General features: G+C 36.7%; 8 protein-coding genes across 9 annotated transcripts; 4 read left to right on the top strand and 4 right to left on the bottom strand.

Moving 5' to 3' along the window:
• Window positions 1-7,412: 7,412 nt before the first annotated feature.
• On the bottom strand, window positions 7,413-15,990 carry LOC146131997 (uncharacterized). Of its 2 annotated transcripts, XM_083396662.1 has the most exons (5): window positions 15,749-15,990; window positions 15,227-15,368; window positions 14,584-14,670; window positions 14,154-14,301; window positions 7,413-9,844 (listed from the first exon to the last, which is right to left on the bottom strand). In XM_083396662.1, the coding sequence occupies exons 2-5, from the start codon at window positions 15,366-15,368 to the stop codon at window positions 9,661-9,663; spliced, it is 561 nt and encodes a 186-aa protein (XP_083252788.1). In that variant the 5' UTR covers window positions 15,749-15,990; the 3' UTR covers window positions 7,413-9,660. The 2 variants fall into 2 exon arrangements, with proteins under 2 accessions (XP_083252788.1, XP_083252789.1); XM_083396663.1 differs by lacking the exon at window positions 14,584-14,670 and having other exon boundaries at window positions 15,749-15,986.
• An 8,248-nt stretch (window positions 15,991-24,238) lies between these two features.
• LOC146131996 (low-density lipoprotein receptor class A domain-containing protein 2-like) lies at window positions 24,239-34,349 on the bottom strand. The gene is made up of 9 exons (XM_083397175.1): window positions 34,277-34,349; window positions 33,626-33,802; window positions 31,862-32,089; window positions 31,177-31,311; window positions 29,929-30,136; window positions 28,871-28,959; window positions 26,081-26,212; window positions 25,027-25,194; window positions 24,239-24,279 (listed from the first exon to the last, which is right to left on the bottom strand). The coding sequence occupies exons 1-9, from the start codon at window positions 34,347-34,349 to the stop codon at window positions 24,239-24,241; spliced, it is 1,251 nt and encodes a 416-aa protein (XP_083253301.1).
• Window positions 34,350-43,068: 8,719 nt separating this feature from the next.
• LOC146131995 (uncharacterized) lies at window positions 43,069-49,758 on the top strand. The gene is made up of 7 exons (XM_083397173.1): window positions 43,069-43,129; window positions 44,354-44,519; window positions 45,602-45,699; window positions 46,334-46,462; window positions 47,214-47,388; window positions 48,605-48,914; window positions 49,549-49,758. Exons 1-7 carry the CDS (start codon window positions 43,069-43,071, stop codon window positions 49,756-49,758), a joined length of 1,149 nt encoding a protein of 382 aa, XP_083253299.1.
• Window positions 49,759-50,160: 402 nt separating this feature from the next.
• On the bottom strand, window positions 50,161-65,989 carry LOC146131994 (uncharacterized). Its single transcript, XM_083397172.1, has 16 exons — window positions 65,660-65,989; window positions 63,114-63,309; window positions 62,675-62,776; window positions 61,813-62,009; window positions 61,376-61,425; window positions 60,617-60,763; window positions 59,960-60,036; window positions 59,416-59,475; window positions 58,905-59,030; window positions 57,942-58,004; window positions 57,386-57,448; window positions 56,206-56,370; window positions 55,022-55,184; window positions 54,113-54,205; window positions 53,110-53,261; window positions 50,161-52,495 (listed from the first exon to the last, which is right to left on the bottom strand). The coding sequence occupies exons 1-16, from the start codon at window positions 65,833-65,835 to the stop codon at window positions 52,376-52,378; spliced, it is 1,950 nt and encodes a 649-aa protein (XP_083253298.1). The 5' UTR covers window positions 65,836-65,989; the 3' UTR covers window positions 50,161-52,375.
• A 2,863-nt stretch (window positions 65,990-68,852) lies between these two features.
• On the top strand, window positions 68,853-94,570 carry LOC146131993 (cyclin-dependent kinase 5 homolog). Its single transcript, XM_083396657.1, has 12 exons — window positions 68,853-68,894; window positions 69,087-69,115; window positions 69,273-69,372; window positions 70,681-70,847; window positions 72,281-72,378; window positions 76,441-76,615; window positions 83,243-83,432; window positions 85,604-85,724; window positions 88,764-88,857; window positions 89,466-89,636; window positions 90,331-90,421; window positions 93,851-94,570. Exons 3-12 carry the CDS (start codon window positions 69,303-69,305, stop codon window positions 93,937-93,939), a joined length of 1,266 nt encoding a protein of 421 aa, XP_083252783.1. The 5' UTR covers window positions 68,853-68,894; window positions 69,087-69,115; window positions 69,273-69,302; the 3' UTR covers window positions 93,940-94,570.
• A 5,348-nt stretch (window positions 94,571-99,918) lies between these two features.
• LOC146131992 (testis-expressed protein 9-like) lies at window positions 99,919-102,087 on the top strand. Its single transcript, XM_083396883.1, has one exon. It carries the CDS (start codon window positions 100,729-100,731, stop codon window positions 101,956-101,958), a length of 1,230 nt encoding a protein of 409 aa, XP_083253009.1. The 5' UTR covers window positions 99,919-100,728; the 3' UTR covers window positions 101,959-102,087.
• A 54-nt stretch (window positions 102,088-102,141) lies between these two features.
• LOC146131991 (NEDD8-conjugating enzyme UBE2F-like) lies at window positions 102,142-108,160 on the top strand. The gene is made up of 6 exons (XM_083397314.1): window positions 102,142-102,725; window positions 104,117-104,196; window positions 104,744-104,827; window positions 105,338-105,466; window positions 105,875-105,907; window positions 107,890-108,160. The coding sequence occupies exons 1-6, from the start codon at window positions 102,605-102,607 to the stop codon at window positions 108,001-108,003; spliced, it is 561 nt and encodes a 186-aa protein (XP_083253440.1). The 5' UTR covers window positions 102,142-102,604; the 3' UTR covers window positions 108,004-108,160.
• Window positions 108,161-113,638: 5,478 nt separating this feature from the next.
• Window positions 113,639-125,251, bottom strand: LOC146131990 (uncharacterized). The gene is made up of 9 exons (XM_083397171.1): window positions 125,186-125,251; window positions 124,213-124,325; window positions 121,841-121,952; window positions 118,766-118,906; window positions 116,856-116,950; window positions 116,116-116,220; window positions 115,331-115,481; window positions 114,518-114,639; window positions 113,639-113,735 (listed from the first exon to the last, which is right to left on the bottom strand). The coding sequence occupies exons 1-9, from the start codon at window positions 125,249-125,251 to the stop codon at window positions 113,639-113,641; spliced, it is 1,002 nt and encodes a 333-aa protein (XP_083253297.1).
• Window positions 125,252-134,589: the final 9,338 nt, after the last annotated feature.

The raw sequence follows: 134,589 nt of genomic DNA, 5'->3' as shown, positions 1-134,589 counted from the left end.
ATTTAAATCAAGCAAAGACTATCAAGGGTTTGTTATGTAACAAAAATATCAAGAAAACAAATGTTGTTATAAAGAAAACTATGGTAAATAAAGTCAGAAGTTTATACAAAATGTCACCTTATAAACCTTACAAAATAAATTAAGTAAAGTGAAGTAGAAGTGTGCCAGTGTGCATTGAATATTATGTGTTTTCATTGGGTATTTCACTTTTAATAATTTTGGAAGTGGATTATCATTCGAAAACAAATTGATGGCAAAGTGCTTCTAGTAGTTTCATGATCATGGACAGACAGTTTTCATGATCAACAACACACTCTTAAAAGAGACAAGATTAATGAGCATTACAGAAAGACAATTAAACACAATCTTAAAACTAAAGAGAATCAATAGATTTGAACACTGGCTTTAAGAAATACCAATAAAAAGGTATTTTTGTGATTTTAGTAATACATTTCAGCTGATTAACAAATTGCAATATGTTGTAGCTTGTAGGGATACCAAATTTTGTGCCTAAAAATGCTTAACATCAATGAAACCAATGCACAACTTAATAAACTACTAATTGGTAAGCTGCCAACTAAAGTAACATTGATCTTCAGTGACATCACATACAACATACACTTAATCTATGCTTTGACCTCAAGTAAAAACTAGTTTAACACTCATTTCAAGCAATAATGTTTTTTCCATGATTTACAGTTTCAATTTTATTTATACAGCATTTTGCTACAACCTTATACTAATTATACAGAAACAAATATAGAATGGTAGAGTGCAATATTAAAAAAACTTTCAAAAATGGGACAGATGAGCTGAAACACTTTTAGAAAGTAATGGTACAGATGTGCTGATCTTTGATTTGGGCAGGGGTCTAATATGGTTGATTGGGTATTCTATTTTACTTTTTCTACACTACTTTTTTGTGCAATAAACAAATTTAGTAATCCATGTGAGAACAGAAGATAGCCTAGAACACCACATCACCAAAATCAGCTAAGCCGCCATGACTTAAAAAGTATTTTTCCTTGTTTCAGCAGTAAGTATTGAATGTTCATTAAAGTAGTGCCATTAAACAGCATAAACATTGTGATTATATTCAATACATTATATACTAGCTTAAGAAGCGCAAAACAGTCAGCAAGGTCCAAAACTTTTAATATAAATAAATATGCATTTCGCCAAATATAAATGAATGGTCACCATCAGTTTATCTGTACAAATAAATATTAAAAAAGATTCTGTTGTGGAAACACACACTAAGCATGCATTATAAACATTTCATTTTCTTGTTGTTTTTCAGTTGGTTTAACGTCTTGTCATATATCCTTTAAATGGCTTTATAAAGGAACTTTCCGACAGTTCTTAATTGCTGACAGTGACCGCCAGTTATTCGTTGAGTAACAGTTTTAAAAATGCTTGCCAATTGTTACAGAACATTGAAACATTAGCGGTATAACAACTTTGAAGGGATTTGATTTATTACCAAATTCAAAGAATTGCCCAATGTGATTTGCATACAAACTGTTTGCTTAAACTTGAAGACATCTTCCAATGTTCAACATATGTTTCGATTTGTACAAATAAAAGAAAACTTTTCGTCAAGAAACAAAGGGATGCTAAATCAACCAGATGTCGGTGTATGTAAATGCTTTTATCAAGATAACTGGCCAACTAAACACAAACACTGCTATTACTACAGCATCTTATACCAGCTTGGGAATTCAGTGATTACAAAAGCCGCCTTATAGACTGTTCTCTACCCTAGTGATTCCAGTCAATAAGTTTGGTGACACTTGGTTTCCTTGTTTTTTCTAAAAATACAATTCAAGAAATATAAAGCGATTTTAAAAAGAAATTGTCCCTCTGATTATTTTAAACCTGCTTCATGCTGATAAAATTGTTTTTCTCTCGATGACAGCACAGCACCTTTGTTTGGCTTTTGGTAAATTGATCCAATATTATTGGCTACATATGAACTTTTTGTTTTGGGGACTTCAGTTTATACTGCTATGTCCAATCAACAGCCTGCCTTTCTTAAAAAGTAGAAATAGCAAATGCTTTGCCAGTGTATTAACATATATGATTTTATTTACCCAAGTTCAAACAGCGGTTACACTTCTACGAGCATCCTTAATTTCTGGTTGTGCGTTGATGTAATTTAATTTGTGACAAATTCCAGTCATTGCTTTAAGCACTGTTCTTATGACTTAAATAGATAGATATATGAATGAATCATTGGCAATTGTGTGTATTTTAACCTGGGTGTAATGTATGTCTTGTTTGAGTAGTAGCTCCAATATATATCACTAGTGCCTGATATATTAACAGGTTTAAGAACAAGTGGGCATTGACATCTAATAAACCACCAATCTTTAGGCAGTTTTTATCTTTTGAATTTGGCCAAGACTTTGAAAGTTTGTTGTATCTTAGTTAAGGAATAATATCTTTCAGCACAGACTAATATGTTTTCCAGTCCTAAAAAAGCACTGCATTGCATCACTTACCATGATGCTACTGCAATTAGGCATCCAATTACTAGTTTTTGTAAAGGAATATCCTGACTCCTGAGCAAAGTCCTGTTCAGAAAATTACAATTCTATTTACAATGTTTTAGCTGGAACTACATCCATCTACAGGTAAGTTAGTTATAAAACAAATTTCCTACATTTTAGTGAATTTCCCTGGAGAATGCAGGTAACCTTAACTGCACAAAACTGCCTGGCAATATTAGACTAAAATTACACTTTGTAAGGCTATGTTTGCAAATTCTAACGTTTTGGCGTCTTACAAAGGTATCGAAGTCAACATAACCACCAGACAGTACAGATCAGTCTTATACTTTTACATAAACTAATGATCACCATTAATCTAAAGTCAAAATAAAATAGCATGCAACTTAACACCCTGGTGTTCTACTTAAGATGTCTTTGTTTGTTAGTGGTAAAGCACAACTTTAACATTTCACACCCAGCGTGTCATTGTATATCACATTAAGGAAGGCAAAGAGATACCATGAGCTTATACAAACAATCAAATTAATCATTTAAGTCAAAGTCACAAACCAGTTAATAAAACAGATCTACAAGCAGATTAAGCAAGACTTGAAGATGATTTCAAACCAAAACTATTGTTATAGAGGTAATTGTATTTGTTATAGAAATTTTTCAACTCTTACACAAATCCTTTTTTGCAACAAATCATTGTGACCTGGCAATTAATAAAATCATCACACAGGATAGAATCTGTGGTTGAGTATTCGCCAACTTATAAGCTAAACATAACTCAATCATTATCTTTTAAAGTTTGAAACTATCACATTTTTATTTTTGTTCCATTGGTATCTACGGTTTTACAAATGAGAGTAACATCACTTGTTTATGCAGAATTTTTTTAACTTTTATTTATATTTTAACTACTTCTGTTTCTTAATATGACTTTTTAAAACAACATAAATTTAAAAAATATTCTTGACAATACAGGTCGTTATATTACGGATTTACGGTCTACCTAAATCATTTAACATAAAGCGTTGGAAATATACTTTGTTGTTTTTAGTTTTAAATATGAATTGCTCTTTTTAGTTGCTGACATTTTTATTTTAATTTATACAAAAAAAAAATTTTAGGGGGGGGGGCATTGTTGATCATTTAATATTAATCTTATAAAAACGAGACATAAATATATGGTGTTTTGAGCATGGTGTACAACTGCTTTCAGCTTATGCATGACATCGTTAATTTGTTCAGCGTTCGCACACTGGGGAAGTCATATGACATTTTCAAATGATAAAGTGTGCCGCAAACCGCTCTTTTATGACACAAAAATTAATATTGCCCCAGCGATGTTTAGGAAATTGGAATTAGAGAGGATGTACCACTAATTGTAAAACATTATTTGCAATTTATAATTTCCAAAGTGAGTGTTTCAAAATGCGAGCTTAGTTTGCCATATTTTGGATAACTAACTTTACTACAAGTGATATTCCAAGCACCAGATCAATTCCATAAAAACAAATACCATACAAACACAGCCATTTAAAGAAACATTCAGGAACATTTGTTTGTTTACCTAAGTGGCACAAACTGAATATGTTTTTTACGAAACCTACAAAGACTAAAAGAAGCTAAACAAGCTGTTCAGGTAATACATTATGTGAAACTAAGTAATTATCCCTCAAAAAAGTAATCAATTAGGAAACTATGAAACAAGTTATATAACTAAAACTAATCATCCTTTTTGGAATGCGTTGTTGTTTGTAAAATTTAAATATATTGATCTATATTATGTAAGTTGTGTTGTGCCCAGTAATCATAATCTCAACGCAACAGTTAAATCTTTAAAATATAAATATAATACTCACATATTAAGATATCTAGGACAAAATGTCTAATTACCTTTCTCGAAAGCAATTAATTCAAAAATAAAACAAAATAAAAGCAATGAATAATTAAATAAAATGCACAATATATAAACAACAATATAAATCATCAAAACACTGGAAACAGATCAAAATGCATGTTAAAAACAAATCGCTGTAGTTTCAATTGCAACAAAACACCATTGATGATAATTAAACCTCTTTTTTAACGTCTGCACTAGTTTTGCAAGATTCTAGGACAGCAACAGACTAACACTGTATAGCTTACGCCTTATATATTTAAGACTAACTAACTGAAACAATTTCAGAAGCGAAATAACCTGTGAAATGCTGTTCTGCACTTTCTTGTTATTCTTCTGTGTTTACAAGATTGGCGGACGAAAACTGGAATTATGAGCAACACCTGAACCGCTTTCCGCAAATCTCGGCTTTTAGCGTGACAAATCGGCAGGAAAAAGGGCAAAAAACACATTGAAAAGGTAAAACAACATCTTCACCTCCAGTCGCCATTCTGCCATTTCTGCGCCGGGAGGGGCGCGGTAGATCATAAACCTGGGCTAAGTAAGTGAGGGCTCGCTTCCCATTGGCCGAATTCCTGTGACGTTCGAATTAAGGATTTTATTATTCCCATCGGGGAGTTCACGAAACGACGATTCCGAAATCGTTTGACGGTGGTTTCGCATCGTTGTGCGTGAATTTCGGATAAAACATAATAAAATAACATACAATACGCAAAGCAATGTTTTCACGCTGTAATAAGGCCAGTCTTGTTGATCGATAAAATAATTTTCTAGAAATGCAAACGTTAGCGTATGATGTCACAACTTCATATATGATTCGAGTTTATGAAAATATATATATTTTATTAATTTGGTTAAATTTATTCAAACCTATTTTTACAATATTCATGATAGTATTTTTTTCTTAATGCATATTAGGGTTAACTTGTGATATGTTCCAACTAGCATGGACCAGTTAGGCCATAAAAATGTACAAAAAATTTTAACTACCGATTTTAAGAAGTTCATGCTAAATTTGTTTTGTAAAAAAATATATAGTTTTTTATAAATTTGTATTTGTATTTAGGAGGCATAAATTTACTGATGGTAGCATATGTGTGATTGAACAAACCCTCCATTGATCTTTTATCAGCTCAGTCAGTGGCCTGTTGCTATCAGCTACGTTGCGCGATAGCGGTGCTGTAAACAAGTATTTTTCAAATCTCTCAAGTAAGAGTCAATCGACTCGCAAAATACCTTACGTTCAAGTCTTTTTATAGAAAAACACCAAGATTTAAATATTTTCTAAGCAAACAGCAACACAACAACATATAGCACTTTTTACACATACAAATTCCCAGTAAATGAAACACCTTAAAAAAGTTCAAACTTTAACCAAGTCTTTATGTTACCTACGAAGGCTACAACATGCTGACAAGGAAACATATAAAAATAAATAGTTTTAAAGCTGTAATTACTTTGATCTATATAGACTAGCCTACATGGTAAAACTGGATATGCCTACTGATTTATAAAATAAACTCAACTCAGACGATATAGACTGTTTAGTGAAAACAGGTGCGATGCATAAAATAATTTCCCCAAATTAACAGAAAATTATATTTCGCCGCGTAGAACAGACATAATCAATTTCTGAAAAAACATTTAGGTCCCTTAGGCTAAATTTTTGTTTGTTTTTTTGTACAAAAACTGGGGATGTCTATTTTTTAGGGCACAATATATATATTTTAGGCTAATATATATATATTTTTGGCAAAGATATACTTATAAAAAAATGCTTGTCGTTGACAACATTTTTGCAAGAATGTATAATTTTCTTGACCCGGTTAAAATAAGTGTCGCACAATAACTTGTTAAATAGAGCTTTTGATGATATATAACATAAAACGATGTCATGCACAATCTTGATTGTCACTTGAGAAAGAAACTGTTTCTGTTCGCAAAAAGCAAGGTTTTAATTAGAAGGAAATATATTCAGAAATTGTTATCGCCTTGGTTGCACATCAAAATAAGTTTAATAACTAACGAATAATGTCCGCTAAGTGGCGGTACAGATCCTGTATGAGACATCCCATAACCCTTTTCGCCAATGGCTGACTTCAGTGCTCTTCAAGTCCTTGCTTTTTTATTGACTTGACTTAAGTCATTTGGATAATTTTATTAAACAAAATCGTAAAAAAATAGGTTATTAACTTCAACTTTTAGACGTGAAAATATGCTTATTGCTTTACTCCGCCATTTGTTTCGTTATAGTATTTACTATGCAAATATTGCTTAAAATAGAATGAATTATTTTTTTTTAATAGTAATTTTAATAATTTTACTTTTTTTTGATAAGGGGTACTTGGTATTTATTGAAAATAACTTGACTTGTGCATAGGTAATGTTGCAAGTTACTTGGCTGAACTTATGTAGAACACTGGGCATCGATGTCGATCTGATATTTAAATGTTCATTTAGGACAATTAGATCATGGTTTGCGATAGGTATAACTTGATTACCGGAACGCTGAAAAATTATTCTAAACGAAACGCACGGAAATTATCAGAGATTACGTCACAGACTTACGTCATAATTCGGACACTTGAAACAAGAAACCTTAGGAAACTTACGGTGATCGTTCAAGCCCCCCCAAAATACAGCCAATTGTCAAAAAAGCTAAATTTGTTATACAGCCAATTGTCATTGTTTATTCACAATACAAAACAATCCCAGCAAACATGACAACAAACCATTACTTCTTATATTATAACACTATACTGTTTTTATTTTTTGTATAAAAGCGCTTTTAATATTAGAGAAAAGAATTGTTGAACCTTGGCACGGGAAGAAGTTATAAGATAAAAATTGGCTCCTCGGCATGTTTGAGTTGGACACCGCTGGTTTAAGGTTCAACTCAACATTTTTCACCTGACCTTTCATTTAGGAAATAAGCGTATATTGATACCATTTACTACCAAGTTCTAACTGAATTGACATCTGACACTCAATGTTGTGAAAACAAACAGTCAGCGTGGAATTTGAAGTTAGTTTATTGAATTTGAAACGCGTCAAAAGACGACAGGGTGGTCGCCTTTGATATTGACGGGCAAGTTGCTTTCGGCTAAGAATGGAATATATAACACGGTAGAGGTTAGTTGTTTGGGTAGTGAACAACACAGCGACAAACGGACGTACAAGTCTGCCTAAACATATAGTACACTGACAAAGAAGAGTGGGTTACAAACGACGATTTTTTTTAATGCTGTGTTTGAATTCCGAGCTCGTTTCTGCACAACAATATTGCCGCTGTGATCGCTCACGACAAACAACAGGTAATATGTGACAGAGTTATTTTTGTATGGCCTAAGCTGTGTTGTAGAAGTTACAGGGTTATTGCCGCAATACGGATGAAGTGTTTAGAAAGCTGGCACTAGGTACACTTATGATGTATTGCCAATTCTGCTAGCCATAACGAATAACCAATAGCGCCCAGTATTGGTGTACGCGTCAGCATAGGTTCCGGATTGCAGCAAAATAAACGGGCGCGCTCGTTTCAAAGCGTGGAAAACTACCCAAAAAGCAAACCGCCGCGAAAACTGTGCGGAAGGCAGGTGATCGCAAAAATGTCAACACCAGGCAAGTTTGGATGAATAAGTGAACAAAGGCGAAAAAAAGTAGCAAAACACAGGTTGAATTAAAAAGAAAATCACAAAGCAAAGGTACCCGAGTATAGTTTGGATTTTTTGTGGTTTTTATTCTACTCGATTGCGCAGGAACTTACTATAACCAGCGGTACCAGGGATATAACTGCAGCGGAACAACAGACTGCACACCGGGGTGCTATTTTTAAGCTCATTTCGGCGCTGTATTGCTTCAAAGAGGGGTTATTGGTTTTACATCACAGTAAGGCGTCCGTTCATGCCAGTTGGAGGTAGGTAGGTGACTACGACCGGCGGCTGGCCATTTTTCGTTATTGAAAACTTTTGTTTTTACTTGCAAAATTTTGTTTTAAAAACGAAAAAAATATTTTTCGTTTTAAATTAAAAAAAATCGTTATTGGATCCAAGTTGGGCAATAAATGGGTAACTGATTGCGTTCACAGAAAGAAACGACAACTCCAGCACAGCTTTTACGTACAAACAAACAAATAATCGAAAGTATAGCGGTATTGTTGTTTTTTTTCAAGGAAAAGCACGCAATAAAACAGAACGAAATGCAGTGGCAATGACACGTCCTACATTTGTGGACAAACACGCACACACGAAAAAATATGTATATATGTATATATTAATAATATTAATAGCAATAAATGCGTATGCGATCTTTAGAAGGGTTATTAAAAAATAAAATTTTTTTGTTTGTAAAAGTGAAAAAAGGGTGAAAATTTACAGGCGACGAGAAGAAAAAATCAAAAAGGGGCAAGCGTATTTTCGAGCGTTGCAAGCAAATTTTGTACACTACTTTTTGAAAGCTTTGAAAAGTCGACCGGCGCCGCTACGAAGCGAAAAAGCAAAAAAAAACGCGCCCGAAATAAGAAAGCACAAAAACATCCCTGTACACATTACCGCACGTGATTTAATGAGGTGCGCGCCGCTGGAAAAGCGAGCTGTTTTCAGGCAAACGTTAAGTTACAGGCATGCGAACACAGACATACTAAAAAAAGAACACAAAAAACGCGCAAATCAATTTTCCTAGAGAGATTCGAGTGAAGATTATGTTAGTAATACCTTTTGTCTTGGTTTATTATTGTTTATTTATTTTTTTTTGTACAATATAGACAACGGGCCACTCTCGCGCGCAAACCGGGACTGCGCAATGCCGAACAGCGCATCGAAAGTTTTTTGGCGAAATTTAAAGTAAAAACAGCTTTTGAAACACAGGCCAAGCGCCGGAACCAAAATATTGCTATTAAAAGTGAAAAAAATCGTTCTAAAGCAAAATACTTTAGTAGGGAGAAAAAGCAAAATTGATCACTGCTTTCATCCAAACGAAACGCTTTAAAAACTCAAGCGTGCGCTTTTTCGGAACTAAAAGTCAGGAATAAAATCGGGTAAAATGCTTTTCTACCAGCAATTCGAATCGCAAGGTTAAAATCCTTCTCAAAGCAACGCGCAAATTTCGCCAAAAATTCCTCGGTCCCGCGAAAGGGGCGCGAGAGTAGCCGAAATAAAAACTATATATATTCAATAAAAAACTATGTATATGCACAGGACAAAAAAGTAGGGGGTTATTTAACACGAGAACACACAGAAACACACAGGAAAACCGCCAGCAAACTGCTCAGCAGCGCTTGCGTGGCTGATGGACGATCTGTCGCATTTTCTGGAAAGCCTTGTTGTTTCGCTTAGCCACCTCTTGCTTGCTGCTGTGCTTGAACTGTTGCTTGGTGCGCTGTTGGACGGCCAAAGCCGCCACCGCGTTCCTTGCCGCCTTGCGCTGTGATCGCCGCAGGGAGGTGGGGGCGCTGCGGAGCAATTCAGAGTCGATTTGAAAGGTTGAACGTTTTGAATTATTATAATAAAAAGTCAAATCGCTAACATATTTAAGTTGGGTAAAGACTAGGGCCATAGGCTATATGTATGTACGGTAATATCGGATTTGAGATTTAGGTTGAATGTTTGAATTAGTGTAAAGGGCGAAAAAAGCATATTAATTGAAATCGATAAAATGTTTAAGGTGAGTATTGGCTAAGCTAGGGATATGCGGTTATATCGGAGCGGAAATTTAGGTTGGCTGTAGGTTTGAATCAAAATTTGGACGAATGATTTTATCTATTTTACTGAACTGAGCGTAGAAATGACGTCACTTGGAGTCGGATCAGAACGCGATACTTTGTATCCAAAATATAGGGCATTATGACGATCGGTGAAGAAATGAGTTTTGGATGTATAGCAATTGAGTTGTGGTTTGACAAAAAAATTAGGAAGCGTTAAGTGATTTCGCACCTTTCAGTATTTAGATTCGCTAAAGGTAAAATTTAATAAGAGGGGAACCGCTTTAAAGACATAAAAACTTAACCAATAGAAAAAAACTCACGTTAAAACCGTTATACCGTCATCGGTCTTTTACACATTTTTTTAAAGTAAAAAAAATGATGGTGCAAAGTCGACTAGTCACTAGTGAACTGGCACGGGGCCAAGTTGCGTCCAGTGCTTGTCCGCACAAACACAAACCGCCAATGGTAAATATGCTTATCGGGTGTAAACAACTAGCCGGGTTTGAAGTGGCCGTGTCAACTAGCTTACTGTGAACTCTGCGCGCAGAGTCACACACACGCAAAGGCTGCGACACTCGACTGACAACAACGCTGTATTGATGCGCGACAGGCGAGCTAGTCAACACGAAGCCATTGCAAAACAACAAGCCAATCCAATCGGCGGTTTAAAGGCCCCTGAGTGGGCCTGAAGGGTTGTGCGATAGCAGGACACTGGAAATTGCCATTGTTTATGGGGGACCGGAAAGCATATCAAGCTCGTTAAAGCTTTCAGTTATGACTGCCATTGTAACCCGTTGCAGCAGCAGCCTTTGACGACCAACGCAGCTGTTTTTAGTATTTTTTTATGTGTTTAAAGAAACAAATGCGCCATCCTTGAATACTTTATTCGATTTTTTGTGGAAGCTTTAGGGTCGTTATTGTCAAAATATCCAATGGATTTCAAATACCTCTTTTCTAAAAACTATTAGTTAGGATTTGCAACATTCTAAAAGAAACACTAGAAAAGGTATTCTTTTGACATTTAACAATAAAAAAACACTAAAATGCCGTATAAAGTAGTGGCAAATTGATCATATCTTTATCAAAATTCCCCATAAAAAACGTCAAACCTCCATTCGGCTTTAATAGCCAGCAGCTAAACAATGCTTTATAGTCCCGATTCACATGACACGCAATGGTGTGTTACCCGCCCAGTCATGATACGGGTTGCATTGGCTCACATCACGCATAAAGGGCATTTCCGGTCAGAACTGCGTCGAACTGACAAACGGAAAGCGCGCAACGCCGCGTCATCACCCACAACAACGCGCAATGGTGACGTCACAGTTGTTATGTTGCGCGGTTTGAAATCGATTTCCGTACCAGTCAGTTCTCAATCCGGGAGGCGGCTCCCTGTATTTTTACTGTTAAATAATATGACGAAATGCCGTTGCGCGTTGCTTTGGCTTGGCTACAATGCGCTGTGACAAAAGGCAGTGTGTGTATTGGGTTTTGTATTACCTATTGTTGGGCGCCGCACCTGTACAAATGACCGCCCACTTTTTAATTCGACAACGAGTTACAACGCTATTTTCAGAACCAGTTGGTCACGTATCTACCATAAGAAGGGAATGTTAACATTGGAATAAAATGCGACTGAAAACCTCAGTTTTAAAACAACGGAAACTAAACTGGCAAAATTGCACGAATGATATTGGCCAAGGGTCACAATTGTGTTTGGCAACCTAAAACCCTTTCATAGAACCCATATGTGACCTACCCCTTGTTAGCAGAAGCTGTCAGCGATTGTATAAAACAACCTGAAAATGGTCTTTTCCTGTTTTTAATCAATCCTTCATAAATTTATCGTCAATCAAAACTACATTTCCGTTCATAAATATTTAAATGCATTAATTAAGTCGAAATAGTTCAACAGCTTTAGCATGATATTTAAAGTAACTATATTTATTCCCCCCTACAACGTTTTTACAGGGCCCTTTGGGGTCTGTGGCCCCTGTTTAGGAACTGTTGTGTGCCAAAGCTTTAGCTTTTTACCAGCGCTTTGTTACAATTCCCGAGTCGGGCTTTATAACCAAGCGTTAGGGCTACAAAGCAACAACAAACAAGTCGTATCCAGCGCACATAGGTGGCTGCCTGGCGCAAGGGCAACCAAGTCACCGTCGTAGAGAACAGTCATATCGGGCCGCAGCATAGTTGTTTCAGGGCTATTTAAATCCAGGACAACACGGGCAAACGCGCAGAAGGCGTTCCGAAAAATACGTGGAAAAAGAGCGACGGGAGCGTTGCCCGGGCGAACCGAGATCATTTCTTGTTTCTTTTTTACTCACGCCTTTTTTCGCCGCTCAGATTGCGTCGCTTCGTTTCTGAGGGGTGGGGCGCACAAAGGAATCAATTTGGCGGAATGGAAAAGCCAGCGCCTTTTCCCCTTTTTTTGCCTTTTTCAGGTCGGGCGAACTAGGGTCGTGACGTAATCGAGGAATCGATTGTGACGACACCCTTGTTTCGATTCAATTCGCCGTGACGATTAAAATTACGTAGAAACTGATTTCTTTATAGCATCGCCTGCCAGATGCGAAGGCCGCTGTTAGTTTGCCTGATGCAAATGGTTTGTGCTAGTTAAGCAAACGACAGCATAAGCGCCAAAACTGTTTGTTGACTTTGTGAACCCCTTTAAATCCCTTGAACCAATTAGGGGCCTCATGCGTTTTGATAACAAGAAAAAAATAAAGCTTCGAATCAATGTAAAGGATGTGCCCACTTTAACAAAATTCACCAGGAAATACGGACACCTTAAAACTTGCTGACCGACCCAGTTTGAAAACAACATGGCATAATTGTTGTCGAAATGTTACGACTTATCTAAGGAAAAAACTTTTATATCGAAAAACGCTTTTGTTGAGAGGTATAAGGCCTAGTTTGGATGGCCGCGTATATAGGACGTTGTTTGTTTCCCGTACCGCTAATCGTAAATCTGCAGTCAATATCGATTTGCCATGTGGTCGTTGTTTATTCGACCAAAAGCGAGATCGGCCAATTGGCTTAGGCGCCAAAGCTGTTGCTTTTTGAAGCGCTTTCCTTTTTCTCGAAGGCTTTAACAATTTTCAGCACCGGCAACAAACCAACTCTAAATCAATATATTTTTGAAATAAAAACGGAATAACGAGATTTGTTCGTCGCTCTTTGAAGTTATGCATATTATACGACTACACAGGTGCTTGCAACGGTGCAGTTTGGCTTGAAGGCTTTTAAAGCATAGCAAAGTTCGAACAGGGACGTCCGCACCGGTGTTGGCACTCTATCTTACCGCAAGCGGTCGCTTTTTGTGTTTATTTCCCAGCCCGAAACGCCGCCTGTTCCTGCGCATTTCGCCATTTCAAACGCAACAGATATTGGTCGTCCCATACTGTACATACAGCTGTAACTATATACAGGCAGCGATGCCACAGTCGCCTGCTGTCGTGCGGCATTTAAATTGCGCTTTGCAGAGCAAGAGTGAAACCGTCAATTATCCCCCAATCCTCCCACACAAATCGCCTGGCGGTTTATTTGCTTAAGGATCCCCTTGCAGTATTAACTTCGTGTGCCGGTTTGCGAAATTGGTAAGATTTTTTAAGGGTTTTTGATGTAGTTTGCATAGTGGTTAACAACCTTTCAGGCCTACGGCACCCGAAAAAAACAAACAGATTGCGGCACCCTTGGCTAGCGTGTCTGATAAGTGGTTTTATGAACGAAATTTAAACAACGCACATCATCTTTGCAATTGCAAATGGTAGAAAAAACTTAATGATTTGCTGCAACAAATAAAGTATCAAGAAGCTTACCAAGAGAGCAAAAATTGTTAGATTTTTTCTGACTTTACAAATGGCGCACAGGGCACCCCGGTTAAAAACCACTGCTTTGGCACCTGTAGTTTTCTAAAACGGCAGTATATAAACCAGGGCTGCGAAATTTCGCTAATAAACCATCGCCAAGGTCTTGTCAAAAAAGGCGAAACCACTCGAGGCGCGATTTTACTTTTGCAAGGCATCGGCAGTTTTTTGAACAAGTGGCTACTTACGCCTTGTGTCGGTGTTCGGCGGGGGCCTTGACTTCGTTCGAGGACACTTCACTGTTCCTCTGCTCGGGAGACTTGACGAACATGCTCGGGTGCTCAATTAGCAGGTTTTCCCTTGGGCTTTCGGGCGCCACAAACAGTCCGGCATCGTCTGCAAAAAACAAGGCACAGAGGTTTGGTTAAAAGGTTTGAAACCCGCGCAAAAAAAACTTTCAAAATGCACGCCGGTGTAAATCAAAGAGGCAGCATGCACATTTTCTTTTGCAAAAAATGGTTCAACTTTAAGTTTTTCTTCGCAAGGCCATTTTCTTGCAAACTTCGGCAACGTTTTGTTAGTTGTGCGTTTAGCTTATTGTTAAGATTTGGGCGTTTTGGGTTTTTGTCTATTTTTTTAATTTTATTTTCTGCTGAAAGGTAAGAAAGTTTTGCGCACCTGCGTTAAAGCAAGGTGGAGGGGTGATAAGCCAACTGTGTTCCATCTTGGGGGATGGGGGAGGTGTTGGATAGTCAAAGACGTCATCTGAAACAGATTTCTCAGCTATTGATTCAGTTTCGACCATTTTACATTGCTTTCAGGTACAAGATTTTTTTTCTCATTTAAATTTGTCAAAGAAGGGCAAGGAAAAGCGAAATAAAAAAGGCAACCAGGAAAGAAAATGAAAATAAACACAGGAAAAATAACCATTTTGTACACCACTCATTGCTGTAATACCTGCGTGGGCCAGTCATTACTCGAATTTTCTCACAGTCGAGTGGGTAAACTGACAATCGCTCTTACAGGAAATAACTCAACAGGCATGCCACCAAACCCGTGCACACACACACAAACACGCACACACACGCGTAAAAACGTAAACAAAGACTGTTTGGGCACAAAGAAAATGACAAAACCGTCGCTGTTTAAAATCGTGACTTAGAAAAACAAAAAAGAAACGCTAATCGTTCTACCCGTTTCATTAAAATTATTATCCACCAACGCTAACCAACTTAAAATGAAAAGGTTTTATTCTGATTGAAAATTGTCTAGCAGAAATTAGGTTACAGAGAAACAAAGAAACCTGGCCCGGATATTTTACCTTTTTCCTTTTTTCCATCGAGGTCCACTATTGTCCACTGGTCTTCGGTTTCCTTTGTGACAAAAGAAAGGTCATTGCTCTCCTTGATGGGCGTCAGTCCATTGCTTGAAAAGCCGAGGCAATACGCAATCGTGTTAAACATCTGAAACACAACGGAACAATTAAAACAAAACGTTTGCGCTTGCGTTTTATCCCCAAGAGCGACTCAAACTGAAATTAGAACTTCTAAAACTGAAAGGGCAGATCCGTGCATGAATAATTCAATGCAAAGCTCTCCTTAAACTACCCTAAACAACGCTGTACAGTTCGCGAAAGACTACAGCTTGATCGCCTAACGCTATATTGTTTACAAAACGCACTGATCAACTGTCTTCCTGAATTAAATTCATTGGAGTCCATTCGTTAGCCCTTCGCCCGACAGCTTAGCGCGATGTGATTGATAGCCAGGCTGTTTTAAAAAGTGTCAGTAACTGGTTCACTGCACAAAGCAGCGGATGCCGGTTAAAGAAACGCAGCAAATACCTTTCCAGTACAATCGGTGATATCCTTCGCGGCTGTAATCCCGACCGTCGCTTGCACAACTTGTATACTTGCAGTCAACAGGGGACATTCGCACTTTGGTAAACAGAAGAAAGAAAAACAAGACAAAAACAATCAGCAAATCGTTCGACAGGTTCAGAACATCGCCTTTTCTCGGTTTCAATACGTCGTTACGTTCTATTGCGAAGCGACTGTATGCTTGCTGGCTGCACCCTGTCGCACTTTATTATAACCGAGCGTCAGGGCCTTTCTTTGTCGCTCGTGTTATTATCGATCAGCTGGGCGGCTGACGTCACCGAGCGCTGGGCCAATCACGGCGCGCGGCCGAGCGTCTTTCACGCATGAAGGACGCGTGATCACAACAAAGGACGCGGCGCGTGTGTGCGGCACGCGCGCTTGAAAGCTGGACTTTAGCAAAGGTGCGCTGGAGAATGAATGGGCAAGGTTAAAGGCTCGGTGTCGAAAACCTTAAGAGCGACAACAGCGCCTAGAAGTTGGTTGGACTTGGAACCCTTTTAGTTGATAAAAAACTGTTGATCAGCACGGCACACATTTCTCTCGGCACAACAAGGCTAATGAAATATGCAAGAAGCCAAACACCTGGCCAGTTTTACCGACTCCCAATGTAATTCTCCAGTCGTTTGTGTGTAAGAGCTCTTGACAAAGCGCTTTTGCAATGAATCTCTCTCTCAGGCCTCTCTAGGCGTCGCCCATTCAAAGCGCTGAGACAACGGGATGTGACGTTTGGTAGTGGAAAATTTTGGACGCTGGGCGTAAGAAGAAGGCTCAATGTTGACCGTAAATTCGCTCTAATTGCTAGGCACTGACCCTACACACTACTTCGTGATGCTCTGATGACTGCCGCGTAATTACAACTTTGTAAACAGCTGGCCGTAATTGACTGCTAGCCAAAAGCTATTAGCGGCATCCAAAAAATGTCCCACACATATTGAATCAAGCGTCGTTAAAAAATTCCAATTTACCTGGCACTAGAAAAAAAATTAAAAGATTTAAAAACAGGGTAATGTCAGATCTTGTGAACTTACAATCAAAACTTACACGTTTTCATCAAGCCTGAGCGTATCTTATCGTAGGGCTAGATCACAAAGCTAGTGATTTGAGACTGTAAATAAACAAATCATCCTTTTTGAATACTCAATAACTGTCAGATCTAGTAGGTCAAATTTGAATAACGTCCTCTTAGAAATATTCACACCTGTTTCTTTTTTAGTACTTGAATTATAGTTATATCAAGTTAACAACTTCAAAGTATTTTGGAGCATGATGGTTGGAGGTTTTAGTTAGACCAAATAGGAACCCCACCGCCCATTATAAAAGTAGGTAACATTTTGAGCGTTTCGAATATATCGTTATTCTTTTTTAACATAAAAAACGACGTTGAAAATGAATAAAGAAATATTCGAAACGTTCAAAATGCTAGCTACTTCTTGATGGGCTTTGCTATTCTTACTACGTCTTAAAAAATCTGTTTTGCGTGCTTTTTTGATTCAATATACAACTGCTATAGTTTCTTGCTCATTACTCGGACAGCTACAGACTCGTCATTCCGTGCTTATTCACTGTCATGTAGTGTACATTGACAAACGCTAAAAAAACGCAGCACTGCTAGTGACGTAGCATATTCGAAACGGGCGTCAGCGTTTCCGATTTTATTTTCATCATCGACCTGTCGTTAATCAAAAAAAGAGGCCAAGCTCTTTTAGGCATGGATATACACCTGGTCGTTTAACTCTGACAGGAACTGCTACTGTGGTTCGTGCGTGATTCAACCCTAAACTAACTTTAGTGTTCAACGTAGCAGGCATAACCACCCACAAAACGTTTTACTTCAATAGATAGAAATTGCCCTTCTGGTGTAAACGAAGTCATAACTGACGTTTCGGCAGCGGATATCAGCCGACCTCATCAGAGTTAATAATAAAAACCAGAATACGTTAGCCAACTTATATATTAAAAAAAGGATAAAATACCAAAAATACTAGATAAATAAATCTAGACGTCGCTGAAGTATACTATCAGCTGTGACAAGACAAGGTCACCCGTCGAACAACGCGGCGTTATCAGCCATGGTGAAACCTTTATAACTTCGTTTTCACCAGAAAAGTGATTTCTATCTATTGACACGTTGCCTGGTGGAGAAAATCCTAGTTTTCTACAATGTAAATTTTTATCGAATTTCGTCCGATGCTCTACTAAATTACCTTTAATGAAAAAATCAAACTTGATAGCTTGTCTTAATTCAAACTAAATTCTTCGTAGTCTTTGTCCGTGGGGCGCCTCACTGATTGACGACACGAAATCAATCAAAGGTAAAAGTTTGTTCCAACAGATTTTTCTTATATAACAGCGCTAAAGAACAAGCAGCGACGTAAAACTATTTTTGCTTTTCTTTTAAGCCGAGGGGCAAACCGCTAGGCTCGAACAAAAAAACGAGCAAAAAAAGTCGTTCCTTTTTTCTCTCGAAAAAACTTCGGGAAAGCAGCGACGCGTGGTGCAATTGTGGCGCAACAATTGGACGCATACGTCATGCGTCGAGCGTCGCTCCGCTGAACTCGGCGTTACGCAAACGGACAAATAAACGACAATGAAAGGCGCCAAGGGCAAATAGGCGCCTTCAGGACTCACTGTGACGTAATAATCGACCCCGCCCGAGGTTTCGCAGTCTGGCGAAAGTTTCGAATGTTGGTGTTTGGCAAACAACGGCAAAAAAGAGCAAGGACTTCCGAAATCTGTGGTTTAGCAAATAACTCGCTGTTGAAATAAGGCCATTTGCCTTCAAAACAACAAACAACACATTGCAGCCCGATGGTACATGTTTGTAGTAGTGAGTAGAAGTCTTAATTATTTACTCCTGCGGCCAAATTTTAAGGCTGGATTGGTGTTACATTTTTCTGTTGTAATTTTGCTAAAGGTTAATTACGTGAAAAACGGCAAACAGCAAATAGTCAAACTTTGAACTTAAGGTCATTTCGCTGTCTATGGGATATTTTGGTGATCATTGTTTTTAGTGTGGTCAAGTTGTCTAAAAAATAAAATGAACTGAATTTTGACACCTTGTGTGCACAACTGCACATCAATGTATCACAATTTTCTTAGTAAGCGAATTTTTGACAGATACTCTTCGTGCAAAGTCAGGACATTTCCTTAACTGGACAATGCCCAAACGAAACATTATTAGCTCAATAAACCTTTTAATTTTCGGAGACCGAGTTTAACAAAGTGTGCAGTAAAAGCGTCATAGGTTCGAGGAACGATTCTGAGCTGACCCGACATATTAACTGGAAAGCCAGCTCCGTATAGCTGGATCAGCTAGTTGAACCTGTTGACTTTACATAAACAAATGCGAGTGCGCGATAGCGGTAAATGTTGACCTTTGAACCCGAGCTAACACGCCTGGTTAAATCCGCCAGAAGCGCGGAATCTCGCAAAGCTTGTTTTATATTAATAGATCAAACACTTGTGGCCAATTTATCAGCCCGACAATGGATAAGCACTCGTGTCGTTCCTCGTCAATTTGTCCAACTTTTCGGTGTGTTTTTGGCGAGCAGCGGTTTCTTACACGCCCGAGTTTAAGCTTCGCTTAACTCATGGATCCTAAACCTGGGTGCCATTTCTAATGCCCAAAGGGTGCCGAAAGATATTTGAGAATCTTTAAGAATATGATTTTTGCCATATCTTACAACATTTTGTGTAAGATTAAAGTTGTGTATGTTTAATGTACAGAGTTAATATGTGTTGTTCCAGTTCCGTTTATTGTGTTGTGACATTCTAGTGATTTACCTACGAAAAAAAACTTGTAGGGGTGCCGCAATTTATTTATTATTTTCAAGGGGTGCCGCAATCCATAAAAGGTTGAGAACCACTGGCTTAACACAACACTTGTACAGCAATACTCGTCTTGAAAACAGGCCTCAAAACAGGTCTACCATTGGTGTAACGGCCCAGTAAGTTTGTCGAGTGTGTCAGCACCTTGGCCACGCGCCCAGCACGAGCCTTGCACGTCAGGCCCTGTATTGCCGCAAAGGTAAAATCGTGACCCAGTTTTGGTGACCCGACTGCGGCTAAAACAACCTTTGCTTCGGCGATGCGCGATGGTTAAGTGATCTTAGCTTGGGTAAGCGGTGCGAAACCAGTCTGCAGATTTCGCGGGAGAACTTCTCCCCCATAAGAAGTCTAGCCTGATGAATTTTTATCTCCAAATGAGCTTTTAAGCGAGCGATTAACTGAACTAAGTTACTATCCATGCGTTAATACACATACCTTACAATGGCCAACCTAAATTAACCCGTCTCCAATAAAGCGTCTGATTTTTGTAGGGCATCAAAGTATGATAATCCAATACAGATGAAATTTATATCTGCATGATAATGCGGATTTGACCCCAATCTCAAATTCTTTAAACTTACGCCAGCAAAGCACATATTTTAATCGGTAAAAATATGGCCAGGTTACACTACTTTTGTGGTTTGTGGTAGGCGATGCAGTCAAACGTGAAAATAGTCTGCATTTGACAAGGATCCGGTAAGATAAACGTTAAGTCATTCAACGCAAATTGAATTCCTAAAAAAATGTTTTTGCTGATGTTTGCAACTGTCGTAATTCGCACCAGCCAATATATCACTGTTCGCAACCCATGGGTTGCGAACCAAAATTGGGAGGCCATTTAATTTGTTTGGGTTTGCAAGTAGTTTTATATGGCTAGATTTATTAAGTTTGTTTCTGAGAAAAATTTATCCTTAACTTGTGAGAAACTTGCGGATCCAATACAAAGACGTGGCTTTTATTAACTAAATTCGAACTTATAAATGCCAATGCCTTATGTTTTTCTTCGCCTACATAAAGTTCAGTGAAGAGAATTGTGTCGCCAAAGTTTCGCTGTTACACTTAACGCTTGGTATTTGCATCTCCGCGAAAAAACGTTTAGAAACACTGCAATATATGGTTTCTCACTTAGGATGCGTGCTCTGATAAATCGTTTTTAGCCCTTGATGTCCCTTTGTGCGCTACAGGTCCGGTGGACTTTGGCAAACAGGTGTTCGACGAGCCGACTACGTTGTTGTTCGATAGATCGCTCGACGTCAGCAGAGTTATGATGCAACGTTAACACACACAGTAACAACACAGCAGGAGTCTGTTGCTGTCGCGACTACTCCTGTTTGTTGAGAAGCGCACACTGCTGGTCTGGCTATTTTTACAAACTGGCGACAACCACACGCCTGAAGAGTTGTTTTAATTTAAAGCTTTTGTCGAGCGTCTTGTTATGACAAAACTAGAAACAACTGTATGCTCATACGGCTATTTTGGTATTTAACAGTGCTGGCTGATTCGGTGTAATACTGTGCTGCGATACTTGGTATTATAATAAGTATCAGCCAAAATGCCGCAATACGTGGTAACAGATTTAATAACAAATGCCTAATAACAAGACACCATAAGTGAAATATTTTACATTTCTAGTATGAAACCTTACTTTTTTAATTTGAATACCTACGATTGATTGCTTGCTGTCATATGCCCGACGTAATTCTGACAATGGACGAGTATATAAAATGGCCTTTATCTCAAAATGTGTGCCGCGAAACACTAGTGTGCCTCGAGAGATTTTCAGATGTGTCGCTACCTTTTTGGTATCTTCAACAACAACCTATTTGTATAACAAACACGCATACAAGAAAGCATACGGACTAAGTACACCCTTTCATTATAAACTTAAATAAGTAAGACATCTAACTGTTACATTGTTTGCCTAGTAGCTCTAACTAAGCCCTCTATAGTTAGTTTTTTTGCACTTTGACTAATTGCTGAACGAACGCGTATTGTAGTGCCATCACTTATAAATAGCGTAGGCCTACTTATTATAGCAAATGACAATGGGGCAAGCCTGGGCTATTGTCGCTTTAACGTCTTGAACTAATTGTCCATTAAAGGTAAGGCACTTTGCTATTGCTGCAATTTAAAAGCTTGCTGCAATATAACAAAGGCGGCAAAAAATATGTTTTAAGAAGGGGATGTAAGTAGCAACAATGGGGTATGCAAAACATTGATAAACCAGGTAAATCATTTGTTAGGTGGGGCCCAAAATCTATTTATTTCTAATAAAATCTTATCAGTGTAATACAATAGAGGCGGAGTTGTGAAAATCCTTATATTGAAAACCCCGTTTCAATCCGCCCAATGGGATTTATTTCTTAATGAAATGGCAATTGATTTTCTTAGATAATATTGAAATTAAGCGTTAAGCTCATAGAATCATTATAACATACTAAAATAGATTGGTTTTGCGTAAAGGTAATCATAAATACATTTACACGAAGTGAAGAGAGGTAGACTATAACCGGAGCTATAGCATTGCTTCGTACCACCTATAAAAGGACGTGTGGAACAACTGTGTTTTTTTAATTTTAGAAATAAGGACGTTTGCTCGTTTAGGCAGCCATCGGTACAACTCTGTTGCACTCTGTGTAACAAAACCCATTATTTCTTGCAGCAATTGTACCAGTGATTTCCGCCTTAACACACGAAACCATCAGTAGTGGCGGCAGCAACAGCAAAAGCAGCTGTTTGTCAACAGGGTTTCATAACCGTTTTACTGATATGGAGTCACGAGCTGTTGTTTTGATAACACGGTGACTAAAAACACGACGTTACTTAATGGATGGCTGCTTTCGACGTTCGCGTCATGCAATGCAATGCAAATAAACACTAATGTAGAATTGTTGAATGTTTATTTTATTTAGTTGTGAGGATGTCCAACACATCTTACTGTGTTGGCCTAACGTTATTTCATAATTTAAGTACGTCCAGCCTACCCGACACCAATTATTTCATTATACAACAGTAAAAAATAGGTAAAACTATAATGTAAAGGCGTCCTGTCATTATAACATAAAGTGTTTTTGCTTTAAAATCCAAGTCTTAAACTGCATACATATTATTTTAAGGTCGAAACAAAGTTGATTACAATACCGCCAATGGTCTAAAGTTAATTTGTTATAGTTTTTATACTATACGACCTGTTATAGGTTATCAGCTCAATTTACCGGGACAAACCTTCTACAAATGCTACTTCGTGTTATGGTATTTCTGTATGTGTGTTTGTTGCAATCATATATTCCAACAAACTTCGGGTTTCAATAGTTTCAAAAAATTGCTATTTTTGTTGGCTAATTTCAACAATGTAGATAGGCCTACTGGTCCTATATGTACTAACCAGCTTTACAAAATAATTTATTTATAAAAAGGAAAAAAACAAACAGAACAGTCTAACGCAGGGGTTCCCAACCGGGGTACTTGTACCCCTTGGGGGTACGAGATTAAACATCAAGGGGTACGAACTTCCTTGGGCCACTGAGCAGTTTTAGAAACAGATTTCACTGTACAGTTTTATTTTACAATTGTAAATGATATTATGGTATTACAGTCTTTAAATAGCTTAGTGTTATAATGTAATTGTGGGCCGCGTGATAGTCGTACATTTATTACACTTTATTTTAAAAGTTGGTGTGGCATAGAATTATTAAATTGGTTCATCTTGGAAAGGCCGACGTGCCTAATGTGGTCCCGGGAGCTTGTCGAACTATAATTAATTTTTTCCAACTTAAACTGTATGTAATTCAAAATTTGTTCGCGTTTCACGCGTATATTTTTGTATGTCTTACATTATGATATGTTTTGGGCACCAAGGCGCTGTGTCATATTTCACCTTAAAATAAAATATCCGCAATACGCCACTTTTTAATAGTGGTTTTACTTAGTGGGCCTTCAATAGCTCTGAAAAGAGTACTTGGGGCTGCGGCAAAAAAGTTTGCCGACCACTGGTTTAACGTTTAAATGAGCTAAAAAAGCATTATATATCTGAAAATTTCCATCAGAATTTTTTTGGGGGTACGAAGAACGCTCTGACCTGACAAAGGGGTACGAGCAGCACAAAAGGTTGGGAACCCCTGGTCTAACGTAATTTAAATTTCTATAGATGCAATTCGCCGTTTGCGAACTTTGTTTGGGGTCTAACAGTGATGTACAGTTTAACAAAATAACAATAAAAAAATATATGAAAAAGTAAATATTTACAACGATTTGAACAAAATACGATAGCAACGTTTATACGTTCAAGGGTAAAGTTATCAAACTAGTTTTCGTACAACAATTTAGGGCCAATTATTTTACAGGTATTATTACAGAGTTACAAAACTATGCCATTAAATCTTTGAGGTTAAAAGCTACAAGCACTGGAGTTTAGTATACCTTCAATCAACTCAGTAAGGTAAACGACGTGAAATAAATATAAAATACCTCAACATTTAAATAAAAGCTCAGCTAGTGTAAATGCTGATCTTTATCCTACTGAGTGTAAAGCACAATCAAACACAGTTACGGTGACTAAGGAGTAGAGTGTAGGACGGACTCGTGGATAATTTTGAGGAAAAGCTGTATAATATAGGCTTTGGAATTTTAATAGAAGTCTTCGTTTATTCCGCTGAAGGGTTCTTGGGCTGGAACAACAAAAGTGAAATTGACTTTAATTACATAGAAATGCTGATACAAAAACTTGGGGGCCCAGATAACGCACTAAGATTCGAAAAACTGAAAGTAAAATATTTCTTGTTGAGTCGTGTATTTTATTACTTTGTTAACAACTATGGTTTGCTGTTCCGCAAAATTAATTTTGTTTTTAAAGTAAATAAAAAAATAGTTTTATGCCTCAAAAAAGAGTAAAAAGCATTGCAATGCAGGAGTGATTTTCACGCAGTATGTGTACATAGCCCAATGTTTTGTTCAACTATCCAGGACTAAAGACAGTCAGGTTTGGAAAGGCTGATAGAACCATTTAAAATTACAACGAAACTTTCGAACCCCCTTTATGTCGCTGACCTTCCGTTTTACGCCCTAATTATTTCGTAGGCCTATATGTATGCGGACTGTATATGTAATACAGTTATAAGACGCCCCGTGTAGCGTTCAGGAATCCGACAGCCCGTTAAGTAGAGATGTCCAGCATTTTAGGCTCTTTCAAAGCTCCGAGCAGTTTTTTTTACTTGTACCATTGAAGTAAAATGGAAAAAAATGGATCTAATACGGTAATAGCTTTAAAATACCATAGTGATAGTAAATCAGTTGTGCCTTGAAAAACATTTGTTAAGTTGTCTTTGGCAGTCTTTGAAGATTCGAATTAAAAAAAATTACCGGAAATTTTACTCAGAAATGCATTTGCCAAGCTAAAAAACGGAACACCAACTCACTGGATTTGCGGGAGAAGATATGCGGCTCTCCCCTGGAGATGCGACTGAGACGCTGAGGAGGCTGGGATGAAGCGGCTGATCCCATTGTTCCTCCAGCTGCTCCCATTGTTGTTCCAAATGCCCCTCCTGCGATGCCGGCTCCCAGCCCTGCTCCATTAAGTCCTCCACCTAAAAAAGGCCCTAGCTAGAAGTGAAAGGGTATCTTAAATATCTTGTCTACAGGGCAACAGAATTGGTAAGGTTGCTACTAAAAGATGTGCGTGCTTTTTGGATAACTCAGGGCGGGTTGCAAACTTTTGACGAAGGCTGCGGAGTCGGAATCGACCGAGTCGCTTTGTTTCGCTGGAGTCCGACTCGAGAAAAACTACCTCCCAAAGTCCGACGTGCGCTTGCCCAGTACCAAGTTTCGAAACTGATAAATATGGTGGAATATTTATTTTAGTTACGTAAACAGGTGAAGTACAAACTGTAGAGTCGAAGCTAGACTCCGGACTCAACAAAGTCGCAGATTTGACCGGAGTCGGCGTTATATTTAAACGATTTCACAGCCCTGCTTTTGACTGGTTTATATTAGTTTTGGTGGAGAACTAACAGGCTAGAACATGTGTATTTTATTCGTTTTACGTGATAAAGTCTTTTTTCACAAATTTTTGAATACCAGAATCACTGCTAGTATGCGAAATGAACCTGTTTCGGGATAGTATTGAATTGTATTTGTTTTTATATTAATTGTTTGTATCATTTCTAGTGAAAGTGTGCTGCTAGGCAAAAAATAGTAAAAAGTATCCCGGACCTTTAAAATTGTTGCACCGTGTTATAAAACTTTCGGACAACTAATAAACAAATACACATCTGAAAATATTGTTGAAGAAAATTGCATACGTATGATTTAGGGTTTAGGCTGATATGACGAGGGTGTACAGTACATGTTTTAAACCAAATTTGTTTTTTACCTCCACACAACAATGTTAAAGCGCCAGCACACACATAGAAATACATCTAAACAGAAGAATGGTATCGCTCGTAAAAGAAACCAGGGGATTAGTTTCTGTACCTGGAACACTTTCAGGAATAGGCGCCAGTCCACCGATGGTCGTTCCTCCTTGCGTTCCCCCTTCCCCTCCAGAGAATGACGTCATGTCGGTCGGTGGTGACGTCACGCTTCCTGGTCCTGTCGCTGGTTTAACTGTGAGACAAAACGACGCCATGCTTGTTGTTTTTTAATACCTGATATGGCTATGTAAAGCAATCAAATCAGATTAAACCAGGGCCGTGTCAATTGTGAATCTCTTTCGTTACGACAAACATTGGGTGATGAAGATTGTTGGAGCAAGATTCAAATACAAGCAATATAAGCTGACCGTTATAGCAATTATTGCGGTTCATTTGTAATGAAAGGTATTACCACCAGCGATAAACTAAGAAATATTTGTTGATACTGTTACTGATGTTATATGTTTGAAAAACAACGAATACTCTTAACCGGTGAGATGGGCAGTCAATGCGGAGAGTGGAGGTTGGAATATTTTACTTTTTTATAAGGATTTCCTTTTTTATAAGGAGATATGTTTTAGATTTTCTTTAGATATGTTTTATGTTTAGTCAGAACAATATGGAATAGTAGATGGAGATTTAAGTTGCGCATAGGGGTTGGCCATTATGGCAAACATATAATTAAACAGGAAAGGATATAATTCAGGTACCGTATGCTTCTTGTTGGGATTCGCGATTCAACAATACTGAAGTGACCAGACAATGTTTACGACACAGTTCGCACCTATTTAAGGGGACAAGTCAACTGGTCTAATGTACCTCTCACAAAGCGTAATTTAAAAAGCACTAGAAGGTGTCCATCAAATCTAATATACCATGTTGGAAGTCACATCGCAGCTTTATTACTTTGTAGGCGTTAAAACTAAGTACGATTGCAGTGCATTTTAACGGCCAGGCAGATAGATGTCCCACGAGACTGCGTTGATCTTTTTAAAATTTCATTAAAATTTCACTTCGCTGAGTGCACTGCGTGCCTTAGAGAAGGCTAACGGAAATTATTTATAAATTAAAGAATAAGGCAATAGGTCATCAATAAGCTATAATGTCGATAATACGTTCAGTCAATCAAAGCTCAAACGGGGCTGTTGTACGGTATATTATATTAAAATGTTAAGCATAATTATGCGGGAACGCTGCAGTGTATTATACTGGAGTCAAAAGCAAACCACGTTGAAAGTTCTGTACGCGAAAATCCTTTACCACTGCCATCAACTGTACACAGTAAATGGCTACTGAAGATAAGTCAAGGCCGGGTTGTCAAGAATAACCAGGTGTTGAAGGCCTCCATGAATGTCAAAGAGGTTCTTGTTAACACCATTAATCAAGAGAGGTGATAAGTTGGATTATTTCTTTGTCAATGAACTGTCGTTCAAACGAACACCTAGCCTAATATTTATTTTCTAGGTTTTGGTGTCACCGAGATAAAACAAGCGTCGGCTACAAACTTTTAAATTCAAACGTGGTTTAGTCAGAAATATTGTATTGCTGATTTACAACTTTTTTAATAAGGACACCTAAATGTCACCTCGTCCGTTTAAAAATTGGTGTTACTCTAAAAATTAAGCATAGCACCACTTTTTTTTTTTTTTGAAAATTTTACCCTGTATAGTGGATTCAGATTTGTTGTACTACTGCTGGTTTAAACATTGTAAGCAAAGTAGTAATATTGCTTAAGCTATAGTTTAAAAAAGGCGTCAGCTAGTTTTACCCACTACAGAATTAGATATGTTAGATACTAAAATTTGCATATGACAACAAACTTTTTTCAGAGTTCCTATAAAATTCAACAGGTCGAAACCGTTCATAGTTCACTGGGGGCGTTTTACGCCAAACTCCATTCACAGTGCGCTATAATGACTTATTATGACAGATTGGACCAGTGATACAGGTGAGAGTAGACTTTCCATTGTTTAACGAACCGATGACGACGGTGTGGGTCGAGAGTATGACGTCATATCCGCTGCATGTCGCCTATTTTTAGGCTCGACGTCAGTTTGCGCTATGGTCACCTAAGCTGCCAGGTCGAAGTTTGTCACAGTCTCGAGTGACGTTGAAAAAGTGATGCGGCAAAAGACTGGTTGCTGGGTGAGGGTGAACGTTGAGTTCGCCTTTTATAGACGTGATATACTGCATTGTGTCTGGCGTTGTGCACAAGTACTTGTTACGCGGATAAAACTTACGCAGCGACATTTTAAAACGACCGCATATATATATAAAGTTATACTCAATGTTAGGGAAGTCTGAAATATAGAATCCGAGCAGATACCCGGCAAGTGGAAATATCGGTACTCCTCCGATACTTGGGTGATATCGGTTTCTGTCCAATACCAAATGTCTATGCGAATTTCAGCCACGACTTACCATTTAGACGCTGTCTATTACTTAAAAAAAAGTGAAAAAAAGGATAACAATTTCGTTAGCTAAACTTTCTAAAGCTAAGGCATGTCTTAGCCTAATATACTACAAAAATACCTTGAACCTTTCAATTTCGTCGGTTTTTCTTGTTTAAGTATAGGAATGACGTCTTTGTATACTCTTTGGTAAAAATGTCAGTATCGGACTAAATGTCAAGTATATGGACCTACCTACTCGATACAATTGTAAACTTGCAAGGCAATGTTAAAGCAATTGCGGCTGATTTTAGAACTCGCGCGAACCTACAAAGTTATTTTCCCTGAAGTAATATTTGTTGAAGCTTTTAAATTGTAAAAATAAGTATATATTCTTATTTACAAAAAGCGCATATATAACTAGCATTCTTTGAAGAATGTGATACATTTGTTTTTCTCACCTGAAGAGGCTACTTTTGACTGACCACAGCAACTGCACCACCTAGCGGATGAATTTCCTGGAGCCGTTTTTTGGCAAAAGCCGTGCTGCCTAAAACAAATATAAACGTTTAATGGGTTAAAATGAAGCCTTTATTCAACATTATTACTCTGTATTGCTTAATGGCGTAAATATGCACGTGACCGATATCTACTAACGCGTGACCAATAGCCAAACCGTGCATTATTATCGGCGTTTCTCGATTGATTCTACGATATATGTCATATAGACTAGCGGCTTAAATCACCGTGCTATTTTATTGTGTGTTCTGAGATTCGTGAATATGTACTCAACGAGTAATTTCAACCGAGTAAAGTGACTCTGTTCCAGAGTTTCGAGAAACATTGTGTTTGAAATGAAGCAAGAAATCATTTTGGGGCTTTAGGCTCATTTATAGCGGTTTCAAGAGTCCTAAAAATACACGGTGAAATATGTATCTGAAGCGTTTTTGAGTTGTGTGACACCCCTCGAAGTGGATTAACGTGTATCCACCCTATCTTTGTTAAATGGATGGATGAAATACAAAATACAACTTGTCCTGTAAGACTTCAAATTGACGTTTCAAAAAAAAAAAAAAACTTTTTTGGAAAACCAAACAGAAATCAATTTACCTGCAACAGAGTAGATTGCATAACTGAGCAAAACTAAGTATGTGATATAAGAGAGTTTCTGGCTCTACTTTGTGCTAACAAGTGGCACATGCAATAATTTTGATCAGTAAATTAACAAAACGTCGTTCCTGATTAAGCTGTCTCCGAAAAATAGCTTTTCCATTTCTACAAACTTGTCTTGTTTGAATGTTTCGCACAAAACGTACGTTAAAAAGGAATAAAGAGATATTGGAAACGTTCAAAATGACACCTACATCTGTACGGGCTAGTTTGACTTAGTCATACTACCACCTCCAACCATTATGATCCAAAGTACGTCATTTGTTTAAAATATCTTAAAAATTTTTATTCACGTCTGACAATTAGTATTTGTTTCAAAAACCAAATCATGCACTTCCCAGTACTTCACCTGCAACAGGGTAAGTGGCGCCACCCAGCGCATCGCCATATTAGGTAGCCGGGTCGCCATAGCAACCAATAGAGCAGGAACACTCCGGCCAGTCCACCTGCGATGTACGCAATCCACGTCAGGTCGGGTGAGCTGGCAGGTGACGCCACTGCTGACGTGGTCGATTGCGTCATCGTCACGGTCGAGGTGGTAGTGGTTGGTGGTTCGACTGGGAATGGATGGCTTATTATTGTTAATACTCGAGTCGTTAATATATTTTTTTATTTTTTGGGAGTGTTTCATTGATTTGTTTCAATTTTTTTTTTTTTTGATTTATTTAATTTATTTTAGTTTTTTTACAGCATTATTTCATTTTTAGTTTTACATCGTTTAATTAGACATTTTTAGTATTATTTTTATAGGAGACAAGATATGTCTTGAAGTGTAATTTGTCGCATATCGCTAATATATATCTTTGGAAAGAAAGCTATAGAGAAATAAACGCTAGCATTTTATTTAGCAAACCGCTAACATGTTTTCCGGAATGAACTGGATGACATTTTATTTTCTTAAGGCATAGGGAAAATAATGTTGCATAGACGCTAATATTCTGTTTTAAAAAGTGTTGCAAACGAGTCATTTTGAAATGAATCGAGTTCGAGCCGCGCTATTTGTAAATAACGTCCAACTTAAACGACTTAGACCGAGTCTAAAAACGACTTAGACGTAGTCATTTTAGAACAGTGACTTTAGTGAACTTAATACAGGGGTTCTTAAACTTTTTTTACCGCGGACCCCTAAAATTTTCTTTCATCTCGCGTGGACCACTGTAGGAAAAAAAATTAAAAAAATGACGTCACAGTACAAATAGACTTCAAAAATTTGCTGATTTTGGTCCAAAATTGTGAAAGTGAAATGGAATCTAAATACATTTAGTGGAAAACCGTTTTATTTTTAAATAAATTGATTTCTTTAATAAATTGGTAACTTCTTAAATAAACACTAATATTTCAATTAGACCTTCATGGACCCCCTAAAACTAGTTCACGGACCCCCAAGGGGTCCATGGACCCCAGTTTAAGAACCCCTGACTAAATACAAGTCATTGACTTCGTTTATCACAACACTAATTTTTTATCATTTTTTTATTGTTGTGCATTCGAATAGACCGAAAATAGCCTGAACCAAACATATTCCAAGGACTGCAAATGAAAATACGACTTGTTTCTATTGCTGTAATTCTTTTCTCCTCCAAGTTTAGAGGCTCACCTGAGCAGTTGCCCGGCGGCCCAGGACTGTTGTCAGAAAAATCGCCGCAGTCGTTGATAAGAGTGACGTCACAGCGTCCCTGGCCGTCCACGCATCTCCCGTTTGTGCAGGGGAAGAGACCGGAGGTGCAGTTGGCTGGAAAATAGCAAAAAAACTCAACTCCAGCGGGGCCTTGAAATCTTTAATTTCACTATTCTGCAGTTCATTTTACTGCAGTTCCTAAAAGGTTCTGAATGCTATAGTGAACAATGTTAGTTGATTATAGTAAGGCTGCGGAGTCAGACTAGTGGCTATCGGGACTCTAGTAACACTACCCGAGTACCGAGTTCGACGTGCGCAAGCGCATTACCAAATTTCAAAACTGAAGGCCGCAAACTGCGAATTTGTAAAGGTGTAATTGCATCTACTAGAAATTTTCCCAACTATGTATTGTGGGTGGATAAGTTTTATGACAGCCCTATATTTGGATTGCTGAAATTCCTTCGTATTTTTATACATATGGTTGGAACACAGCCTGTAGTAGAGTAAGAGCCAGACTCGGGACGAAATCTCACATTTGGCCGAAGTCCGACTCAGGACTCGGGGGGAATATTCCGGTCATTTTTTGCCGGAGTCGGGCTCGGTTTATTCTTAACCTACTTCGACGCCCTGAATAGTGCCTTTTAAAATACTCAAATGCAGCAACCTCCAGTCGCAAATGACGTGTAGTGTGCCGTGAAGTTCAGCACGGTTCCGTTGCCCCCGGTCGAGTCCAGGGAGATGGTCAGGCTGTCCCCCGACGAAACGTAGTCGGTCCTGGCCAGGACGCCGCAGAGTGGACCGGCCAAAATCGAGGTCCCGTCGCTGTCTAGGATAGTGACATGGTTCATGAGGCAGAAGGGATTTTCCCTGATGAAGTTTACCTCTCCCCTGCCTGTGACAAAAAATGGCGGGATTGCGATTTGAGAATTTAATACGTGGAAGTTTTGTTATGATGGAGAACAATTTGTTATCAGGACTATGGCGTCGGAGTCTAACTCGGGACTCGGGACTAGACGGACCCGGTATATTTTATTTGAACTCGGGTTGTTTTTAACCGACTCCATACAGCCATGCTTACAATTATTCGATCTGTGTATTTCGTTTACCAACGTTTGGCAAAAAATAAAATGCTCATGCTGTTTATCTGAAGCAGTTTACGGAATCGTTTCGTTTAATTTTCTAAGCATTTAACCGATAGACTGAGTGAAAAACCTGACGATTTTGTTCTTACGATATTGTACGAGAAACCAATTGTGTAAAATAATAAAAGCTTTATTACAGCTTTAAAATGATTAATTAATTTAATTATTGCAAATATTGCATCTCCCCTTACCTTTGATAAAAGAAATACTAGTGTTACGTCTGACTATTAGATTATGAAAACACTAGTCCTGCATGCAGTAGCATACTCTGATGAAGTACTCCCTACGTTAACCACAGATACTCGAATAAAGTATGAGAAGACGATTAACCCTGCCGAGGGTTTAGTTTAGCTAGGATTGTACAACAAGTTAGTTTGCAGACAAGCAAGTTTGCAAAAGCATCGAATACATTACTCATGTCAATTAGGTTTATACTCATTTACGCCGTTGTCATGTTGCTTGAGTTCGCTTTAAAAAATATCTATGAAGAGAATTGGGTCGCCAAAGATTCTCTGTTATACTTATAAAATGAGTATTTTCTTCGCTGCAATTAAAAGGCTTAGAAACACGACCGTATAACTGATAACAATATTAAGGTGTGCCTTGACATACTTCCATTTTCTTAGCGTGTCGTTTAACTTACTCAATATGCTGTTGCATTTTTCTTTGTGTTCGCTTACAAAATGCTGAGTAAAAAGAATTCGGTCGCCAAACCTTCACTGTTATGTTTATATACAATGAGTATATTTACACAATGAAAGGCTGAGAAACACTACTGCAACTGAAAATATTAGGCAATGTATCGATAAAGGTGTGCCACCATCAGGGCTGCGGAGTCGGAGTCGGACTCGGGACTCGAGTAAGACCACGTAAAACCACCCGAGTCCCGAGTTCGGCATTCGCACGCGTAGTATTAAATTTAAAAACTGTTATGACCGCCAAATGGAAATTGTAAATTCGGAATAGCATATGGTGGAGTATTTTCCAACCAAGTATTGTGAGTGAATAAATTACACGACACCCCTATAAGTGTATGGCTGAATATCACTGTTATTTTAGTTAGTAAATTGACAGAATACAGGCTGTAGAGTCAGAGCCGGACTCAGAACTCGACAAAATAGGACATTTGACCGGGACTCGAGAGTCGGACTCGGATTTATTTTTTTGGCCGGAGTATTTTTACCCGACTCCGCAGTCCTAGCCACCATATATATTTCTGTTTTTTTAGCGTGCCGTAAGCAGTAAAGTTATCCTGCATCTGAAAAACACCACGAAACCGCACTGACCTGTACCGAAGCCGAAACGTAGCCTCTGCGATGGCGTGGCCGCTAGAATCCTGTAGCTGCAAGCGAAGGTGGGGGTGCTGTACTCGGACACCCCCGTCTCAACCCCTGCGTGGGCCTGGATGATGGCCCCCGGGCCCCTGGCCGCCGTTGTCCCGCAGAGGTCGGGAAGCAGCGCCACTGCGGGGTCAAGGTCAAACGTTAAAGGTTGAGGATTAAGTTTATTTTTTTTAATTGTTGTGACTCTAAGATGATTTTTTTGACTTAAAAAAATTCAAAATTAATTTTTTTTAAAAGTTTTGTCCGCATTTACACGTTAGGTTATAAATCGAAGTTGATAATTAAGGGTAGGGAAGAATTGAATTGTTATGAGTCTAAGGGGACTACTTTTTGACCAAAAAAATTAAAAAATTAAAAAAAAATCTATTTGTATTAAAATTTACACGCTAGGTCATACATTGAAAGTTAATAATAATGAGGAGGGCAAAAATTGCTTTTTTATGACGCGCTGAATCAACGATTTTAAGTTTTACACTTTTTAATTTTTTGGCTGTGCCTGTGTCTCACCAGTTTAAAACCACTTCAACTAAAAACCTTTTTGTCTTAAAGGTGTTTCAGCATTAAAAATCCACATTTTTAGATTACTACGCATACCTTTCGGAATGCAACGAACGACAGAGAACAGGCAGAAATACAAGATCACGAAAGCTGGAGTCCCCGAAGACATCTTTATAGTCCTTCAGATTATCGCTGCTCGCAAATCAGGGGAAACATCGTCAAAGAATTCTAAATCCCAAAGTCCTGCGCTGTAAATTTACGAAGTAAAACGAATTAGTTAGACTTGTAATGGTCCGTTTGAGATTTTAAGGCGTAAACCAAATAGCAGAAGATTAGATGAACGCAATTATTTTGAATGCTGCCCTTCAGTCGTTTTACAACCTAATTTTGAATCAAGAAGGAGACGGCATAACTTCTACTATATGTAGACAGACTAAACAAAATTCAAAGTGTCCGTTTCGTTTCTAATCTGCTTAGACGCGAAACCAGATGTAATCTTGACGCATTCGCTGACTTATCTCACCACTGAAAAACCCATCACCAACCAAATACGCAAAGCCACAACCACACACTACCTTAACAAGCGCAATGAGTTGAACTCTTCCCAACCGAACGCCTCAGGCTGCCAAAGTTCTCCAACTAAAAAAAACGACATCTCCTGACCTCTGCGAAACACTTAAAGAAAAAAAAGAAGAAGACTCAAAACTCTCCCGTCAAACTTCAAGGGACTCGCACGAGACAGCGCGTCCGTCCTTTCGCCTTACGCTTCAAGGACGTTTGCTCGTATAGGAAGCAAGAACAATCCCCGGCGCGTTGCTTGTGCAGTTGGATCTCCACTCAGCGCTAATCCACGAATATAAGGGCCCAAGTGCCGCCAGCCAGGCTCGCGCCGCGTTAAAACTCGTCCTTCCACGTCGCGATTCGAGTCGGCTACACAATCGAACTCTTGGCAGCCAGTGTACATAAGCGCGCGCCCGACAGCTCGGCTTTTTCAAGAAAAAAGTGCTACAAATCGCGCCGGCCGCCCTCGTATTTTGAAGGCTGTTGTCTTGTTACTATAACGCCCGTTGAAACGTGTCGCGAAGCCGCTTTTTCTATAGGCTCCTTAAAAAATGTTGCGATTGCGGCATGTCGTGGAAAATCCACGAGGGGGGGGGGGTTTTGGCAAATTCCCTCTGGGGTAATTATTTATAACTTGGGTCGAAACAGAGGCATTTAAACGCTTTCGCCTCCAAGCGGGTCAATTAAACACAAACAGATGAAATTAAAGGTAAAGATAAACAGAAGATAGAAACGCAAAAAAAAGATATATTTGAGCAGTACATATTCATAACAATTAAAAAATAGAAAAATATGATCCAAAATATGTTTTTAAAACGTTTATATTTAAAAGAGCAACATTAGGTCTCGTTTGCTTAGAGTTAATCTCTTCTGAATCAAAACAGCGAAGTGACTATATTTAAAACAAAATCCGCACCATCGATATTAAACTTAATCTAAACGAGTGCTTTACAGTAACGCGTTGTAACTTTGCTCTCACAATTCGGACCCCAATTTGAGATTCAAGATTTAATTTATTTTTTGTGCATCTTTGCAAACATTAAAAAAATAGCATAAAGATTAACACAAGGACAGCGAAATGACCTTACACTCATATAGTCGATCTGCCCATAAAAAGTAAATAAATATAGTGGAAAGTTAAAAGTAGCAATAATTGGAAATAAAAAGTAACTTACCCCCCCACCCCCTGTGTCCCATTTTTTAAATAACGATCCCTAGCTGTGTAGCTCGCTAATCTCGGCCAATCATTTCGCGGCTTTTTCGCTTCATTGTGTCAATTTGACGGATCGGCCCTTGTGGGTTGATTGTGTGGTCGTAAAGTCGGCTACTCTTAGCGAGTAGAAAAAGATAGAAACTTGTCCCGCCCACATGTCCGCAAACTTGTAAAGGCAACTCGCAATGCGATTAAAATAGCGTGTTGTAATGACTTAAGTCGTTTGGGTGAAATAACTTGACTTGGCCATTCTTAAAGATTCACAAATATTGCTTGCTACCCTTTACTAGGAAATATATGAAATATATAACACGGGTAAAAACAGTTCAGTCAATGTGTTGTCTAACATTGTGTTGTCTAACATTTTAATTTGTGTTTTTAACATTTTTGCGTGAAATCATATTTTGCGTAATATAGATTATAGATGAGTGGTTCTCCAACAGTGGTTCTCAAACTTTTATGTCTTGCGGCACCCTTAATAAAAAAATACAGATTGCGGCACCCCTAATGGAATTTTCGTTTAGTAATGCACCATAATGGCACAATAAACTTAACTGAAACAATATTATACGCAATATGGGAAAATAAAATTTGATTTTTTGTACTCTAATCGTACAAATAGATGTGTAAGACGCTTACCAATTGGAGAAAAATTAGATTCTTAAAGATCCTTAAATATTGCTCGGCACTCTTAGCTTTAAAAATGGCACCTCGGTTGGGAATCACTGATCTACATAGCGAGAAATCGAAGTACGTACAAGTCCACAATGAAAAGACACAACTTAATGTGTTTTATTATTTTGACATTGCTGTTTTGTTCCCATGTTAAAAATTTGCTAGATATATCTTAGTCGAAAGCAGCATTATCCCTCGTCAATTCAAATTACACTTTTAAAATTAGCAGGCTAAGTTATATCAGATTTTTTACCAAAACATATAAAGAAATAAAAATGAAAAATTAACAACAAACGACTGTTATGTCTTTTGCGTTTTTGTTTTTTTTACCTATAATTTTCCAATCCGTCATGTCGCTATAATTGCTAAACAAATAGCATAAACTACTATAAAGTGGGATAAATTTATCACTCTGCAGAAACCACGATTGACGTCAACGGTTCTCGTACAAGACTCGGCGAAAATAATCGCTAAAAGCCGTAATTTATTTTCAGTAGCGGCTCTTAGGCAAGGGCAAGGGCAAAGCGTCGAAGCTTGAAATAAAATCGCAAAAATAAATACAATAAATTTCGCGCGGCTTTCGCGAATGTGTATCAAGTGAGTAGAGCGGCCGTCGTGACTCAGCTCCGTCAACTCCTGACCTGACACCCGAGAATTTCTAATCGGGATTCAAGATCCTCTACAAAGCGGCTAAAACATCCAGCGACCGTTGCCGGGGCAACGGACACGTCAGCGCCCGACTCGGCCATTGTTGCGTCATCTCGCCGTCGATTGTGACGAAAGTCGGCCGGGTTATGGAGGGAGCGTGATTGTGTATCTTAGATGACACTTCGCATACTTTCGTGCAAAGCCAAGTTCGATTTCAGCCAGGTTCCGTGGCCGCTTTTACAACGGCCGGAACTCTTTCTAAGCGCGTTTTTTACGATTTTTCATAACATTTTCATACAATTTAAAATATTTAATCCTATTTTTTTGTCTATATTCTGGTAGGATCGATTGATCAGTTTAAATAACCATCTGCAACAATGATAAATCGGTTATTGTCGGAACTAAAAATAGGCCGGCCCCATTTGGAGTGGCCATGTGAACGCACCATCAAGTTTATTGTCGTCTCTGCAAATCTGCAACTGAAGAGATTGGGTTTGCGGCAAGCAGAATCGGGGTTGTTTATTCGCTTCTTTCCCGCCGCGGATTAAGAAAAGAACCGGTTTATGGTTTGGCGACGGGATTAAGAAGACAGGAAATTTAGGGTTCGTTTTGCTTGTTCGATGAACGTGAGAAAATGATCGGGGAGAGTATTTGGCTCACACGTGATGTCTCAGTTTGGCAAGCTGTCTTAATCAGTTAACTCGTTGTGTTACATCTACGCACATGTCATTAAATAAGAACAAGTGCATTTTGGCAGCCCGCTTCATAATTACCGATTGATTTATTTGTTCCTTAATAGTAAGTAGAAGACGTTTTTTTTTAGTAAGAAAACTTGTTATTACCTTGAAAATATTCTAGTTTCGACCTAGTAATAAAAAACAAACAAAGTGTTTTTTAAGGGTAGTTTTCATAACTCTATCGAAAAAACAAATACAAGTCGTAACATTACACATAACAAACCTAAGTAGAAAAATTACAAACACAGCACTTAAAGGCGGACGTGTATACTGGGTCTGGGCCAAAAAGAATGGGGATCCTTGAACTAAGAGTCGGCGCCCGGGCGTCTATTCGAGTAGAGAAGTCTCTTTAATCTTACAAAGAGCCCTAAACCGAAACTATCCGTTTCTGTGGCGCTGTTTTGATACGGATAAGATTTACGAGAAGGGGTCTTCTTCACTTTGAGTTTATTATTATCTCTGCCCTTGCCGCAAAGCTCTTTGAATTTTTGCAATAAAAGGATTTCTTTCGTGGTCTAAGTATGACATTTATGTAACTACACAAAGTGTAACTTAGCGTAACCAAAATTAAAAAACTACCATGAATCTAGACATGATGCTTCCGGAAAGGCTTATTGAAAATAGCCTAAAATAATCTTTTATAAAAGCTTATATTTCGCTTGTTTAAGGCTATATTTTTAGGTTGTTTAAACCAACAAGTTTCTGGAGTTTTGACTCTCCAAATTTAGCATTACCAGATATTTTCACTTGAAGGTCATTATGAGTGTGAGTGTTTTTTTAAGAAACTAATTTTTTGTAAACCTTGATTTGAATTTAAATGTTTGTCCCATTTTTGTAAGAATACATCGCAACTATATAGTGATTATTAAAACGCATTTAAAAGAGCAGGTTTACGCAACAGTAATTTGTACATTTACACACATTTAGGAATATAATTAAAACAAACTATTTGAAATGCCAGGACTAACGCGAAAAACAACAGGAGATTTTAACGACAGTAGGCTTGTTATACTTGGCCATCTTGAAAGTTCGATCGTCTTAGTCAGTGTTATATAGTTGTTATTTGCATGGTCAAACACTAGCGAAAAGGCGTTTTTTCGAATTTGGGCAGTTATAAATTTTCAAAGAAACAGTAAACACCCAGTCCGAATGAATTTAAACATGATTTATGTCTCATTTTGAAGGTGGTGCCTCCTAGTTTATATCGTTAAAATTTGAACTTGTTGGCTCAACAGTCAAGGGTTAATATCGCTGAATATTAATATTCATATTTTTGAATATTAATTTTTTTCAATATTTTTTGCTAAAAATGTAATTGCTGGAAAGATGTAACCAATACAAGGACTGTGTAAAAATTTCAACTCTGTATCGTCACAACTTTCGGAGATATTGCTCAAAACCTATTCCAGCGCGCCAAGTTCGCGCAGGTAAACACTAGGAAGGACCAATGCGGGCTATTTATTCTGATAACGATACCCGATAATTTGGACAAAAAGTATCGCAATTCGATCTGATACCAAGTGACGTCTAAGTCTACTAAGTTTAATCAAGAAAAATAGATAATATCGAAAGGTTCAAAAGTAATTTCTTTTGTGGTAATTCGACCAAAAATTTGTTTTAGCGTAAGGAAGCTTAGTTACTTCCGGCTATCAACTTGCTGTGTATTATCCCTACTAAACACAGTTGAAAAAGCAACAACAAAACAGGACCAAATATATATAGATATTTAATAAATTGAAATCACAGGGAATCTTAAAACGACTGAGACTTATATGAATCAAATGGCATAGGTTCGATTTTAGTAGCCTAAAAACGTGTAGTAAATAGATATTAGAACGATAATATCCAAGCATTGCTTATACCCTACATGTTTAAATTGATTGTCTGTTTACGATTTACTAACATTTAAAAAAAATAAAAATGTTAAGGTTGGAAGCAGCGTCTAAGTAAACTTTTAACCAGCGCCTTAAAGTGACCAATACCTCAGGTTTTACTTTAGGGCATTTTCAAACATAGTCACAGCTGTGTTTGTCCAAAAGATGATGGCGGACTGGAACATTACTTTCAACATAAAGCTCTAATAAAAAGACGCAATACGATGGTATTAGATATTTGCCGTTAGCCCAAACTGTACGAAAAAACTAAGCAGAGCTTGTTAAAATGCGTGTTATCTGGCGATATTGACGTGCTGCTAAATTTATTAGCTAAAGAAAAAAAAAACGTGATTCGCATCAAAGCATAATTGGGTTTAACATATATGTCGCATTACTTTTTCTGTTTTCATATTATCCAGTGGACGGCAGTAGAGATTTGGATTTTGCTGTACAGCGAAATTTTTAAATACGTTCAATCGACAAATAAAATTACCCATATTTTCAAAAATTTTAAAACAAAAAAAATAGTAGATATCTATTTAGATAAAGTGGGCATAAAAATTAGCTTATATAAGATGAGGGTTAGTTGTGGCCAGGGATATTCAGCTGTGGATGTAACATTGCAGTTTAATTCTTCGAAATCAATTAAAAAAGAACAATGTGTAGTTGTTACAAAGGTTTTAAAGAGCACCGTTTTATGAATCATTATAAAACCCATATTTTTTGACCAAGTTTAACTCTCGTGCAGTGACCCTGCAACAGAATACTCCGGTGTACTTTGGCGTGGTTTCACAAACTTAGCCACACGGTAATCCAAAATGCGGCATCAAGTAAACTATAGTAAATTTGTAAAGCGTATCGCGAGCAAAATTTGCCCAACAATATTAATTATATTTGCGATTTAAACATAAACTTTAAAACTCTGTTGGTTAAGAAAACCATAAAATACGCACTATTTTTCGCCCACATGAAGGATGACACTTTAAATAAGTCGAACTTGGTATTTTGTTTGAATGAAGCTCAATAAAAATCTCGTACTGTAGAAACAAGCAAATTATGTCAGACAATTAGAGGTTTAACCGTGTATTCGAAGCTTTCGGATTAAAGCGTGGGCGTAAATCGGATGTAAATTCGATGGTAAACCAGCTGTTTTAATTTTCATACTCTATAGCTCCCGAATCGCAGTTTGTCCACTATTAATATGTAAAACGGATAATTTTAAGAATATTATTTACTTCTCGAAATGAAACATTGTTTTTATTTACGTACAAATCAACTTTCAAGATTTTACTTGTAATGAGTCAAAATTGGTATTTTTCCTGAAATAAAACTCAATAAAAATCTCTTACTTTGGAACAAGCAGATCATGCAAGCAATTACAAGATTTAACTTTAAAACTTTAAAGTATTCGAAGCTTTCGGATTAAAGCTCTGGCGTAAATGTGATGTAAACCTGATGGCCTAATGTACAAAAATACGCAGCACGAATAGTTATGTGGGCGCACGCCAAAGAGACGGATTAGAAAACGATCACTTTCCATTCCCCACACCCCTCCCCTTTAATTCGAAGAAAATCGTGATGCGGTAAGCTACTCGTGGAATCGTTTGTATAACTGACAAATGTGATATTGTGGTATGCGGATCTAAAATTTCTAATAAGATAAAACGCATTTTTGCCAATGGTTGTCAAATCTCAAAGATACTTTACCGAAACGAGTTGTTTTGTATTTTTTATACTTTATAGCCCCCGAGTCGCAGTTTGCCCACTATTGATTTGTAAAACGGTTAATTCTAAGAATATTATTTACTTCTCGAAATGAAACATTGTTTTCATTTACGTACAAACCAATTTTTCAAGATTTTACTTGTAATAAGTTAAAATTGCCATTTTCCTAAAATCAAGCTAAAAAAATCTCGTACTTTAAAAACAAGCACAGTCAAACAATTACAAGTAAAACTCTAAAGTATTTAAAGCTTTCGGATTAAAGCGTGGGCGGAAATGGATGTAAATTCGATGGCGTAATGTACAAAAATACGCAGCACGAATAGTAATGTGGGCGCACGCCAAAGAGAGGGATTAGAAAACGATTACTTTCCATTCCCCACATCCCTCCCCTTTAATTCGAATAAAATCATGATGCGGTGGCCGTCGGGCGCATTGGGACTTTCGATTTGGCCGATAGCGGTGCGCCGAGCAAACACCTGGATTTCCTGGCAAACATTAAAAAACGTCCAGAGCGCAAAATTGAATCCCAAAGCTTCTCCATCTTTCTCGCGCGTAAAACAACATTTCCGAGCTCGATACTTGGAGCCTTAAACTAGAGCCCAAACGCAACAAACTTTCGGGAGGGTGCTGGGCCCTGATTTCCTGGCAACCGACGTCACCGCGACCATTGTGACGCGACAAGGGCGCCGCGAGATTGTGATTTTTGCCGCCCGACGCGATTCGACTTTTGAATGGCGAAAGAAGTCGCAACACGTTTTGTGTCCGAGCGGAAAAATCACACGTTTGAGTTGTCTGTCGAAGAAATTTGCCAGCGCCTTTATGCTGCATATTTGATAGAGCGGCCCGTGTGTTGAGTTTTATGTAAAGCCGTTTACTATAGCAGAGAATTATTGGGAAGGATTTTTCAGTGTCGGTATTTACCTTAGATAACTTTTTTTGTCGAACACAGAAAAAACTAATAGTATAGACTTCAAAACGGAGAACGATTTTTATTATGTTAAAAAGGAAGACTGTTGTTTTGCCAACGGTAGCTGTAAGAGAGTTTCACAAAATTTGTCGCAATATTTGGAAAACTGTAAATTACGCAACAATGTTGAAAGTAAAAAATGTACGACTAAAATTACCTTTCGCATAGCAATGCGCAAACAGGACAAAATTTAACTATACTTTGTTAAAATGTTGAGTTAGAACTTTACAGCCGTATAAAACATATACTTGTAAGGCTTTGAATGAGGTTCTAAGTTGTCTTGTTTTTTTCATTTTGCTTACCAATATTCATACCTATATAAAAAGCTACTGTTACAAGTATAGCAGTTATTTTAAGAACAAAAATACGATTGCTGTAAATCGGTATTAAGTTGTACTGAAACAACATTAGCAAAAAGAACATTCGTTTTTTGACCAAATTTACCGAACACCATATTTGAAGCGAGCCTCCTTTCGCCTACCACCGGTATGAAGAACATTCTGCTTGTTGTTATGCTGTGTTTGGGAGGAGGATTTTGCATTCAGATAGGTAAGTTATTGAGCATAAACGCTTGGGGTGATAAAATAGGATGTGTTAAAAATAGAACTCTGTACTAAAAACAAAAATATATCGCCATTTTCAATACCATAATTTACAGCATGGTAATGTATGTATCAGTATACGCTACTTAATGCAACAGAAATGACATTATTTTTTATAATGTTTTTCTTTTAATCGTTCGCGAATACCAATGCAAGTCGGCTGGATCGTAACCTTCCTGTCTTTATTTGATATTCTGAATCCCGTTTTGGGTTGTTAGGGAATGAGCATAAACTAACTTCCAAGTAATTTGTTTATTTCAGGCCTATACACGCTAATTCGGAATTAAAGTACTGTATGTTGCTTCAAGTCAGGTTAGCGTAAAACCTCGTAGGAACGGGGTTCTAGCTCTAATACGCTAAAGCTTGACATTCTAAGCGTTTCCATGTAAAGCTTGATGAGACGCAACCACTTAACTAAACCAACTGACTTATCTAACAAATGGGCTGAATTAATCAACGAACAAAAGGTATATTAAGCATCTACAGTGTTTTAGTGACTTAACTTAAGTGCACGTCACTGTTTTCAAATGACTTGGCCCGACTTAAGTCTTTTGACAAAATTGTCAAATAACTTGGGTTTAAATTAAGTGTTTTCATTAAAACAATTTCAATAAAATTGGGTTATTTATCCCAATTTTGCACGTAAAGCAATTTGCTAGCTGTATATTGCGTTTTTGTTATTTTTAGTTGAGGTATTGCTCATAATCGAACGAGTTTGCCAAATTTAAAAGATGAACGTTCAATTCTTTTTGGCTGTGACATAACTTGAAGTTGACTGACTCTCAAAATGACTTGACTTGGGCATCTGATGCATTGGACTGGGACTTGCTTGGACTTGAGTGATTTTACAAATGACTTGAGTCAATTTAAATTGACTTTATACAACACTGGGAATCTACAAATTTCAGACCCGTGGGATCCCCCAAAGAAAAGTGTTGTTTTGCTGTTATGTAATGAACAAAGATAAGATGCTTAACTATTTGCTGTGGCCTATCAAACAACCCCGGGCCACTTTACCACTGCTTTAAATGGTTTTGTACGAAAATGCAAAGGACGTAAAATAGTTCGGATAAAAGCAAAAAATACATTTCCCTATTTTAGTCACAAAATATTTGTTTCGACTGTAGTATTTATCTTGTTTAAACTCTATTTTTTGTTTTACTTCGCTTAGACGACCTGATAACCGGAGGGAAATGCGGAGTGTCTACCAAAATCTCCGGGGGTGTTGTAGTCTCGCACCAGCCGATCGAAACTCTACCCCCCATCTCGAACAACATCACGTGCTTCTATACGATGCAGGCGCTCAAGTTTCGTCAGAAGATCAGATTTGTCCTGCTGTGCGTATATACCCTGGCCTAGTGGTCTCCAACCTTTTTATTACCTGAACACAATTTAATTGAACTAAAATCAGCGTTTACATGCGACCCCAGTTTGTTTTTAGATAAGTGTATAATGCTTGAACTAAATAACACAAGCCATTGATTTTGCTTAAAATAATTATACACAAGTCAACATTCTGTTTTATTAGTTTTAACATTTTTGTCGCACATATTGCGCTTGTCTATACCGCTAGCGCAATGGAATGACTAAAACTTCTATTGGTGAGTGATGGCGACCCAATAAAAGGTTTAGGCGACCCCACATGTGGTCGAGACCACTGCCATAACCTACCACTCGGTGATAAAACACTTTAGCGATAGCCGATAGACTATAGTACGTTACGTTCGGCATGCGGAGTCGGACTCGTGACACGATGGAGTCTGTTTTTCCTTTACAAAACACGTACAAGATGAGTATCGGAACTCCAGTAAGACTACTCGAATCCGCAGGTACATGCACAGTAGCAATTTCGAAATCGATATGGTCGCCAACTGTAAATTGTGAAGGTGTTATAGCATATGGAGGAATATTTTCCAACCACGTAATATGGGTCGATGAGTTATATGACACCTCTATGAGTGGATTTCTGTATATCTACCTTATTTAAGTTGCGTAAACACAGGTGAAATAAAGGCTGTAGAGTTGGAAACGGACTAAAGACTAGACGGCATATGTAAATTACTTCAAGGTCTAAGCCAGGAGTCAGATTCGTGTTGTTTCAACTTACTCCACAGCCTTGCTTACGTTGGTGTTTATAAAACAAGCAGCATGGCATGACTTGACTTAAACAACTTGGAAACATGATTCCTTAGACTCAATTCTTGAAGGTGTGAATCATTTTACTTTAATTCAAACATTTAAAAATTGTTACCCATGTAAGTGGCCGATAAGATTTTTAGCGAAACAAAGGGAAATATTTGAACATTGTATAGAATGCGACACGGTTTCATCACTCATTTAAGAACTACAAAACAGTAGCAAAAGGCTTGGCCCCGTCCAGCGCTCAAAAATCAATGTTTTTTTACGAATGATTTTCCAGGTTCTTCGCTCTTACTCCGGCAGATTGTTCGTTGTCCTACCTTAAGATCTACGACGGAAAAAATGACGCGTCGCCACTCATTGCTACAGTTTGTCCAGGTATAGGAAACATTGGTGTGACCAAAAGTAACCGTCAAACGACTTTGCAATCATTTCTTATTGTGCAAGCTTGTGTGAACGACAGTGTTGTAAATGACTTGACTTAAGTGCATTTTAGTCACTCTTTTTTGTATGAATTGACTTGACTTAAATCTTTTGAACGGACTCGGACAGTCATTTTGTCAATTAACTTGTGTTATATCAATTTTTAAAATTAAATTAGGACATTTTATTTCTGCACGTAATACAATATGCATGCTGTATATTCCGTTTTTGTTTATTTTTAGTTGATGTTAAAAGTTTAACGTTTTAATTTTATGTCAATAACTTGAATTGAAGTTGACTTGCTCTAAAATAACTTGACTTGGACAACTGGTGACTTGGACTGGGACTTGGATTGTTATTTTTTGCAAATGACTTGATTGGGACTTACACGTTTACAACATTGGCAAACAAAATGCACACAACGCTCGTTCGTCCCAAATGATTTTAAACTATAATTTCAGCTGTACGACTTGTTGTTTTTCATTTGTTTACACATGTACGTATATGAAGCTAAATCTTTCGATAAAGTCGGATAGGGATTTTTTTTGACAAAATGAGTTACATGATACATTTTTTGATCTTTTACCAGGTGATCCCCCTGGAGTGGAGTACAGCAGCACCAGTTTTTGGATGACACTCAAGTTGCAAGTCACTCGCTTGACTGATCCTCCGACCGCCAATTTCACCGGGTATTATGTCAGCTACACCAACGATCGAGGTTGGATTTTAAGCAAAAAAATATTTTTATTTTGAGTCCAAACTTTTATCTTGATTTTGACTTATTACGCTAAAAAAGTCTTAGTCGATTAAGTTGTCAGGTGCTGAAGGCGTGTCACATTTTAAGGTCATTTGTCCGTAGTTAAAACATTGTACATAAATAATTGTAAAACTAGTGAATTTGGTGAACTGGTTTGATTCTCAGCAATTTTTGACTTTTTTACTTGTACAAAACATATCGATTTTACCACAACGTTACGCAAAACATGTATCAAGTCGAATCATTTGTCCAATTAACTTGGATCTGTTTATAAATTCTTTATACAATCCCAGTAAAATAGTGAGGTCACTTTTTGGTAAAATAATTTTTTTATCCGCGTAAAAGTAGATTCACCAAAATCCTTGTAATTTCACATAACCTGTAAAGAATATTTTTTCGCTTTGAAAACAACCTGATCTTCATGTTTTTCGATGACTTGATTTAAATTTGACTGTCATGACCTTGGACTTCGGGTCGACCTGACTTATTGGCTTTGTGTATTTTGCCACGGTCCTTGTTTTGGAATTGACTTGTCATGGTAATGGCTTGTCCTTGGGTGGCAAATGACTTTGACCGATTAAAATGTGTCCTCGAATTGACTCGCTAACAACACTGCTTAACCTTGACCCGCTGTTTATTTAACAACGGCCTGACTACAATAGACGCCTGGACAAAACAAGTTTGTAACTTTTCAGCACTCTCTTGTTTACAGACCCGTGCGTGGAGCCGGCTAATGAGCTGATGTGTGGCAACGGTCGGTGCATCTACAAGGAGCTGCAGTGCGACGGCTACGACTCTTGTGGAGACGGGACGGATGAGGACACTGGATCACCGACCTTTTGCAACGTGACTACGACCACAAGCGGACCGACAACTACCACTAGTTAGTTTTGACTGTTTGTTTGCTAGATTTGATATGGGTAGGGATATTTTTTATTTAATTTTTAAGCAAATACCGGCGGTTGTGGGTTAATAATACCACGACAGGTTTATGTTTTGCAACCTATGACGATAAGATCAAATACCTTATACTAAGCGTAACTTAAAGTTTTTTATTGCGAAATCTTTAACTTTACTTAGTTAATACTTGGCAAGATATTTCGCAAATCTTTTCATTTCTACGTACTTTTAAAGTTCAGTTTTAAATATTGATGTACTACGTGTAGTATCCAGGCAATTCACAGCTGAATTTCCTCATTTTTGTTAAAGCGCAAAAATCCGCACTTTGCACACTAACATGCTTGGAGGTTGACAGGGAAAATGTTTTCTGGGAAATATATAGATAAAGGGATTAAAAAAATTCTTAAACATTTCACTGACTATAGAAATAGTTGCAGCACTTCAAATATAAATGAAGCCAATGCAGAATGAGTAACTAAAAACATAATCGCGGAATAATTGATTTCCAAAAGTCAAATTACGTAAAAATAATGCAGAAGTAAAATTTTTGTTCCAAATAGTTTTGTGAATTTTTTCTATTTATTATATTAATTATATTAATTGGTATTTTGAATACTATTCGCATTTGATGAATACTTTTTTGAAGCTATAACGCGATAGTACTCTTCCGACGTTTGCTTTGCAGCAAAGGTTTGCAATCAAACGAAAGTTTTCTAAACTTTGAAAATTGAAACTTTCCCGAATTTATTTTCTTCATTTTATGTAGTTTTGGCAATATTTTACATAATAAAAACGATATTTGGTAACGGATCGGACGGTTGTACTATTCGCCCAATGTATCGTTTATCGGTATCGTAATAAAAGCGGAATTATCGGATATCCCAAGCTAAAAGTCATATTAAGATCAAGAGAATAGTTAAGTTCAAAATTTATAGTTTTTAATGTTTTACTTTAATGGGAAGCTTCACAAGGCCGTTTATTCCGACCTGGCAAAACATAGGTTTCGCACTTTTTCAAATTCCTTTCACGGCGCTTACGCTGTGGAATATAAAACGCAGAGCAGCCGGCGCAGGGAGCAGCTCCCACTCTTTCTCCCACTCCTCCTCCAAGTTCTCCCGCTCCTCCGGGCGACTTTGAAGAAGGCGAGCGACCTAACTTTCCCGCTCTTTTACCTCCCGAACCACCAGATACAGCAAGCAGCAGCAGCAGCACGACTACACCGCCAGTCGCAACCATGACCACACCAACCACCGTGACCACTACACCAACCAGCACCAGCAGTAGTAGTAGTAGTACGACTGGCAGCAGCGTGGCAACAGTGGTCAACGGAGTCCTGCTCGATTTAACGCCGCTCTACATCGTACTAACTCTAACCTTCGCCATCTTTAGCGCTTACCTAGTGTACAGCCTGCTGGCGGTGCAGTGCTTTAAGACTTGCATGACCTCGTGCCTGCACCGCTGCTGTCTGATGGCGATTCGCCGCAGACGAATGTGGAAAGAAGGCAACCAAGAGGTGGGTTTTCAGTTCGAGAACGGGTGTGAATAAAACATAATAATTTAGTTTCAATTTGCTGATGATACCTAGGGAGGACTATCACGACCACTATGGTTTTTCAGTTAGGTGAGCGCACCTGGTCTGAATAAACGTACAGTCGTACACCTTTGAAAGGTTTGCTGATGGTGAGCCTACTTATAGGGAAGGCTGTCATCAGGGCCAATTTCTTGTTTTAGTGCTAAAACTAACGGTTGCCCACAGTTTTGTAAAAATCATTTAGGTATACGATTTTCTATTTTAGTTAGAAAACAAATGTGTTGACATTCGAAAAACAATATTTTAGACAATTTTTTAAATACATTGCCTTATATGTCGTATTTTGGTAATTTACTAACAATAAAGGAGTGCTGGTCAACAGAGCGTTATATATATTATCTTTGTCTTTCTTTTTATTAAGATATTTCGACTGAAATTTTTTGACCGACCTTTAAACGCAAAAATGTAATATTTTGTTAGAACAGACCTATTTATTAAAAGTATTTATAAGCAAATAATAAAAGTTGTTAAATGTGAAATTCCGAAAAAAGACTAGCACACTTTAAAACTTTAAAGATATGAAATATTAAAAAACAAATTTTGTTTTCCAAATCAGCCCGGCGGTCGCCTGCGCCGCAAAATAACCCCAGAAAATCGCAAAACCAGTATGATCATTGAAAACTTGAGCACTTGCGACCTCCAGCGGAACGGTAAGCTGTCTATGGACGGCAAGGAGTCGGTCTACGCTTCGTCGGTGGATGTCGCTGTCGACAATGGCGGTTTAAACAATAACAACAAAATTAACGACGCTCTGATCGGAAACTGACCGAGTGTTACTTAACGTAAAATTTCTCTTCGTTTGCTACGTTCACAAACTATAGTTGTACATTTTGCACATATGTTGTATTGTTGTCCAGGATATTAGACACGGTTGCCACACTTTTTTAAAGTTATGCAGAACTTTTTAGACAAATTGATGGGTTTTCAAAGATCTAAACTTGCATCACCTGACATGTTTTGAATATAACATACCAGTATGAATTCCATGGTTAGCACATCAAGAAATAGTTGTTCAATTCGTTTTATACCACATTTTCAAAACATATAACTAAAGCTGCAAATAAAACGACATTTAAAGTCATTTTGAAATACAAGGTTTTGTGGCTTTTTAATATGCAAGTCAATTCACAAACATTTAGATATTCCAAGTGGCATTCCCCTGTCAAATATATTACATTAAAAGTATTCTTTGTTTGAGTTGTAAAAACCATGTTGTGAAGAAAGTAAATGAAGTTGTACCAGTTTGCCGAAATAGACTTTTCGAGTCTCCTAATAATTATGAATCAGTATTTCAAGCATTGCAACGTACATATTATATTGTAATATTCAATATCTGCAATGTTGATATTACTTTTTGTCAGTTATGTCACATTCAAATGTAAAACTATTTCCTATTTTTGTTTCAAAGAAATGTTTGTTTTGTTACTTTTCACAGGAATTTAGAAACTTCTTTGCTAAGCACAAAAAAGCGAGTTTCGCAAATTTATGTTTTACAAATATGTAAAATGATTCAACAACTCTTTTCACATAAAAATGAACAATTATTATAGCAACTAAAACAAAACAAAAGTTGGTTTTTGATTACAAAATCACGCAGAACGACAAGCCAATTGCTGAGACCGGCAAATAGGCTTTATACGACTATTATTGCGATAAAGAACGAAACAATTCGCACGACTGGCGAATGTACAGTTGCCTATTAAAAAGTATTCTTTCTTATGAAATGGTTTAAAGGTGGTTTATCAACGGGACAACGCAAGAATAAAAATATCCTTTCAAAAGCCGATGTATAATTATGGCTGGTCAATGACTTACAGTAGGTGGCTAAACAGAAGAAAAAACGTTTATAATTAAGCGAACAATGTTCATACAAGTCAATATAAAATATGAAAGAGCGGATGGAACTGTGTTTTCTTACGTTCATGCTACACACATTGGGTATTTACAGGGGGGGAAGCACACTAAAAATGATAAATTACAGGATAGACAAACTGGCGACCTCAAAGGTTAAACCTCGAGTTGCTAAGCGCATTTAGCGAGTTATACGATTCTGTTTTAAGCCGAACGGAAAAAGACTTATTCAAAGTGAAGAAAGTAAACACGTATAGGAGGGGTGCAGAGTCGGACTCGAAATAAGACTACGTAAAACTACACAAGTCCGACGTGCGCAAGCGTATTACCAAATTCGAAGCTGGGATGTAAACTGTAAATTGCCAAAGTGTTAGCAAACGGTGGATTATTTTTTAACCATTTATGATGAATGGATGAATTGCATGACACCCTTACGAGTAGATTGCTGCATATCAACCTTATTTTAGTTATGTAAATGGCGAAATGCTGGCTATGGAGTCGGAGCGGACTCGGGATTGGACGAAATCGCATATCTAGCCGGATTCCGACTCATTTTTTGGCTGGAATCGTACTCGGGTTAATTTTAACCGATTCCGTAGCCCTGCTGTACTTACCAAAGGGTAAATTAGCGGCAAAAAATAATACAATGAATCTTATTACAACCCGGAACAAAGTATAGAAACCCTTTCAAACATACAGTAAAGATTATTTTTGTAACAGCGGGTGGAAAACAAACAGGCTACAGCTGATATAGGATCAATGGCAAACTCTTGGCGATACTGGTATTAGTCCGTCATAGTGGTTTGTATCGATGTTGATTTTAAACCCAGCTGAGTGATTATTTTAGCCGTGATGGGCGAATTAAGGTATGATTTGTATCGTGATGGATTGCGGTAAGATAGATAGTTAGCTTACATTAAACATTTTGTTGGGAATAAATATATAATAGGGTAGAACTTTAAATAGTTTAAAGTTGCGGGTAGTTTTCCAGTATCGTGATCACTTGTGACTTTGCTTGTGCTAAGGTTTTTTGTTAAATTGTTTCTTTTGAACTTTGGGTATTTGTAAATGATTTGACTGGGAATCAACAGTCGTTTAGAACACTTTCATTTAAAAGCGAAACCTGTATGTTAAATACCATTTCAGGTTAAGCTTAGCATATCTGCTCTTGGTGGATGGCTAAAAATTCAAACCGTTGCGTCTGAATTTTTAAGTGGTGACTTGTTCGCGTTTGTGATTGGGAGTCGACGGCCAACCGGGTTGACTCATTACGAAAAAATTCTCAGTAAAAATATTACTTGAAGGAACTAAAAACAAGCAAACAAAAACAACATAAACCACCACACGCCGTAACACGGCAACACGCATGAAACAATCTAAAAAAGGGAACAAATACCCGAAACAGGCTACTTGTAAGAACTTCTGTCGGTGTCAAGAAAATTGATTCCTCTTTAGAAAGCACGGAAACCGAAAACTGAATGATCGACAGCTTATATAAATGCACGCGGGGCGTTATAATATACAGCTTATTATTAGGGGCTTATCTGTACCGCGATACGGTGCTCGCGTATTTGTACGAGAATGTCGACTAATTCGCCGATGGCCACCTGACTTCCATGACGCTTTTCCCACCACTTCACTGCCTGGTAGGCCTGGAAAAATGAGGAAAGTTTGTTTAAGGTTTTAAAACTTGGTAAATACCCCGAGTCCCCCTTGGTGATTTGGGTTGCTGGTCATGTGACACCCCCCTTTTAAAACGGCCACGCTACGCGCATGGATACATCCCTAATATATTAAAGTATAGCAATGTAATCAAGTAGTAGTTTTCTAATCGAAGGTTGAATAATTTAGCCATACAGACATCAGCAGATTTTTTCGACTCAAAAAGAAATATGCATATAGGTGTATATGTTTTGTAAATGAATCCAACTGATGCAAGATCGTATCGAAACGTCTTTATCAAGATGATGTCGATTAACTCGGCATTTTTGGCTTTGACTTTTCTAAACCCCAATTTTTTTTCGTGAGCTGCATATCCAACCTTACTTTACCTGATGTAAACTTGCTTTCTGGGCACATTTTCCCTTAACTTTAAAACGTCCACCTTATCCCCAGAATATTAGGGTTGTATCCATCAGTATTGACACTAACACTTGCCATTGGTTCCGATTCGATATTATCCGACATACCTATTTCAGAATCGCAAACCCCAGTTTAGAAAGCTCTCGTTAAAAGAATATTGAACGAGGCTGTTTCGAAGCGTTACCTTTTCGTACAATCCCTCTCGATCGTAATCGTGATTGATGGCATCGATCTCTCCGTCTGATAATCCCATGAAACGGGCCATTACTCTCCACTGCGCCCCTATGTTTCGTGCCACCACGTCCACATCGTTGAGGACCATAGCCCTAGTTGAACCTGATAGAAAGGTGGTAATGTTACGTTTGAATAACATATACGGGAATGTTCTCCGGTCATGGAAAGCCAACTTTTGGCGAAACACAGAATACTGATACGTTGTCTAAAACGTATGCGCCCCAAATTAGGTTTTGAGAGTGTGTTTTGAAAACATTGCCCGCCTACATCGACCTTTCGGTTGCACAAAACAGAAAACATAAAATACTAGGACTGAAACATTTTTTCTCGACCGTAAGAATTTAGTATGCCCCTTTCTAAACAGCCCAAAAATCGGCACGGTGCATACCCTAAACTAGGGGTCGCGAAAGTACGGCACGCGGTCCAGATCCGGTCAGCAGGTTTGGTTTTGCAAATGATCATAAAAAAACGGTTTGTAATACCATATTAGGCAAATTATTTTGCTAGATGCGAAACCAACTTATGGGATTTGGTTGGTAAACATTTGTATCTTTTCTTAGTGAAATAATGGCCCGCGATATCCAATTTATACAGTTATCCACCCGCGATCGTCAGGTTTTAAGGTAATCCGGCCCGTGATGAATGAAAAAAATTGGTACAAACTGCCCTAAATAACTGCCGGGCATTTCATCCCCAACATTACTAAAATAGCTGGTCCCTCGGCTAATAAAAGCATACATATTCCCGCACCATATATAGAACAGCTAAAATTACACCCAAAACATAACATAAGACGTTCTACTGTCCGTTACTGGACTAATGTCTGATATGCTGTCCATTTGACTACAGAAGAAAAATCAACATTACATCGGTCCGCCCTCTGTTTGGAACCAAAAAAGTATTAAACACGTGTTAAATTGTCCAATGTTACAAGCGGGATAAGTAATACGTACGATAACCAGGTATTTGCTCCGGGCTTCTTGGGCTTCCTAGCTGCTCAAACGTTCCACCGCTACGATCGAAACCCACGTTCACGTTGACATTAACTAAAAAGAAAGTCAAAATTACCACAAAACGCAGTCAATAAACGCTTTTTGTGCGGTTTAAATATAGTAATAAAACGTGTTCGTAAAATTGCAATTTACCGTTAAAATTTAAATGTTTAACCAGTATAAGCGAAACAGCAGTTTGTTCTGAAGTGCGTTGTGGGGTTATTTTTCGGAAAAAATGTGACATAATGTTTAAAATGAATGAAGGGATATTCGAAACGTTCAAAATGCTACCTACTCCTGTATGGGCTTTGATATTCTTACAATGAGATATGAGTTTTAAAGAAGAGACGAATGTTTACTATGCGAATAAATCAAGTTATACATTCGTAATTGTAACAGCCTTTTTATCATAACACGAGACAAAAATTGAATTCCGCTATTTTTTTGAGGGGGGATCTTATCCTAATCTTACGCCGTTTAACATCCTATATATACGAGTGTTGTAAACAAGTCATTTTTAAATAACATAAGTCAAAGTCAAGTCTTTTTGAACAAACAAAAAGTCAAGTTCCAGTCTGGTCATAATTAAAATAACTTTAGGTTACGTCTTTGTCTAAAAAATAAAACGCTAAACTTAAAATTTTTGATAAACTCAGTTTTACACACAAAACAAAAAACCTATTTAAAACTTTTCATTTCAACCCAAGCCAATTGTCCATTAGACTTAAGTCAAGTCATTTTGCCGAAATGACTTAAGTCAAGTCAAGTCATTTTGCCGAAATGAGTCAAGTTAAGTAAAGTAATTGACTTAAGTCATTACAACACTGATATAAACTTTATAAACAAGTGTGATCAATTTTAATGACCAACCATTTGCGTGCGGCGGTGGCGATCTACTAGTGCTTCCTCCGTCGCTTATGAAACGTCTAACAGGTGCTGTGCTGTTATCTAAGAACGGATCAGCGCAGTCGGTGCGCTCATCGGACGCAGGCCCGCCTATTTCCATCGAGCTTTCGCTTGTGATGGCTGGTGTCTTGAAAATATATTAAATAAGTAATAAAATACGTAGAAAAATAAGGTAATAAAATATGTAGATCGCCGTCAAAAATGTACTATGTTGCACTGAAAATGTGATATTGGAAATCACCTTAACCCTCGCAAGATAATTGTCGACTTCAATTTCTGACCAATAACAGCGGAATACTCTAGCAAAGCTAGCAATACAGGTCAGACTCTATGAAAATATATTTAAAGATATGTTTATCTATTTCGCCAGCGAATTAATCGTCAGTATATCTTAATTCGAATGAATTCATACACAAAATATACCGTATGAGTTTGGTCAATCGCTTAAATAGGGTTTTAGTGTCTGTATTTTCTAAGAACCTGTTTTGGAATTTAGGAATTTTGACAAACAACTTGACTTAAGAGATATTTACACTAAGTATACTTAGCGGACTTACAATGTATTTGCCAATAACATACTTTACTTATTATTTCTTATTAAGGTTGGTTTTCTTAATTAGGGTAACTTATTAATTGGGATTGGAACTAATTCCGTTTTAAAAGAATTAGTTTATAATGCTAGTGCAAATAATGCAAAAATACTTCTCACAAGACGTGTTTTGCATAATAATAAAAATAAAATACTATTGAGTATGTACACCATGGTCAACATAATAACAAACAGTTTAAAAAATGTTTAATCGCCACACTTCCTAAACTACAAACTAAGGCTGCACACAAAAAAAAATTCAGAGATTACAAATCTTAAAAAAACATTTGGATTTTTTGTTTTTAAAGATTTTCAGCACGAAAATCATTTAAAGACACTTAAAGATCTAAAGACTTTGTGGCAAATCTGTCTTCGTTTCGCCAAGTTTTTTGTGGTATTTCGCGTACACATTTTCTTTATTATTTTGCTTTCACGTACGTATAAGTCACCGTTGTTCGCAAAAAATTCGCAGAGTTTCGCACGTACTCGCGTTCTTTCGCAAACTTTCGGAAATACGACAGACTCTTTTAGCCTTGAAAGCACAAGCGAGCTAACGAACCTGTTCAACCGTATCCATCGGTTCCTGAGGGGGCGCGCTGGGTTCTGGGTGACTTTCCACTGGGGCTTCGTGGACCTCTTGGCAGCTTGGGGCCGCCTGGGGTTCGTAGAAGGTTTTGGGGCCCATGCTGTCGCTGCTACTTTCTCCATCGTCGCCGGGAGCCATCTAAACAACAGGAGAAATGGCGTTCAGTTTTTCGATAAAAAATCATAAAAGAGCTAAGAATTTTACAATTTTTTCATAAAATAAAATCCGAAACTGCGACTCACCGTTACGTTTCTTGCATATTTTCTTGCTAAAAGTATTTTCAAAGTTGATCTAACACCCCCTTTTAAACACTGTTAAACTTTAGGACCCCCTTTTGGAGACATTTCATATCCAGTGGTTGCCAACCTTTTCGGGTTACGACACCCTACATAAATTATAAAAAGTTTACGGCACCCTTACTGTCATTTTCGCAGTGATTTACTGTAATGTATCAATAAACTAACTTAAAATAGAACATTTCAACTGTGCACTATTTTGGAAAATATCCGAGATTTGTTGCACTCCAATGGTACACAAAACACATGGCATGGTCAATAAGCAAAGGAATTTAAAAAATGTCGTGGCACTGTTGGAAACGGCAAACCTGGGTGCCCCGGAAACGACTCCCTAAGTAATAACTTCGCTAAACTAAGCTCACAGTTGTAAACGCTAGCGAAAAGCATGGTTGCAAACGAATTAAACGAAAACCAATTAAACATGAAAAAACACATTTGCAATGCGCTTGCGGACCCCCTGCAACCTTTTTTACGAATCTCTTTAAAGTACGTGGGCCTTTTGATGGTATGCTTGGTTTTTTAGGACGGAACATTAGGTTGGTATGCTTCAATTTTTTACGACGGAACATTAATATTCCTAAATGTGAATATTAAAATTTTATTACTATTTTAAGATGAAAAAAGTTTGATCACTGGCTAAAGCTAGGTTGCTTTAAGTGTGGTGTAAACATTTCTAAACGATATTGTTTTACTTCCGTAGATTTTACACGGTGAACTTTCGAGCTACATGCTTCTATTTGGTTTTGGCACCCACTATCTTAAATTCCTGTGCGCAAGTTTGACTCTCGGCAGGTCCTTGTGTGACCGGTTGCTCAAAATCTAGCACTCCTCTTGCTCAGCATATTTTGGTCACTTACCGACTGGGGATGGACTAGAACGGTCGGAGTCGGTTGTGCGATGACGTCTCCCCTGCCTGACACCTGCAACGTTGTTGGTAATTATGATAGAATAACACCAAATGTTAACAATTTGCAAAATAATCCACACGCATATAACAACACATATGCACGGGTACACATGAGCTAATTAGTAAGCGGTTTCAGCGAAGCCGTCAAAGATAACGGCTCTGCATTTATTGAACTAGGGATTTCCGTTATTTTATTCCGATAACCGATACTTTGGAAAAACATACCGCCGTCTGATCTGATATCAAATAACCTTACTATCGTTATATAAGCGGATGTAAAGACATTTGCTGTTCCAAAGGAGTTAGATTACACTTTAAAAGGTTTTTTTTTAGGTAATCAAAGAAAAATAACGGTATAGGTGGCCAAATTATAAAAAAATGCCATAAGAATGGAACATTTTTGTGACTCTCAAATAAGCTTGACCGGAAGTTTGATTGACAAAGGGTTACCGTTATTCGGTTGTTCTTTTTTGCAACGTAGAAATTCAAAAATTACGAAGACTTACGGGTTCTGGGTTTACGAGAATGGTTGGAGTTGGTTGAGCACGCGGCTGCTGTGTGGCAGGCATCTTTAAATGATAAAAAATACATTTTAGTTCTCAGGGAGCTGGGTATTTAATGATCCCCGGGTAAGGCAAGGCTCAAAATCTAAATCTTCAATGTGTCCTTAAAACATTCTGTTTTTAGTAATTTAACTAAGGTGGTTGTTGTAAAAAATTCTCTGTTTGCGGCCGACAATAAAATAAAAAAAGTTGTCGTTACACTTCCAAAAAGCTGTACTTTTAATAATTTTTTTTTTATGCTTCCTAAACTCCGAGATAATGGGTTAACACCGCGGTAAATTATCAGTTACTTCAAACAATAGTGAGCAATAAAGTTCCACAATCCGCATGCTTTCCTGCACGTAGGCATTTCCAATACTTGACTTTTTATTCGGATACCGATACTCGACATTTTTGACTAAAATATCACGATGCGGTCCTATACAAAATTACGCTATGACTACGCACAACAAGCAAAAAATGTAAAAGTTGAAAGTTTCAAAGGCCTTTTTTTAGGTTATTAGGACAAAATTTGCCTTAGCTTTAAGAAATTTGGTTATCTCCAGTTGTTGACCTACGATTTTCTGTAGCACCGAATATGTAATAGTGGAAATCATTGACCCTTACAAATACGATTTTCTACTATTATTTTTGAAGTAGAAATCGATATATCCGATTGCAAATCACGGTTGAAATTCCTGTATTAATTTGGTATTGGATTGGCACCGATACCACCCTAGTATCGGACAAGTACCGACAATACCACTATGCATTAGATATCGGTTACGATCCGATATTATCGGACATACCTACCCACATACCTATTTGTAAATAGAATGTGCAAACTATTTCGCATAACACAGTTTGAAAATCACTGAACTAAGGTAAATATAAAAAAACCTTTTAGTAGTTCCGTTTTTGACTTACCGGATCCGGATTGACCAGGACGGTGGGGGTCCTTGATGCGATCTGCGGTCGCCTGGGGCCGATGGGGATTCCATGGGGATTTGGGGCAATGTAGGGGGCAGGGGTTGGTTCGGCTTGTACCGGTACCTGGGGTAAAAACGAAATGTTACTTTATGATAAACTGAAGTAAGTATATTCATGAGTGCTTATCAGAGAAAGTTAAATAATAATCTATATTTTCGAAAAATAATGCTAAACAAGGTTTGACGTTTAAACAAAGATTGCATTTTAAATATACTTAATATCGTACTGGGTTTCCGTTGCTTTGGAGAAAAGTGATTTTTCTAACATTTTGATGATGTTTTCTGATAAAAAAAGATCTACTGGACAAAAATAACTTCTCGTGACAGTTTTTTTCGTATGGTTTTGTTGCCTTTTTTCGCATCCTGCACAAAACCACAGTTTGCAGTTACAAGACGCTTCGCTATCAGCCTCGCTTGATCAAAACGGTTAACGTGTGTATTAAACTTACCACGCCGCCGAACGTCCTTGTAGCTTCTCTTTCGGCTCGCTTGCGTCGAAAATATTCATCCTAGAAAAACTCAAAATGCTCATCATGCTTTATAACCATCAGTTAAAAAATTCTAGCTTTTAAAATGTCTGCCTTGTCTTGGTTTGTTTTATACAGGCAACGTCAGATGACAAAACAAACAAAAAAGGGCCACGTTGACTCAATCCAATAGGTTTGATACCTCAAAATATTGTTTTTTGATAACTCGAAATCTTTTTTTTTTCATACCTCAAACATTTTTTGTCATAGGTGCTAAACATTGTTGAATAATTTCTTTTTTTAGGTATATACTTAAAAGAAACGGACTTTAGGTAATTAAAAAAACAAATTATATGTACCACGAAATCAATTGTATTGAATATTACGAGCATTTGTTTTGTTACAATTGCTTGAAAAAAAAAACATAGTTTGTTATGCTTAAATCCCATTTAATATCGACATATAATAAATCTACACATGCACTATATAAACCTTTAAAGTAAGAAGTAAGGTTTATTAAACGTACATAGTTATGTCTGCACAATGGTTCTGCTTCGACGGCTGCTGCTTCATTCACATGTGGTGCAATTTGACTTCGAATTACTATCAAAAAATTTTCAAAATTTAATAGCCTACATTAAGAAATGATTAACAACCAGTAAAGTACAGTTTTATTAGGTTTTATGTCAGTATAGGTGCAGTGTAAGGCTTAGACAAGTTAACTTTATTTGACCTGGCTTACGTTTAAGTGTGACTTAACCATATTCACATCGCGGCTAACATTGTCAATTATTTTTACATCGGGCCAACTTTCAATACCAATTTCTACCTTGAAATCCTGAAAGTTAAAAATTAATAAATTTATTTTAGGGCCAAGGTTTGTGTCAAAATAATTAACAAAAAGAACAAACCAAACACAACGCTATTCCATAATATTCCATCATTCTAGCTGAATTGCCTCAAAATAATAATACTTAATTACATAAAACATAATCAATTGTCTAAAAGGATGCAGCTAGTATATTTTCAAAGGGTCATTTAAATGTCAGTCAAACAGCCTGTCCATCTGAAAGAGCTCTGCAGCTCACAATTGCCTTATGCATATTGACATAAGTAAATAGCAAACCTATAATGGTTTTTTAACAAGCACTAAACATATTTACTTAACTGAAAGTTTGCCTACCTTGAAAGGTCTGCCTATCTTCTGGTTCCAGGGTAAAAGTGTGCAACATGATGTCGCAGAGAAATCTCGGGCTGTTTGGTTTAAGACCGTCTTCGCTCAAGAGTACGCCGTCGCTCAGATACTGGAACACCACGTCTGTTTTCAACGCTGTATGGAGAGAGGACAATTGATCAGCGACAAAATTTAGTTGAAAAAAGAAATGATAAAGAAATATTTACAGTAAAGTAATTTTTTGCTTTTTGGTAATTTTTTATGGGGGGTAATTTTTAATTGTTTTCAGACCTCATATTAGGAAAATGAGAGAGTGTTTTGCATATTTAACAAGGTAATAATAGCATACCAAAAAGGTTGTGTGTCAAATGTTTGGTTTTAGTTTCGTAGAGGAAATAACAAAGTGGCCAACGAATACTGACAAGGGGACAGGTGTCTGGCGAGGCATAGACAGTTTACAGCAGTGGTTGTAAACCTCTTGATTAGCGGCCAAATTCCATGGGCCCTCAAATAATGGTGCCCTACACCCCAGGTTCATTTTTAGAAAAAATAACAATTAAAAAAAAGAAAAAATGTAACACGGGATTCCGACAGGTCTTTGAAGACATATTAAAACCACAAAAATAGAGTTGAAATCTTTATTATTTAAAAAAAATTATGTTAGTAGGATTCAAAAAACTGCTTCATGTTTCCCACCCTAAGGGGTATGGCCCCAGGTTACAGTTTATTGGGGTAATTATAATCTCATTGACAATAATTAATACTCACTCCCATAGGGATGTTTGTCTGCCATCATTTCCCACAGCAACACTCCATACCTGAAAAAAACAAAAATAAATGAATTGACAGTTTATTACCTACTTTTATGCAAGTTTTTCGATAAGTGTTCTATGCATAGTTTTACACCTATGTATTTAATTGTTGATGACTGTTTGGTCAGTATAAATGGCATTTAAATTTTGAAAAAGTTGTGAACATGGTAGGAATTGTAATTTGACATCTATATGAGCCTGCACTTTGTAAGTGAATTCAAAAGATGCCTTTATTTTATTTGGTCATATATTGTTTGGATTACAAAATTCTAGTTTTAAGTGCTGATTAAGGTTATCATCCTAAAAAAACATAAAAAATATTTTTTTACATATTTAAGTAAAACATTAAAATATTATTGCATACATAAAAAAATTATAACTATAGTAACATACGAGAAAACATCAAATGGCGGCATCGGCTTGCGATTGATGTTCCTTATGTTTTCGGGTGGAATATGTGCGATCATCCAACCAGGCTGATTAAACATCGACATGTCTCCGGTAGCCTGCTTCCTGCGATCTGTGATGTCTTTCTGGTGGGAGGCCTGTCTCGTCCATAGCTCTTCGTCGGGCATTACAAGGTCAGACAGCTGGGAAGAAGAAACTTGTTAAACCACTAAATATTAGGATGTCAGAAAATTTGCTTTTAAAATCATATAGGAACAAGTGTGCCGATAGGTCATTGAAACATAGGGAGTAGATTGTTTTTTCTGCATGAAAACATAATATGCTCAAACCTGATAGAATTGTATGAATAGGTCATTAAACATAGGGAGTATATTGATTTTTGTATGAAAAGCAAATATGTCTAAAATTGTTATAAACAAGTGTATGAATAGGCCATTGAAACACAGGGAGAAATATTTTTTGCATAAGAAGCATATATGCCTAAATCTGAAAGAAACAAGTGTATCATTTTTTATTTGATATTATGCCTGGGAGTAACAGTTATAAACAAGTGTATATTTGCAACCATGGCTCAAAAGTCACAGAGCCTAAGATAACGGGTGAAACACCCAACAGAAACTGAAACCAATTATGGAAATATATATATTTTGTGTTTTTCAAATAGCTACTCTGCACAAGTCAAATTTGTTTGTTTGTAAGGAGCGAAAACATAGTTTCTTGTTAACTATTTTATTGTATATCTGGCATCTGTACTATAGTTATCTATGGTTATTTTGATCAAGCCAATTAACATGAAGACGACATCAAGCAAATGTCCAGCAAAAAGCAGTATAATGGCACAAATTACCTTGACATGGAAGTTCTCATCCAGAAGAATGTTGCTAGTTTTCAGTTTTCTGTGAACAATCGGTGGATTTTGGGAATGCAAAAAAGACATCACTTCTGTTATCTGTAAATAAACAATCTTTAGATAAAACTCCTTTTAAAATCAAATTACATATTTTTAGAAAACTTCACTCAAATTATATAAACCAAATAAAATACAATTTCTCCGCAGGTAAAGCAATCTAATAAACTAACACCTTAGATATTTAAAAATTAATTTTATAACATTATATTTTAGTGTTATAAAGTATACATCAAACGAAAAATTGGGAGCCAGGCAAGATGGTTATCTTAACCTTGCAAAAGCAAATGCGGAGGCTAACCATACTCTTTGTAGTGATTTAAGTAATCATTAAAAAAAGTAAAAAGAGGAATTAAAAAATAAACAAACAATCAATTACCTCATAAGCAATCCGTATCTTTAATGGCGTTGGAATAGTAATCCTGCGCAGGGCATCAGCTAGTGCCCCGTAGTGGACGAACTCCAAGACTTGGCACAAATGTTGACTTTCCATAACAAATGCATGAATCTTTACCAGTTTGGGATGCTCGAATCGCGCCAAATTATTTACTTCCGTTTCCAGCTTTGGCTTTATTCTTAAAACAATAAAATGCATTGCAAAAATGTAATGGTTGTTCACAGTGTTTAACGACCATGTGATGATCGTGATGATAATGGCCTTATAGACAGGGCAGTATAGTATGTATTTTTTTACATTTGATTACAACAGTGTTTTTCAACATTTTTTGAGCCACAGAATGCATTGAAATACTTTAAGAAACACCAAATAAAATGTATAACCATGCAATAAAATAAATAAAACAAAATCAATTTATTTACATTCAGTTTTTCTTATTGCTATATCTGAGCCTGTCATGGTGGGCACAAAATTGATATTCAGGCGGTATTTTTTCTTTGCATTAACAGACCAACACTATTGCAGTCTTATTATTAAACTTATTGAGTCTTTTATTACACAACATTAAAAAAGCAAATCATTGTTGAACATGTAGCAACACTTCGAAATATTGTTGTTTACCACAGAGAATTTTTGTATAATCGCCTTTCAATGTTTCGTCATGGAAAATTACTTTTAGAAAACAATGGTATGATCGCCTTTCAATGTTTGTATTATCATTGCAGCAAATCTGCAGCTAAACCATTTTGACACAAGTTTTATGCGTCAGAGCAGTTTCTGATCTACGTATATATCCGTTTTATAAAAATAGCATATATTTTCAAAACGCCGTCCCGCGCCGCGGTGTAAACAGAGATTAGTCTTCCCCGGTTGTGTGATATATATTGTTGTCATTTGACTGAAGTCAGAATCCGTTTCGTGTTTTGACATAAAAATTGAATGTTTCTCGTAAGAAATAAGTGTGAAGAAGGTTCGACCCTTTTGGCACATGATATTTTGTTAAGTATTGTAAGAATTAATGACGTAAATCCTTTTTGTTCATAGAAATTTCCTAACTGATTCCTAACTGATTTTCGTCTATAAATAGTGTACTGAATCAATACAGAATGCCCAATACTCAGACAACAAATTCAAGTGTTTTTTTGACTGCAGATAGGGGTTATTCGCCCCAGCCGCAGCAAGCGGATAGAATAGGCTTTTCACGCCGACTACCAGAGTTCTCGCCAATCAGTTCTGCAAGCTCTGATTCAAGCAGAGATTCTCCAGTCAAGAAGATACGTAAACCTTTCGTAGATCTTGATAGGGATCAACCATCTACTTCAGCAGTTCCTAAATATACAGTGAAAAGACAATTGAGAAAGCAATCTCGAGGGCCAAGAACGCCACCGTTAATCAGACGAATTTCCAGATCCACATCACCACCAAGAAGAGGATATTCATCAGAAAGAAGAGGCACTTACGGAAGGAACAGCTGCGAACGTTCTCCGGAGTCCGAAGATTCTTACGAACTGTATTGTCCACCAGCTCCAAGGCCTTCTTGGAGGATTCCTGTTCCATTCAGCGCAGGAACATCAAGAGAGCAAGTTGCTTACGATCGTCTAACTGAAAACAGGGAATTGTGTCCTTTAATCGATTCCTACATCAAGGCTCGTGCTATAACTACTCAACAGATTAGACTACGAAACGGCTTGTTCGAGACCATTGTGAAGAGGACGGCATTCAACCATTTTGCTACCCCTCCCTTGAGTGAATTTCGACACATCAACGAAATAGACAATCTTGGAATAACGGCTGTGCATACTCTGCAAGTCAACAATAAACCTGGAGATGTATTAGTGTGGCAATCAAGTCCTACTCCGACATCTATTGAAGGCAAGGTCTTGGTCGAGGTATTTTTGGCACTAAGAATTTACATTAGTGCTCTGTTGAGACTTATAAGAAAGCTTGTTACTTCAAACATACAGGTAATGGCTTTTGTAGTACAAAAGTGATTTTTGACTAGTATTATTTATGGAACATTAGTCAAAATAATATCAGTAGCATGTAACAATCTCTTATGGAAAACTAGTGTTCCACGGAAGACCAGTTAAAAATCACTGGATTACAAGTAGGCCTACTGTAAAATGATTAGCAAAAATGTTCATTATTCAATTAGATCTTTGGGCGCTGGTCTAGAATCCTACCACAACGTTGAAATGATTATTAAGCAATGCATAATATGTGGGTTAGGGTGTCGGTTAGTGTTTGGGTGTGGGTAGGTCAAGTAATATTGTTTAACACTATTACTGGACTCACCCAAACCCAAACGCTAACCGGCACCCTAACCAAAATAATGTTCGTTGTGGTAGGATTCTAGACGAGCGCCGATCTTTGGAGCAACTATTCTGCTATATCCACAAACTTACTTTAATTATAAATATAACAAGTATATAATTTAAATTAACAAATACATTATTTTTGCATTAAAACAGCACAAATTCCCTAAGAAAACCATTGCAAATGCTGCAAAAAAGGCCTTCAGTCAGTACCTGTCTCTTGCTATGAAGACCTTCGAAAAAACGCGAAGACAGCATCTTCCGAAACTGGGATGTTTTGCAGAATAAACGTCGCAATGTGAACCATTAGCCAACACTCGTTTTTCTGTGAATTCGCCGTACACAATCCTGCTTAAGAAGTTTTCTTCGTCAGATGAAGGGGCGGCCATTTTAAATGAACTTACTCGTCGTTTCTGTTAGAGAATCGTCATATAGTATTACGAATTAGAAATAAGACACTTCGTTAAGTTGTTTCCGAACAATATGATTTACAATTTCATTACAACATCCCTAATTCCCACACTTGCAAAATACCCTTTGGGTGGATTCGATGCCTTATTTCTTGCAAGTTCCCCTTTCGGTATATTTCGGGTAATCCCCTATTATCATAGAATGGTTACGACTAGGCTTTAAGTAGGGGATTTTTTAATGACGTATTTACTATTTACTTACCACCAGACATTTACAACTAAATTGTTCCAGGTGTCTAATTCAAAGGATTAGAGCAAAATTCGGCGAAGGTAATTCTAATATAATTTTAATATTTGCCTATGATTATCTTACGATATACCTAAAAATATATTTTACTAGAACGCTGTTCCGACAGCAATTATTTTACTACAACGCCTTTCCGGACCGTTCCGGCTAACTTTACCCACTGATTTTATGTATCCGTTGCCTCACGTAGGTCTATGCCTTCAATTGAATTTATGCCTATTAAACTTAGGCCTATAAAGGTTTTTCTACGCTTCGCACGTTTAGATTGACTTTCAGCTTCATATTTCCGCACGAGCTTGCTCGAAAACTACAGATGATCATGGCTATAATGAAAATGGTACATAATACAATACAATTATAAAAGCTGAGATAGTAGGCGTTTTTTTCAAAATTGCTTCTTTTAAAACGATAGGTTTGATATAGAGCAGGGTCGGGAACCCTTTTAGCTAAGGGAGCCATAAAACTCAAATATTCTTGGTTGTATTTCCACGAGAGCCGTATAACACTTTTTAACTTCTAGTTGTAGTAAATTGAGCAGGGTCGTTTATTTTGTTCTCATTTAAAGGACAGAACATAATATGCACCAAAAATGAATTAGCTAAGTTTGCACAACTTTGATTACAGATTTCGTGGAAAGAATAAAGTCTTTTGAATATAAAGAGATTCGCGCGAAGCGCCAAAAATTTGTTATGTGTAATAAAAAAGGAAATATAAAGTTAGGAAAGCGGTCGTGGCCGCTTGCAGTTTTATTCAGATCATGCTAAGAAATGATAGCTTAGATTTATCTGCAAGCAAGATTCTTTTATCAAAAGAGCCATATGGCGTCACCAAAGAGCCATAAGTTCCCGACCCCTGATATAGAGATATACAGAAAAGCAATTGCGTAATATTCCTGGTAATTTCCTATAAAAAGGCGAATAGAGATTCAACGTACCAACCTAGGTAACCTGTGCGACTTCTTTTCAAATCGCAAGGTAGCAGTAAAGAGCAACTTATTTTTGTCTACAAAAAAGGCAAAGTTTGAAATCTCCTGCTTGGGCGATGCGCCTTCGTTCTAAATGCAAATCAGGCCGGAATTCTCTACGGTTAGGAATAGTTTATTACGTGCTCGTAATATAACTTTAAAGAGTTAACTACTTGTACCTAGGCCACCAAGCTTGCGAATTTGGCATATGCTTGGCGTTAGTGTTACGAGCATTGCGCCAACTCGATTTGTAAAATTATAGTTAATCAAACGTTGTAAAAACGTCACTTGTAGTCTTGTACCGCTCTACGTTTTTGACTGTGAGACTTCCTACTGCTATGGTGCTACAGCCTGTACATATCAGTGTTTCCTAAGGCATTCGGTGCCTACAGGTGTTCGTGTGTTTTATGAAAGGTTTCACCTGGTTTAGTATAGTATATATACCCGTCACTTACATTGCGCAAGTTTATGTTTGATTCAGGTGATATAGAAGGACGTGGTCTATTCTAAAACCAAATTTAAGCAACTGAACTTTGGCTTTAAGCAACTGAACTTTAAAAGTTATAAATACTGACAAAAAGGTGTACAAAACAACATTGTTTTTTAAGTTCAATGGATGCAGACAGCCAACCTATGCAGTTGAATTTTTGACGGTGCTTAAATATTTGGTCTGCGATTGTTTTTTCATAGATTACTGCACTCAAAAAGAATTGTTTTTAAGTTGTTACGAAAACTATTAAAAAATTATTTGCCGTAATTTAGACGATTCTAATTGTTTGTTGACTGACCCTAATTCATGTTACATAGGATTTCTTTAGGTGTTAGTTTTTTGTCAAATTGTTTAATCTAATACTGCAGTAATAAATAAAAAACATTTGTTATATAATTTTAATAAAATAATGTTTTTGACATAACTGGAGTTTTTTATTGGCATCCTTCTTCAGTTTTATTGGCATCCTTTTATTTACCTTAAAAAATATATGCACTCTTTGAGTTGTGAATAAGATTCCTAAATATAATATAATATCTTCATTTTTTTAGGGTAAAAAACAAAACGATTTGTTTTAAGTAGCTGCAACCATTCGATTTTCGTTTTTGTTGATATCCAATTTGCTTTGAAAATATTTGTGCTTATTAAGTTTGAAGTCACTATGTTATATTGCGTAATAAGCTTACTGTCCAATTATTCAACTGACAATTAACCACATTGAAATCTATATAGGAATTTAGTGACCTGTAATTCCTAAAATATAATATCAAAATTTTATTATGTTTAAAGCATTTTGAATCTTACAATCAAAACTTTATACAGTTGTTTATTTATTTAGGATAGATCAATGGATTTTTGTTTAGGCAACTTATCTTATACTGATTACAGTTTGTAATTATGGCTCATATTCATTAAAACACCCTTTTACGGAGTCAAGGGATATCGATTAATATCAAAATATTGATTTAAAGTTTGCGCAGGAGTCATTTATCACAACTGACTGGGTAAACATATATTCCCTGAAGAGAAAGATAAAAGAAAGAAAAACTCGCCGTATAGCTCCCACTCTTTGCCATAATGCCATAACACTCTGTGCAATTTGCCATTTAGAGTTAGAGCTTTTGCATAATGTTGTTTGCCAGCTGCTGACACTAACAGATAAAAGGTGGATTATTGCTGCTCCATAAAGTCCCCCCCCCCCCTGCGGTATGCCTGCTGTTAACTTGTAACAACTATGAAGAAACTGAAGAGGCGCTTCTCCGAGAAGCTGCGCTTGTGTAAGTCATTTTGTAATGTTTTCCCGGTTGTTTTTGTACAACAAGTTTTGTTTTCCGCTGTTTTACTCAGTGTATTGGTTATTTCAAGCTTAGTATGTAATATAATCTACATTCTTTTAAAGGGCTATTACTATATACACTGTATGATACTGTCTACACCTTGTTATGAAACAAATGTTTATCTTTTTACAGCTTCAAATGGCGACTCCGGAATTGCTGAGGTGAGATTATCCTATTTAAAGATTTTTAAGCTACGCTGTATGTTTTGACACAAAAAATAATGTATGTATTTTTGCAAAGCTGTATATCAATAAGTTGTAATGTTTTTTATATATTATATTTTAAAATCTTCCAAATTGTTAAATTTTTGTATTTTAGGTAGAAAGTCCAAGTGAAAGTGATGGTTCGATGAAGTTTTACTCTTCAGATCACAATAGAAATTCAGATTCCTGCTTGCCAGAAAGTAGTCAAAAGAGAGGTAAAAGTCACTTCCAATTCCAGTTGACTTTTATGTTAATCAATCTTAGCCATATGTTTTTCTAGCAGTCATCATAAGCATCTTATCTGTACTATGATAACAACCAGTGGACGCTTATGACCTGCTGGTTGATTATGTCATTTCACGCTAATCCCTAACGTTGGGATTGAGTCATAACAGTTCAATGTTGTCATTATCTGCCATTGGCCTGTTAGGAAGGAAATAGGGTGATTTACTGTGTTCAGTCAGGTTTGTTTTGGTTGATAAGCAACAGTGGATTTTGCTCCTAATATTGTATTGTAAATGAATCCAGAAGTTAGTGTTATGATGATTGCGACATTGACTATCTTATTGTCATCCTGAATTTGTGTAATTAGTATTGTTGATTTTAACAGGAAGCTTGCTATCAAAACCACACTGATTGTTTTATGTAATTTCGAAGAATTCCTTTATTAACTTTATATAGGCATATGCCTTGAGAAAAAAACTTGCCAACAACATTTAAACTTTCAAAAAAAGAATTCACAAAATTGCTTTTTGTTTGCCCAAATATTTGACTTTTTTGCATTCTTACACAAACAATCCCCCTCCTTGCTAAACTATGGCAAGCCGCTGAATAAAATATATACTCGATATGTTTATGGTTACCTGGTAATGACCCATAACATAAACAACTTTCTAGAAGTCCCGACTTTAATGAGTTGTACAGGTTGTTTAAGATTCAGTTAAGTCTACTTTGATACAATTGTAATTTCCTGTCGTTGAAATGGCTTATTTTTTTCATTTCTGAGGCATTGTTAATTTTAACTAATATTACAGAAACAAAACCTCAACTTTAATACTTTAGGGAAGTTTGTAAATAAGCAGTCATTATTTTTTTAAAAATGTTTTTTTCTTCAAATTTTTTAAAAACTCAAGAATTACATTTATGCTGGCAGTAGTGTAGTTAGGGTCATCTGTGTTTTATCAAAAACTATTGAAATCCGGTGTAATTATTTTGCTACCCATGTTATTTGCTTGACCATTGTGAGCAGATTCTGCATCATGTTTAAAGAAAAACAAAAAAATTAGAATTGCAAATTAGTTGGCAATACATAATCTTTGTACCAGAGTTATATTTATTATATTTTATTGAATCCATACAATACAACTTGACCAAATCCGATGAGTGTTGCCTCATCATTTTTTCAAAAACGTACAAAAACTGTTAACCCACTCAGCCGCATGACTGAGAATCAGTGTGTCCTCGTAAGCAATGCAGCAGCGTGCAATTACATGCTTCCTTCCTGTTGTTTTTACAACCGTTAGCAGCAGCCGAAGCGAACGACAGCAAGTTAGCTGCCGTGATCGAGGGTGACATCGATGACGCTATTCTGAGAAAGCGCATCCTCTCCGACACCACATCACAGCCGTGGCCGACTACGAAGCTTGTCCATCACGAAAAGCTTTCAAGACGACACTCCAGTCCGGTCTGGGTGAGTAAGAAACTAAAACTTTAATAAAAAAATTTTTTGGTGAAGAATTTTGAATATACATATCTGAGATTCGAGTCTTTTTTTAATTTAAAGTAATAGCCAAAAATGGATGATTAATTAGAATAAGACTTATAAAATAATAGCCCAAAATAGATGATTGGTTGGAATAAGACTGTTGGAAATGTACATGCTCTGTGCATTAAAATTAGCCTGTGCAGTAAAGGTGAAGTCTTATTCCCCCTATATTGTTACACTTGCTAATTTGATTCATGTAAAAACTAGGACTTTTTATCATTTGTTTTTGCCTCTTTAAGATATACTTCTTTTAACACCAGTTATAATTGTTCTTTGAACATAACTCGTTGTTATTAAACCTTTAAATATATTTAATAATTTCCTCACATTGTTGTATGTTACACCTAAAGGGTTAAAGTATTTCTTCCCTGCAGAAATATTGCTCCAGAAATTATAACAACTCACACAGTAAATGAATTAAAATAAACTTACATTTTAAAACCAATTTCAAACCGATTAACAAACATGGCAGTTAATAACTAAATTCCAGTCACAGAGAAACTTGTTTTATGTTTATATAACGTTTGTTGCCATCGGTTCCTATTAAAGTTGCCCGTTGAATAAATACATTTGGTGATATGTAGTGGTGAGTGATGACTGTTGTTAACAAAACACCAGAATAAAGATATTTTTATGTATTTAACCTACCATCTACCATGCCTTTGTTTTCTGCAGCAATATAACTTTTTCTGTAGAATATTAAATCATTTCAATTTCAAGTTCCCTGCATGGCAGCGTATGGATGAGGGATATCCGATTATAAATAACACATACCGTGTCATTTTGCATGGAAATCAGTTGACATGCTAATATGCTTTGACATCGCCTAATGGCCTTGTTACTCTGTTGCACTGTGGTCTGTGAAGTTCAGTTTTTTGCTCAAAATGTTTTACAATGTTACTTATCTGTTTGACAAAGCTAACCTAGTTATCGTTTGTATCTAAATTTATATAATTAGCACTACAGCTGAGTGTTTTTTTTTGTGCAGCATATTTATAGTTAAGTTCAGTTTTTTTGCTCTAAGTGTTTCATAATTTTACTTATTTGTTAGACAAAGCTAACCTAGTTATTTTTCGTATCAATATTTATACACACATATATATATGTAATTTAGCACTTCAGTTGAATGTTGTTTTTGTGCAGCATGTTTATTTTGTTGGTAATGGGTATCAATTTTACAGCAGTTAAGCAAACATCCTAGTGACGTGAATTCATTACATGTCACACAGTTGTTGAACATGGAAATTGCCAAATTGATTTGTAATTTTTACAGCTCAACGTCATCATATTAAATGTGCAGCTGTCCATTCAACCCATTCAGTCTGTAAAATCACTACAAAATATTTTTGGCAATGCAGGGAAATGGACTCTCTCCGTACGGCAAGATGGAAACTTACACAAAGCTTGAGCTTCTGGGTGAAGGCTCCTATGCAATGGTCTATAAAGGCAGAAGCAAGTAAGTTGTTGAATGTTGGCCGATACTTTAGTACGATTATTATGATATAATCTTTCCTATTGTAAAAAATCAGGTATCGGTATCACTCCGAAATAGTGATATTGGTCGATCTCGGGTTATTTGCTGATGCTTTTTGTCAGGTGTTTTCTTTAGTAGTGGCTAGCACTACAGGCATTAAATGGTTTAAAATAAGTGACAGGAAACATAAAGGTTTGGTTTACTTTGAATCGTGAATATTACAAACCTGTGGTCCATCAGGGTTTAACTGAAATATTTGGGAAGTAACATCCCTATATACGAACTTTGATGGTAGTTTAAAAATATTAGCAGTTAAGAATTTTTATTTTTAAAATTATTTTTATTTAAATTGAGATATATTCTATGAAAAGGTATTTTCATTGCCACTGTTGAAATAGTTTTTTTATGCTCGTTTGACGAGTTTTCTGTGATATTTAACAAAAATAAATTAAATTTACGGTGTTAAGATGAAAACTTAAACAGGCATGTCATTGCAAAAAAGGTAAACAAAAATTGATATAAAGTGTAAGCAACAAACACAGTTGACTAATCCTTGCTGTTCATTTATAACTTTAAAATTCGACCAATATAACTTCAGTTTCTAATTGCCCATTAAAGCAGGGTGACACATTATGCTGTTAGTGTACCTCATTATCGTTAACAAACCTTGATAACAACCATTTGATTTTTATACCAAGTTTTGTAATATTATATTTTATAATGTAAAAATTGTTCTGTAAAATTCAAGTTCATTGTAGTACTGGCATACCTTAACCTTAACATGTAATGTGATAACATGGAATCACCTAAAATACATGTAATTTGGGAGGGAGCCTTCAATACTACACAATTTGCTACACAAAGTACTATTTTCATATGAAAATGGTACTTGTGTGTTGTGCGTATAGCAATTGATTGTTTGAAGAGTATTAGCAGTGGATAAACAATTTTTATGTTAGTTTATATTGGTATCAAAACTGGATTACAGATGTTAAGATGTAGAAAAAGTTTTATAATTTGCCATTATTCTGTATGTTCAGGCTAGATTTTAAACTTCTGTTGAATTTTGAAACTAACAACTTCTGGATCCTATAAAAAAAGTCTTTTGGTGCTGATGAAATGAAAATTTTGAAACTAGCAAAAATATTTTATGTAGTAATTAGCTTAACTGCATCATTAAAAATGTAACAAAAAAAATACTAATAAATCCACACTATTTTCTATAATTAAAATGCCAAAAACGGTCTGCAAATAAAATTAAAATATGTTGTTGCAATCTTCATCGCATAATATTTTAAGATGCCATTAAGCCATTTAGTGGCAATTAGATCAACCTAAATTACTGGCGATGTCGATTTAAAATTACAAATAAATAATTAAAAACGTGGTTCAAGTGCTACCATATGATAATTATTTTTTTTCATTTTTTTATCGCAACACTGTGGTTTGAACAAGAAACAAAATGTGGAAAGTTTTACGTTATTTAACAAAACGAAATTTCAAGAACGGTTTTATAACGTTGCTCTGAATGCCGCACTTGGGCCGCATTAATTATTCATTTCCTGATTGCATCTTCTAAAGTTTGCCTTGGTATTTCGCATGTGGTCACCTCTCGGTTTTTTCAAACTGTACCAGTAAGCCAATCTATCAAAGAAGAAACTTTAAACAATTTCATTTTGGGTGGTTTGTAGAAAGTGCGCGCTCAAAATACACTTTTTTAATGTTTAGATGTAAACGTTTGTAGTCGCATTTGAATTACCTCAAGTTTGCGAAAATGCTACTTTTAATAAATATGCTGATGCAACTCACATAGTACATTAAAAACAAGCCCTTCTGGTGCTTAGTTATTTTATCCTACGATTAGGCTACCTTTACAGGATGCCTTTATCGGGGAATGCAACAACAGCTCAACACCACGCAAAGTAAAATAACACAATAATTTCCTATCTGTGTTTTGTTTTACTTTGCGTGGTGTTGTTACATTTCCTGATGAAGGCATTCTGTATAGCTAGCCGAAACGTCGCATAAAATACCGAAAGACCTGTTTATTGTGCTGCTTTTAGTATTGAAAATGAATTAAGGGTTACTTTCGTGTTTACCATTGCAAATAAAAAAACCGTCAACCACGGTTACAGTTACGTACAGCGGCGTCAGTTAAAGTTCAAAAATCGTCGACAGCGTGAAACACCAGTCGGGTTGATGCAGCAAATTCAAACGCGGTCGTTCGGCTGTTTGTTTATCAAATCAACGTCACTCGTATGTAATTGCTAAATTTGCCCAACATTGTTCCAACTAATGTTTAACACGTCCGCTATTGAAACCTAACATGTGAAAATGTTATCCACATTGGCCCGGTGGCTTCAACCACTGACGGAAGTTTTGTTATCTGGCATAAACTACCAAGGCGCACAACAACTTAAAAAGGGCATTTGGAACATTCATAATAACGAAACGAATTACAACATGTCGTACGAAGTCCTCCATTATATTAACATAAAAGCGAACCAATTAAATGGTTGACTGATCCTATGAACGCCGAGTTTGGGGTGTATAGGGGGCTCCGGGCACCTCTAGAAGAAACTTGAGGTGTTCACCCCCCTAAATAATGGAATAATGATAAATCATCCTGAAAAATCGTTTAATTTTGTTTGATGCTTGTGATTTGGGACAGTGTCTTTGCTTATGGCCAAAATTTATCCTACAATCGCTTTTATTAAAACCTTTTTAAAGTAAGACCATGCCTTTATTTATCGTTACGAATGGTTCCCTTTAAATACCATTATAATGATTTTGATTTAATTGCTGCTTTGAGCCTTTGTATTTTAATGTTTATATATGTGCTATAGTTACGCTATGCTGACTACAAAAAAGTGACAGTTAGTCAAACGAATATTTAGCTTTATTTCCTATAACACAATCTCGTTATTACAATTTCGCTCGTTGTATTCTTTGATGAACCGTGACCGTGTTGGCATTTTCTACTGCGTCGGGGTTTGCGAATGTTGCATTGCGCACTTTGTTTTATTAACAGCTGTCATTGACTTCTAGTAGGTTTAATCTTAAATGCGAATTAAGAACCGTTTAGGATTTATCTGTCAATATGCTGTTTTCAGCCTGAACGGGCAAAGTATCTAATTTTCCTTTTATACTATACTCTAGATAAATGTTATTTAATAAGAATATTAAGTAGCTTACTGAAGAACTAACTACAATTCCCAGCCAATATGCTCCACAAAGTTGACTTGTTGTTTAATTTAAAGTCGGATAAAAATGTTTAGTTTGCGTACGTTTTCCGGCAAACACGTTAAATCATCATTACCTGTAGTTTAGATTATTTCAAGAAAATGTGTCGGTAGGATTAATCCTTATGTTGCCTCTATAGTCTATACCACCAGGGTTTCTTAATTTGGGGTCCATGGACCCCTTGGTGATATGTGTATTAGTTTTAGGGCTCCATGAAGGCCTTATTAAAATCTCGGTGTATAACTTGAAAATTAAATACATTTTTAAAAAAAGAACAGTTTAATCGAAAAATATGTTTTGGCGCCTTCTTTTCTAAGTATTTAGACTACATGTCAGTTTAACAGTTGTTGGACTGAAAACAGCAGATTTCTAAACTAAAGTCTGCGAACGACTGAAATAAATTTTAGAGGTTCTTGATCGACAAATTTGGAAAAGAGTCGCAAGAACACGTATTAAACAACTTGAGCGTTAATTGCACTCCAAGCCAGCGATGGAGGTTAAGTTGTTACCTCATACAACGCTTTATTAGGGTTGTCCAGGCAACAATTGGTCACATTAATAGTCCGCTTGTGTGCGATAGCTACTGTAATGACGTAACACATATTCGACGCAATCGGCCAGGTGAAATGTGGCGATCGACGTGTTGGCCACCCCTGCTCTGACTACAACAACCGCGAAATAACAGAATAGGATATATGATTTATTTTGAACATCACAAAACGAAAAATTGAGAGTCGACGAAATCAAAAAAAATTTTTTGACATTCCTAGGAAAGCTTTAATCCTTTTCGTTTTTTCTCAGACACACGGGCCAGTTGGTTGCCCTCAAGGAGATTTCACTGAACAGCGATGAAGGGACTCCGTTCACCGCCATTCGCGAGGCTTCGCTGCTCAAGGCTCTCAAGCACGCTAACGTTGTTACTCTGCACGACATCATTCACACCAGCTCCGTGTTGACCTTCGTATTCGAGTATATGGTGAGCAAATATAGCATTTAATTTTTTTGCCTCTTTTTGACGCAAGGTCCTCGTTGACACTTTTTTGTTCTGGCATATGCTGAGAAAATAGCACTTTTGACGTAAGGTCCTTGTTGACTCTTTTATTCGACTATATGGTGAGTATGTGGTTGGCAAATAACGTTTTTTTTACCTTTACAGCCCCTTGTTTAACGTTGTCTCAAGTGTATGGAAGCGCTAAATGCAACAATATCAGATTTTTGTAACGATTTTTTACGCAAGCTCCTCTGTGTTGACCTGAATATTGAAACGCAGGTTTTGTTAATGCTAGTTGCTTTCCCTTAACTGTGTTTGCGAGATTTTGGCCCGCGCGCAAATTTATTAACTACTTTTTTGCAAGCGGATTTTCTATGCCTTAAAATAAGGGTTTACTTGCCAAGTTTTGGCGACACACATATGAGTTGTAGATTTTTACGAAGGTACAAAAAGTTGCATATCCCTCTTTTAAATTTCACATTAAATTTTAGGTTTTTAAACACATTTGGAATTAGAGACAAATATAAGGCAGCATGCATTACTAGTAAAAATAGTCTTTTGGTATAACTTTTGCGGTCCGTTAATTTTAAATAACCACATTTAATAGGCAAACGACCAAAGACCAAGACTTGTATTTTCCCACGCGCTTCTCCATGGACTATTAGCTCTATTATCGCGTACCCTCAAAAACGTTTGCCTTTGTGTGCAAATTGCGACCTCTCAGCCTGCATTGTTGGTTTAGCATTTTATTATTGATTATTGGCCACAAAAAATGACAGTAGATTTTTGCTGAGGCACAAAAAGTTGAATATCCCTTTTTACAATTTAATTTGAACCACATTTGAATTTCGGACATTACTTGCGATAAAAATGTTTTTGATGTAGTTTTTTGGTGCAGTAATTTTAAATAACCAAATTTTTATACGTTGTTATTTTTCTCCACGAGCTCCCCCCTCAAACTATTTGCGCCATTATCGCGTACCCTCAAAAAAAAAAAACAACGCAAAACCGCAAAAGCAAGTCGCGTGTGTTTGTTCAAATTTAACAAGATTGTCTTAACCCGGATCCAAGTTTGACGCTTGTGTGCAAATTGCGACCTCTCAGTCAACAGCTCTGTTGGTTTAGCTTTTTGACGGCTTCGCGCGAAGCTAAAGGGAGATTTCGTGAGATGACTGGTCGCCGCTGGTTTTGTTGTGTTAGTGACGCCGCCCACTACTTATGTAGTAATGTCGTTACTCGCGTGAGCTTTATCTTTGGTATTTTTAGATTGCTTGTGTCTATAGGGATGTCCGATAGTATCGGTTCGCAGTCGATACCGGACGCTGATTGGTTGTATCGGTACTTTATTTATTTGATAGAAAGCTGACGTCACAGGTTTTTCAGCAAATCTTTGTGATTCAACGCTGCGACTATCTTGATCAATGAATTCGGTAGTAATTGCATAACTTAAGAGAAAAAGGGATAAAAAATTAGTCAAACGTTTAAAACTACATGCTAGCTACTTCTGAGATGGCTTTGTTCTTCATTCTGCGCCTTACTACAAACTATGTACAATTGTACATTGTACATCAACCATTGTGTCCAAAAAAACTGCAGTTTATTTTGCAACGTAAATATTAGCCTAATAACCTACAAACATAGGGTCCTTGAACGTTATAAATTTATCAATTATGCCTATTTGACCATGGTAATTAAATTAAAAAATTATTTGCCATCGGACCAGATGGGCGTACTTTTTGTCAAAAATATCAGGAATGACTATCGGAACAAAATAGAACATTTTAACGCATTCATTCCAATTTGTGACAGCTGCGCTTGGCGCAAATTTCATTTTAAGCGCTTGAGCTTTCATTTTGGCGTCGTCCTACAGAACAAATAAATACGAACGGCTGACCGAGCAGCACAAGGGACAGTATGGTGCACCGCAGAACGACGTACGTCACACTGCCTTTGGGCATTCTAGACGCGCCAATTAACCAGTCGTAATATCGGCCAGGCTCTTCAAATCGGGAAGTTTCACGTGCAATTAGACGAGGTATTTCACTTAAGAACGCACTGGCTGTTAAATCGTGAAATAAAACCACTCTGAGCTACCGAAAGCAGGCAGACGCCCTGCGATCTTGGTGTATGTCTGATTTAAATCTATTTATGAAGTTCTTAAATATCTGCGTAGGGTGTAACGGTTTAAATTGAGTCCAATGGTAAACCACAACGATTCGTAATTGGTTTAGTTGGGAGTATGGTCTCTAAGTACTTGAGAAATACGTATACTTATACATTAAAGCGACAAAGTTACTTCAAATACTTTACAGACCTTATTGTATTTCATAAACGCACTGCCGCCGGTTTAAATTCGAAATAAAACTGTGAGCTATCGAAAGCAGACGCCCCATGGTCCTGTAGTGTATATCTGATTTCAATATATGTGTGAAGTTCCTTAAAAATTAAAAGTCCAATAGTAAATCACAACTATGCGTTGAATTTTTTTGGCTGAAAGTATTCTCGCTGAGCACTGGAAAAATGTTTACGCTTACACTTATATATTAAAGCGAAAAATTACCTGAATACCTTTACAGATCTCAATATATTTCATAAGCACACAGTGCGGTTTTAATTGAGTCCAATGGCGAAGTACAACAATACGTAATTGGTTTAGTTGGGAGTATGCTCCCTAAGCACTTGAGAACTGTTTACGCTTATATTTTAAACCGTAAAATTACTTTAAATGCTTTACAGATCTTAATGTATTTCATGAACGCACTGTCGCCGGTTTGAACTTGAAATAAAACCACCTTGAGCTCTCAAAAGCAGGTAGACGCCCTTATATCCTGGAGTATATCTGGTTTAATATATTTATTTGGGGAATTTTTAAAGCGTAGGGTGTAGCGCTTTTAATTGAATCCATGAGTAAAGCACAATTCTGCGCTGAATTGCTAAGCTTGGGAGATTTTTTGTTAAGAACTGGAGAAATGCTTACACTTATACAATAAAGCGATAAATTACTGTAAATACTTCTCAATGTTTTTCATAAAAATCGTCTTGGAAATTTTCAAAAAGACTTGAAATTTTATTTTTTTATTTAGATATGTTTTTCTACAACTGCAACAAAAATAAAAAAAAACTTATGTTTTGTTATGCAGCGAAACGAAAAAAATGCCATTTTAAAACTCGCAGCACTCTTAAATACTGCGACTTAGCTTTTAAACAACATGTTAGCTTATAACATGCATTAAAATAAATAAAAAGAACCAAATATTATCTGCGCGCCCATGACTTGACAATAATATGGATATTGTCACAAATTCGTGAAAAAACTTGACAACAACCTTACTGAGCTACCTTAAGCAGGTAGAAAAAGCCTAACAATTTCATCACTTACCCTGCGCAATTGTGCATGCTCAAAGAGGATTAAGTTGACTAAAATATATTAAAACCTTATCGTTCGACGTAAGCGGAAGCCGACGTAGGATAAACTTTGCTAATTAAAACTAAATACGTCAATGGATTTCAAATTTGATTAAAACTCAGTTTACCATCTTATAACAGTAACTCGGATATTAAACTGAAGGTTATTAATTACTCCCACTTTGCAACTAATAACATGCAGCTTTTGCTAATTATCTTACGGCAACAATTACGCAAATTTCCCCTACAATCAGCAATGTCTTTATTAAACTTCCCCAGTAGTATATTCATTAGGGCCAATGATACATAGGTATTATACCGCGTATGTTTCCAAGGACTTGAAATTGAATTAGAAATTCCAGAATCCTATATGATTAGTTTGTTTACGAGCTAATTTTCCTAATAGGACTGAATTATGCCGACGAAACAAAAAAAATTGCAACACCTTTGAGCCAAAACACTGTTTTTAAGCCTTTATTTGTTTTGCAGCAATTATACGCATGAAAAAAAGCACCAACCAAATGTTAAACCTACCCAGAAAAATGCTAACTGCGCACCTACTTAAAATAAATTAATCTTGTTAAATAACTGTAAAAGTTAGTAGCCCGCACCGAACTATGGATAGTTGGGTGAAGCCTAAAAGTCTTGATGTATTATTCCGCGCTTAACGAAACGTAAAATTAGCCCAATACCGGTACAGGCTAATTTGGCTAATGAAGACGAATTTCTTTTGATTAAAACAGTAAATTATTTTACGATTTTTGTTTTCGCAACCCATTTTACGTTGTGTTGGATTCACAGCGCTGACACCAAGCACCAAACTTTTTGTTTTCAAATGTATATTAAACTTCTCAGGCAACTTGCACTATGCGAATGACTTAAAGGCGCAAAAGGTTACTGGCAATAACCTAATACATAATTCGGGGGCGTATAATCGGCTTAAACATTTTTAATCACATTGTGCAAACGAACGGGATAGCATTTTAAGCTGATTTTATGTAACGAATGAAAACTAATTTTCACTGACGAAATATTGAAGGTTGTTGTTATTTATATCGTCATCTTAATGGATTAACCCAGTGGTTCTTAACCTTTGGTAACCAGTCGAACCCCTGTGTAATTCTGCAAGCGTTTGTCGAACCCCAAATTTTCGCTCAGTATTCGTTTCTTCCACCTAGCAGCAGAAACTGGGCGTATTTAAATTATAAACTTGCATTTATATACTTTACATTGGCCAAACTTTCAAATAACGTTACATGACACCTTGGCGCATGAAAGAGATTCGAATTTAGCTTGAAATAACAGCATTTATAATTCAGAGAACGTTCTCGCCGAACCCTTGAAACAGCTGCGTCGACCCCAAGTGTTCGATCGAACCCTGGTTAAGAACTACTAGATTAAACATACAACTTTGTTTCAGTTCAAAATGCCATTGTAAAAAATGCAAAAAATTGTCTTGTTAACTGGACACTTTACAAAAAAGCATTACAGGTAAAATGTCAAAACACTAATTTTGCAGCAATATCGCAGGTTAAATTGTCACAAAAAGTTTGTTTAACTATAGGTAATGTCAGCAAAGCTATCCACACAAAAATAAATACGTCCTTAAGTAATAAAACTAACCGTCAGAATAAACCTCACCTAATATCCGTAAACCGGGCAAAACGCCCATGATCAATAAATTGCCGTGATAATACAAATCGACTTCAGAAATCTGCTGATTTCGGTCTAAAAAATGTGAAAGTGTAATGAAGTCTATAGATTCAGTGCCAAACAGTTTTATTTTTTTCAAAAAAATTGATTACTTTTTAAATATACTTTAATATTTCCATTAAGCCCTTAAGGACCCCACAAAACTAGTTCACGAACCTCCGAGGGGTCCATGGACCCCAGTTCAAGAACCCCTGCCTTAAACGGTTAAGTAACGACCACCCGATCATCTAACAGGCTCAAAGGGCCGCAACCGTCGCATGTGCTGCATTCACGCCCTTCTGGATAAATTCGCTCAAACTGCCGCTGCACATGACACTCGCCTATTGATTCGGATAAAAGCCCTAGTCGCCGCAAAAAGTTTTTTTTCCGCTCGCTTTTGCATTGATTGGGCGGCTTGCGGACAGCTAATGGGCTCAAGGTCTAATGTCACTTGAATATTTTATTTGCCCCCACCCCCTTTCCTGCCCTTTAATTTTATATCGAGCGCGTCAAATGTTCAAAAACTATCGACCTTGGAAAAAAAATAGCGAAAAAATATGAGGGCGAAAATGTTTGATTGCACTTTGAAAGTGGGTCAATCGCTCCGTTGTTGTTGAATGATTTAATTATAGCCGTGGCGTCATTATAATTTAAATTAGCCTCTAAAGAGGTTTAGAATACCAAGAACTTTGGATCGCACTACACACACAACGCTGCACAAAGTCGGCTTTGATTATTGTTGTTATAGGCTTGATAATTGTCCTTTGATGTTTTAAATTGCGTTGTTAGTATTATTTCACATAATATTTGTTTTTGTTGAAATGTTGTTTTACGCAATATTTGTTTTTGGCGAAACTTTGGTGTTATTGTTTTACATAACATTTATTCATTGGCTGTTATTCTAATTATTATTATCAATTACTCAACATGCCTCTTAAGGGTAACAACACTCTTACCTGGCTAACTGTTTATTGACAGGATTATAGCTTGTTATATTCTTTTAACAGTTTTAAACCTAATTTTGGGTTTGGTAAAACAATGTTCTCTTTTGTGGATAGTTTTTTTTTTTTTTGGGGGGGGGGAGGGTAATGGTAGAAATTATTTCGTCAAGTTGTCAACTGAAAACTAAGCAAGCAGATTTTGCATTGATTTAGTTTATTAAAATGACTGTTCGCTCTTTCTAATTGCAGATAAGGAATTGGTTAAACTTTGAACTGCAAACTCTGATTTTTTTAATTCAAAAGTCGATTTGATATCGGTAAAATTACAACTTTAATTTCTCCTTTTGGTTTTATGTTTTTTGCGGGTTGAAGAAGCGGATTCTGTAACTATCAGTCCAAATTTTGACGCACTACTTTGATAGTCATTTTCAGTCCATGCACGTATAGGCGCCGAGGGCGTTATTTTCTAACCAGCGCAAAAATGCCTGTTAATAACATAACAAAATGTGAGCCCTTAGTTAACTTCATTTGCACTGTTTGTCCCTATCTGAAGCTCACCTTAAACCTTAAACAGGTGACGGATCTGAGCGCGTACATGGAGTACTACGGTTCATGCGGCATCCACCCGCGCAACTCTGTGCTCTTCACCTTCCAGCTGCTGCGAGGACTCGCCTACTGCCACAAGCGACGCATTCTACACCGCGACATCAAGCCACAGAACTTACTGCTCAGCGACATTGGCGAACTCAAGCTCGCAGATTTTGGTAAGCATTGCTGAAATTTTCGAAAGTTGAAGTGGAAGGAAAATCTGCCCGAGCCAGTTATACTTATTGCTCGTGAAAATTGGATAAAATTGAATTAAATTGGTAGATACCGAATTTTGAAGTCTACAACAGGAGATGAAAGTTAAATAAAGTTGGTAAATATCGAATTAGAAACTATAGCAAAAGATGAAAGGTAAATAAAAATGGATGAAGTTAAATTAAAATCTTGCATTAAGTAGTTGGCCAAACATGAATAAAAATTGTTAATGTTTGATGGTTTTAATAAAATTACTTGGTAATGTTGTATAAGAATCAGTAAATTTCAAATTTTAAATTGTAAATAAAAATTGGCGAAAGGTAATTGAAAATCAGTGAAATGATTTAAATCTGGGATGTTTAAATTGGTGAAAGAAAAAAACATCGGAAAATAATTAATTAGTTAGTAAATATAGGATAGCAACTTGCAAAAGTATATTAAAAATAACGGCAAAGCAAGATATGTCCCGAAAATAAATTTTTGGCCCATATCATTTGATTTCAGACAATCTAAGCACATTGTTTATCTAAAGACATCCCGTTTACGTTATTTCAATAGGGCACCTCTCATTTCGTGCGTGATGCGGTAAACTGCTGTCATTACACAGCTCCCGATAAAGACACCTGTTTATTTATTTGGCAAAATAAAACAGCAATTTAGCCAGGTGTGGTGTTTTATTAAGGACCATTTTAAGGTTGCTGTTGAGCTTTTGTTTAAACAAGACTTTCAAAGTGGCAGTTAATTCGATTTTTGATATCTCTTTCTTGGGTCATTACATCGTGTTATTGCAAGTCACTGGGATTACCACACATTTAAACGTCAAATATTGAAAAAGAAATAAGAGTTTTCCAATGGTTGAATAAAATATTCCTTAACCCAGTGCTTGTCAATTTTTTTTATACGTGGCGGATCCTTCAGATTTTTTTCATATAATGGCGTGCCCTGTGAATTTTTAAACGAGCAAAATTACAAAAAAAAAACGTTACATAAATTACTCTATAGCATTTAAATCAGTTACAAACTACGAACTGAATACCTTGTGTCAGAAATTGCCAATCTCGTGTGATTTTGAACATAATTGCTAATCTAATGCGATGTTCATTTGTGAACCTTTTCCCGAAACTCACTATATACGTCTTTGTAACTAATCCTGATAAACGTTAAACGTACTGCGTAAGTAAACATGCCTTTGCAAGGGAATCTAACGACCAAAGTACAATGGAGAATCACACGTTGGTTTAAGTTAAAAGGATTGAAACTTCGCCCTGATAATCCGGATCAAAATCATCGTCTTAAACTGTGTTTGACAGTGTTTCTCAACCTTTTTCCGCGGCGCCCCGAATATTAAGCATCAGTATGACAGCAAAGCTTTGGCGACCCGAATCACTTTGCTGAACATTTTGGGACATTGTAATAAATAATTTCGAGTTATAATAATTAATAGAAGACTTTCTTCATATTGCTTCCTTGATTTTCTAAAATTTTGGAGAAATCTTGCTGAGAACCAATCTCCATGTATATAACCAAACGAACAACTACTATCAGCGACCCAGCCAAATCAAACGCTCACCAAATGTTTGGTCGCGACCCATCGATTGAGAAACACTATAGTCTATGAGAAAAGTGTGTTTTTTTGTAAAATTATTGTAAAAAAAAACAATTCGTTGAACAAATAAACAAAGACGGTCAAACACCGAAGTAAAACGCAGAACAAACGATAGTTGAACGGAATCCATATTTCGCCCAAGGTCACCACCAGTCACTAACTGTTAACAAACAAAAAAACTTCTTAGGATAAGCTAAAATGACGAAACCCCCCTTTACTGTGATCTCCTTAACCTTGCTTGCCTGTGTTGTCGAATACACATCTGTTTTTTGTCCAGTTTTGGCTCGGGCCAAATCCAATTATTATAAAGCCCAAATTATTGTAAAATTATTAAAGAAACAGATTAACTAGTAAACAAAAAAAAAAAGTAAAACGCGAAATAAATGATAGTTGAAGGGAATTCATTTTTTCGCCTAGCCCAGGCCCAGTCACTAACAAAAAAAAAAAAACTTGGGACAAGCTCAAAAAAAACTCACTATTAAATTTGACTTAGTTGTCTAACATACTTTATATGTTTTTGTTCTCCAGGTTTGGCTCGGGCCAAGTCCATCCCGACCAACACTTACTCTCATGAAGTTGTCACCCTGTGGTATCGTCCCCCCGATGTACTACTCGGCTCTCGCAACTACAACACATCGCTCGACATTTGGTAAGGCTTATATCACTTTTTTTCTTATTTTTTTATGTCAAATACAAAAAAAAAATTTCTTTAATTTTTTTATGTCCACCGTGATCAAGTTTTCGTTTTCAAACCTGTTCGGATTTTTTTGCGCCTAATTTTATTGAGCAACACTTTTTTTGCTTCGCCCGAATGATGTACTCCCTAAACCTTCACTTTTTAATTTAAATTAGTGTTTCTCAGAAATCTCAAGTCAGTGAGATAGTTTTGGGCTTGGAAAAAATGTTTTCTTTTCCAATGCTAAATATACTAACTGTTTAAAGCGAAAAAAATATAATCATCTTATTAATGTTTGTAAAATGCCTTTTTTTATTTAATATGGACTTTCGATTTTTGTACAAATTTGAGAACCACTGGTCGATATTGTATTGTATAAAAAAAATCATAATAACAGGTCTTTGCCGTTTGCTCTTCTGTTATGTATAACATTTTATTTCCCAGTACTAACTTAATAGCGGCTAATTGCCATAATTCGGAATATTATTTTGGCCATTTGTTAATATTTACAAAATAGCCTAGTCTTAACAGCAATGCTTTAAAAGTGCATAACGTAATTTCAGGGCATACTCGACACTCGTGCAGCCATTATTGGTTGCCCATGCCTTTGGCAGCCAAAAATTCAAAGACACTGTGATACAAAAAGGTTTTTTTTTCGTAAATCCAGTTTAAAACCGTGGAACATCCACAGCTTTACAAAACAAAACACCAGTCCTTCTAAAGTCGGCAATAGTCCTTTAACAAAATGCATTCGGAGGCCACCCGTGTATTCGAAGCAAAATATTGGCCTTGGTTACTGACCGTAAACGAAAATAATAGTTCTCATTTGTTTATGTAGCCGCAAAAAATTACGGTGATCAATACAGCGTTAACGTAACTTGCGAAGAAACAGGGTCAGTTTGTACAGATCCTGTACAACCTCGTTGGCCCTAAGTTTGTGATTTTACAGATCTAATAACATTTTGCTTTTACACCACCGATTTATAATCCATCTGGAACGGGCTTTAAAGTGATTTGCATTTGTGTCAATTGTTTCGCTGATTCGCTGACCGACCGTATTAATTGTCTGAAAAAATATCGATTTTTACAATAATACAAGCGCCATTGGCTCCATGAACAAACGCGATAAGAATATATATATGACGTGTCGTGTCAATAATGCGTGTTATATATCACCTTATTTGCTTTCGGGCCTTGTGTTGTAAATGCAAATAATTAACACGAGACTTCTGTTTGAACAAACCAAATTGAAGCTTCGAATCGGTTGAAAAGCACTGCCTTGGCCCTTGATAGTTAAAAACTACGCGAAAAAAAAATAGCTAAACGTGCCTTTTTTATGGCCGTTTACTTTCGCCGCCGGGACCTTTTCCAACCCAGTTTAAGTTATTTTTTTAAACCTGGTCGGCTTTTCCGCGCTAAATTTTTTTTTATCAAAAAATTTTTTCACCCCTGTGTGAAAAGTGGGAGTTGGTTTATTGGTAAATAAGCCTTAAACTAGCCATAGCCTTAAAAACTGCAGCGATAATCTGTTTGGTTTGCCAAAAAGTTATTTGAAAAAAAATATGAAAAAAATAGTCTAACAGCCTTGAAAAATGGTCAATTCAAACAGTACGGACATATTTTTACCAGGGTACAGCGTAAACTTGGCTTTTTCGAAATTCGTTAACGAATCGTTCTTTATTTCTGTTGTTAATTCGTTAAATTCGTCCACGTGGTCGACAACGGTGGCCGGTCAACTTTGAAATCGGCTTAAAACCGGACAAGTTTTCAAAGAATCGGCGGCAGATAGCAAAAAATACGCCAGAAGTTGTCAAAAACTAGTTACGCGCGAAAGTCGTCCGGCCTATTTCGAAATGCCGGTCAAAAATCGGGCAAATATGCATTCCGACATGACACACATCACTTGTGTGGGCTGGAAATGTTTAGTCTGCGCACTTCGACAGCCGTCAACGCCGCAGCAAATGTACCTGTCGGAATATAATGAAAAAAACAGGAGTGCGATTGAATGGCTGAGCTCTTCAAACGAGCAAAGCAATTTATCTTGCGTCAGCCGACACGCTTATGCCCACGTTTATTCCTTCCCTGAATTTTTGACGTCCGTTCCGGTATACGCACCAACTCCCGTCAAATCGATATTTTTTTTCGGCGGTGCGCAACTGTACCCATTTTATCCTTGTGTAAATACTACAAGTTTGTATGCTGTTGCTGCCTGGTATAGCATACTAAAAAGAAGCTTTTCCGGTATTTATGTTTTGTTTTTTGCTAATGTAAGTGTTTTCTACTTTTTCGGCTTGCTACACTTTGAGAAAATTAAAAAGCATTCGCGGCACACTTCCTGCATTACCCTAATATAATAGCTTGACAATAGCCCCTAATACATGTCAAGTCAATGGGTTCAATACCACAGTGTCAGTAGTTTTATAAGGTATGGCGTATATACATTCTCGTTTGCTTGTCTGTTTGTATGCCTATTTGTAAAACAAAAAAATATTTTTTAAAATACAAAACGTTTTTCGACACACTCTTGAAGAGGCACGCTGTTGTGCTGCGGCACACAGCATGACATCATCACTGCTTTAAATATAGTAGCTTGTACGTAAGTATTGTTTGCTTTTTGGAGACAGTTTATCTTCAGTCACGTAATGGTATAGTATTGATTTCGGTTAGGCATTGAGGCTGATGTTTGTTTTCCACATGGGTGCTCAAAAATTTCCGCTAAATATGACGTCACAAAATGCCTGCTGAAAAGACGAGTTTATATGTGGAGTAAGATATCTACTTTTATTCCTTGATAAATATGAAGGAAAATTGCCACTCACATTTGAGGGAATGCTCCTTAATGGTATTAACGAAAACGGTCTTCATGATATAACTATAAACGTTTGTAATATTAACCCAAACTACTTTTAAATTATTATTTTTTATTTGCACATAATCTTTATAAAACTGTCACCCATCTATTTTTGAAATAGCGGCAGAATTTTTACGGTTTTTTTTTGTCTGTGTGTTCAGGGGTGTCGGCTGCATTTTCCTGGAGATGTTGTGCGGATCGCCCATCTTTCCCGGCCTCTCTGACGCCACCGACCAACTGCTCAGGATTTTTCAGGTGACGTCACTATAACACGCAACCGCTCAGGATATTTTGGATCAGCGGTTCTCGAACATTTCACCGGTTTTCATCAAAATAAAAAAAAATATTTAAAAATCTACAAAATGAGCTTTATGCTGATAAAGTATTAATGACCGTATTTTGGTAACAATAAAAAAATATCTGCTGCGGGACGGATGGATTAACCTGGCCGGCCGGATTTGGCTCGCGTGCCGTAATTTTGTGGGTAAATGTTTTATATGACACCCCTATGATTGGATTTTTAAATAACCACCTTATTTTAGTTATATAAATGGTTGCAATACATGCTGTCGAGGCGAATGGGATTCAAAACCTGACAAAATCGCACATTTGGCCGGAATGGAACTCGGGAGTCATAATCGGGATCGTTTTTTTGCCAAAATCAACACTCTGGTTATTTTATCCTGACTCCCCAGCCCTGGTTCTTCCCAGAAAATTGTATATTCTAAAATGGCGTATTTTGGAATATTTTTCAATTACTTTTTGTTGATGGGTGGTTTGACTCGGGTAATTTTTACCCGACTACGCAGCCCTGCCTGAAAGTCTAATTTCCAGGCCCTTAAACTAGCATCTTAACTTTCCAGGTGATGGGAACACCCACCGAGATTTCGTGGCCCAAGCTTGTTTCCCTTCCCTGCTACGAAACCCTCGCCAGCTGCTTCGTGAAACATCACCCTAAGAAGAAGGTTCGAGAAATCTGTCCGCGAGTCGAACTCGTCGAGTTTGGTGTCGAGTTCGCACTCGATTTGTTGAAGGTGAGTTCTTTGGCGACTGCTGGTGTTTTCATTGACGTTTTTAACGTCGTTTAGGTTTTTCTGACATATATCGAGGTTATGCTGTTACTGTGTTTGTTAGTTGCGACTTGTTTCTGAAGATTCAACTATCGTAAGCTTAAAATCATTTTAGGCTTTATAACAGATACAAAACCAAGCTTTCGCACAACCGTGGTTAACTTGGACCTGATAAGGCAATGTTGCGCGAAAGCTGTCGAGAATTTAATACAATTTGACGCTAAAGAGTGCCACCTGATTTTCTTAATTTAAAATTAGACATATACGACTATCAACAAAGGTTAAAACAAAAATGTGTATTTGTTTCGCAAAATTGCATATTGCTTTCAAATATCTACTTTTATGCTTACAAACAAATATTTTTATGAGAAAAAGCGTATTTACGCATAAATTTCCAACTTAACAAATTCTATGCGACATTTTTTTTCAAATTTGTCAGTCTCGACTCTAAAAGTATTGGCAAAAAACAAAAATAACAAGCATATTGACGCATAAATTGCCCTCCACACTTTTTTGTGCATTTTCATTTAATTTTGCTCGTCCCAACTGCGTACTTTCGGTAACAAAAAATGTACAGCAGTTTATTATTAAACTCGCCAAACTGTTAACCAAACTACTCACAAGTATGTCGGCCCGACTAACAACCTCCCCCTCTCAGTACGAACCTGACGAGCGATTGAGCGCCGACACAGCGATGTTACATCCAATCTTCCAGTGCCTTCCTAAGGAAGCGTTCAACCTCGCTGATCGTAAGTTCAACTTTGTTGTCTGATTGTTCACGAAACTAATGATCTTCGACCTTGTAAAAAAAAATTAAAAACTATATAATTTGTAGCATAATAAGCTGAAACACTTTAGAAAAGTAAGGATCTCTCGCGGACAGTAAAATGTAAAAGAAAGATTGTTGTCTTCGTATCCAAAGATCTTAAGACTGTTTATTTATTAAAACAGATGAAACATAAAATCATTTCTTAAAAATATTTTAAGAAAATGATTTTATGTTGTATCTGTTTTAATAAATAAACAGTCTTAAGATCTTTGTAGCACAATGGTCAGAAGTTCTCGAAAAAACAAAGCCCATAAGAAGTAGGTAGCATATTTTAAACGTTTCGAATAATTCTTTTTTCATTTTCAACATTATAAATATAGTTATAGATTCGAAAATTAATATGAATATGAATCGTCAATAGCAACTTTGCCGGCCTTAAGTTCACATCTACTGTCTTTATTCCAAATAAAATCGTAAATATTCAACTTTTCGGGTCATATGTTAAAAATGAATAAAGTACACACAAAAATTAGAAAAGTGTGTTAAATAAAAAAAGAAAGAAAACGATTCTTGTATTTTCAAAAATAATGGCTTGACTTGTAAATACTGTAATACAACCTCTGAATATTCAACTTTCCGCCCAAAATCTAAATACATTCTCTTTTTGTTACAAAAACACTTTTTTTTTTTTTAATATGATATTAGAGAACATAAAAAACGTATAAATCTGTTGTCTGTTAGTCAGTAATTTTTTTTTTTTTACAAAATGAACAATGCTTATAAATTACACTTCGAGTTTGGGCAAAAATGCATTTCGTTAATTTCACATTTATCGACTTCAGTTTGAATCTGTAAGTTTCGTGAAGAAATTGACTCATAAATATTCATCAAAAAATTTGAAAAACAAAATTAAAAAAACTCAGCTTGACGTCCTAATTAAACATCGTAATATGACCGTAGTAATACCCCGCTTTTTCTTAGTTGTCGTTATTATTTTGTCGCCATTTAGTGTCACGATTTTAGAATTATTATTGTTAAATTGTAGTACTACGATTTAAAAAAAATTAGATTTGCCCCATCGCAAAATAAACTTTTTGACCACTGTTTTAGGACAATCCGCTTAAATGTTTAACATAAAATGAATGCCGCCATAACAGATAACCTAATGTTTTGCTGCTGCTTATGGGGTTTAATTACACTGGCCAACGGCAAATTTTAAACCGAGATAAGATAGATTGGTTCCTAAAGTGTTTCCGGCTATGATTCTGACGTTTTTAGGGCCGTGTATCAGAGGTCAGAGCTGTGCATTTGTTTTCATGCGTTTTTTTTTAAATGTGATGTGCTAGAGCAGTGCTTTTCAACCTTTAAAAGAACCGTTCGCACTTTTTTATTTCGGAAAATTTTCATCCGCACGAAGCGCAGTAAGTTTGCAACCATTTGTGAAATAGCAATGAAAGTGTTTGTGTATTAAAGCCGTGAGCCTTAACCGATATTAAGCTGCAATGAACCACTGAGAGACTATAATATTAATGTACCTTTAACGCATGATTGGGCACGCCAGCTTATTTGATTACTGCATGACACATTAGGGTTAGGGTTTAGGGAAAAATAATAATGTATTATTTTCATCCGCGCTACAATTTTTTTCATCCGCACAAGTGCGTACCATTCCACGGGCTGAAAAGCACTGTGCTAGAGAAAAAGTAAAGGTTTGGAAACAGCGCGAAAACTACATCTAAAATAAAATACTCACCCTCTCGTTTTATAAAAAGGGAAATTAAGTTGACCAGTGTTATTTTAACACAGCGACAGCTGCTTGAGCCCCGTAAACTGCGAATATTGTTCGCCAAATTTTCGCCCTTCGTTTCCCAGAAATACTCGGGCGCATCCAAGAATAGTCAAACGACCGTTAAATCGAGATCTGGCCTTCTTCTCTGCGTTGTATGTGCTGCGTACGGCACCTTACAAGCCGCCAGAATGCGTATTACGAGCTGTTGTGCTGTAAAACTTAACGGCGCGCACGGCGAAGTGTTTGATCCGCCTCTGCAGTCACTGTCAGTCAAGGAGCAATCATAACACTCAAAACACGCTCGCAGACCGCTTCAAAAGGCTAGAAAGCCGACTTGTGAAGCATATATGGAGGCGGTTTTAAGCGCCTCGATTTTCAAGAGTGTAAAGTAATTTTACTGCCCTTTGTTTTTCGCCGAATTTACACTTTCCTGAACAACACAGTTTTAGATTTACCTTAGACCAGGGGTTTTTAAACTTTTTTTTTATTGCGGACCCCCAAAATTTCTTGGGCTTCGCGACCACGGTAGAAATTTTCCAAAATACGTCATAAATTGACGTTACAATACAACCTCGGTATAAAAAATGTTTAAGTGTAATGGAGTCCACATTCAGTGCAAAACGTATTTTTTTAATTTAATTTTTTTATTAATTTTTTTTTGTAATTTTTTTTTTGTTAATTTAAAAAAAAAATGGTTTACTTCTTAAATATACACTACCATTTCGATTAGGCCTTTATGTACTCCCTAAAACTAGTTCACGGTACCTCAGGGGTCATGGACCCCAGTTTAAGAACCCATACCTTGAACTATTCAGCTTTTATCTTATATTTAAGTCCCAACTTGGCTGTTCATTGGGAAATACAGGCGATGTGGTTTCATGCCTACATTTTTGAGCTATCTTCAAACTTAAACAGCTGTTTTCAGGCAATGAGTAAGTTTCTTAGCTTGGGTAAAGAACGGCAAGGAGGTGTTTTGTATTAAATTAGGATTTGCTTATCGGGAATTAAAAATACTGTTTATCTCGTAAATACTCTTTTTGTTACACTCCTTCCTATTGGCACCTTAAAACTTGGTATGTGCTCACCCCATTTGTGAAGGTTTGCAATAAAAGCTATACAATTTATAGTTTTGAACCGTACAAGTTTTCTAATAAAAGATGCTCTCCCAATATGGCAAAATTTGTTCGAGGAACTGAACACCAAATGTAATTGTTTGCTTCTTTGCGATCCAATGTACTTATGACCTATCATATACTTCAGGTCTACTGAACTATGTTTAGCAAAGCTCCGGTTACAAAAGTTTAAAATTTGCTTGGGTCCGTTATAACTCTCATGAAATAATAATTTACAGTCAGACAAAATGCAATACGGTATAATATACATATGACCTTCGCTTTAACTGAGAACTCTGTAATGTCCGTTACCAGAAAGGGGTTTTCAACGAAATCAGCTTTTGTTTACTAAGAAAAAACTCATCAAATCACATTGCTAAGTAAATACTGGGACAGATAAGGTCCGAATTCAATACTGAAAAGGTCCGCATTCGGGCCGCGGTCCGCCAGTTGAGTAGCTCTGTCCTAGCATATCGAGTTAATACATTGTTTATTTTTGTCGCTTTAGGCTTAGCAGTTGTGCGGGTTCCAGGCGTTCACCTTGCCAAAGAGGACGACAGCCCAGCCTCAAGCTGCGTAAGCTTCGACATCGGATAGCACCACCCCTCCATGTCCCCGCACACCCCCGTACACACAGACAGACCGACAAACGTTTTCTTGAGCCGGCCCCCCCCGAAGAAAACTTGGCGTACCTGGAGAAATGCGGGTTGCCAAACTCGCAAAAGTTTGAATTCGTTTTTTCATCTCAATTAACCCTTTTTTTGTTTCGGGCAGCTATCAATGGAACAACATAAAAAATGGCAGTACTTTAGTAGAACTGTTTTTGTGTTAAATTTTCCGCCCTGTTTAGTTTAAGCGTAAGTTTTCAGATAAAAAAACTTTTTTTTTTTCGGGACCAGATCCTAAGGCAGATTGGTGTTTTTATTAAACTCGGAATGAATCAAGTTTGAAAAATAACCTTTCAGCACCAAGAAAGGTCAGCTTTTTCAGGCTGGTTAAAGTATTGCTATCTAAATAATTACTCTTAAACTAAACAAAGGAGGATTTTTTTCCGCCAAGTGTTGGTATTGATTTGTAATCCTGTGGTCACTTTTCACTCACAAAGCAATTGCTCAAATTCACGAAGCCATAAATTCCCGCAGTGTAAAGTCGATTACCGCTTTTTCTTAGTTTTTTTGTTTAGTCCGCAAAATTGCTCATCTCATGCATAGAACAGCGAATGACAAAGTCCTGATAACGTTAGAAATAATATATAGGGATTTCGGATAATGCAATACTAAGGTTCCTCACTGCTGATATTAAGGTTCCTCACTGCTCTTTCACAAAAAACAAATTTAAGTTTTACGTTTAAGCAATGGTTTTAATTCTAACGCGCTATTTTTAATTTGAAAAAAAAAGAATGAAGTTAACTAAGCTTCTTAACACAAGAAACCTCGGCCAATACCCGGGAAAATATTTGCGTTTCACATATATTGGTATTGCCTTATTGCGCATACCGGTGACGTCATTTGGTTTTGAAAAACAACGTCTTGCTTTTTACCCGAAAAATATCTGGTATCGGTTATCGAAAGAAAATACGAAATATCGAACATCCCTTGCTTTGTATAAATATTTGAAATAAATGAAACAAGTTTAACGGGCGATCTGGAAATTTTACCTTTTTTTGTATGGACGCTTACCACAACCTCCAATCATTATCCTGCACAGATTTTCCTGAACTTTTACCACGCGAAAAATGCGCAAGATTACCTTTTTAAGTGTCGAACCGGTAGCTGCAATGTTTGTTTCTACACATGAACTGCTCTGTACCGACGTGAACTCTTTATTTATCGAAGTTTCTGTACATTTCTACTCGCAAAGCGACGTTTTGAACTCTCTGTATTAAAGCGCGTAAAAATTTTTCTGTCTGTAAAGCGTTCTATACTCTCCTATACATATTTGCAATTCTATAATGCTACCGTTTGCTCGCAAAGAATGTGTCGAACTTTTGTGTTCCTTTATTTGAATAGCTTACTTTTCTGTGCGTTTTTATTTCACTTTTGTACGTCGACCCCGCAGTAGGTGTTAAGGTAAATAGCGAGAATTGTTTTCATTTTGTTTTTTTAATGCCGTTATTTTTTGAACAACGGTATAATTTAACACTCGTTACCACACATACACAAAGCACAGCCTATTTAAACGATTTTGAAATTAAAAATCATGCCAATTTTTAAGTAGAATAATCGTTGACATTTCGACACAACATGGAAAACTTTTAAATTGAATTTATTTTAAAGCGTAATTGCAATAGGCTAATTCCGTAAAAAAATATACGTTAGTAGTTTAATGTCAAGTTTAGAAATTACCATTTACCTTTCTAAAGTTATAATTTTAACATTTACTTTTTTGTCCCCGCCCTTTCGTTTCTCTTTATTGTCAGTTAGCTTTAAATGCGCCAGTATTAAACATTTCTTAACCTAACTTGTTCTCTTTACGACTGTAAAACGTCTCTTTAGGGAACCGCGGTCCCTTTATGCGGCAACAATACGACGTCCTAATTGCCGTGCCATTCATAAATAATGAACTGCAGTAGCCACGCCCCCCGAAATCGTCCAATCAGCGCGCTCCCCAAATGAGAGCGTTTTCTTTAGTTTCAAACCTAATTTTCCCCGAGCAGTTCGCAACACTTAAAAGTGCCTTTTTTCTTTTTTTTTCTCCAATCCGCGTACAATATACACAATCGAAAATAGCTCAGATTTTCAACTGTAAAATGTCACCAATCTTTTTTTTGTATGTCACACGGCAATTGGTAGTAATTAATTTGTCGGAAAAAAATAGTTTATAAGGAGAATTTTTCATGCTCTTAACTTTTTTATTTTTTCTCTCTTAGCTTTTCATTTTCCCCAATTGCGTTTTTCATTGGCATGTGGTCTCATTTAATGAGGAAAGCTTGCAAAAAAACTGTTATATATCGGTTATTTTAAATGCGTTTAAAAGCATGTGTTTCCATATGAGACACGACGGTTATTTCTGCCATGAAATATTTTTCGCACGCATTTTTCTGATTATCGTTTGTCCAAAATTTACAAAAAAATTAAGATGAGACTGATAAATAAGACTAAAAAAATCGATTTAAAAAACGGATACGGCACCCAGGCAAAAAAACTGTCTGAAAAATCTGTGCCATATCTTTTATTTGTCGATTGTCATCCTAAAACCTCCTACGCCAGTGGTTCCCAAACTGTAAAAATGAGCCAGAATTGAAAATATTATTGGGGTATTGTTAGGATCAATGTATTTTTCGGGAAATTGTCCGACTACGTAGGCGTAAATTGGGATTACAAAAAGGTAACGGCACATGGTGGGCCACAAACTGTTTTATGAAAAAAAAATATAGGTCACGCAATAAAAAAGTTTGGGAACCACTTTCCTACACTATATTGATTGTCCCTACAACTTTTCTTTACCACCGTGGGTAAACCCCCGATCATGCAACTGCACGTAAGCTATGATAATAAAACGCCGCGAAATTTAAAACTTTCCTGTGACGTTTTCAGTTTTTCCTCTACCTTTGACCTTTACTCTTTTTCTTTTTTCTTTACATTCGCTTCTTGTAGTCGACACTCGTTAAGTTGCTGTTATGAAAAAAAGAACGTCCTCCGTTTTTTGCCGTTGATTCATTAATTATGATTACCTGGCTGTGCAATATCGTTTTGCGGGCGCGTTTCTGGCACTAACCCCCGAATTTAACGAATTAAGCAATTGTACCCCGACCTTCGCTCGCTGTTTAGATGTTTAAACGACTAATTATTGCGCGCTCGATATTTTTTTTTACTTCTTCCGCCGGGGCGAAAGTTTTGCACTTTGCTTTATAAAATGAGTCTTAGTAGGAATATTAAAGCCCATATAGAAGCAGGTAACATTTTTAACGCTTCCAATAGGCCTTGATTCATTTTCGACAAAGATATTAGAAACGTTCAAAATGCAACCTACTTCTATATGGAGTTTATGTTCCTCGTATACTTCTAATTAAAACCATCATTATGCTCCCACAGAGTATTGTTTCTTTGAGTTTTTATCCATCCTTACCCTCGAATCTCGAAATCAAGTGTTTGAAAATTGCGATTCACTTAGTCCTACATTTTCATTTTTCAAAGCGATGTGCAAGCCTAAAGGCTGCTCTTCGATTTTTGTGTTGACTTAACTAGCCCTAATTCCGAATCCATGCTGGTCTGTGGTCTGTGGGCTTGCAAACCATCAGAAAAATCGTTTAAATCCACCGCCGCAGTTTTATCACAAGCAAACACCAGTCACACTTATGATAGACACATTTCAATCGTTATGTTGTGATCAACGTTATTTGCTTTTGAGGTATTGCGCAAAATACAATTATTCTTTTTGATTTCATAGCTGAAATTTAAAACTTGTTTAAGCGTATAGTAATTTTAACCTTTTACAAGCATATTCGTCTTTAAATTAAATAATAGTATTATTTTTATTTTATCGACCAACGTGATTAACTTTTGAGTTTGTCATTACTTTTTAAGGATAGGAAACGTTTGTCATCAATTGCAGAACTATGACGCCATAATAGCTTGCATTTGTCGATTTCAGCGCTATTCATATTCCCGCTTTACGTTTTTCTTCGATGTTGCTTATTTCCTAATTGTTTTGTTTCATTGCGCGATTTCGCCCTTTGCAGTAAGTCGATATTGGGCGTCGTTTTTTGTTTCGTTCCGCAACGAATAAAGCGTTAAAAAGATTTCTTTCTTGGTTGTTTACTGCAATTTGTCTGCTAGGTATATTTTGTACTTATTACCAGGTGAAACAATTGTGATACATATGTATAATATACATTTAATAATAGTTGTTGGCTGTGCCAAATAATTATTGGAAGCAAATCAGCTTTCAAAGTTGGCCGTTTTACTTTTGAACTTGGCAAAGAGATTTAATGCAGACTTTCAGTAATTACTTTATTATCGTTAAGCTTGAAACGACAAGTATATTCTTAAAAACAATATCCTTCACAGCCGAAAAAAAAATTAGCAGGCAAAAAAACGTTGAAACAGAATCAGGTCATCTGCAAAAGTCTTAGTCAAGTTGTTTTCTATAAACAGCAAGCCCAATCTTCTTTATTTTTTTATTACCATGCAGTAGGTATAATATCAGTTCGGTCGTATGCCAGCTGCTGATTGCTGAGTAATAGTATCGGTCTTTCTCCGATTAGGGTGGTATCGGCAGGGCTGCGGAGTCCGTTAAAAACAACCCGAGTTTGACTTTCACTCAACAGCCTTCATTCCACCCATAGGCTATATATAAACAATATATACAGCAATTAACTCAAAGAGGGGGTCACGTAACTCATTCATTCACATTACGTAGTTGAAAAATCTATATGCTATTCAGCCTTTATAATTCAGGATTTAGGCCTTGTAAGTTTCGATTTAAGTGCTGCGAATGCGCACATCGAACTCTGGTGGTCAGACCCGATTTAGACTTGCTTGTTTTGTAATGTACCGTAGAGTATTTTACTTCAAAAGGTTAACTTCTGGAAAATATTACTTTAAAAATAAACCGATTTTTTTCCTCAAATCATTACCATTTAACTAGAATATTTTTTGACCAACATTATCATTCAATTTGGTTAATTTTTCTTAATTGACTTTTAAAATAAAATACCAAGTTTTGGATAGCCCTAATTGCAAGTCAAGTCACTAGGCAATTTAAAGTTTATAGTAAAACAAATGTTTTTGCAAACCAAGCAGAGAACAATACACGCAGACAAGGAAAACTTATAGGCCTACGTTGAAAAGATGAGGTATTAGGTGGGTCTGCCCATCTTTTCTTGAATAGTTTAAATAAGATACACTTGCTTTCTTTCGAACTTAAAACCAATTTGTCTGCCGATGTGTATTTTAGTAAGCGTAATGTTTGAATAATTATTGCACTGATTTAAGATCATTTACATTTCCCTAAAGAGGGTCCCTAACTACAACACTCGAAGCAACCACTGTTCGATACCATATTTAGTCATTTCATAGATATCATAATCCCCAACGATCATCCAGGCATCACGAGTTTAAGCACTCATGTGTGACGGTATTTGTTGGTTTTTGTTTTTCAGTTTCTAGTGAAATTTTTGTAAAGTTTGAAATATTTTGGGTAATGACAACCTCTTCAATAGACTCCTTTTCGAAACCAGGCAATAAATTAAACGTAGAACTTGGCGTTTTTAGAACAACGACGAGGTCTACTTCTATGCGTTATTCAGGGTAAGGTAATAAATCAAAACATTTTATTTAAGTACAAAACATAACGGCGCTCTATAACTAGGTTAGGGTTAGCGTTTGGGTGAGGGTGGGGTGGGTCAAGTAATATTATGTTTATTAATAATAATAACTTGACCCACCCTCAACCAAACGCTAACCCTAACCTAGTTATAGAGCGCCGTTATGTTTTGTACTTAAATAAAATGTTTTGATTTCAAAAATTGTTATTATTATCATCAAGCAGCTTTTTAATAATTCTTACTTCAAATGCTTATTACTAGGGCGATTATTTTTATTTTTTTTTTTTACCTAAAAAATAAGAAATTTTGACCTGAAAAATTAAAATTTTGACAAATTTTGACTTAAAAATAATTTATTTTGATAAAATTTTGACCCGGTTAGAAATACATTGATTTAAATAGCTTATTATTGTTTGAAGTACTGCATTAGTGTCTTGATGTCTTTGCCCACATTATTTCAAACACAAATCAGTTATCACAAGCGATCGCGTATACCGTGTACAAGATATAATACAGTTTAAATATCGTTGAATATAAATAAAAACTATTTTTTTTGTTCATAAAATTGAACAATAATTTATAACAAAAAAACTGAACGACAATCTTAAAACGCTAACTCTAGTCTTTTTTTTAATTTTGTAAGTGATTTATGTGCATTTTTGTGTAAATTTTTACAAAATTTTGACTTTTTTTGACAAGTCAAAAAATAATCGCCCTACTTATTACAAAAAAAAAAAAAAAAAAAAAAAAACTCATATTGCGGCAGAATAAATCAGAAAATAAATCTTGTTGAATGTATGAAAGGTAAAGAAACTAAAAAGTTTTAGAGAAGTGGGTTAGTCAAATAATGTCGGAAACGACTATTTAGCCAAACTAAAACTGACAAGCGAGTGTATGTAGAACCAAGGTTAAAAAGTTTATGCAGCTGCGCTCTCAGCCACGGCGTTAGCTGTGCATTTCATGGCAAATGGCAGTAAGATGTGTTCAGTCGCCAAAAGTCCATCAAACATGCCAAAATATAATTTATGATAACACTGCAATTTAATTTTAAAACATTCGGTGCTTTTAATATATTGTATACATATTAAAATAAGATATATTCAGCTGATTGTAAAAAAATGTCTGGTCATGACTCGAGATCTACCTCTGCCGGTTTGTCAAAAACGCTCCAAGAAAAAGAAGAAGAATACCAGAGGATGAACGCCAAACTAGCCGCTCAAACTGCGAAGCTGGTAGAGGAAGCGGACATGGTCATGCGGCAACAGGACAACTTTCTGAATCACGTTTCTCCTCCGCGATCCTCCCATTCCAGATCACCGGTTTCTCCACCTCTTGTGAGCAACCACAACGATGACCAGGTGAACGTTTCCAGTCGCGACACTGGTTTGCTGTCGATTGCAGCTGGAGCTTTCGAAGATCAGTCTTCCGAGGATGAAGAGTACTTGCGACAGTCGGTCAGGCCCAGCTCTCACCTATCTTCAGGCCAAAATAGAAATCTAACACAGGCAAGCGTGAAGAAACAGGTTCCGGACTCTAAAGTAAAGAAAGTAGCCGCCAAACGTAGACCAAAGAGTGGCGCGAAGCCTCCAAAATCGGCAGCTGATGACGTCGCAATTGTGGACGACTTTTCCTTTGCAAAATCTGTGAGCAACATTGAAAGGAAAGTGAACGAACGGGAGAGCACATCGTCCGCTATGCTAAAAGACGACGTTATGCCTGAGGCCGCTGCGGAAATGGGAACCGAGGCTCAAATTCGTTACCTCAAGGCAAAGCTGCGAGTTCTGCAAGAAGATTTTGACACCTCTTCACAGGAATGCCAGAAAGTCATCGACGAGAAATCTAAAGTCGATTCTCAGCTGAAGGAAGCCAAAGAAGAGTGCGAGCGTCTTAAGAAAAATCAAAACCTTCAGCAGAGCGCAATGCAGAAACTGAAATCAGCTTTTGAGGAGGAAAAGAAAAATTCAGAGGCTAAGTTTCTTCAATTTCAGGCAGCCAATAAAGAAGTTAACTCCTTAAAAAGGGAACAAAAACAGTCAACGACGGCACAATCTGCAGTCGAGGTTCGACTCAATCGAGCCCTAGAAGAAATCGACAAACTAAAGTCTCAGCTTCAGAAGCAAAAATTCAGCGGAAAAGAAGCTTCGGATCGTGACACGCGAGAAATCGAACACCTCCGAAACGAGAACAAGCGCCATGAGAGGATGCGCAACGACACGATGGCCATAATCAAAAAGCAGCAGAAGTTGATTGGAATTCTTAAACGACAAGTGCTGCACATTGAAGCGGCTAAACTTCTTTCCTTTACCGAGGAAGAGTTTGTAAAAGCACTGGACTGGAATGACAAATAAATATTTCCAACTTTAGCTGTCATAGCTCGAAGTCGCTAAAATTCTTTCCTTTCACAGGCATAATGTGAAGTTTAAATAAGATTTATCTTGTACCTTTAACGAATATTGTCATTCCCTTTGTTTGTTTCTTGTATGACTTTTATTGCCTTTCTACATATAAAAAAAAGGTTTTGAAAGCTACAAAATTTAGTTTGTAACCATTTTTTTGTGTTTTAAAATTTCACTGTTTTTGTAAATTTTGTACTGTGAGATATTCATTCAAAACTCATATATTTTTGTACTCTTTTTTTTCTACCTAATTTTGTACATATCTTTTCACTCGGTTAAAAAATGGTGCTGTCGAAATATAAATTTTGTTTGAAATTTACTTATTAATGTTACAACCTTATGAAATGACACAAAATAGTAACAGATTACAAGTGAACTGTGTTTTGCAAGTAAAATGTTTTCTTGTATCATAAGTTGAGGTGGATTGCTTTATTTTCCAATATTTTCTGCATTTGCTTTTCTAGGCTTAATATTTTCTCATATTATTGCGACCAAGCTTTCAGTATGGAATAGATTTGGAGCTCGTTTAACGTTTTGCTTGTTTAGGTAACATCGACAGGAAATAAGTGTTATCACTGGCAATAGGCTTCGAGTTTAAATGATAACGCTTTCCAAGAAGTTGAAAGAAGCCCGAGCAAATAAAGACAATGGAGTTGTGACCAGCTCTTCCCAGAAGGTTTCAACGCATGCGACAATCAGAGATCAGCTCCTTACAAAGGGTATGTGTTTAACAGTCTTGTAATGACTTAACTTAAGTGCATTTAAGTCACTGTTTTCAAATGACTTTACTTGACTAAGGGGCAAAATGACTTGACTTGACTTAAGTACTTCGGTCACTGTTTTCAAGTGCTTTGACTTGACCTCAGTATTTTGTACAAATTTTGAACAAAAGCATTTGGTTTTATAATGGGTCACTTACCTCAATTTTTGCACATAAAACAATTTGAGTTGTTATGCAGATAAAACAATTTGAGTTGCATTTTTGTTGTTTTTTAGTTGAGTTATAGCTTATATGATTTTAATAGTTTGACATTTAATTTTTATGGCAAGTACATGACTTGAAATTGACTTGGTCTAATAATGACTTTGGACTTAAGTAATTTTACGAATGACCTGACTGGGATATAAGTAATTTTCAAACAAACAACTTGTTTATACCTTTTGTTATTTTTGTAATATGGCTTATGTAGTATATATACTGAAAGCCATTGCAGACTCACCGAATGTGTACATGTTTCATGGCTTATGTAGGTTAAGATTTAAGCATTTAGGTGTGGTTTACAGACCTTTACATGTATAGATTTTTGAAAAATATAAGCCAATTTTATACCACTCTGGTTACTTATTTGACAGATATCCTAGTTTTATTGAAAATTATTAATCCAACCCAACTTTTCAATTTTTTTTATATGACTAACATTTTAGGTTGTCAGAACATAACTAGTTAAGTGTTTTATTTGAATAATTGTAATATTCAAAATATCTGTTTCACCAAGCTAGACCACGGGTTCTTAAACCTTTTGTGCTGCTGCCCCTTAAAGACAATTTATTAGAAAACTCCTGCCCTTTCTGCTCTCTATGAATAATATGTTTGGTAACTACAAATCAATACGCATTTACTGATGCTTTTGCACGAAGAATAATCTATCTGCATTTTAATATACAGGTTTTGTTTATAGATAAATATGAATAAATTAAGTAATTGGAATACAACAATGTATGTCAGTGACAGCAAAAAGTAGTTAAAAAGAGATATTTGTGTTTCAAAAAATTAAAATAAACCAATGAAAACACAAAGTTTTTTTTCAGTAAGTCCATAGCGCCCCCTAGCTAACCCTTTATGCCCCCCTCCATTTAAGAACCCCTGCTAAAGTATGTATATATTACAACAATAATGTAAAAAAGGCATACTTTAACCACCCTTGCGATATCTGCAATCTGGTAATGTATATCTGGTAATGTATCACCAATTACCATTATTATGTTCCCTTTATGTTGCAGCCCATCCCTTTAAATTATAGTATTGGCTGAGGACTGTATGGCTTTGCAACAATTTTTTAAACCCCTACTAAGCAGTACTTCCTGTATTTATTTCAGTCGTTTTTTTCAGAGCTTGCTGATCTCAAGCAGGATGCATCAGCCAATTGGCAACTGACCTTCCCTGACCCAGACGTACTACATCAATTTTTGGTGAGTTTTTGTTGCTCTGCCAATCTATATTTCTATTGTTTGCATAGTAGGTTAAATCTGATATGGCATCTAATTAAAAATTTTATTAAATAAAATGTTAAGTTGCTTTGTGTATTGAACTATACTTTTATAATCGTTTGTTTAGAGTTGGTTAAATATTGCAATCTTATTGTCCAATCTGGTCATGTTTTTTGTTTATATTTAAACAACTTTTTAATAGACTTATAAATTGGCAAACAATTTAATCCAACCCTAGAAAAGTTTTTTTTAACTATTAACAGTCTATGTTATACAAAAAAAGACAAGCATATAATGTTTTATTATATATTTGAAGCCATCTTTAAAAATGTTTGATCAGGCAATTGATATACAAAAGGGCTGGAGTTTTTTTGGGAAACTGATTAGAAACCTATTGGATTTTATATGTTTTAATTGTTAAGTAAGCCAAGTTATGATAAATGAAGCCAAAGTATTATAACTAAAACACAGATTCGACGTTGATTTCAAACTACCCAAAGTACTTACAAATCAAAAAAATATTTTTCAGGTTGTTATTATACCGGACGAAGGAATGTGGAAAGGCGGTAAATACAGATTCACCATCAAAGTTCCGACAGATTACAACATCAAGGTAAAATTTTCACTGTAATACAGCATTTAAAAAATAAATCATTAGGCAAGTTTAAAATTGAGTATTTTAAGCCTCAAATGGCCCTATTCTTACTTTGATCTCTATGAATTAACCACTGTGACCAAATAATACATTTTTCCAGTTTCTCACTGCATAGTGTTAAAAATCAAAGTGTCGGACAAGTTTAAAATTGAGTAATGGCCTAATTCATTCTGACTTTGGTCTCTATGATTTGACCACTTTGCGCAAAAAAAATAGTTTTTTCAGTTTCTTTGAAATACTGCATAATTTTTCAAAATAAAAAATTTAGACAAGTTTAAAATTGGGTATTTTTATCCTCAAAATGGCCTGATTCGGACCGAAAAACACATTTTTTCAGTTTCTCTAAAATTATCGTACATAGTTTTTTAAATTTAAAATGTAAGTCAACTTTAAAATTGAGTATTTTCACTTTCAGCATTGCAGGGCCACTTTGACCAAAAAAACACAATGTTTTCTATTTAATCTTAGCCACCCCAGGTACGCTGCCTCACCAAGTTATGGCACCCCAACATTAACATGGAAGGAGCAGTTTGCCTCAGCATATTAAGGGATCACTCATTGGATGGAACCGGTTGGAATCCAACACGCTCAATAAAGGTCAATAGTTTCCTTTTTAATTTACAAGTGGTTTACAGGGTAAGAGCACTTTTGTCTGTGTTAAGTTGCTTTATTTAAATACAATTTAAATACAAGTGGGCATCTAAAACTAGTTAGCAGGCTTTGAAAGCCTTTCTGTGTACTTATTAAACAGTTTCATTGCTACTTGCATATTTTATATGAAATAACATTAAATTAAAAATAGATTTTATTAAATGTTCTTATGCATATTCCATTTCTGTTGGAAACCTAATTGTCTTAAGTTTTAAAGCACACTCTTCCCCCAAAATAGAAATAATTTAGGTTGGGTGTGCATTCATTTTTAATGTGTACACACTTTTTTTAATTTGTTTTAACTTATCTCCAGACGTGTCTGTATAAAGCCTAAAACTTTTTTTCTATTTGCAGGAGATAATCTGGGGTTTGTGCTCCTTGTTCACTGTAAGTATACCTGGTTTGCTTATTATTACTAAAGTACTGGCAAAAAAAGTTAACAACAAGAAATAAGAAGTTGCCATGGCTGATTGTTTAATACTTACCTGATGGGGGTCTTTTACCGGATCCCTGTAGGGTGGTGGGCTGCCATTTTTCCCCAGTAACACCGTTTTTTGGGGGCAATAAAATATTAAAATTATTACTATTCTAATACTTACACTTATTAATATTGACACTTACACCTATTAATATTGACACTTACACTTACACTTACACTTACCTACACTAAAACCAAAAATGCAAAAATGTCGACCTTCTACCTATGCGCAGTTTTACTCTGGCCCTACCTCCAAGTGGCGGCACCGTCTCCTTATACGAGAATGGTTGTCCTGAGGACTGGGTCTGATCATTACTGACATCAGGCATTCCCGGCCTACTTTTGGGCCAATGGGAAGAATGAGCCACTACACATTCACCACTTATTTTACACTTACTTTCTTTACTTTTTTTTATATAGAAAATAAAATGAATGTAAAAAAATGGTTGGTTGTTTAATGTAACCGCCGGTTGTTTAACCACTGATACTTTTTTTTGGCAAAATTTTCAAATAGTTTAGTTACAGGGTTACAGCAATTGCCAACTTTTATTTAGCAAATTAGAAACTCGGTATGCAGAAAGGTCAAGGTTCGCCTGGCTTATTGTATGTCAGCATAGCGTTTTTTTCATTTTTGTTTTTAGAATTAACAAACTTTTTTATAGTCTTCTAAAGGTTGATAGACAACATGACGTAATAGGACGGGAAATGACAATATACCCGACTTCTTATGTTGCAGGAAATACGCCATAAACTAAACTTCGTTTAGTACGGAAATTGGCACTGTATACATTCGGGCGGGTTAAAAGGTGGTTTTTCACCAGTTTCAAGTCACGTCCAAACGTTAAGCCATTGGAATTGTTAAACTCCTATAAATATGAGAAATAACTGAACTGAAAAATAAAAAAATAAACGCAACATATAGCAGGCAAACCGTTTTATTTGCACAAAATAGGACGAATAGGTAAAATTTATAAAACTAATGCTTGAGGAAAACACTTCATTTAAACCCAAGTAATTTGTCCAAAAGACTTGAGTCAAGTCAAGTCATTTAAAAACAGTGACTTTAGTGCACTTAAGAATGCCTAATTCTTACAACTTTTTTTGTAAAGATTAGAGTGGAATAAATCCAATTATACTTTCTACGTTGTGCAGAGTTGCTGTGTGTTGTTGCAGTTCCGTTCATTGTGAAATGCTTGTGAATTACCTACGGAAAAATCTTGTAGGGGTGCCGCAATCTATTTGTTATTTCTGAGGGGTGCCGCAAGTCATAAAAGGTTGAGAAGCATTGAACTATAAGATCGATTCAAGATCACCGCATACCGCAAAATAAATCCTCAAACCCAATAGGGTTAACATGCTCTTCATTCATTATTTCCACTTAGGTGAAATAATTTTACCCTTCAGTATACACCAGGGGTTCTTAAACTGGGGTCCATAGACCCATTGGGGGTCCGTGAACTAGTTTTAGGGGGTCCATGAAGGCCTACTTGAAATGTTAGTCTATATTCAAACACCGAAATCATCAGATTTATGAAGTCTATTTGTATTGTGACGTCAAGTTATGACGTTTTTGCCTACCGTTGTCCAGGCGAAGCAAAAAAAAAATTAGGGGTCCGCGGTAACCCCCCCCCCCCCCCTGGTATAAGAACCCCTGGTATACACATTACACATTGTATTTAAAAACGATAATTTGAGCACTACCGAGAATGATTAGCAGATACTACCTATCTAGTATCGCTATCAAATGTCAAGTGTTGAAACACACTTAGCTCTGATGTCGTCTATTAGAAAAACGAGGAACTAAGAACTACTCACGTCATACCGTTTTACGTGTTTTAAAAAACTTTTAAACCGTCGCCTTTTGGACGTTTGCCCGTCTATTTGTGCCCAGGACCTGGTGGACTTTGACGACCCCCTTAACACGGAGGCTGCCGACGAATTTCGGCGCGATCGGAAAAAGTTCCAGCGTTCGGTCGAGTTCTACCTATACAGACACGCCACCTGACGTCTGAGCCGCGCTTCTTGTTGTTGATGACACTCTTGCTGCTTTTCAGACCTTCTTCTTATTCTGCTCTATGCGTTTTACGGCTCCAAACTTCGTTTTTTGTCCCGTCCCCCTTCATTTCCCGCGTACAACCGTTGGTTTGAATACATTGCGAACGACCATACACTTTGCGCGTTTTTTTTTACTTATTTAAAAATTTGCCCGTTGGACCCTTTGCAATATTTTTTTATTCTGTTTTTTTTTTTTTTTTTTTTTAAAAGCCCTATGAAAACGGCTTATGAAAATTTAAATGTCAGTTGTTGACCCGTGTTTCTTTACACCAGACACTTTTTCCCGCGGCGTTGTTAGGTTAGCTTCGATTTTGATTATTTTTTGTTGCAGGGCCGCGGAGTCTTTCAAAAAATAACTTGATTCGTACTTCGTCAAAAAAATTGATCCCGAGTCCTACTCCGGCGAAATGTGCGATTTCGTCAAGTCCTTAGCAGGGCTGCGGATTCGGACTCGAGTAAGACTACCCGAGTCCGACGTGCGCATGCGCAGTACGAAACTTCGACTGATCAATCTGTAAATTCTGTAAATTGCAAAGGCGGAATAGAATATATGGTTGAATATTTTTCAAACATTTTATTGTTGATAAATTATACAGGCTGTAGAGTCGGACTCGACAAAATCGCACATTTGGCCGGAGTCCGACTCGTGACTCTGGTTTATTTTTTTGGCCGGAGTCGGACTTTGGTTATTTTTAGCCGACTCCGCAGCCTTCGGCTCCAACTCAACGGCTTGTAATTCACCCATTTGCGTAACCTAAAAGGGTGGATATTCAGCTGGCCACTCGCAGGGGTGGCATATAATTCATTGACCCACAAAACATGGTTGAAAAATCTTCCACCATCTGCTATTCCACCTTTACGATTTACAGTTTGCAGCGTTGTCTGTTTAGAAATTTAGTATTGGGCATATCGGACTCGGGAATCTTGTAGTCCTAAGCGAGTCCCGAGTCTGACTCCCCAGCGCTGCTTTGTTGGCATGCGACTAAAGCCAGCATCATAAAGGAACGTTATCCAGCCACGACCACCGATTAAAATTCAAAGATATCTTCGAAGTTTCTAACATTGAAAATAATTTTTGAAATGCCAAGTTATGGGTACTGACCGTAATATGTTCTCTTAATTCAGTAACTCTAAAACTGTTGACTGAGATTATTAGATGATCGTATTTTTTCTAAATTTAAAGCCTGGTTTCCTCGTTTTAGTGCTGGGGCTAATTTTCTGTAACAAACCAGGCATTTTTAAATGACTTTAGTTGGTATCAGTCAAGGCATTTGCCAAATAACTTTCCGAGTCCAGTCATTTTTAACAAATAGCCAGTCTAGTCCCACTCCAAGCCATTAGTTACGCAATTCAATTTCAAGTCTTAGCATTGACATCAAAAACTAATATTTAACTTCTAAAAATGAAAAACACGCTCCATTCTGAGTGACCAACATTTGGCAAAATAAATAATAAGTTTAACATTTATTACATTTTATAATCGACTTAAATAAGCCATTTTGCTAAAAAGCATTCAATTAAAGCACTTTAACATACTTTAAGTCATGGCATGTGATAACAGTGACTTAAGTCATTACCACACTGATGTACACTATCCATAACTAATAATACTACTATATTTACCTCATACCTTGTGGTAAAAGTATATTGTTTAGTAACAATTTATCCGCGAATTTGTTTTTGCCAAACAAAAACCATAAGTAGGCTACAAGTCTGGTACCGATAATTTAAGAAAAAAAGTTTCTATGTTCGGACCTAAAAGTGTTGCAAAGTTTCCGCAAAAAACATCTGCTTCGTCTGGTGGCGCTACTGAGCTCCTACCAGTTTGGACCGAAAAAAATACTCCACCAATTAAGAGCAGCAGAGTAAAGTGGCGTAACTTGTGTAACTATGTGGGCTACGTGGTATTTTGTTCATTTACCCCAGGGGTCGGCAACCTTTTTCCAGTCGCGGGCCAAAATCAAACTTAAAAAGGTCTCTGCGGGCCGCACAAAATGATAACTAAGAATTGTGTTATGAAAATGTTAGCACAACTGTGAATCAGGCGGGCCTGGGATATTTTTTGCACTTAAAAATGTGTTTAATTACATTTACAGAGGCAGTAAAGTATTGACGCAAATCGAATGAAAAGTGTTATAAAATTGCTTTGAGGGAACGCAAAAACATTTAAACTTAATCTAGCTCAGTGTTTGTTAACTGTTACAAGTCAAGACGCACCTGGCGAGCGAAGCGATTTTTTTTTTGGTATACCAGTATTTCTTCTAAATTTAAGTTTTTATTACATTGCCGAAAGTAAAAAATAAAAAATGTTTAAAAATATATCCAATATTTTTCAATACTTTTTTCCCATTTTTTGCTACGCACTTGGCAGCCTTCCACGGCGCAACGGTAAAGAATCGCTGATCTAGTTGAGAAGGCTGCATCAAAACGTAAACAAACCGGACGTATAATGAACATTTGCGCCAAACGCGAAAAATTTTCGCAGTTACGCAGTTAAAATAGTCAAAAAGTATGTGAAATAGACCCTTTGTCTAATTTGTCAAATAGGCGGCGGGCCGGATGAATTACATCGGCGAGCTGGATCCGGCCCGCGGGCCGTAGGTTGGCGACCCCTGATTTACCCGATATTTTGGACGTATATCGTTGCCATACCGAATAACGTCATTGTAATGGTCTAGTATGCAAAACTGAAACATGTAAAGGTAATGATATCCAAGTTGTACCAAAAATTATCGTTAGAAAGCCTGTTTTATATTTGATTTTTAAAGTAATGCTGCTTGAAAAACAAATTGCCTTTCGAAGTAGAAAACTTTACTTTACACAGCAAAATAAGACTTTAATGCACAAAAAATCAGATGGAATACCACCTTAGTATCGGGCGAGTAGCGATACTATCACATGATGACAGGTATAGGTTCCGATCTGATATTGTCGAACATGTTCATAATTTAAAATATTTTATGATCGTTTTACATTCAGCTTTTCAATACCTAATCTCATGAGTTTTAACAAAACAGCTATTAGTAACTCCGTGGCCCACCGCTTGAATTGTATTATATTTTTCAAAATTTACATATATGTGTTTCAAAAAACAAATTTACATATATGTTGATCAAGGGTTTTTGAACTGGGGCCCATGGAATTTTTTTAAGGGGGGAGGCCTAACTTAAATGCTAGTGTAATTTAAGAAGTAATCAACTTTTCAAAGAAAACAGTTTAATTAAAATCAAACGGTTTTGCACTGAATGTAATTAGACTTTGTTTCACTTTCACATTTTTTGACCGAAATCAGTGGATTTCTCAATTTGTATTGTGATTTTAAATTTATAAAGTTTCTTGCCTACCGTGGACCACGCGAAGTAAAAAAAAAGTTTAAGAAACTTCAAGAACTCCTGATGTAGACTAACGTCCGATAGCTAAACGTTGCGGTAACTGCACAACATTTCGCCTTTTGATTGCATTAGCTTAGCAGTGATGTAGAAATCCGCATGGGAGGGAAATATAATTCTCCTGAATGCTTCTACATTACTAAAAGATTTAGATGACCAAACGGATCTACCTTAAAAAGCGACAAAAGTGCGTTTTATGCTTTGAAACGCGACGACATTTTTTTTTTCGGTTGTAAAGTACGCGAAACAAAGACAAAAGATAATTTCCTTTGGTTTTGAATTTATCATTTGGATTAAGTTTGGTAGTGTGTACCTGTTTTGAATTGTAACACAACATAAATCCAATGAACTTTGTTCGCTTTTTACTTCAGATTGCTGAACGACTTGTAGGATACCTACAAGTTAATTTACGACATACAACGCAGTGTTTAAATGAAGATTAGCATAAATACGCAAGTCAGTTTTTAAAAATAACTGGGCATTAATTAAGGTGGCTATCTATCGGTTTAAAATTTAACCAGTTAAGTGTTCAGAATATTTACAAGAATGGGCAAATTTCCATCTATACATCTTTTTAAATTTTCACAAAAACCTCTTAAATTTTCACAAAAACATCTTTTAAATTTTCACAAAAACAGAACTTATTTGTTAACGGCATAGATGGAAGATGATATGCTGTACGTAAGAACCTAAAAAGAAACATTTCTAGGTCCTATTTGAAAAGTATGCGCGAATGGAAGAAATACACAATGGTAAACGCTAATAAAAACTTTTTGGCGTTCAAATTGCACTGAACAATGTGGCAAGGTTAGCTATAACGGCTTTTTTATGTTTCTTAGCATACCAAGGAAAACTATAAGCGTTGTTTTTTTATATCAGTGTAGTTACACTTGAAGAACATTTGCTACGTTCTTACCAGACAAGCGGTTAAAATAAAAAAAAATAAATAGAAACTTAAAGTTGACATTTAGTGCCAATAAAATATTTTACGAAATAAAGGTTAAAGAACCAAATAAATGGCTTAGAGCGTTGGAATTGCAAGTTGAGCTTTGCAAGCGGCAGAAAAAGCGAAGAGGAAAAAATGTGCAAACACGCGAAACATTGACGCTACGAATAAATGAGAATTTTTTTTATTCAATTCTAAGAAAAAATAAAGGCCTGTCCAAAAATGCACTAACGGAACAGATTTTAACTCGGAGACTTTAACTGTCCGAAACATGACAGTTAAATTTCAGTCTATAAAATACGAGGACTGAAACTCTAATGCATCGCCAATACTGGAAATTCAACATCGAAAAAATATATCGGACATCAGAGTGAAATCTCAAGCACCTGACGTCCCTGATTCCAAACACAGCGGCGAAATCGGTCGACAAGCTATTGCAAATCTCGGGGAACTACATCGAAACAGCTTCGCGCGATGCTTAAGCACCTGTGTCACTACTTGGACAACTAGATTTATTTTAGCTTTTTAAAATCAGATTAGAATTAGATTATTTTTATTTTCTCAAATTAGAATTAGAATTAGAATTCCGAATTCCTCAAAACCAAAACGTAAACTAGAATCACATTGAATTATTTAAAATCAATTTAATCGCAATTTATTCTTAAAATGTAAAGTAGAGATTTTTTGTGTGGTAATTTATATATTTTTTGCATGGCCTATGCTTTTAAGATTCACGTCGTTCCGACGAAAAGGTATTAATTTAAATTCTTTGTTTCGACTGAGAAACTAAAAATGCCGTTGGTCAAGGTACAATTTTTGGTAAAACCCGAATAAAATTAGAACAAGAATTAGAACACCCAGTTAATTTAAAAATTTGATTGGAATTAGAATTAGACGCATTTTGCTCTAACCTAGGGGTTCTTAAACTGGGGTTCATGGACCCCTTAAGGTTTAATTAAAAATAAAACGTTTTAGCACTGAATGTATTTAGACTCCATTTTACGTAAAAAATTAGCATATTTCTGAAGTCTATTTGATTGTGACGTCAATGTATGACGTCATATCATTTTTCAAAATTTCTCGCCTATCGTGATCCAAGCAAAGCAAAACAAAAACAGTAGGGGCCTCGGTAAAATTTTTTTCAAGAACCCCTGCTCTAATTCAATGATTAGAAAACTAGAATTATCTAGTTGTCCAAGTCTGCTTGTGTCCTCTGCAGCAGTTCAACGGACCGCGGCCCATTTCGGTCTTCAGCAGGTCATTTTCTCGTTTTCAAACTCGGACTGTGAAGGATATCTCTTTGTCAGGAAGGCTACCAGGCCGTCGACAGCCTTCATTGACGACTCCCTGCACATAAACGATGTTTTTACAGTTTGAAACTATTTGCTGGCTCGGGATCGCACAGAAAGCGTTAGGTATTTTTGTCGGGGTTGAGTTCAATTAATAATATAGGCTAATCAAGTGGCACTATATTGTATTCAAATCTTGACAAACTTTTCACAACCGTTCTTCATCAGGTCCAGGGTAGAAATGAGTCATGTCGGGCCACCTGATTTAATTTAGAACTAGACAAATACGGATTTACAAAGATAGCCGTCACTCCACAGGCAAGTTTGAAGCCATTTTTAACTATATTTGGGCCTATTATAACCCGGATGTGTAAATGGAAGAACAGGTCTTACTATATGTCAGTTTGGTACGAAGGTTATTTTCACTGGTAAATTTAACGGAAGTGGGTGTTATTTTTTCTTCTGTTTTGCTATACTAAATTGCTTTGTTTTTATTAAAAAAACGAAAGATTTGCTAATTTCCAACCTGGGTTTTGTGCAAAGCTTTACAACTTGGTTAGATTACATAAACTGCCAAAACGCTAGGCTTAATAGTCGAAAGTTTATTGAGCCTATTCCACCTTCTAAATCAATTTAAACACCAAATTATTTTTAAGTTTTTAGCAATGTGGAAAAAGCCTAAATATATTGTCGGCTATAGTCTATATAAATCATCAAAGTCATCATAACAGACCTAAAAAAAAAACTTTAAAATCTCGGGTATTTTTAATGACCATACGCAAGCCAGTCCACAATCTATGCGCTCCGTTTGTCAAAATTTTGCTGATAAAACGGTCGTACCTCTTGCTGTAGTCGACCTTGTCGTTTATGCAGTAAAACTTGGTGTTCTTGGGCCCTTCATATCGCTTCGCGTTTTTCGCCACGTCATTGTCGAACCAAGCGTAAACGACCGTCGAATATTTCTGCAAAGATTGAACATGAGTGTTGTAAACAACTCATTTTTAAACGACTAAGTCGCAGTCAATACATTCGTAAAAAAACTAAAGTCCAAGCCGTAATCGTTGGCCAAAAAGCAGCTTCAGAAGGGCTTGGTCTCAGTAGTTACCACACATGTGTGGATCTTTCATTATATAAATGATATGTTACTGTGGATCCCCTTTAACATGAAGTTGCTTGTACTAACAAATTAAGCATTGGCGTATGGTTATTTCTCTACTCCCGGAGGTCGCGAGTTCGAACCTCACTGTAGGCTAGTTGTTTTTCTAGTCTGCCCTGCTTGCATCATTGATCGACAGATTCGGTAAATCTGCAATGGCTTTCAGTGTACTATTGATATGTAAGCCGTAATGGTTGGTCAAATAGCAGCTTCAGAAGGGCTTAATCTCAATATGTGTGTTAATATGTTTCATTAAATAAATGATTTGGTCCTGTGGACCACCTTTACTAACGGACTGAGCAAGCATTGTATTATTGGTTGTTTCTCGACTCGCTCCTCTCTGACCCTGTATAGCTCAGTTGGTAAAGCACATTATGTGTCAAACTGTTCATGTTTCATTGAATTAAGTCCAAGTCGTTAGTATTTTTTTAAGTAATTACCCTATTTAGAATTAGACATATACAGCCATTTAGAAATATTATATCGGGTATACGTACGTATGGCACTATCTCGCTGGGTATTTTCTCGCTTCTCAGAAAGTTAAAGTAGGCGGCGGGAATTTGGATGTCGTCGGGATGGCGAAACTTGTGCGACGATGATGCGTTGAAGTAGGGCTGCAGTTTGTCCTGCAAACGTTGCATAATCGACCTGCGAACAGAAAAAGGGTTAACTGCTATTGATGGAGGTGCGAGAAAATGTTCGTTTGCCAATGTCAACTGATTGTTGAATACAATTTCATAAAGATAATTGCATATTTTGTTAAACAGGGGTTTTGTTTGATAATTTGAATTTTCAACCAAAAAGGTCGAGTAGATCGACATCATCTTGATAAAGACGTTTAAATACGAGCTTGTATCATCTACAGTTAGTGTGACTGAGAAGTATCAAAAGCATCACTTATAAAAGGTGGGACGCAATTGTTATCATTCTGAATTTCCATAGTCGGAGCATTACTTTTTAATTACTTCTCAGTCAATTTAATTGATGATGATAGCAAGGTGGTATCAAAACGTCTTAATCAAGACGATATCGATATACTCGACCTTTTCGTTGGTACTTTTTAGCGATGTCTAATACTTGACTGTATAAGTTGTTTCGACCAAAGAAAATCAAGTCAAATTGTTTAATCCGACTAAAAAGCCGTTGGACAAAGTAGCATTTTTGGTAAAACCAGGATCGGATTAGAACTAGAACTAGATCACACAAGCAATTCACAAACTAGGTTGCAATTAGAATTAGCCGCAACTTATCTACAGCGGCCACATAAGCGAACCAAACTCACCTGTTTATCATGTAGGGCACGTGTTCAGTGTAATAGGTCACGTCGAAGTCGAAAAAAGTCTTGAACAACTGCTTGACGTGGCGAATCGAATTGAAGTATATCTGCCTAATGCAAGGGGGGGCAGTTATGTTTGGCAGCAGGCCGCATGAGAAACAGAAAACGTCTTGGTGGGCCGTGTCTTGAATTTCAAATACGCATAAAACAACGTGTGATTCATTTTGAAAAATTGATCAAATATTCTTGTCGTGACAAGCTGGCAAGAGTAAGAATAGGTGAAGATTCTTTATAAGAGTAATGTTTTCTATAAAATATTCCAAAATCGATAAAAAATGGCTTATTTTTGCCTAAAATAGTTTAAATATTGAAAATGAGCCGCGGGCCGGATTATATTACTTGGCGGGCCCATGTAGTTTGCCCAGGTGTGGTCTTAAAGTTGAAAACCAGGGTAAAAAAGGCAGGTTAATTTTATCAAGGAAAGCTACCAAAGCCTTGCCATTTTTCTCGTAGCGTTTTTTCCTTGTAATCCTGCTTTGTATATATTCTGGCGTATCATCGTGCGTGTATATAAGCCAGTTAGCCAGTATTCTCAATATTTTCGGTTACCAAATACAAGTGTCATTGTTAAATAACATATAAATGCTTTTTACCTGCGGATTTGAAAATTTTGTGCCTATATTGGTATAGCAAAAAAGGTTAAGGAGCATTGCTTTGTAAAATGAATATCCCTCTTTATCACTTACTCCATCTTATCGACCTTCTTGTTCAGCGGTGGGACCTTTGCTCCGAAGTAAACCTTGTAGCCCTTATTCGCGGTGTAGAAATCGTCGAAGGTTACCTTTGTAAAACAAACCGAACTTAAATTAACGTCTTTTACACGAATGTTGGTAAAAAAGCGGCGACAATTTACATTTGGCGAACGTTACAGCGCAAAACACTAACAAAGACTGCTGAAACGAATTTTTTCCGGGGCCATACAAAAAACAATTAAGTACGCAATTATAGGACAGCCGAAAAAAAAACTTAACATTTAAAGGCACGTTCGACTGTAGACAGGCCGAAAAGTATCACGTACCATTTTTAAGTGACAGTTAACATTTAGAAAACGTGACAACACAAAGAATTTTAAGCACCAAGCAAAACAGTTAAGTACGCGAACATTGGACGGATGAAAAATTACCTTACATAGCAAACGTGACAGCGCAAAGCACTAGCAAAGACTGGTGAAACGCTGTTTTTAGGAGGATTTTAAGTGCTATACGAAAAACAGTTTAGTATAAGGGAATGTAGGACGGCCGAAAAAAATGACTTAAAACAGTTAAGTAAAAAAAAAATATACTTCATTTAACATTTCGCAAACGTTACAGTGTGACGCGTTTAAAAGTTTGGTAAAACGCCTTTTTTCCGGGGACTTTAAGTACCACACGAAAAAGGCAGGTCAGTTTACGCAAGCGGAAATGTCACTTTTTACATTTTCAAGTGTCAAGAGCCTGACCACACGATTCCAAATGAAAAAGCGGTGTCACATCGCATGGCTAATACGAATTAATTAAAATTATCAACGCATAAATATGCGCAAAAGGTTTAATGAATTAATTAAATCTTCCAAAAGTTTATTGGAGAAAGCAAACCAATCATCTGGGTATACTCTAAAAACATAATAATTCCTAAATCAGCCCGTGCATTTCTGGCTGTTTTTTAACAGTCGTGCAAAAAATTGTCGTCGGCCATTTTGCTTTATGGTGGTGTTCGTTAGTAAATCCATTGCTAAAGTGTAGGCTCCATTTAGTACAAGTATGTGGGCTTTATATATTACAGATTAAAACCATATTTATAACAAGCGACATATAATACATATAGGCGACATATAATACAGCCATGCAAGTTAAAGCCCATCTATATATCAAGTTAAGGGTCTCAAGGCCCATATATTATAAGTGGAACCTATGTAGTAAAAGACGAGGTCCTATATTGCACGTAAAAGCCACATGTAAAAGTAAAGGCCTAGTTACATGCGAGCAGATATCCCATAACAAGATACAAGTTAAGATCCAAAATAATTTCAGTGGAGCCCTATATAACACAGGCATCGCAGGGCGACAAGGTACACACAGGCGTGTAAGACCTATTGGATATAGTTTTGTCGTCGAGAGCACGTAAGCTTTGCTTTACATTTAAGGCGATGTTTGAGAAAGATGTTGACCTAATTTCGGGTCGCATTCTTTGTGTATTTTGGGGTGTTTTCCCAACCATAAGTCCACGTTTTAGTGGCTTAACTGCAAATACTCCTAGCGCTTACGAGGTTTTTTGTGCAAAGTTACTATTGACAAATATAGGCTGGGCACTTGGGAGTGAATAATGTGTACTCTCAGAAAGCCACTATACAAGGTGCCAAGGGTTGGGAATTTCCTTCAAATTAAACTTTTATTGGAACTTATCATTGTGGTTTTTCACCTGAATACCCGTTTAAATGATACGACGCAATTTGTAAAAAAAAATGTTTGGCCGTTACTTGAAAAGACTGATAACTTGAATAGCATACCTTCTTCAAAAAATATCCCTTATTTTTTGCTTTTTACTGTGCAGTTACTGACCAAAGATTTTGCGAACTTTCGGGATGCAAATACAGTTTATTTTAGTAAATTTTTCACACCTTAGCTCCGAGCAGAAAGTCATCATTCATGTAGAGGAATTCCTCGCTGAGGCCTGGAATCCTGTGCAGATGGACTTCGATCGCTGGCGAGTTGAAGGTGGGGAGGTGCGACTTGTTGGTGAATATTTGAGAGTGGAAAATCTGCGCGGAACGGGGATGTCCGATATAATAAGGGTTGTCCGATATCATCGGATCGGAGCCGATACCAATTGGCGGTATCGGCACTCGTCCCACACTATGGTGGTACCGGGGTCGATCTCATAACCAAACTACTAATGTATGTAGGAATTGATTTCTAACTCAGCGGAGCAAATTTAGATTCAAAAGTAATATATACAAAATTATATACTGTATATGTAGTAGGGTTGTCCGTTGCTTGACATTTCATTCCAATACCGATACACGATATTTTGGGCAAAAAGTATCGCGCTCCGATCCGATGCCAAATGACGTCATTACAAATCGCTTGATGTAATTAAAACATTTATACGTAGTTTTGTTTATATATTTTTTCAACTTAAATTTGCCTTAGCGTTTAAAATTTAGTTCTAACTAGTTGTTACAATGTTTGAATATATTTAGATTTTAATGTTAAATCCACTGCAGTGAAACGCATACCATGGCTAAAATCCTTTATTAATTTGGTATGGGATCGGCAGCGATACCACCCTAGTATCGGACGTGTACCGATATTTCCACTTGGTATCGGGTATCGGCACCGATCTGATATTATCGGACATCCCTTTGTTATATAGGTTAACAACAACAAGTAACTAAATTTCTTAACTGTAAGGCAACTTTGGCCTAATAACCTGTAGAAAACCACATTTGAACGGTTTAGGGCTAAAATATCGGATGTCGGTATCCTTATTGGTAATTATGGTCAGAAAACCGATATTTAAACAGTTTTTTTGGCTTGCGGCACACGAAAAGATTAAAACAATCTCCTGCACCGAAATCACGTACAAAGTTGGCAGAAGCGCATAATAACATACATTACCGTTTGTCTTGTTTTAAAGGTTGGCTATAGGTTTTACTAAGCGTATATTGGCCATATTACAAAGACGGTATAAATATGCGCGAACAGCATTGCAACTAAAATAAGGGCGTCGCAAAAGACACTAAGTTAAGGTTTTTTTTTGGTTAAAGCACGGCGCCTTTCTGTTTAGAAATTGGTAGAGGGTAAATTATGTCTGAAGACATACTATTGAAGTATATACATAAATAAACAACAAGCAGATAAAAATATATAGTTTTGTCATTAAATGGTAAAGGTAAAATTATGTTTAAAGTCTCACAGTTAAAAAACGTACATAAAACACACACGGGTAATATATTATATGTGTATTTTCTTAATCGAAATCGCAGTCTAAATTTTGGCCACATTCGTATCTAATATTAAAAAACTGAATTGATGCAGTCCAGAAAACAGCATGACGCTAGGCGTTTTCATTTCGGCCGGAACTTTTATTGCTTCCCGATGGCTATGTAACCTGGCTTTATAGTGCGCAAACATAGCAGGTCAGCAAACATAAAGTCAAATGCCAGGAGCCCTTGTAATTCAAGATAACTGATTAAAACAACCATTGCCAGTTGTTCGGGTCCAACACGGGCTTGGATAGGTTTTAACGCTTTTTACGCAAATTGGTGATTTTTTAAATTTCTATAATAATTTAGACTTGGACTTACTACAACTTTCCTGCACACTTTATAACTAATTACAAACAAGTGTGAACAATCAAAATGTTCTGTCGAATAACAGAACCTGCCTGAATCCGAGTGTTGAAAACAAATGATTCTGATTACGCACCAATGATAAAGGTTTATACTGTTGATGCTTTCAGTAAGCGAAATATATATTTACATAACATCTAAACAAACTGATTTTCGGTTTGCTAAGTTCTCTACTTAGTTTAATCTTTAAACAGGAAATTATATATTTTTTTGTGTTTAACGTAACGAGGTCGTTCTAAATTAAAACAACCTGCCCTATACGCAAGCTTGTTTAAAAAACAAAAAAAGTGCTGTAAGATTGAGACGTGGTAAGATAAGCACGATAACAATACTTTTTTTTTAGAAGTGTTAGCGATACCAAATGACGTCATTACAATGACGAAATTAGCAGAATTAAACTGACAGGTGCGGACGTAATTTTGTTTGGGTTTTGTCGCCAAAATGTACTTTAGCGGAAAACTTTGATTGTATTGCGGAACATTTAATTAATTTACAAGGTAAAACCGCTGGATTGGTCACAACCTATGGATGAAACGCCCTGATGAGGGTGATATCGGATCGGCACCGATAACCCCAAGTATCGAACGAGTTCCGATACTACCACTTGGTTTTAGAAAGGGTATTCCATACTTGACACTTATTCTGCTACCGATATCCAATATTTTAGAAAAAAACTATCTTAATCCTGTCTGATGCCAATTGACAAAATCACCTGTTTTAACAAGCAAAATAGATAAGATCTAAACGTTCAAAGGTATAATTTTCAGGTTATTACGCCAAAATTTGGTTTATCGTTAAGAAGTTTAGCTACCTCCAATTGTTTAATTGTTAATTAAATAAGTTGACTATTCGAAGTAGGATTGCTGCTTTGGGTAGTGCCAGTGTTGTAAACAAGTCATTTTGAATAACTTAAGTCCCAGTCAAACCATAATTAGAGAAAGTCAATTCTTAGCCAAGTCCTTGTCAAAAAAGTAAATGTTAAAAATAATAAAAATAAAAACTCTTCAGGTTATGAGTAATAACTCAACTTAAAACAAACGTAAACGCGAGCAAATTGTTTTATGTGTAAATAATAAAATAGATCACTCAATTTTATGATAAAATGCTTAAGAAAAACACTTCATTCCAACCAAAGTCTTTGTCCAGATCCAGAAGTCAAGTAAAAAATCATGTCATTTGAAAATAGTGACTTGGCACTTCGACAAGTCACTCATTTACAGCCGTGGGAAGTACCGATAATGCCACCTATTGCATCGGGTATCGACTTTGATCTGTTATTGTCGAACATCCCAACAGTCGTGGTTCTGTGAATGCGATTTTAACAAACTCAAGTTAACTTACCACTTTCACTCTTGGGTTGCTGGTGTTCAACCAACACGGCACCTGGCCGTTTGTGACGACATAGATGTTGCCAATCCATGGGGCGAACATTACCAGTGAACGCATCGAATATCTAAGCAATAAAAACATAAAGCTTAGAAAAGATTCGCGTCATGTTTAACTGTAAGTTTCCTATTTATTATTGGTTTGTACGACTTCGCTAAGGCCTGGTTTGTCATTAATCTAAAACCTGGAGTTAGGACTGGTATAGAAAAGGTTTGAATTCGACAGCTAACAATTACTTGTAATTTAGGATAATATAGATTTTTGTAGCTTGATATGAACTGCAAAGATAAAAAAAAAAAACATCATCTTAATTAAAAGACGGTTCAATACGAACTTTTATTATCTCCATTAAGAGATTATACAAGTTTGTATCGAAACAGCTTAATCAAGAATATGTCCATCTATACTCAACCTTTTTGGCTTTGTTTTTTTTATCTAGCTACATTACAGATCCCTGCATAGTGTACCCATGATTTATTGCATTTGCTACAATCGCTTTCTAAAAATCAAGACAAAATAAGGACACATTTTACATATGAGGACTTATTTTCTACTGCAGTAGTCAAATAGCATGCTATGTCGCATTTAACTTCAATGCTGTTATGTCAGCATTGAAGTCCCGGTTCTTTTCTTTGTCGAGTCAACTCAGAAAAGTTGGTATTGCACACACTTAAACTGAACGTTAAATAACGCAAGGCGGATTTGTGGGAATTTTTTGGAAAAGGCCACCCATCGAAAGCTTATTCAACAAAGACATTTGGGTAAAAGCGAGGTCAATTTGAAGTTAAATTTAATACACTCTCCCGAACTTATGTCATACACACTTAAAGCCGAGTCGTTGACAATGCATCGTTACAACTCTACAAGGTTATTGGAAGACCCGCACAAAGAAACATAACCGCCTATCGCCGAGAACGCTAAAAAATCCGAAGCCAAAAATTTGCGCTGCACATCCAGCATATCGGCGGAAAAAAGACCTGTTGTAATTCCGGGCCTAATCACTATTAGAGATCGACCGATATCCATTTTTTGGACCGATACCAAATTTTTTACAATTTTTCAACCGATATCCGATACCGATTTTTTTATATACCTGGGAAATGTTCAAAACTTGAATAAAATGAAAATGAAATCCTAACAATGTTTTAGGTTATACACCTTTATTAATTATTAAACTATTATTCCGCATATTAACTTGGCGTGATGCTAAAACCAAAATGTTTTTCATAAAAAAATTGATAAGTTGTTTGTTGTACAGGAAAAATTATATCATATTTTTGTACTAAAATATCGGCAAAAGTATCGGCTTACATTTACCGATACCGATATATCGGTAGAAGCCAAATATCGGCCGATATTATCGGTAAACCGGTATATCGGTCTATCTCTAATCACTATACAAAGATTACTCGACCGGGACATAATTAGACAGAAAGGTCCTGATGTTAAAGCAGTTTTTCCCCAATGACGTTGGTCGTTAACGATTGGCAACATATTTTAAACAGATTTTCTTTATCTCCTTTTTATTATTTTAACGAATAACGATCCCATGAAAGGCGTTTTCCTTTTTTTAGCGGTATAAAATCGTTAAATAGTGTACCGAACAAAGGGTAAATACATTTAGCTACGTCGCTGTTAAAGTTAGTAACGTAGGGTTCGCGGTTAAAATCAAATAGAATGCTTTCAAATTGACGTTGTGCTGCACTACAAAATTCCGGACTACTTTCAAAAGAACCGCAGCGTATGTAAAGTACTCGGCAAAATTATAACATTTGAACTCAGTAGCAGAATATGTTTTAAGTACTCAAGTACAGCGATAATATTTGAACTGAGTAGACCAAGCAACGCCGCCTTGGCATCTCACACAATGCGTTTAGTGTAGAAACATACCTGGGAACGTGTTAATAAGTCGCTCCAAAACCTAGACCAGGGTGGGCAAACATGTTTGACAGCGGGACGCATAAATAAATAAATAAACATAAACTGGCTTGGCGGGCCGGGTCAAAAAAGAGGATCTCGAATCCACATTAACACAACGTGCGATACCTTTAAAAATAACCTTTAAATATCCTTGTTTTGGCAAGCTGGTGAGAGTAGGGATGGGTAAGCATGCCTTACAAGAGTGATTTATACTCCAGCAAATCAAACTGATTCCGTCGAGTTATGAGCCCTGAGTTCACAGCCCCGCCCTGCTCTAACGGAATAAATTATAAAGTACCGGACATTCCTATCTCATCTCCACCAAAAATCATGCCAACCATTAGGGGTGTGCGATACCTGTTATTTTTTTTGCGATACCGATATAGGACATCTCTGCCAACAGTTACCTCATAACGCCGGCGTCGTAAAATCGCTGTCCCCTTGTGTCCACTGGCTTCCCGCCCATAGCGGTTACCTCGCGGTTCATCGCCTTCAAGAATTCCGGGTCGGAGCCGTTCACCTTTGGGGGAAAAAGATGGAGTTTGATTGCGCTGCTGTATGATTGCACGACGCTATATAGTTAATATTGCGGTATCCAAATAGGTCAGTGCTTCTTAATCAGGTGAATGGTTCACATTAGAGTGAATAAAATTGTTGCAGGGGTGAACCAACCAAAAGGGGTGAATAAGGGTGAACCGTCAGAAATGGGTGATAGCTTGCGAAACAACCATGCTGTTATATATGGACGAGATAGTTTTATCATATCATGAGACAAGGTTGAATGAAATCTGGAGATAGATGCTAGGGGTGAACAAAACTAAAAGTTTAAGAAGTACTGATATAGGTATTTCGGAGCACAACGGTTGAAGGTTGATAGAAGATGTAGAACGAATATCAAAGCTTATACATTTTACTATGTTGAAACGAGTTTTTTTCGAAAACTTTCAAAGTGATACCCAAGTTTTTTTTTAAGGTTTGGTTTGGGTGACCGCTAAGTAGTTTTAAGAGACCGCAAGTGTTTCATTTAAATACCAAAAAGTTGCAAGTCCAAAATTTGGGAAACCGCTGGAGAAATTTTGGGTACCGTTTCGACCGTTTCGGTCCCCCAAAACACCTTAAAAAAAACTGGTGATGCCTATACTTCTGTATGGTCCTTGATATTCTTACTACATATAGTTATAGCGACTTTTTTCATGGCTCGTAAGGAATTACAATATGCCAGGGATGGCGAACACTTGACTCCCGGGTAGGGATATCCGATAATGTCGAAGGGGTCGGGGGAGGGATCGTACTTTTATTTATAGTTAATATTAATGTCAAAATTGAAGCTTCACCTATTCTACGTTTTTTTCTACGCCAAGACATCGGCAAAACAGAAACTGTTTTAATGAACCACGACATTTCCATAAAGTAGGTCATTATGGACAGGTTGTCTATGGAAGGCATCCTCCTCAAGGAGGTAATCACTTTATCCAAGGTACAAGTGGAATTAGTGGAATGGGAAGGTTTGGTAAAAACCTTCAACCAATAGGAAATAATAGGAATGTTTAAAGTATGCCTTTGCATCTTTGGATCCACAATAGACAGCATCTAGTGCAGGTGTTCTTAAACTATTTTAATAAGAAAAACAACCAATTAATCGAAGATATAGTTATACACCTGCAAGGTTAACACTGCAAGCAGATATGAACAGGAAACGCGAGCGAAAAGAGGACACACTATGAAACTACCTGATCTCTGTTTAAAACAATATGAAAAAAAAACACTAACAAAACTTCCAGCTCCAACACAATCATAGTTTACTTTATTTAAAATATAAGTTTTCTCTGCGGCATTTTTTGCCCCCTGCGATATACTTTTTTTTATTTTATTCTTCTTTTTCTATTTTTAATAAATATTTGGCGTATGTATTTTTTTCGTTCGTTATCAACCACCGAAATGGCATTGGTAAATGATGAATCCCCCTAAAAAAAATGTTTTTACATAATAAAATGGACTTCTGATATCTCTGCCAGAAAGCACAAAAAAAAACCTTTTCTACTATAGTCTTTTGTCCTGTATTAACTATGAATTTTTGTTAGACGTTTCCGTATCATGAATTGTAACAGGTGCGCCAAATTTAGGAATTGCACGAGTTTGAAGGAAACAAGCAAAGTTACAGCAGAACTTTTCACTTTATCAAGCGAATTTGGCATGGGGATACACTCTTTATGGATTGTATTTTTAGCACGGTTTCGAACAACAGGGCGATTTACATTTAAAACAGACTTCGTTGTTTTTAGTCGATCGGTGGCTCGCCATCTCTGCGAGATACCAACAATTATTTACTGTCAATCTGTCATTATAGTAAACCGTAAAATAGTCAGCAAAATCCCTTTTTTAGTAACCTATTGAGGTTATTGGATGAATAAAGCGACATTAGTAATCTTCTTATGTTGTTTTGCCAACCTAGCTTTCAAACTGTACAGTGCACCCAACATGAAGGTAACAGTCAATCAAACGACAGGCTGGTTGACTTCGGTAAGCCCCTCCGAAGGCTTCTTGTGATCTATATATAGGTGCCGTTATCGTTGGCCAGAAGGGCTTGATAACAGAATACACATTGTGTACATGTATGTTTCAGTTGAAACGATGGAAATTCCCTTACGCGATGCCCTCATTGCCAAGAAATGGTGAAGCGAAACAGGATAAAAGTTAAATGGGAGCATACAAATCGCCTAAGAGGGTGACCATTAAGGGTACTGTAGGCCTAAGGTTGTTTAGAAGGGCTCGATTTTTCAAACCAAGGTACAAAAAGTTAAAAAAATACAAACATGAAAAATTGAAATGCCTTACAAAAAATTAACCTATAAAAAAATTGAGGGATGAAATTTTCCAGGGCCTATGAGGCTATAGCCTTAATAGCTTAAGGGTTAATTCGGCACTGACTACAACAGGGTTTCTTAATCAGGTGAATGGTTCATCCCAGCGTGAATAAAATTTTTGCAAGGGTGACCCAGCCAAAAGAGGTGAATAAGGGTGAACCGTCAGAAATGGGTGATAGCTTGTTCAACCTGTTTGTAGAGTTGCAATGGTGAACTTAGCTTGAGTTGATCTGAACGAAAATCGAAACAACCTAAGTCATTTTGTGCTGTTATATATAGACGAGACTTTTGCTTAACCGCCCTAAATTCACCAAAAGTACCTTTCGGCACGTTTGAGCATTAGAAAAGGGACCGCAATGTGCCGCGACAAACCGGTTTTAAGTCACACTGACTTAGCTGTTTAAAATACACTGTATTACAAACAGACGGACTCCCGCCATAAAACCGAATTTAGAACAAAATCAACGTCAGAATTAAACACAATTCGGAATAAAAAAGGTGCTAAAAAAGTCTGGCCAGAATCAGGCCTGTACAGCACTTTACCTAACCTCAAACCTCACCTCTGAGTAAACCATTCAGACAAATAATTTCAACCCTAACCATTTTTCCAACTCAACCCATTACCCACCAATAACTCCAAACAGAGCCCAAAATCCGGTGCCTAGGGCGTCCTAATTTCGACGCCAATACGGCCGATGCCAGACGGACGGTCCCCGATTGTCCCATATCTTCAGTTTCTGGCCTTATTTCGATGAATTGAGAACGTATTCCTACAGGTTTGCGTCTTATTCAGACGATTTCGATCTTATTCTGTACTGGATATTACTGCGTATTTTGGCTTTAGTATGTAGATGGTCTTAATACTATGTTGTTTTAGATTTTTCTGCTTTAGGTATTGTTGCTTTTTATGTCTTATTGTGTGTTCCCAAACAGACAAGCCTTTTTATTGTTGTTAATTGTCAAACGACTAAGATTAATAAATGTAATGATAAATAACTAAAGAGTTGTAGATATTGGGGTATACATTAGAAGCCCAATAGAAAGTTAAATGAAACGTCCTCGCTTTTGCTTTGATAGCAAACCTCTCTTCAGTTCATGGGATTCAGCTAATGCAAAACCCCCAGACCTTAATTTTCCAATAAAATTAAGGTTAGACTTTACACAATTTCCAGCAGGGTTGTATGATATGGGCAAAAACAAACACATCACTCACCCATGTATATACGACGTCGATTTGTTCTTTAATCGGACTAAGTTGAGTAGGCCAAACGGTCGTGTGTTCTTTTTCGGTTTTATTTAACAGCAAACCATCAGTGCGCGAAACCGTTGTTGAATTCTTGTAAGTTGTCTCAATTGCGGGCGGCTCATCTTGCTTAACCATTAATGTCCGATACTGAATAGATCTTGAGGGGCTGCGTGCTACGAAGGCAAGCAGGCCTAACGCAAACAGCACACCTAACAACAAGTACGCGCGAAACCTTCGCATCCTAAATAGAAGTACATCTGTTAATTAAAAGAACCTTGCAGCAGCCAGGTCTTAACTGAATGACGACTGTTCAACAGCTTCAGTGACGAAACAGTCGGTCATTATGTCTAGCAGCTATTGGCCTTTAGGTTTGGTATGGCTTGATTAAAACCTCCGCATTCACAGTATCTTTCGGCCTAGACCAGTATTTCTGTACGATTAGAGACCGTTACATCAAATGACACTTTCCTACATGTTTTAAGTTGAGTGTGTTGTTCCGGTTCCATTTAAAGTAACATTTCAGTAAAATACTCAACGAAAATTCCAATCGGGTGCCGAAAATCTGTTTATTATTTTCGAGGGGTGCTGTAAGTCATACAGGTTGAGAATGACTGGTCTAGACTCTAATCTAGAGACTCTAGAGTAGACAGAATATCCCGCCAATATTATGGGATAAATTTGGGCCGACGGCGGCTGGTAAGTCTCTCACACGTTCCTTGTGGCAGTCTTGGACAAATAGATTTATTTTGGCTTTTTCAAATTAGATTGGAATTAAAATTAGAGCATTTCAGGTTTTCAAATTAGATTAGAATTAGAATTAGAATTAGATCGTTTTGAGTTTTCTCAAAATAGAGTAGAATTAGAATTACCGAATTCCTAAAAAAATCAAATTTCATCTAGATGTTGAACTAGAAGCACATTTAATTTTTACAACCAATTTAATTTAATCGCATTTTATTATAATAAGAACGTGAATGGTTAATGCTTATTAGCCTGTAAATATTACATACTAGTCGTTCCAACCAGAAATTTTTAATTGAAATTCTGTGTTTGAACTGAGAGACTAAAAATGCCGTTGGACACAAAGTAACATTTTTGTTAAAATCCAAATTAGATTAGAATTAGAATTAGAGCATTCACAGAATTCACAAATTAGATTAGAATTAGAACTAGCCGCATTTTGCTCTATTTCAATGAATTAGAAAACTAGAATTATCTAGTTGTCCAAGTCTGCCTTGTGGATAGCTGACTCGAAGGAGAAGGCCGCTAAAAAACCATTCACATTCAAATCTCAGCACACACGATAATCAACGCGGTGATTCAAGTCGCTAGTAGGCCCTAATAGAGCCGATCAAAGTAGAATCCTTCGCGAATCGGCGATACCGGTCGCTTTTGGAGTTGGTCACACTTTCGTGGACATGGGTCACGTGGATTATAACATTATGCAGGATTGCAGGGCCACACAGTGGGGTCGTGCTTGATAAGGTTACAGCGAGACCAAAGTAAATCATTCACGCGGCACATCGCTACTTCAAGGAGTACAGTTTTAACTGTTGCAAAAAGACAGTTTCAACTTATTAAGCTAATCAGGTGAACAGCTCCAGTGCCCTTTACATATGTTTATATTTTCTAATACTTCAAGGTTTGTTTTTTGCAATAGATCTACATATAAAGACTGACTGATTCAGAAACACATAACACTAGTTACAATGTATCTGTGCTGCAAATGAACATTACATTAGGCCGCATCTGTCAGAACTGAAACTTTTACTATTCACTTCTGTTTTGAGCGCAGGGTGTACAGCAAGTCCATTGCTCAATCACTGGATAACAAAAACATAAGAACTCTGCAGCTGTCAAGTTTTCGCGAATAATCAATCTTTTTCTGAGCGCTTTGGGTTTTTGACTACATTGCGGGACGTCTTTAAAAATTCTTCACCCAACCCGGAGGACCCTAAACAAAAATAATACTTTCCAATTATAACCAAGCCCAATACCCCACATCGCCTTGACAACTGAAACAACGCCACGTTGCGAGTGTTTACGGTAGCTGCGCTAAAGCCTCCATACTGGACTAAGTCCAAATGATAAACCCGTTCTTAAAAAAAAAAAAAAAAAATAGCGAAATAGCGACTTGGCTTTGCAGATCTAACATGACTCCTCAATATAGATTACAAAGACCCACTTTTTCTTGCGTGCCAATGTAATAGTTAGTTATAAATTAATAACAATACCGTTATGTGGAGCAATATTTGGCCCGCATGTGTGTCCAGTGACTAAACCTGTAGCTTCCAGTACCGTCTGATGCTGTAGCTTTCGGCATTGATTTGACCTTCTTCTAAACTCATTCCTAAACTGGAATTTTTGGCTTGCGTCGGTCTAGTCTAGTTTCTAGCTAGACCAGTGGTTCTCAACCTTTTTTTCTTTCGTGGCCCATTTTCGTTGCACAAAAATTCTGTGGCCCAATAATTTTTATGAAAGAACAAACTATAAAAAAGGTTTAGAACAAAAAATAGCGAAGCATATATCAAAACAGATTATGTATTCAACAGTGCATTTGTGAGGAACTTGCTTCTAAACAATAAATTTACGTTTAATTTACATTCTAAGCCATTATCCCTGTAAAATTAGGTACAGCGACACAAATGAAACTAAATTCTTCAATAAATCTAGCTTTTTTAAATTGGTCTGTGGCCCACCTAAAAAGTTTCCATGGCCCACCAGTGAGCCATGGCCCACTGGTTGAGAACCGCTGAGCTAGACAAACAACGGTGCTAACACGACCTTAAAACAAGATAAGGACGCACTACTTAGGCTTAAGTGGGTTTTAGTTTTTTGTAATCATAAACCTGTATACGTTTTACGGTCCCTATTGGGGTTGACCACGTAACCTAAATAAACAAACTAGCTTTATTTTTCTCTTGTGTTACATGGCGAGTTTTCTAGCCTTTTTGATACGGCGTACAACCCGCTAAATCGGCCCGAACATCATTTAACCTGATACAGAATATAACACGGTAGGACCAAAAAAAAAATTAAGTCCAATTTGACGAACCCACAAAGGGATAATAGATACCGTGTTCATCAATTTGTTTGGTACCTTCCCCATTGTTTTTCCGTTTTTTGTACGTCAGGTTAGCAAAGCTATAAACAGAGAAAAAGGTGTATGGACACAGAAGACTAAATTCCGCCGACGTTAATGAATAGTCGTACCGTTTGACAAATTGGCCATTCTATTCTTTCTACACAGAGGCAAATCTATAAGCGATATGCGCCTAAAGTCGTGAGCAAAGTCGTTGCCAAAATAGCTATTCCTTAAAACCAAAACTACCCAAAAAATAAGTTAGACTTAAGTCGCCTTAAATGGAATAAAATTACCGTTGTCATGGTTTAAATAGGAACTGCCAAAAAATTAACTCAAAAACTAAAAAAAAATGAGCCGAAAATAAACATGCCATTGTGAATGTGGAAGGCGTCAATTATCTCGTCTGTGTGTAGTCCTCCGCTATTTCCGTTTAGCGCGCCGACTGAAAGCTCCCGAAACCAACGAAATACTTCCGTTATATGAATGGAGCAATTCGATCTCTGTCCTGTAAACTGTTTGGCGTGGGAGAAACGAAAAGGGTTACATATATATGCATGGGCGCCGAACTTTCAAAACTCAAGGGAGTTATTTTCTAACCAGTGCAAAATTGCGTATTAACAAAAAAATGTGATCTCTTAGATAACAACTTTGCGCTGTTGCATGTTATCACTGAAACGAAACATTTCGCCTTTTATAAATTTCTCATGGCGCCTTTGGGCTAAAGTTGTTTCCTTTTTTTTTTAAATTGGGAAAAAAATTGAATCTACTAATAATAATTAAAAACATGCTTGCGGTTTCTTTCGCCTCTTGCCTATATTTTAATTCAGGAAAGTTTTAAACGTTTTTGGGAAACTAAAACTGTACTATACATAAATTATTTTGCACATTATTTGATACCTTGATTAAATTTCAGGGCGTTTGGACGCTCTGTCAGAAGTTCAGGACGTCCAAACATGCTCTGGTTGCTATGCACACCCAAGTTTGGTGCCTATGTATATATGGCCAATCATAAAAGCGACAGACAACTATGTCGCATTGGCCGTGTCTTTCTATTGGGCCCGCTTTTTTATCTCGGTTATTTAGCATGGCTGTTTGTCACTTGAAATCAAATCAAACCTAACTTAAAATTTTAGAAGTATAGCTTGCTTTAGTCGACTAAAATGGAATGAACTTTCCTCGCTTTATGTGCAACTGTCAAAAAAATTAACGCAAAACTTAATTAAAACAAGCAGTTAGACCAGAAATAAACATGCGATTCTGAATGTGGAAGGCGCGTTATCTTATATGCATGCATGTAGTTCTCCGTTATTTCCAATAAACGCGCACTTCTGTTATATGAATGGAACAATTCGATCTGCATCCTGTAAACTGCGCGGCATTAGGGAGACGAAACAAATTACATTGGCCAATCATAAAAGCGCACGACAATATGGCGCATAGCCTTTTTTTGTGTTTAGTCGTATCCCTCGCAATGAGTATCACTTAAAGAAAAACGTCACTTCACAACTTCGGGTGAAAAAACTTAAAAAAGTGGATAGCATCGTTTATCGGGCCGGGTTAGGTTAATTGCTCCCCAATCAATTCATTTATCTATTTTGTGTTGGGTTTAGAATTAAACACCTTTCATTCTCGCATACCCTAAAATTGCTTCACGGACCCTAATTGGTGAGCGGCTCCTCGTTTGAAAACACTGGTCTAGTTTTTTAACTTCTGCTTTCAAATCGACATCGCGAAGCCTTTGTTTTTCACTTTAGTTTGACGAAATGTGTTTTGGCTTTATCATTGTTGTATGTAGCAAGTTACCCTTAACTGTTACTAAATTTCGTTTGTTACACAAAATTTTAAACCTAACAGAGCATAGTTACTTTACAACAAAGCCTACCTCTTGTTGGGTCAGGCCATTTAAGCTCTAGTTAGTCAATTTCATATCAGTTAACCAACAACAAAAATGTTATTTAACACTATTGTTTGTTTCTGCTGCACTTGCACCGGTTGCCCACGTTAAGTCCCAGTCAATTCATTACGAGAGCAAGTCAATTTCATGTCTTGTCATTGACATAAAAGTAAACTGTTTAGTTAAACCAGGGGTGTCCAACTCAAACATGCCGGCGTGCCACTTTTTATCCTATAACTTCTTCCCGTGCCAAAGTTTAGTAATATAAACGTGCCACATTTGGCACGCGTGCCGCTTGTTGGACACCCTGAGTTAAACTATTCAATTGGTAAACTCGTCCTATTACTTAAGATAATTTTTTAAAGTTATTTGACAAAAGGACTTAAGTCAAGCCAAGTCATTTGAAAACAGTAACTTAAGTGCACTTAAGTCAAGTCAATGTCTTTACAAACGCTGCAAATTAGCCTTATTTAAGCAAAATACTGGTTAGGCTCGCTGTACACAATTTCTTTTGTCCTACCAACTAACTCATTGTTTGAGAGCAAGAGTCAAATAAACACATTCATAGTGTTCCAATTACAAAGCCTTCTGTGTTGCTTCTGCCACGCGGTTAATTATTCACGAACAGCAAACAAAAGTATTGTTTTAGACCGTTTTTCTGTTTGATTTGTCGTTTTTATTAACTCTATAGCCGGGGTGGAAAACCAGTCAGAGAAAAAGTGTCATATTTCTGGTGTGTTAACCGCAAAGAAAAACACCTCACAAATGGGTGCAGTAACTGTAATAAAAACGCCGTTGCTTATTGACATGCACAGATGTACTGTATTTAAAATGTTACACAACAAGAAAATATTGGCATTCAGTGTCATGTGTGTCACAGTACTTAGCTGGAATTTTAATTTTATTCTTCCATTGAGCAAACCACTTTAAATCTGGCTGGGATTTCGTTGTTGCCAATCAAGATAATTCGTTTACATTTGTGTCAGTCGTAACTGATTGGTGCTTTAATTTAACGTTTTAAGGGTGGAAAACATACATTTACAAACGTAAGTGGGCCCAAGCATGAAGTACCTTAAGTGAAGCATTGGCTTTCTTTAAATGGTACATTTTTCCTAATCACAACTGTCCCTTCCTTTAAAATAGGTTTCAGATGGTAATATTTTCAAAAATCAATCATCTCCAACTCTCTGTAAAATACTTTAAAAATTAGCGTAGTATATACTAAATGCCCAGTCATGTTAAACGAAACTTAATTGGGGGGACTGTTTAGAAAATGAAATAAATAAAAAATGAAAAACGACTTGGTAATTTTCGGAATACTAGCGCCACCTTGTGGATCTGCTCCAAGGTAAAAATATATAAAATGTTTCAATCACAATTTTAAGTCTAAGCGTTATAATCATTTGACAGAAATTACTCGTAAGGCGATGATTTCGAGTTCGATTTTTTCACTTTACAAACTGTACGAACATTTTAGATTGACGCATTTTTTCATGTTCGGAATAAATATTTTGAAGTCGACTTATTAACTTTTGCGAGATTTTAATAGAATTATTCTTGTGTAACGCACGATCGAGACTGCTCTGGCTTACAATTTAATGCAAATTTTTTGAGATATTATATAAACCAATAAGACGTTTTTTTTAACCTTATGATGAGATCTGTGAAAAATTATCTACACAGACTGAATAAAAA

Source organism: Ascidiella aspersa, chromosome 9 (assembly GCF_963924565.1).
Source record: "Ascidiella aspersa chromosome 9, kaAscAspe10.2, whole genome shotgun sequence".
In the NCBI taxonomy this organism is placed as follows: Eukaryota; Metazoa; Chordata; class Ascidiacea; order Phlebobranchia; family Ascidiidae; genus Ascidiella; species Ascidiella aspersa.
The sequence above is the reverse complement of the archived record's forward strand: the minus strand, read 5'-3'. Positions and strand labels throughout refer to the sequence as shown.

Excerpts from the sequence above, each read along its gene's own strand:
- LOC146131997 (XM_083396662.1), bottom strand. The coding sequence starts at position 15,368 with ATGTTTAACACGATTGCGTATTGCCTCGGCTTTTCAAGCAATGGACTG. Across the intron at positions 14,302-14,583 it reads TCCACCTTGCTTTAACGCAG|ACGATGCCGGACTGTTTGTG; the intron begins GTGCGCAAAACT and ends TGTTTTTTGCAG. Across the intron at positions 9,845-14,153 it reads GCCGAACACCGACACAAGGC|CGCCCCCACCTCCCTGCGGC; the intron begins GTAAGTAGCCAC and ends ATTGCTCCGCAG.
- LOC146131996 (XM_083397175.1), bottom strand. The coding sequence starts at position 34,349 with ATGTCTTCGGGGACTCCAGCTTTCGTGATCTTGTATTTCTGCCTGTTC. Across the intron at positions 30,137-31,176 it reads GCCGCCGGGCAACTGCTCAG|TCGAACCACCAACCACTACC; the intron begins GTGAGCCTCTAA and ends ATCCATTCCCAG. Across the intron at positions 26,213-28,870 it reads GTCAAAAGTAGCCTCTTCAG|TTAAACCAGCGACAGGACCA; the intron begins GTGAGAAAAACA and ends TTTGTCTCACAG.
- LOC146131995 (XM_083397173.1), top strand. The coding sequence starts at position 43,069 with ATGAAGAACATTCTGCTTGTTGTTATGCTGTGTTTGGGAGGAGGATTT. Across the intron at positions 46,463-47,213 it reads CAGCTACACCAACGATCGAG|ACCCGTGCGTGGAGCCGGCT; the intron begins GTTGGATTTTAA and ends TCTTGTTTACAG. Across the intron at positions 48,915-49,548 it reads GGAAAGAAGGCAACCAAGAG|CCCGGCGGTCGCCTGCGCCG; the intron begins GTGGGTTTTCAG and ends TTTCCAAATCAG.
- LOC146131994 (XM_083397172.1), bottom strand. The coding sequence starts at position 65,835 with ATGGCCGCCCCTTCATCTGACGAAGAAAACTTCTTAAGCAGGATTGTG. Across the intron at positions 61,426-61,812 it reads CCGCCATTTGATGTTTTCTC|GTATGGAGTGTTGCTGTGGG; the intron begins GTATGTTACTAT and ends TGTTTTTTTCAG. Across the intron at positions 57,449-57,941 it reads TTCTCGTAAACCCAGAACCC|GTGTCAGGCAGGGGAGACGT; the intron begins GTAAGTCTTCGT and ends ACAACGTTGCAG.
- LOC146131993 (XM_083396657.1), top strand. The coding sequence starts at position 69,303 with ATGAAGTTTTACTCTTCAGATCACAATAGAAATTCAGATTCCTGCTTG. Across the intron at positions 70,848-72,280 it reads GACACTCCAGTCCGGTCTGG|GGAAATGGACTCTCTCCGTA; the intron begins GTGAGTAAGAAA and ends TTGGCAATGCAG. Across the intron at positions 85,725-88,763 it reads AACACATCGCTCGACATTTG|GGGTGTCGGCTGCATTTTCC; the intron begins GTAAGGCTTATA and ends CTGTGTGTTCAG.
- LOC146131992 (XM_083396883.1), top strand. The coding sequence starts at position 100,729 with ATGTCTGGTCATGACTCGAGATCTACCTCTGCCGGTTTGTCAAAAACG.
- LOC146131991 (XM_083397314.1), top strand. The coding sequence starts at position 102,605 with ATGATAACGCTTTCCAAGAAGTTGAAAGAAGCCCGAGCAAATAAAGAC. Across the intron at positions 102,726-104,116 it reads AGATCAGCTCCTTACAAAGG|AGCTTGCTGATCTCAAGCAG; the intron begins GTATGTGTTTAA and ends CGTTTTTTTCAG. Across the intron at positions 104,828-105,337 it reads CGACAGATTACAACATCAAG|CCACCCCAGGTACGCTGCCT; the intron begins GTAAAATTTTCA and ends ATTTAATCTTAG.
- LOC146131990 (XM_083397171.1), bottom strand. The coding sequence starts at position 125,251 with ATGCCTTCCATAGACAACCTGTCCATAATGACCTACTTTATGGAAATG. Across the intron at positions 124,326-125,185 it reads TGTCGTGGTTCATTAAAACA|GTGAACGGCTCCGACCCGGA; the intron begins GTTTCTGTTTTG and ends TTTCCCCCAAAG. Across the intron at positions 121,953-124,212 it reads TACGACGCCGGCGTTATGAG|ATATTCGATGCGTTCACTGG; the intron begins GTAACTGTTGGC and ends TTTATTGCTTAG.